The 144179-nt window shown below is 37.3% G+C and overlaps 3 protein-coding genes across 4 annotated transcripts in view; all 3 read left to right on the plus strand.

Moving 5' to 3' along the window:
- Positions 1 to 17723: 17723 nt before the first annotated feature.
- kank3 (KN motif and ankyrin repeat domains 3) lies at positions 17724 to 85599 on the plus strand. The gene is made up of 12 exons (XM_030131384.1): positions 17724 to 17794; positions 60190 to 60262; positions 64245 to 64330; positions 66254 to 68047; positions 70961 to 71060; positions 71168 to 71395; positions 73206 to 73296; positions 74015 to 74234; positions 75815 to 75957; positions 78604 to 78804; positions 82422 to 82523; positions 85010 to 85599. The coding sequence occupies exons 3-12, from the start codon at positions 64294 to 64296 to the stop codon at positions 85070 to 85072; spliced, it is 2979 nt and encodes a 992-aa protein (XP_029987244.1). The 5' UTR covers positions 17724 to 17794; positions 60190 to 60262; positions 64245 to 64293; the 3' UTR covers positions 85073 to 85599.
- A 36591-nt stretch (positions 85600 to 122190) lies between these two features.
- LOC115417461 (phosphatidylinositol 3-kinase regulatory subunit gamma-like) lies at positions 122191 to 138399 on the plus strand. Of its 2 annotated transcripts, none has more exons than XM_030131394.1 (12): positions 122191 to 122832; positions 124627 to 125347; positions 128676 to 128807; positions 129274 to 129379; positions 129481 to 129579; positions 130618 to 130798; positions 131441 to 131560; positions 131773 to 131915; positions 132013 to 132189; positions 133305 to 133376; positions 134307 to 134468; positions 136552 to 138399. In XM_030131394.1, the coding sequence occupies exons 2-12, from the start codon at positions 125086 to 125088 to the stop codon at positions 136739 to 136741; spliced, it is 1644 nt and encodes a 547-aa protein (XP_029987254.1). In that variant the 5' UTR covers positions 122191 to 122832; positions 124627 to 125085; the 3' UTR covers positions 136742 to 138399. The 2 variants fall into 2 exon arrangements, with proteins under 2 accessions (XP_029987254.1, XP_029987253.1); XM_030131393.1 differs by having other exon boundaries at positions 122191 to 122828.
- Positions 138400 to 143611: 5212 nt separating this feature from the next.
- ifi30b (IFI30 lysosomal thiol reductase b) overlaps positions 143612 to 144179 on the plus strand; it is a 7024-nt gene continuing 6456 nt past the window's right edge. The window contains exon 1 of the mRNA XM_030131407.1: positions 143612 to 143912. Coding sequence (XP_029987267.1) covers positions 143775 to 143912 — 138 coding nt within the window. The 5' untranslated portion in view covers positions 143612 to 143774. The remainder of the gene's footprint in view (positions 143913 to 144179) is intronic.

Here is a 144179-nt window from a genome sequence, read left to right on the forward strand (position 1 = left end):
GCGTGGCTGACAATTCGTGCTTACGGCCCCTTCGACATACGCAGTCATACAGTGTGAGTAGCAGCACTGGAGGCAAGGAGGGTGGCCCAAGGACACAACAGCACATGACTAGGACAGAGCGGGATTCCAACTGCCAACCCTTCAGTTATTGGACAATCCACTCTACCAACTGAGCCATGGCCGACCAGTTCTACCAAAACCACCAACGAATCAACCCTATGTATCCACAGACTGTATCAGTCACTGAATAAAGTATAAAGCTCATTGTTTACACACATCTGTATTATGGTATCATCAAGTTTTCTTCAAACTAAAACTCATAAGCTGGGTTTCCATCACAGTTTTCTGCAAGATAAAGGCGATATTTCTACAATTTTGACAAAGTACGTTTGCTCCTTGTAGGTGTTTCCATAGAGGAATGTTTGGCTTCTAATGTGTGATTCTAGTGAAGTCCCATCTCATGACATGTTGTAATTCTCCTAAAATACTGTATAGTTCTCGCAGGATGCTCATTTAAGGAAGATGGACGCACCGAGTTTGATGCCAAACCTCCACAGTGTTGGTGCTGTAGTGTCGGTTCATCTGCTGTTATGGCACTGACCAGACTGATCTCATGAAATTGCGTTGTATTTGCATGCCAGTTCTTATGGCATTTGGCGTGTGTTACGTACCCATTGCCATCCTTTTGCGTGTTATTCAACGCCATTTGATCATGTGGTAATGTACACCAAAATCTCCGGTTTACATATCCGTAACCCCTAACCCTAACTCCTATCCACTAATCTCGTGGTATTTGACGCGGCGTGAACATACACACGGAAAGCTTATAATGCATGCAGATAACACGGCAATTAAAAGTGGCGTGTTATCTGTACGCAGTTCATAATATCACGTTGCAGTGACTGTCTTCAACAAAAGAAGAAGGGAACGTATGATCATCCCAGAATTTTCAAATGACCTGGGCAACATTTAATGAACTGTGTGATGTTATTGAACTCTCGAAGCACCAGACTTGTCCTGCCCTGGGGAAGCACTTCCTCCACTAAAGCCAGTGTCTGTTGTCTGATACAAACTAGAACCACCTGTTCTGAGTCCAGGGGAATACATGAGACGTTTGGCCTGAGCAAAACCACCGTGCACAGATGTGTGAAAGCGCACGAAATCTGTTTCCATTACACTTTTACACAATACTGCTATATCGAAACATCTCAAAAACCACCTCATGAGAGCGTAAAACCTTTTTTGTAATCTTTGACAGTTTTTGCGATATTTTGGTGTTTCCATTACCAGTTTTCTATTGCACAATTTACGTCTTGTGCATTTCTGAGGGTAATGAAAACCCAGCTTTAGATGCCTATTTTAACAGTCGCTCAAAACAACAGTTTTACAATCTTCAAATGCTGTATCAGCTGATAGTTAGCTTTGTTAGCTTAGCTCTGTTTTTAGACAGAAAACAGCCACAGTAAAACCTCTAATCACCTCTGTTTTCTGTTCGGTTTGTGTTGTCAGTAGCTGAACTAAAGATCTGTCTGAATCCAACAAACAAGGTCAGAACTGTCACAGTTTAGTCTGAACCGTGGATCAACAAACAACAATTTAACAAAGATAATAACACGTACAGCTGTGTTCAGTGGTGAAAACAACAACAGCGGTTTCTGCTTTTATCACCGACTCACTGTCACCCATTACAGAAGTTGTTTCTTAATGGTTCTCATTCCATCTGGTCACTTTCTGATGCTTTGATCAAAAGACTTGTGGTGTTAGTTTTCCTCATGGAGACCAACAGAGTGACTCACTACTCCCTCTAGTGGTCACATACATCCCCCAGTCTGTCACTGGAAATAAATTCACTTCATATCTCCATGAAGTTTAATTCAACATACAGGCAACTGGCAGAACGTCACAGCTCTTTATCCAAACACAAATTTTAGGACATTTTTTGATATTTCAAAATTTATGTTTGACATTATTTTTGTAATTTCTAACATAATTTATGATCAATTATTACTGTGAAAAATGTATTTTAATGCACTTTTTTGTCGTCAACTTGATCATCATCATTTAAACTTGTGTTAATTTTTCATTCTGTAAATATTATAAACTATTTTAAACTGTGTCAACAGCAAATAAAATACATTATATGCAATTTGCATTACTACCTTTACAAATACCATTCGTGTAGAGTATAAACCATGTTGGGCCCAGTGTTGAACCTTGGGGAACCCCATTAATGCCTTTAAAGAACTTGGATTTGACATTATCCATTACTAAACTGTATTTCTCTCTCTCTCTCTCTCTCTCTCTCTCTCTCTCTCTCTCTCTGTCTCTCTCCAGTTATCCTCATTAGTTCTTCGTTCATTCTTCAGTGCAAAATCAGCTCTTGAGATAAATAAACATGTTTGATTAATTGCAATTAAAATAGAATAATATAACGATGTCAAAGGATTCATTCTACATCGTGAGAACATTTATTTTTGACACATTAATGTACATTTTACTTTGATATTTCAGGAAGTAACCTTTTTAAATTCACTCCTTTTACCTTTCTGCTGTAATATGACGTAAACTATCTAAATATTTGTTTTATTTAATTTTTATATTACTATTTGTCCCCCCAAAGTTGTCTTTCTGTGCAGACAAATGACAAAAATTAGGCTTGATTAGAAAAGTGTTAAAAAAAAAAGTCCTGACTGAAGTTTGTTTCCGGATAAATCTTTTTTTAATGGATGGAGCAAGAAAACATATGATTTATTCTAATATTAAAACAGTGATAAACATACCAGACCCATACATGACCCAGAATGCCTGATCTTAGCAGTCGTTACAGTGCCCCCTGGTGGCCACAAGCCCATCTAGCCTTCATGACCTGATCTGATCCACTTCCACATGTGGTCCAGAATCAGATCTGATCTTTTACCTCGTGGCCTCAGTGTGAACTTTTATCAGAATTCATGCGACTTTTACGCCGCTGTAGATTTAGATTAGTGATAAATGTGCACCAGAGGAAGTCACTCAGACACTATAAAGTCCATAAAATGAGCCCCACCTCAGATGTGTCCAGCATTACATGAATCCAGAAACATCAGACCTGCTTTGTTTTATTCATCTGGATCAGTTCAGAGCCGTGACCAGTTCACAGAAAAACCTCAAAAACATCAGAACATCAGAGCAGTGAATCTGAGTCGACCACTAAGGATGGAGCTTCTGATCCTCCTGATGTGATGATGTGGAACAGGAACGCCCCTGATTTACAACCAGTTCAGCATATTTAGCTCATGTCGCTGTATTTATCCTCTTTTAGATGATGTGACAACCAAAACAGACATTGACAGAACATGAACTTTGATCATCAAAGTGACACGAGTCCCATCCAACCGCCCCATGAACCCAGTGATAAACCACAGCAGACTAATACAATACAACACAACACAATACAATAGGCTTTATTGTCATTGTGTGTGCAATGAAATTAGGAGTGCTCAAGTCAGTGCAACAATATGAATAAAAAACCCAAAACATCTTAAATTTAAGAATAGAGCAAATATAAAATTACAAAAAGTAAAAGGCAAAATAAAATAAAATACAAAATTTTACAAGTAAAATAAGAATAGAAATTAAGTAGAATAAAATAAAATAGATATAAAATACGAATACACACAATATTAATAGTATTAACAATAATAACAGTATGTATGTCTGAGTCTATATAAATAATGCATTTATCTTCGATAAATATTGAATAAATATTGCATTGTTTTTTTCAAGAACAGGATTATTGCACAATTTGTTGCACAAGTAAATCTGTAGATTCTGTTCAAAACCAGGAAACATCATTTTTTATTGTAATCTTTCCTGCAATTTACATTAAATAAGCATTACATCTGTATCATCCTGAAACCCAGCAATGCATTTTTGTCTCCTGTAGGGACAATAGTTTGACAGTTTTACAATGCTGTTCATCACAAAGGACTTTCCTTTAAAAAATAAATAAAAATAATTTTAAAATTGTATCTGAAAAAACTGTTGCATTATGCAGTTTCCAATCAAGAGAAACATTTAATGTAAAAAAGCTAAAACGTTCACTTTCCTGGGTCTCAGGAGGACATTCAGCTGAGTCTGTTCTCCTTCACAGTAGAAAGACTTCGGTGATACGAGGAACGTGAATGGTTCTGTTTTTAGACAGAAAACAGCCACAGTAAAACCATAAATCCCCTCTGGTTTCTGTTGGGTTTGTGTTGTCAGTAGCTGAACTAAAAATCTGTTTGAATCCAACAAACAAGGTCAGAACTGTCACAGTTTAGTCTGAACCGTGGACCAACAAACAACTTAACAAAGATAATAACATGTACAACTGTCCAGAGGTGAAAACAACAACAGTGGTTCCACCTTTTATCATCGACTCATTTTCACCCAATATGAAAGTTGTTTCTTAATGGTTCTCATCCCATCTGGTTACTTTCTGATGCTTTGGTCCAAGTCTCTGTGGTGTTAGTTTTCCTTACCAGAGAACAGAGTGACTCACTACTCCCTCTAGTGGTCACATAAATCCACCGGTCTGTCACTGGAAATACAGGGTGTCCCATAAGTCTCCATACATAGGAAAAATAAACGTTTCTTGACATAAACCATTTTTATTTATATAATATGCTCTATATGACTGCCATTTTGACGGGAACAAATTGATCCAAAACACTTCCTGTTTTTTTGAACTTGACAATAAGTTTTGCCACAGTGTCGTGTGTGATACTCATCCCATGTTTTCTGTTAAATGCGTTTGCAACCATACGACTGCTTGCTGAACCGGCCATCAGGATGATTTCAATTCGTCGCTCTTTATTCAAATGCATTCTTTGGGTTATCTGAAATATAAAGAAATACATGTTAGAACCATATATGTATGGAATGTATTATGTCTCCTATGTATGGAGACTTATGGGACACCCTGTAAATTCACTTCATTTCTCCATGAAGTTTAATCCAAAATATTTGCAGCTTTGGCAGAACTTCACAGCTCTTAATCCAAACACTCTAATTTTAGGACATTTTTAATATTTCAAAATTTATATTTGACATTATTTCTGTAATTTCTAACATAATTCATGATCAGTTATTACTGTCAAAAATGTATTTTCATTCACTTTTTTTTGTTCACTTGATCATCATCATCATTTTTAACTTGTGTTAATTTTTCAGTCCGTATCATTATCAGTATTAGTGGAAAGATTTCGGTGATATGAGGAACTTGAACAGTTAAAAGTCTTTTATTATGAGAAGTGCTCTATCACATAAGGGTAAATCTGCAGCTGACACATTTAGAAGTTCTGTTGAAATCCTGTGACCTGGGAAAATCTGCCATTAAACGTTTCTAAAGCAGAGCAGAACAGCATAAAGGAACATTTCCTGGCTTTGTCAGAGTTTCGTGTTGGATAAAAATGTCTCACTCATGGAAGTAATGAGTCACGAAAAGCAGCGCCAGGTCTGAGGCGTCGCAGCCGCCCTTTAAAATGACCCCATTTGAGCGGCCAACACAGACTCCAGCGAAACAACAGCAGAATTCTTCAGTCTCAGGGTGTGAGTCTTATTGAATGACAGCCAACGAACCAGGAAGAAAACAAAAAACACATCGTCTCATCAGGCATCTTCGAGAACTATGAAGAACTTTAACAACCTTTCGTACATAAATGAGAATATTTCATTAAAAAAAGCGTCCATACAATGCAACGGCTGAATACTGGATCATACATGGATGAACAATTTACTGAGCAGTCACAGTTTTTAGGGATGCACTGATTGTAAAATCATTGGCTTATTCCGTTTATTTTAAATGACATCTCAACCAGTCGTAATGTTTCTCTGTTTATTAAGGCAAGGCAAGTTTATTTGTATACTTAAGCAACAAGGCAGTTCAAGGTGCTTCACACAGGACACTGAAATACGACAGGGAAAAAGAAACACATTTAAAACATTATAAAAGAAACATGTAAAAGGTGATTAAAAACAGTAAGTAAGAAAACAGCACAGAAAACCCAAAATATAAAAACACACACGTATTAAAGTCAGAGTTGCAGTGCAGAGTTTCAAAAGAGAATGTAAAATTTAAAAAGTCCAAATCCTTTTAGTTAAAGGCAGCAGTGAACAGGTGAGTCTGGAACCAGAACCAGAACCCAGTGAACGGGTGAGTCTGGAACCAGAACCCTTACCCTGTGAACAGGTGAGTCTGGAACCAGAACCAGAACCCAGTGAACAGGTGAGTCTGGAACCTGGACTGAACAGAACTCAGACTCAGATCTCAGACCTGAGATTTTCTGGTCGTTTGTTCCAGATCTACGGAGCATAGGAACTGAACGCTGATTCTCCAGGTTTAGTTCTGACTTTTGGAACCCAGAGCAGACCTGCACCAGACCACCTGAGTGGTCTGGAGGGTTCAGACTGGACTAGAAGGTCTCTGATGGATTTTGGGCCTAAACCATTCAGTGCTTTATATGAAGCAAGAGAATCTGAAAATCTGTTCTGAGAGACAGGGACCAGTGTAGACCTGAGAACTGGACTGATGTGGTCCAGTGTAGAGACCTGAGAACTGGACTGATGTGGTCCAGTGTAGAGACCTGAGAACTGGACTGATGTGGTCCAGTGTAGAGACCTGAGAACTGGACTGATGTGGTCCAGTGTAGAGACCTGAGAACTGGACTGATGTGGTCCAGTGTAGAGACCTGAGAACTGGACTGATGTGGTCCAGTGTAGAGACCTGAGAACTGGACTGATGTGGTCCAATGTAGAGACCTGAGAACTGGACTGATGTGGTCCAGTGTAGAGACCTCAGAACTGGACTGATGTGGTCCAGTGTAGAGACCTGAGAACTGGACTGATGTGGTCCAGTGTAGAGACCTCAGAACTGGACTGATGTGGTCCAATGTAGAGACCTGAGAACTGGACTGATGTGGTCCAATGTAGAGACCTGAGAACTGGACTGATGTGGTCCAGTGTAGAGACCTGAGAACTGGACTGATGTGGTCCAGTGTAGAGACCTCAGAACTGGACTGATGTGGTCCACTCTCTTGGTCCTAGTGAAGACTGGAGCAGCAGCATTCTGGATCAGCTGCAGTCGTCTGATGGACTTTTTAGGCAGACCAGAGAAGATCCTGTTCCAATAGTCAACTCATTTGTTTCATTCATTTCTTTTGTTTGTTTATTTCGAGCATTCACGGAATACATGCAGATTCAAAATTCCTAAATAAATAAATAAATAGATAAATAAATAAATGAATAAATAATTCATTTATACTCGAAAAGGAGTGGGAAGAAGAAAAACTAATTTAATCCCTCCCCCATTCTCATCTTCAAATAACTGAACATAATAACTTTTAAATACTCACTCCTGTCCTTTGACTTCGAGCCAGAACAATGAACAAAAAAAGGCCTATACCAAATTAGAATAAACTCATTTGACAGTATTTACATTGCATAATCAAAATGTGTGTAAAAAATAGAAACAAAGTACATTCCTGGTGGTGTTAGCACAGGTAACAGTTAACCATCAACTTACATGATAATAATTACATACCAACAATGGTAAAAACAAAAAACTACAATACCACAAGTGGTAAAGAACAGCGATAGTTACAGACCAACAATGGTAAGAAAAAAACCCCAAAAAAACTACAATAGCACTAATGCTAAAGGGCAGCACATCCCAGCGATGGTCAGAACAATAGCAGATGGTAATGGAGAACACAGACCGACTAGATGAGGAACAACAAGCACACATGAACATTTAAGACAGAGTATTTATGGAACATCAGTTTTAAGACCCTCCATCTTTGTACTGGGACCAGACCATATTTTTGTACAGCAGTTTAAATGGGTGCATATTTTGGCGTTGCTTGTGTTGGATGTCCGGACTGTTCCAAAGTTTCACACCACATACAGACACAAAAGCGTTTACGACTCGACTAAAGATAAATGCATGGACTAGTTTTTCCAGGTCCTGCTGCGACATCAGTCCTTTAATCCCAGAAATGTTCTTGAGGCGATAGTAAGCTGACTTTGTAATTGTTTGTATGTGGTTTTTAAAATTCAGGTCTGAATCCATGACGACACCCAGATTCCTGACCTGGTCTGAGGTTTTGAACTGAAGTGACTGGAGCTGCGTGCTGATTTTAAGACGGTCCTCCTTGGGTCCAAAAACGACTACCTCCAGCTTTTTGTTGATATGTATCTCCAAGAAATTTGAACATCCAAATGGATCATATCTGATTACAATGAAAACATGACAAACTGAATTTTACACCACTTATTTACACGGATTAATAGAATGAGTGGATCAACAGGTTTTAAACATTTACAACAGTTGACGGTTTTATTGAACGGTGGATGTTTGGGTCTTTATGGGTTAAAGTAAAAAATCTAGTTAATTTGTCTGAAACCTGGATCATTGTACATTCATAAACTTAAATGTGGTTTAAAGGAGGAAAAGAAAAGTTATGATCCTGTCCTGGACATATTCAGTTCCACAAATATGTATTTTTTTTCTCCAGATGTTGGAAACAATCACCAGTCCAGGTTCATGTTCATTATTTTCTGCAGCTGTTTATCTCAGGGGATTACTATAATAACAATTTATTTTTTTAATAATAAAATTGTAGCAGCTTAACTCGGCATCAGACAGTAGTTTTATACCTGTTTGACCTTAAAATGAAGTTATTCCGTACACAATCTACCTGTTTCCCAATTTTCTTCCATTAGTAAATCAAAAGGCAGCACAAAAGTCTGGTGTTGCATCCTCCCTCATGAAAATCTGCTCTTCCTCAAATGTAAAGTCTGCATTTTATCATATTTATGGACTGAGATCATGGTAATATTCAGTCATTATTTTTATGTGTCACTGTGGATGTTTTTTGGATGTCATTTGGGTAAATTCCTCGTCTTCATCTGGCGTCATTTAGTCTGTGTTAGTGCATAGAGTGTAAATTAAAAATTTTCTAATAGCTCAGCAGAACACTGTGAAACAAATACTCCCCTCTAGAGTCGTTCAGGACAAAAATGTCTACCTCCAAAAACCTTTGCAGATTAATTATTATCTGGTTTTTTTTCTGTATTCATCTCTTAAACAACTTCAGCCCTGGTCAAAACTGCCAAACATTCAGTAATTTTCAGGATTTTAACCCTTTAAAAGCCAGTTTGATTATGTGATTCCACTTGTTTTATTAAAAACAACACAAAGTATGAAATACGTTCCGTATAACACACAATGGAGGGATGTGTCATTGTTTCATATCAGTCTTTAACATGTTAAAGATGATCAGTAACAAAGATTTCATTGCATTTAGACTAGATTTGATTTGATTCGATTCCATAGAATTTTATTGATCCTTTGGGCAGAGCCGTCAGGAAATTAAGTTTCCAGTAACAGCACAACAATGAATGTACACATATAAGAAATGTAGCAAGAAAATAGTGATAACAATAACTTTAATGAAAACAGTAGTGAAAAAATAAGGAATTCCACATTACAAACGCCAAATAACAAAGTAGTAATAATCATAAAAAGAGAAAAAAAAAAAGTATCTAATAATTGTATTTTATTAGCTTTTGTCATTTTATTATTTATGAACATATATAGTTTAATAACATATAACAGTATATATAATAGTATATATAATAGTAATAGTAGTCCTAGCAACGATATATAAGTAATAAGTAATATAAGTATGTAAGTAATAATAATAATAATAGAAATAACAGTAATAGTAACAATTAGCACTACAATGACAAACATTGCACAACTTAATTGAAAGGGTTAAAATCCTTAAAATAATTGAATGTTCAGTAGTTTTGGGCAGAGCTGAAGTTGTTTAACAGATTTATGTGGAAAAAGCAGAAAAAATATGAATCTGTAAAGTTTTTATATGCATTTTTTGGAAGGGTAGTAAATTAAAGCGACACCTGGGGATTAAACGAGCAGAACGTTTCCTGGTTCGTGTCGGAGGGTCGGTTCAGACTCAGGGGATGATGTTGTCACGGAGACTGCTGTTATGACTGTGTGTGTGTGTGTGTGTGTGTGCCTGTGTGTGTGTGTGTGTGTGTGTTTTGTTGTGCAGAGGATCAGGGTGTTTTCTGCAGCCAGAGGTCGAGTTGACCTGGAGGAAACAGAAGCAGAAAACTGGGACTGTGGGTCGATGTAAGGGCTGCTTCCTCCATCTGTACGTTCCATCAGAAAACCGTCCTCCTGCCAAACACCCATGTTCACCAGCGCCACCATTCCACTGGAAACACACGGAGAATTTAAGGCCCAGGTGAGTCAAAACAGACCAAGGAACCAAGACCAAGAACTGACCCAAATGAGCACAAGCAGGACTCAGACACACAGAACATCTGTTCAGTCACTGAACGACACCATCAGCCAGAACTTCATGATACACAGGGAGTCCTCAGCTGTATGAGTACATGGTTGAAATCTGGAATACTCAGGTGTCCAACACTATGACCATCCTTAATCTTTACAGGGTTGGGTCAAATTCCCCAGATATACACTCAAGGAAAAAAGAAACGCACCACTTTCATTTTCTCGATTTTTTTCAGAAATATGACAGTTTTTGTGAAATTTCAAACTACAATGAGTTCAGTCCTATTCTGAGTCCAAATGAAATGACTGTTTTCCTGGTTTCAGTTGATTGATTTGGATTAGCAATAAGAACTGTATTTGTGTATTCCTCACCCATGTCTGCTCATGAGTCAAACTCACAGATGAATTGGACCTCTCCTCAGTTCTGCACAACCATTCCCTATAAAAAGACACCAAAATGGAGCAAAAACACATTTGTTCACAATGACACCACTACTGCAACCGGACAGAGATGTGGCCATTGGCATGTTTCAGCTGGACGGAGCAGACGGGCCGTAGACAGGGTGTTTGGACTCCACCACTCTACTGTTGTACTTCTTGCTGAGCGTTACCACACCACCGGCTCCTCCAACCACCGTCCCAGATCTGGTCGACCGCCTGTTACAACCGCTGCACAGGACCAGGACAATCAGCTGTCACATCTACATGACAGGTTTCAGCCGGCAATGGCCCCATCTCTGTCCGGTTGCAGTAGTGGTGTCATTGTGGACAAATGTGTTTTTGCTCCATTTTGGTGTCTTTTATAGGGAATGGTTGTGCTCAACTGAGGAGAGGTCCAATTCATCTGTGAGTTTGACTCATGAGCAGACATGGGTGAGGAATACACAAATACAGTTCTTATTGCTAATTAAAATCAATCAACCGGAACCAGGAAAACAGTCATTTCATTTGGACTCAGAACAGTACTGAACTCAGTGGAGTTTGAAATTTTGCAATAACTGTCATAGTTCTGAAAAAATCGAGAAAATGAAAATGGTGCGTTTCTTTTTTCCTTGAGTGTATGTTTACTCGAACCATCCCAGTGTTCATTAACTCTGTCACTTGTTCTGCTCAGTTTCCAGACCATCTTCTCATCTGCAGCTGTTTCTGTCACTTGAATTTTCCACATGTTCAGTGTGGGAGAGTGAGATTCCTTCCAACACCTCCAAATCATTCTGGCACAGGTCATCATGCCAGTGTTAATCATTCTACATAAAAATTTATCGAAATGTGACACTTCTGTTCTGTCCCCCAATAAACTAAGGCCCAATCCAAATTCAACCCTAGGCCCCTCCCCCTTACCCAATCCCTACCCCACTGGCCCTCCCCCTTACCCTTACCCCTCCCCCTTGGCCCTTGCACTTGGCACTACTCCTTGAAACAGAGTTGTAAGGGCTAGGGGTTGAAACATTCTCCTATGAAATGGTCCCACCCTTCCAGACCTGTTTCACCATCAGCAGTCATCGATGCCGCTGTAAACAGATACGATAACTTTGTTTATGAAATAATTCCCCATGCCGTCAGTAACTGGAACCGTCTCTGTTCCATGGGCTTTGGTCATCTTTTGTGGCTATTAACCACAAATGGCAGAAATGCGATCTATAACACTTTGAAACGCCATTAAACGGTTGATCAAATGATGAAGTTATTTGTGAAGAAAACACTTATATTTGTGTGTTTGGTTTCTTACATCACACCACTGCAGTTTTTTGCTGTGTTTTCCTCCATGTTGCCGATGATTTGAACAGAATTATGGGAGAGTTTTCAAACCCCTCTGTTTGTAGTGTGGTCCTGAAAAATCCCCATTTCGAGGCCCAAACAGCCCCCCCCCCCCCCCCCCCCCCCCCCCCCCCCCAACTCATTGAGAATTGGGACACTCCTGCCCCTTCATGTGAATGCACAAAATAGAGGGGAAGGGGTAAGGAGTGAAGTGGGATTGGGTCTTAGTCTACTGGGGGACAGAACAGAAGGGCCACATTTAGACACATTTTGTATTTAGAATTATTAAAACTGGCATGATGACCTGTGCCAGAATGATTTGGAGGTGTTGGAAGGAATCTCACACTTGAAGATTCAAATGACAGAAACAGCTGCAGATGAGAAGATGCTCTGGACACTGAGCAGAACAAGTGACAGAGTTAACCAACACTGGGATAGTTTCAGTAAATATATATCTGAGGAATTTCTCATGTAAAGGTCTATTAATACTGTATCTGCCAAATAACCTGTCCTTATATTTTGTTTAGTTTTGTCTTGTTCTGTTTTGTCGATCAGTTGGATGGACATTCCTGTATTATTAAAAATGTATAAAATGCAGTACAAATTTTTCATTACAAAAAACCCCCATCATGATACAGATCAGTAAAACCCATGGAGTTTGATCAGTGACAGTGGATGGAGACACTTGTTTTTATGTTCAGTTAATGATAGATTTGTCCAGAAAAGTCCGTTTTTTCTCTATTTTCTCTGTTTTTCATTTTTATTTATTTTTTATTTATTTTACCTTTATTTAACCAGGAAAACCTCATTGAGATTAAGAATCTCTTTTTCAAGAGTGTCCTGGCCAAGACGGGCAGCAGTACATTAAATCGTTACAGACAGACTTCCATACATAAAACGAATACACAAAAAGCACATAGACAAGTCAAACCTTCCAAAGTCAAATTAAAAAGTGCTCATGAAATGTAGACAAAAGTGCGTCAGGTAAAACATCTGCAGCCAGATATCTCCCTCTCTAAATCATACAGTGTCCTCTTAAAAGTGTCCAACGAAACCAGATCCTTCAGTTTCAGGTCTTTTTGTAGTTCATTCCAGGTGAAGGCCTTTTTCCCCTGTTCAGTTCTAACTTTAGGAACAGACAACAAGAAAAGATCCTGAGAACGCAGATTATAAGCGTCTGTGGTTCTCTGACTGATGTACAGGGGTTGGACAAAATAATGGAAACACCTTCACCTCAAGATGATAATGCCCCAATCCATACAGCTAGAACTGTTAAAGAATGACATGAGGAACATTCTAATGAAGTTGAGCATCTGGTATGGCCGGCACAGTCCCCAGACCTCAACATTATTGAGCATTTATGGTCAGTTTTAGAGATTCAAGTAAGACGTTGATTTCCACCGCCATCGTCTCTAAAAGAGTGTGAGGGTATTCTAACTGAAGAATGGCTGAAAATTCCTTTGGAAACAATTCACAAGTTGTATGAATCAATACCTCGGAGAATTGAGGCTGTAATTGCCGCAAAAGGCGGACCTACACCATATTAAATTATATTTTGTTGATTTTTTTAAGGTGTTTCCATTATTTTGTCCAACCCCTGTAGGTCTGAAGGTAGGATGGAGCAGACCTGTTTTTCATATAATAACCCTCAACGTTAATTTGAGCATTTATGAACATCAATCATGATCAGTAAATTAAATGTAGGAAAAGACTTGATTTTCAATTAAGAATGCAAAAATACTGATGATAATATTAGAATAAATGGTGATAAATCACTTAAGAAAAGTTAAAAATAGAGAAAAAAATCATTTGGGGCCTGCCACAGAAGTAGCACTGGGTCTTTATGGGTTAAACATGTTTAGTAGGAAAATGGATCAAAAACATCAGATATTTCATTAAAACACTGACTGTAACTGTTTTGTGATAAATATTGGAGTGTTTCCATAAATTGTGGTGTTAAACATGCGTCTGAGATGTGAGTATTGATCAGTATTTGTTCTAAAAGTGGGTCAGTTTGACCTGAGCTTTACTTCCATTCCTGAATTGGTGTGTTTTAACGGCATCATGGTGAGGATTTATTTATTTATTTATTGTACGTCCTGTTGTTTGTGCCAGGTCACAGTGACCGGCCGCTCCATTGTTTCCTCTGGTCAGCGGAGAGTCGGGCCTTCCTGCTTCACATAAAACTCTTCTTTTTATTCAACCAACAGCGTTAAAATACGAGCTGATATGAAGAACAGACCTCACAGCTGCTCGCTCCTAATATTCAGACCCAAACTGATCACATTTTTTCTTTATGATGAAACCTCAGATTTAGGTGAAAACAGATGTGAAAGAGCTGTTTTTAGTCAGTGGAGCTTCAACGTTGACCTGAAAATTGGATTTTTATGCTTGAAATCTATGGAAAGAGCAGATTAAAGTATAGATTTACTCAAAAATATACTCTGATGTTTAGTAGTTTTATTATTATTTTTATTTCAGTTTGATTAAATTTCAGTTGTATGAGTGCACTAACGTTTATGTCGAGGAATTTTTTTTTCAATCAATCAATCAATCAGTCAGTCAGTCAATCTATCAGAAAATTATTACAAACAGTTAAAATCGACAATTCATTTACAAGATCCATTTTGTGATAGAACACCCCAGAGGCAGTCCTCAGTTTATAAATGGGGGCCATTGAATATAGAAGAGACACAATTTGCAGTGTAATCTTTAATGAAATAAAATATTCTAAATAACTACAAACATATTTTAAATTATTTACCTATCTACCCAACAATGATTCAATTCAATGAGGATTGATTGATTGATTTTTAAGGTTGTTTTTATTGAGTTTCTATGTTAGTTTTCATGTATTCTAAGCAGAAATCTTCATTTATAGAGGCTGAAAAAAGTCACGTAATAGAACACGTGACATCAAATATCATTTAGTATTTAACCCTAATGGACCTCAGAACATTTTTTCCACATTTTGTCATTTTTGTTTTTTGATTTTGAGATAATTATGTCTGCAGTACTCTGCAAAAATCTAAAATCTTACCAAGTGTATTTTTCTCATTTCTAGTCCAAATATGCCATGACACTTAAAACAAGACACAATTGCCTAAAGAGTAACTTTTCAGTGAGACAGAAGAACTTATTTTTAGACAATAGATCTGGAAAATCTTATTTCAAGAAATCTTACCAAGATAATTTTCACTTGTTCCATTGGCAGATTTTTTTGCTTGAAATAAGCCACTTAAATAGCTGTAAGTATTTAAAGGCTCTGTCAGCATGTGATTGTGTAAATTAATATTCGTTTGTAGTTATTTAATGACTTATTTATTTCTCATCAGGACTGAAAACAGCACAGAACTGAAGACAAGATTTCAGATGAATGACAGTGTCTTCTGGGAAAACTGTACTGTCCAAACATTTTTTAATCATTAATATAAGATAGGAGCATAACTCTATCTATCTATCTATCTATCTATCTATCTATCTATCTATCTATCTATCTATCTATCTATCTATCTATCTATCTATCTATCTATCTATCTATCTATCTATCTATCTATCTATCTATCTATCTATCTATCTATCTATCTATCTATCTATCTATCATACTTGATGATTGTCTGAACTCTGCGTCTTTTTTCTATTCTGTTCTGTTCTATGATGTTGATATGTGCTATTATCTTAGTAAATTATAAATCTAATTCATTTTTTGTATAAAATCTCTCCATAGATTTAATAAAAGTTCCGTTTCTTCTTTATTTCAGGTCTTCTGGTGTTCCAGTCTTCAGTCTAGTACCACATCCCCCTCTGCTGTTCCTTAAGGTGTAGTTAACATCTTCTGTTTGGCGCCACGGGAACCAAACTGACACATAAACCACGCCCCTGTTGTGACACCGCCCACACTGTCTTGATCTCTGTCCTCATTGGAGACTTTAGCTGTCAGTCACTGAGCAGAGGCGACAGAACGAATAAAGCTGGAAACGTGCAGGAAAAAGATGGTGTGGATATTAAAAACAAAAGCACAGAGGACACAGGAGATGTGAGTTGATGAAATGAAGGTTGTACAGAGATAAAACCGCAAAACTGATGATAAACAAACAAATAAATACACAAATAAATAAATAAAAGCTGGTTTCTTAAAACTGACTGTGCTGAGCAGGTTAAAGGGGAAGACTGAAGACTGTCCAAAACAACTATAATTAAAATAAATGATACGATAAAAACCGTTACAGCACGACACTAAAAGTTAAATAAATAAATAAATAAGAATAATAATTCATGCTTAAGCTGTAAAAATCAGAAGACCTTTACAGATTTCCTGGATGTTTTTTTTTTTTTTTCCCCATTGGTGTTATCTGGTGCTTTATTTACTTTTCAGATCAGTTTTTATTTCTTTACCGTCCAGTGAAAACCATGTCTTTCTAAATGTGTGGATTTTTAATTGTTATAATAAACTGAATTACATTTTTTTTTGTAAAATAATCAGTGAAAAATGTCATCCTTAGCTCATGAAGAGTAGACTTTTTAGAGACATGTAGTTATGATGATTTTATAGAGTATGAATCAATGTAGGTTAAATTACCAATAGTTTATAAAGACATTCACTCATTTTGATACTATTTACACATTCTGATGATAATTCCATACCTTTACTGATGTGAGGTTTACATCTTGTGACGTATCAGTACTTTTACTTCCAAGTAAATGAGCTGAATACTTCTATGTAAATGTATTTTGTTATAAATCCACTCCTATAGTCTGGGTCAGAAAAAAATATTTCTCAAAACTTTCATCAAGAAGCAAATTTATGTATTTGTTTGTTTTTCTGATAACTGTAAAACAGTGAATGTACTGTATATGGCTTGTGTAAAATCAGATTTATTTATGCAAGGAAGTAAATTTTAAACATTTATTTTACATTAATTTCAGTAATGTAGTTTATGTTAATTAACATTTATCATGCTTTCTACTTTTAGATGGTAACATAAATATTTGTTTGATTTAAAAAAACAGCATTAGTGAAATTCACAAAATGGAAAGATTAATATTTATGCTGAGGCTGCAAGCTGAACTCTACATGAGAAGGTGGAACAGATGGATTAATTTGTTTAAAGACAATTAATGTGTGGTTTGTGTCATAGTCCTGGGAGTGTTGTGTGAACTGCTGCTCTAAAAATTTGATTGTGTAACTTGATTGCTGTTTCATGAATGTAGCCAATATTATCTTTGTTAGTGGATTATAACTACTGTCTATCGTCAACTGTTGTTTAAGTTTTGTATAGCAATATGATAAATTACTAATAAAAATTAAGTGTCATAAAAAACAGCATTAGAAACAACAAATTGCAGATGATTAATAAAAGGTTATTTTAGCTTAGTTTAGCTTAACATTTATTGATTAATTTAATTGCTGGGAGGATTAGTCTTAAATTACATCCAATAAAAAACATTAATGTGATACTAACTGTGTTAATGAGACAAACTGTTTGTGCTTTTGTCGTTCCAGTCTATTCAACCCGGACTCATATTGTGAAGCACCGGACCGGAAGTGGTGGGTTGGTACTTCCGGACTTGACTCAGACGGAGCCGCGGGTTGGACCTTTTTTTTTTTTTTTTTTCCCCTCCTCCCAAACTTTTCTTACCTTCTGTGAAAGTCATGAGCAGTCCCAGTGTGACTGGACGGAGACGGGCCACAAGGTAAGACCCGCCGGGCATCGATCAGCTGATTCCGAACCGATAATCGATCGAAGGCTTTTGTCTGTGTGTGTTTGTAGTGAAACCAGAATCAGAAAAGTTTCAGTGATTTATTATTGATCGCAGGTGACGTGATTGTCTTTACATCTGATGGATCTGCGGACTTTCAGTAGTTTCAGCTCATGTTTTTTATGTTTTTATTCCTGTAATTTTTAACTTTTATATTTTTATTTATGGTTTGTTTAAGTTCCGTTATAAATATAGGAAAAAGTCCGCCAAAATTTAGTTTTTTTCTCTTTTGGCTTTTTTCAATCCTTAAAATCTCACTTTTATTCAGTTTTTTCTGCTGCTTTTGTCTGAGTTGTTGATATTTAGTATTAGATGTTGATATTCTCACTTGTTACAGACGTAATATTGTGTATTTTTGATCAGATTTGTGCTCCTCTTCTGAATCACTGCACCTTAAAGTCACGTTTATTCAACTTTCTTGCTTTTTTATCCTCAATATTTAATTCATCTGCTCTATTTTTATTTATTTATTTATTGCATTTCCTTCTTGTGTCGCGGTCTGAGGAGTAACATTTCTGCTTATATTAAACATCCTCTGTACATTCAGACATAATATTGTGCATTTCTCATTAGAATATTACTTTCCTTCCATTCAGTGCATCTTAAACTCATGTTTTCTTTTACTTCCTCTTGATTTTTACCTTTGAGTCGGTGTTAAATCTCTTCTTTAAATCCTTCTCATCTAGCCTAACTGTTGCCCTTCTTTGCATGGTGATCTGAGGAGACACATTTAGATGATATTTACTGTCAGATTTGGACTTTATCAGCTGTTCCAGATGTTATATTGTTCATTTTTGATCAGATTATCGGTCCTTTTCCACATTGTTGCACCTTTCTTTGACTTTCTTGCTTTTTTTATCCTGTAATATTTGATGAATCGGTTCTATTGTTGCATTTCCTTCCCATGTCGTAGTCTGAGGAGACATTTTTTTTTATTATATTATTATTCTCAAGATGATATTGTGTGTGTTTGATCAGACTTCTGTTGCTCCTCTGTGTTTTTTTTCCAAATAAGCCTGTTTTCTGAGACTTCCTCTGTATTTCCTGCTGTTAAAGTCTGTTAAATCTGCTTCTGTCTGCTCTACATCCACTAGAACTGAGGTAAAAGTTCCCAGAAGTCATGTTGTGTTTTTTGTCTCTTGTAAAACCTTGTAAAACTGTGTGGGTGAGGCTGTTTCATGGGATGGAAATCCCCCCCTATTGTCAGAAGTGTTGGACCCCCCCACCCCCCACTCCCCCTCCTCTGTCTGTTTGCTCCTCTGTTATTACATCCTCAGTTTTCCTTTCTGGATGTTCTTCTTGCTAGTTCCTCTTGGTTCAACTGAACTGGTTTAGCTCTTTTGAAAATGTTTCATCTCTCAGCCCACAGACTTCTTCAGTTCTAATAACTGTCCTAACAAACCTGCAGGGGGAGTGGTCTGTGGAGGTGTTAACAGAAGGGAGTGGTCTGTGGAGGTGTTAACAGAAGGGAGTGGTCTGTGGAGGTGTTACAGAAGGGAGTGGTCTGTGGAGGTGTTAACAGAAGGGAGTGGTCTGTGGAGGTGTTACAGAAGGGAGTGGTCTGTGGAGGTGTTAACAGAAGGGAGTGGTCTGTGGAGGTGTTAATCCAATGGTTACCAACTAGGGCTGCGCGATATTGAAAAAAAACTGACATTGTGATTTTTTTAACCCTGCGATATGAAAAAATACTCATGCTTATGTAATAGCGGTGTTGTGCCGACGTAAATGGTCAAACAAATTAGTTGTTTCTTGTTGTTGTGGCGACAGGTGTAAGGCATCATCGACACGGAACACGTATTTCAATATCATCCTTCTTGTAGCCAAAATAATTCCAGATAACTGACGTTGCTTTTTGTTTTTCGCACCAAGTCTTCGTTTACGGTGATTTTCTCTTGTTCGTTGCCCATTTTTAGCTTACCGACTGACAGGCTGTAAACTATTGTCGTCATGCGGCGTCCATCGTCGTCGTCTGTCATCCATTATAAAACTTTCAATCATCTTCTTCTCTGAAACTACAATTCTGATTGACTTCAAACTTGGTATACAGCTTCTTTATGATGATGTCAACACAAGGGATTGAAATTATTTGGATCCGGATCTGATTCTGGATTTGGTGTGACTTTGACAAATTTTCCCATTATAACAGATAGGAAGTGGATTGATCCAATAAATCAGTATCAATGATATCAAGTTGGAATTTGAATTTTTTACAGATCTGATTGGAATATGACCAAAACATGGGCTATTTCTGTAATAGAATAAATACACAGAACTGGGTGATAATAAATGGCATCTGGATACATTTTCCAAAGCTTTTAATTTGGCCGGTAAGCTACAGGACCATTGGTCCTATTTTTGTTTTTTTTTTAATCAATTACTAGAAATTTCTGGCGACCCCATTTGAATTGACCCCAAGTTTGAAAAACACTGTAATAATCCATTCCATCCATTAAGTTCATTGGCATATGGAGAAACACCTACACAGACCCCTCCCCCTGCAGGTTCATGAGTCCAGTTTCCCCCAAAAGTTACTAGAACTGCAGAAGTCTTTTGGATGAGAGATGAAACATTTTCAAAAGTGTCCAGTTGAACCCAGAACTACCAAGAAGAACGTTGACCTGGGTAAAGGAGAACCTACACAGACAACTCTCTGGAGGTTCAGATGATGTCGTGTCACGTTCAGGTACCTCCAGTAGCTCCGGGGAGGATAATTCGCAGCTTAGACGTCTGGTTTCAGCTTCTCTGAGGCGAGGGGTCAGAGGCTGATGTAGACGGTAGCAGGAAATAGACCAGAATGCAATGCAGACACTGGATCGGTGAGGATTTCAGGGCATAACGTTTCCAGACTAGAACCCAGGGCTCTGCAGCAGGAGGATGGTATGTGTCATGTGGTGACAGAGAAACATTTAATATCATGGTCTGTCCTTTCTATTCCACTCCTTATGTCAGTTCAGGTGCTTTTTTATCTCACCGGTCGATCGGTCATGAGCTGTTGTCAAGGCGTTGTCTTTATCATCGTTGTTTTCGTTAGCAGTTTCTTCAAACATCTTCTCTGACGAAACTATTAGTTGGATTCATTTCAGGTTGTATATGTATCTTCCTTGGGACGTCTACAAAGTTTGTTCATTGTTCAAATTTGCCTTTACTTATAATGGGCTATATTTGTTCAAGAATGTTTATTAACATTTATTTTATTTTATGTATTTATTTTGAACATGTAAAGAAACAAAATAAAACAAAAAACAAAAACAAAATGACATTTAAATGGACAGAATCTGTCTTCAAGTACGAGCAAGTCTGAATTTGCATGGTCAAAAACAGGGATGCAAATTATCGATTAATTCATTAATCGTTAGTTGGTTGCCCTTATCGATTGATTAATGATTAATTGATAAGCGCCGATTTTCCTGAGAACCTGAATTTCTTTTTCAATACAATACTATGAGAATAAAATAAGATACTATAAGAATAAAAGCTAAATATTGTTTTTACACTCCATGATAAAACCACGTCATATTCCCTAATGATTGATTTATTGAACCACTGGATACAGTCAGTGTTTCCTGTGGAATTCATCTGTTGATGTGGCGGTGTGTAGTGTGTGTGTGTGTGTGTGTGTGTGTGTGTATAATGTGTGTGTGTGTGTATAATGTGTGTGTGTGTGGGGGGGGGTGGGGGGTGCACGCGTGTGCGTTTCGTCAGGGGGGGGACTCACACGTGCAGTACGACCGGAGGATGTGTGCGTGCGTGCATGCGTCACTTTCCGTCCTCCTTCTAATACTATAGGGGTATGGTGCAGTCCGTGCCCACTCCGTGCCCCCCCCCACAGAAGTGAGAGTGAAACTTTTCACTGACTGTAGACTACACCAACCTCCAGGAAAACGCTCCGATACCGACCCCGCCTGTATTTATTCGGGGGTGCACCGCTCCCACAAACAGACCGGCTGGTCTGTGTTTGGTCCTCCATGTCCATACAGACATTCTAACTGGTCAACGCCATGATCCAGTTCAATGACCACCTATCACAGCTGCGGCATCGCAGCACGGACAAACCGACAGCCTTCAGACAGGTGTGCAATTAACTCACAATTAATAATTTAATTGAGAACAATTAATCATTAGTCGATTAATTGTTTACATCCCTAGTCAAAAAGTCATTATGTAATGAAATTTTACTTACAGGTAGTTTTTGCCTCGATAAAAAATATAAAAACACTCAAGGATATTTACATCAAGACCATATTCTTGAGTGTTTTTATATATTGACAGTTTGATGGTTTATAACATGGAAATTGTTACAGATATCAATATACAGTCGTGGTATATTTATGCAATCCAGTCCTAACTCCTGTGTGTGTCATGTGACTAAAACAGACAGAAAAGAAAACATGGAATGAATAAAAGCACTGTTTTTGTCAGTGCAATGACATAAATATTGATGGAAAAACTGAAGTGATTTTGTTTATTATCAAAAAAACATGTTAAATGCATAGATATCAGCTCTGAAATTAAACTACTATGAGCTGTTTGTGTTGTTCTCATTATATTTGTCCAAACAAATGGACCTTTAGTTGGACCAGGCATTAAAATGAACTAGAAACTGAAGAAAACAAGGGGCGGTCTAATAATTTTTTCCGTGACTAGTTCCTGTTGATCACTGATAGAAGTTATATATGAGCTTTGATTTAATTAGTTGATGGATCTGGAGCCGCTTTATGAAAAATGAAACAGGAATTAAAGGCGTCGTGTGCATGTGTCTGATGCGGACCAGGGGCTGATGGGTAATGGTCCGACCCAGGTCCAGACTGGAATGCGTCTTTAATTTAGTGTTAAGCCTCCAACAGCTCCTCATGCTTCCTGCAACAGGACCCTGGGGTTTGACTTACCTCCGCCGCCTCAAAAATAGACGCTCAGACTGGTTAGTGAAGTCGTGAGGTCAGCGTCGATGTGTCTACATTCGGCTCCGCCCCCAACACAGCAGGAGGACGAGGTTTCACCACATGAACCTGAGGGAAGTTCATCTCAGCCCCTGTCTGATAACACACCACCACCCACCGCCGGTTTCCACTTTTAGTTCTATTACCAGGGTTTAATTTTAGCTCGTCTAGATTGTGAGTTACTCAGGATCAGGTCAAAGGTCATACGATCACAGCCGCCTTTAAGAAACACATGGACAGTTTTAGTCATTTTCTTTCTTTTGTTGAGTTTTTGCTCATTTTAATGCTTATTTTCTTCATTTTCCTTAATTTTGCTAATTATTTTGGTCATTTTTCTTCATTTTACTTTTTATTTAGTTCTACTTTATTCACTAAATACTAATTTTATACATTTTTGGTCATTTTTCAGCTTATTTTGTTCATTTTGTTGACTTGTTAATTTTTTGTTCATTTCAATGGTTATTTTGTTAATGTTTCTTCATTTTCTTTATTATTTTGCTCACTTTTGTTCACTCTGCTAATTTTATTCATTTTTGTTCATTTTCTTGATTTTGTTGCTCATTTTAATGCTTATTTTCTTCATTTCCCATAATTTTGCTAATTATTTTGGTCCTTTTTCTTCATTTTACTCTTCATTTTGTTCTATTTTATTCACTAAATACTAATTCTGTACATTTATGTTCATTTTTTGGCTAATTTTGTTCAATTTGTTGACTCTTTTGCTAATTTTTTGTTCATTTCAATGGCTATTTTGTTAATATTTCTTCATTTTCTTTATTATTTTGCTCATTTTTGTCCACTAAATGCTAATTTTATTCATTTTTGTTCATTTTCTTTATTTTGTTGCTCATTTTAATGCTTATTTTCTTCATTTTCCTTAATTTTGCTAATTAGTTTGGTCATTTTTCTTCATTTTACTCTTTAGTTTGTTCTATTTTATTCACTCAATGCTAATTCTATCAATTTTTTGGCTAATTTTGTTGACTCTTATTAAGTTTTTGTTAATTTCAGTGGTTATTTTGTTAATGTTTCTTCATTTTCTTTATAATTTTTGCTCATTTTTGTTGACTAAATGCTAATTTTATTCATTTTTGTTCATTTTCTTGATCATGTTGGTCATTTTTGTTCCCTAACAAAAGGCCTTTACATGAAAACTGTAGATAATCCAGGACATAGAGTGATCCAGATCGAAGTGGACTGGACTCAACCAGCATGAGATGAAACCTAAACCAATACAAATGAAAATAAACCCTGGTTGTGTTGTAGTTGGAGCTCAGACGGAGGCGGTGCTTGTGAATCTTGGGTCATAACGGATCCGTTCTCATGTATAAATAGTCGGAGTCTCTGGACAGTTTAACTTTGCGTCTGTTGTCTTTTATCTGCTTTTATTTCTGGACTCGATGCCGTTACCGTAAACACTCGATTTGCATTCGGTGATTGTGATCGTCCCCGTCTGAATGTGGTTCTAAATCTGACCTGGAAGCTTCAGCTCAGTTCCTCCAGACCTTCACTGACGTCACCTTGATGGATTGCTGAGGATTTATATTTACAGCAGGTTCCTCTTACAAACATTTAAAGACGCAGCGGTGCAGGTTTCAGAGTTCAGCGTTAAAGCAGAGCAGCCGCCGACCATCAGTTATTATTTTAATGAGTTAATGTCACAATATGGCTTATGATCAGAATCACAAAAAACAATAAAATCTTAAAATTATGTGGTTATACAGTAGAATTAAACAGTTGTCCTTAAAAAACAAAAAACAAAAAAGTGAATAAATAATGGTAAAAATAAGGTTCATGTGACTGCGACTGTTGTTTGGACTTTTCACTGATTTGTTAAATAAAAGGAGCAGAGGCTGAAACCTGCAAATATACGACATTTAGCTCCAAAAGGAAACGATTTACTATCATGGAAACGTTTGTGTTTTTTTCCAGTCGGTGACATGTTGCAGCTCCAACCATTTGTCGTTTTGGCAGAAGTAGAAAGTTTATTATAATAACAGCTGTAATGTTTCCATTTTCAGAGGGTTTCAAACATATTTATTCTATTCTAGGGCAGAGTGATCTCAGGAGTTTGTCATATTATCGACTTTTTAGAGGAATTGTACAGATCGTATCATTAAAAACAGAATAAATAACAGTGTTGAAACTTTCCAGCTCAACATTCGTTGTCTATGGTCCATTTATTAGTGTAATTATGGTATTTTACACATAGTGTTAATCAGTCAGTGGGTTTGTATTGAATTTATATCAATACTTTAGCATCTGTTCACAATAGAAATGAAGCAATTGATTCATTTGGTTAATTAATCTGATCAACCAACTGTCTGTATTGGCTGAAACTGAGGCTGATGGTTATTATTATTATTAATAATAATAATAATAATAATAATAATAATAATAATAATATTTGTTCATTTTCTGTTAATGTTAGTTTACATTGTTCATTTTCTTAATTTTTAAAATTAATGTTTTAATTTGTAATGTTTTATTTTTCATATACTGCTAATTTTGTTCATCTTCCATCTTATTAAAAAAAAAAATTTTTTTTTTTTTTCCCTCCCATTTTTGTTCCTTTTAGCTCATCGTCTTATATAATTAAATAATATTAATATGTAATTTAATTTTCAGTAGAATTGCAGTCATAGCAACTGTTGGTTTTGGCTGAAACTGTGGTCGATATTGGCTGATGGTTAATAATTATAAATACAGAACTTTCTGAACTACTCAAATCCTTTTTTCATGGACAAATACGTCTTCTATTTACAACCTTAGTTGAAAATACTGGCCTAAAAATCTAGAAATCACTCCACTTATGTTTATTTCCTCCGCCAAGGAGGTTCTGTTTTTGCCGGCGTTGGTTTGTCTGTGTGTGTGTGTGTGTGTGTGTGTGCAAGATAACTCAAAAAGTTATGGATGGATTTGGATGAAAATTTCAGGAAATGTTGATACTGGCACAAGGAACAAATGATTAAATTTTGGTGGTGATTGGGTGGGCCGGGGGGCGGCACTGATCTGCATTGGCGGAGGTCTGTGTTCTACAAGTACTTTTCTAGTTGTTTTTTTTTTTTTTTTTTTTTTTTTAAGTTTTGTATTGTTTCCCACATTTATTGATTATTTGCTGTGAGTTTGACGTTCATTGATCCAGTTTCATTGAAGTATTTACTGCTTTGACTTAGTGTTAAATTCAAGAACCTCCTTGTTTTTATAAAGTTATGTCAGTTTCAGACATGAACAGTGCATTTTCAGATTTTTTTTTTTTTTGGGGGGGGGGGGGGGGGGGGTGTAGAGGATGTTATCACCTGATTAATCAGAAAAACCTGCACCACAGTTTTTCGTTTTATTCACTTTAACCTGGAGTTTGTGCATTTTTTTTCCTGCTGCTGAAGAAATAATGACATGAAATGACGACTTTAGACGGTGAAAAACTGTCAGAGTTACAGCTTTAGAGTTTAGTTATTTTCACATGTACAGAAAAGATACGGTTAAAATATTGTAATAGTGTTGGAGTTTCTAGTCGGATCCAACAAAAAAAAAAGCTGCCACACACTGACTAAACCGACAGAAACCAGGACAAGTGGAGTAAAAGTTGACATTTGGTTGTAAATCCGTCCAAACGGGGCCTGGATTGTGACTCTGCAGATCTTCAGAGGATCTTCCAGCTGTAGTTTGTTGACATATTTACAGCAGACTTGGATTTTCTGGGTTTAATGTGTCGGTCTGAGTGAACGGGGCTGTTCTCGTAATTAACAGGCGTCCAGGCTTTGAAAATGGAAATTACCACTTTGTGCTTCGTGGCAGATCGTGCGATTGGAGTGGTTTCTAAATTACCCCCGATGAGACGAGAAGCTCTTCAGAAGTTCAGCTCAGTTTCTGGAAGACGCAGCAGACGTTTTTCCACATGTGGCTTCAGTTTTTACAACAAAAACAGCATTTGGAGTCGTAGGTTTGTTTTGTAGCAGAGAATATGTACAGATGATCGAAATAAAACCAGGTGGAAATAAACAGTAATAGGTAAATCCACTATATGGACAAAAGTATGTGGACACGTTGAATTCAGGTGTTTCTTTTCTAACAGGGAATCAAAACAATAATGACAAATATCATCATATAGTTTTATATTTTCATTAATCTCTTTTTTTGTGTTTTATTTATTTATCTACAGGGACAATGAACAATAAACATAAACCTTAAACAGGAGAGACGTAATGTGCCAGGTTGTAGTACTAGTGCTAATTTCCACCTGTAGTCCCTGGGCAGGCTGATGTTATCATTAAAAAAGCAGACATTAATTCAAACTACAACATATAAAGAGCAGTATCATATGCATTTCTATAACTCCATCTATATAAAAAAAATAAAAAATTCACATCCAACCATTCACATTTGCATTGGTTAGTTTTGTTTGTTTTTAAATAATAATTTTCCACCAAAAGTAACCATTTACTTTCTTCACATCTCACTGAGGAAGAAAAATCTCTCATTAAACTTTAAGGAAATGTTACAAATTGATGCTTATATCTGTCAAATCAGCCTGAACATCAATATTTCCTTAAAGTTTAATGGGAGATTTTTCTTCCTCTGTAAGATGTGACGAAAGTAGGTGGTTAGTTGTGGTAAAAAATGATTATTTACAGTCAGAGCATGAAAAATATTTTAGAAACTTAGAGGAAGAACATTTAAAATCATAGTAATGGATAAAAAAATCACTGTTGAGTAAAGTAAGTAAAAACCATCTCTGAGGCATTTTGGAAACAAATATAACAGTTTAAACCAAACTAACCAATGCAATGATTATTATCTCAATATAAAACTATATTATAACATTTGTCATTATTGTTTTGTATCCCAGACCCCTGTTAGAAAAGAAACACCTGAGTTCAACGTGTCCACATACTTTTGTCCATATAGTGTATTACCAGTGACTTTGGGTAAAAACAACAGAAGTTGGTGAATTTGGTCTAAAAACTGGCTCTAAATTCTTATAATTAAATTTTCTTCAGCATCATAACTTGTTTATGTCAAGAAGCAAATTAGGTTTAATGTGAAATCGGCTAATGTGATTCCAGTGGTGCTGCGTGGAAGTATCAGACATGTTTCAAATCCACTCATGTCGACAGATTAATCATGTTTGTTGATCTGATTGAATACGTTGTTTGTAACTCAGTAAAACCTACAGTCAGACGTAGACTGTGGCTTCAGGCAGCGACGGGGTCGAAGCTTCATCATAGAAGTGTCTGAAAATGGGACTTTAACGACCTTTAACACCAGAGTCAAACAAACATCCTGATGTAGAGCTGTTGAAGCAGATCTGACTGTTTACACTGAAGTAAATCAGCTGGAACGGCACACGAGCATCTACAGTATGAGGATACGTTCAGGGTTCAGTCTGGTTTCCTACGGTTCGCTGCTGCTGTTTCTGTAGATTTTTAGATCAACAGGATGAGATGATATGACTGAAAATGTATTTATCTTTTAATATCATGATAAATGTCAAAATATCAATCTTGAATCACTTTAAAGACAGATATTTGTGGCTTTAAATTATTTGGTAAAGAAGCAACAATATGAAAACGACCTAAAAATGTAATGAAAGTGTGAGACAAAAGTGTAACCAGGTGAAAACAACGGAAAATATACAAGACAATAATGACATAACAGAGGAAAGACCAAGAAAATGCATTAAAGACAAGATGACAACTACAAAAAAGATGGAATAAGACATAAAAGTTGCAACAGGACACAACAGGATTAAAATAGCACAAACAAAAACGCAACAAGAGGCAACTAAAGTAAAAGACGCAACAAGATGTTAACTTAGAAAATGCAACGAGATACTAATAACATAAAAAGACGCACCATGTAAAAGATGTAATTAAATTCCAACAACATAAAAGATGGAACAAAATGCTAACCATGTAAAAAATGCAACAGAATGTGAACAACAAAAAAGATGTAGCAAGACGCTAACAATGTAAAAGATGCATCCAAACGCTAACAACATGAAACACAACAAGAAGCTAACAATGTAAAAGACACAACAAAGCACTGCCAAGGTAAAAATGCAACAAGATACTAACGATGTAAGAGATGCAACAAAATGTTAACAACGTAAAAGATGTAACAAAACGTATTTCTTGTATGTGAAGAAAAGACAGAAATAAACAAATATGATCATTTGAACCCTGGAAAAACAACAAAGATAAAGTTGGAATAAGACTTTTCTACAGGACGGTTGATGTGGTTCCAAAAACCCAGGACAGAACCAGAACTGGACTCTTCTTTTATAGTATCTGGGATCATTTTGGGTGTTTTTGTACTTGAAGCTGCTATAATTTGGGATAATTTAGCCGTTTGATGATCTTTCATTGGTTTGTTAATGGTCATGTGATGCCTGAGATGCGACCGCAGGAGTTGATTTAATAGAGTTGAGTTCTGTAGATGTTGTTGGATGATCAGTGGAAGTTCATCTGTGCGTCTGAGGGCGAACACATGCTCTGATGTACAGCTCAGGTCTCTTATCATGTTCTGGTGCTTTCTGTTAAACGTGACCCTGCATTCGCCTGCACATCACTGACTCGCTCCTCCCTCGGTTGATCATGAGAAACAGTGAAAACCCAGGGCTATAAATACACATGAAGGGAAAGCAGCAGAAACACCAGGGTGGGAAAACGCCAAAACCAAACCAAACACAAACGCTCCGGCTCCATCTGCTGAACGTGTCCTCAGGAGGCCGCTGGTGATCATTCACTTTTCGTCTGGCCAATCGGAGATGACCAGGTCAGATTCCGCTTCCCTCGGAAACCAACCAAACCACCACTGCTTTTAGAAACACTTTCTGCGTGTCACTGCGACGCCACAAATGACTCAACCCTTTCTGTTGGTCACACAATGAAAGTTTTATAGAAGAAGTCGTATTTCTACTTCAGATCATTGTTTTCGGTGGAATAATGGAAAAAGACAAAGAGAGGAAATGAAGTTTGACAGGTTTTTACTAAATAAGACACTCAGAACGTACTTCAGTAAGAGATTTAGGATGTTTAACGTGAACTGGAACCAGACGGATCTCAAGAAATGGCGTTGCATGTCATGACAGTTCTTATGGCATTTGGTGTGCTATACCTACTCGATCATTTGAGCATCGTCATCGCAATGTACGTGCGCGCAATAGTTTCGTTGCAGGTTCTGTGATGTAGGAGGCAAATGAACTCAACTCATCGAATTTCAACCCCGGGTACCTGACACACACTGTGCACAACGATCCACCAATCACAATAGTTCTTAATCAGTTTGCCAAAGCAGACCACGCCCCTGCACATGGAGTGAGTCACAGGTAGCAACATTGAAAATTGAGCAACGAACAAGAGAAAATCACTGAAAATGAAGACATGGTGCCGAAAAGAAAAGCAATGTCAGTTATCTGGAATTATTTCAGCTAAAGAAGGATGAAACTGAAACCTGTGTTCTGGGTCGACAGTGCCTTACACCTGTTGCCACAACGTGAGGAAACACAACTCCTCCAATGCAACAAAATGCTCCACCAATCCTCCTGAGTATTTTTTCATATCGCAGGGTTAAAAAAAATTGCAAAGCTATTTTTTTCCTATATCATGTAGCCCTAATAACTACGCATTTTCGACCTTTCGCATATTATTCAATGCCATTTGATCGCGTGTCAATTCACGCAGAGATCTCCAGTTCACATAACCCAACCTTCAGTGCGTGGTATTTGACACTAATAATGCTTATAATGTGCACAGATAACACACCACTATATATTTATGTGTCATGTTGACTGGAACACACTGAACAAAAAGTATTTGAATTTGGGCCCAGTAGTTTTTGTTTTGGGCTCTTTTTTTCTAAATCAGTCCAGCTCCTTTTTGACACCTGGTTGAACTCCAGAAAGCAGTTACACGGTTAAAACTTGGTAAAAATGCAGGAAAAAAAAAAAAAAAGGAAAATCACGGTAACACTACAAGCAACAGTAAAAACAAGGAAAATGGTGTTTAAAAAAAAAAAAAAAAAAAGCCCAAACTGTCTATTTTTATAGTGAGTCGGTCTCATTCACTGCTTTGTGTTTTGCCCCCCATTCCCCAGGTGGTGGGGGCTGTACTGAGCATGCTCAGATGTCTATGGAAAGAACAAGGTCTATTCTGTCGGCACTTTTTGACATTTTTCCTATTGAGCAAACGGTTGAATTTGTATGAATATTTAAACTAAATCATACATTCAGAACGTTCACCACAGACACGTCAGGGGCTAAAGGGGTAAACGGGAGCAGAACCTTTTCTAAACCCGTCACAGAACGTGCATCAGTAACATCAGCGAACAGTGATGGCTCTGTTCGCTGGTGTATAATGGAAGAAATGAGGAGCCTGTGGAAAAGCACTGGGCCTTATGAAGTCATGATGAAGGCGCTGATGTTCAGTTCACACTGCAGCGACGCAGCCTCAAAATAGACTTTAACAGTCGACTCTTTTATCCACAGTAAGTGAGTACGTGAAGGAGGGTCTAGAATAAGAATTGGTTCCCTTTTTTATTCCTTTGCTTCAAAAACTGTGAAATTAGACACAACTTTCTCACAAGGAAACCATTTATGAACGTGGGACATACATGCATCACATGTAAATGTTAATCATTTACATGTGATTAAAGTCAGTTCAGGTTGTGAAAAGGCTCCACAAACGTCGACTCATTTAACATAAAACCACATAAAATTCTTAAAAACCTGTCGGGTTTTCTCATTTCTAATAGTCGGTAAAAGCCAGAGTTAATAAATAGTGAGTTTACATAAGGGACGCTGTTGTGTTCCTGTTCATATCAGTGTGTTTTCAGTCTGCAGGTGTAGTAGTTATGTAACATGTCATTTTATAACACAAAGGTCAGAGGTCAAGTACATCTTAACCTCTGACCTCTGTCAGGTAAAGATCAAAAGTCAGATTTTATATAATGAGTAAAGTTGGATCCAAAACCCTGGGTCAGAACCAGAACCACAGTTTGCAGTAATTCTCTCAGTAATAACATGGATCCTTTTGGGTTTTGTCATATGTGAAGCTGCTGCACTTTGAGATGATTTTGTGTCTGAAATCAAAAGTCGAAGCTGTTTTATGATCGTTCCCTGGTCTGTTAACGGTCATGTGATGCCTGTGATGTGGAGAAAAGCAGTCTGAGTTTCCATCGGCTTTTTGTATTTAAGAAACTGCACATGGAGGCTGGAGGCAACGACCAGGCTGATGAACAGCTGACTGGGAAAACCCCCCCGTTCCACTTCTGATACTTAAATGTCAGGTATTTCTCACAGATAAATGAAACAAGCCCCAAAATGTCCATCTATGTCTGACTGTATTAGTGTTTAAAGTAAAGAAGATGGATTATCATGAATACATCTGAGCTGGGTCTGGGTTTCCAAGGACACATGTGATCACTTTCCATCGCATCTTGTACATTTAAACATAGTCAGGAATAGGTTTAATATTTTATTGGACGTTTTTGTTTTGTTTGTTCTCTTGATTAATAAACCACAAATTTGAGTCTAAACAACTATATTCTTGCCTGAAAAAACATCTTGACTCATAAAGACCCAGTGCTACTTTTGTGGCAGATCCCAAATGATTTTTTTTTCTGTATTTTTACTTTTTTCTTAAGTGATTTATCCCCATTTATTCTGATAATATGGTCAGTATTTTGCATTCTTAAGTGAAAATCAGGTGTTTTTCTATATTTAATTTACTGATCATGATAAATGTTCATAAAAGGTCAAATTAAAGTTGAGCGTAATTATATCAAAAACAGAGAAATTGGAGGAAAAAGTGACTTTTTCAGTAAAATATATCATTAACTGAACATAAAAACAAGTGTGTCCATCCACTGTCATTGATCCAACTCCATGGGTTTTACTGATGAATCGATGTTGTAGAAGATGACAGCGTTTCCACGGTAACTACAAAGCCTCTGAACGTCCAAATGGGTCATATCTGATGACCATGAAAAGATGACAAACAGCATTTTACACCAATTATTTACATGTATGGATAGAATTAATGGATCAACAGTTATCTAACTTTATCACTAAATTATTTTGGTCACCAGTGGGTGTTTATGGGTTAAAGCTACATTTTTATTTAGAGAAGTATCATTTTCCTTCCTCCTCCGGTGTTGTACCAATCGTAAGCACTGTGATGTTTTTTATTTACATCACAATATGTTAAGTTTGCATTGCTATGGTGAACAGCATTTAAATTATTATTATTATTATTATAATATCTGCAGGGACTGGTTTTAAAATCAAGTCGATACCATTAATGGAGTTGGTTTGACATATCTGAGTGGACTACGAACTTTACCTAACACATCTACAGGGTGGGGAAGCAAAATGTACAATATTTTGAGGCAGGGATTGAAAGACAGTGTATGACCAATTAGTTTATTGAAAGTCATGAGAATTTATTTGCCACAAGAAAATGTCCATAATAGAAAATGTTTTTATTCTATGTGTCCTCCTTCTTTCTCAATAACTGCCTTCACACGCTTCCTGAAACTTGCACAAGTGTTCCTCAAATATTCAGGTGACAACTTCTCCCATTCTTCTTTAATAGTATCTTCCAGACTTTCTGGTAATAGTTTTGCTCATAGTCATTCTCTTCTTTCCATTATAAACAGTCTTTATGGACACTCCAACTATTTTTGAAATCTCCTTTGGTGTGACGCGTGCACTCAGCAAATCACACACTCTTTGACGTTTGCTTTCCTGATTACTCATATGGGCAAAAGTTTCTGAAAAGGTATGGATAATAGTGTTAGGTATGATTATGACATCAATGTATGTTTGGTTTCAAAACAACTGACGTAGTGTCTGCTGAGAAAAAACAACTAAATGTTCATTGTAAATTTTGCTTCCCCACCCTGTATGTTTTTGCCGTTGTCAGTTACATGATTAATATTTTATTGCAAGTTTTCCTTCATTAGTGATACACTATATGGACAAAAGTATTGGGACATGTTGAATTCAGGTGTTTCTTTCTACTAGGGGTCTGGGATACAAAACAATAATGACAAATGTCAGAATAACATTTCTAACTTTGAGGAAATATTAATGTTTATAAACTATATGGACAAAAATATTGGGACACATCATGTCTACAGCTGTAAGATGTCCTGTTCATGATGATTTGAGATACAAACATCAGTATTTCCTTGAAGTTTAATGGGAGATTTTTGTTCCTCAGTGAGATGTGAAGAAAGTAGATGGTTAGTTGTGGTGGAAAATTATTATTTACAGAGCGTGAAAAATATTTTAGAAATTTAGAGGTAGGACATTTAAAATCATAGTCATGGATAAAAAAAAACAAGGAACAAAATCAACCAAACTTACCAATGCAATGATATTTATCCCAATATTGAACTATATTCTGACATTTGTCATTACTGTTTTGTATCCCAGACCCCTGTGAGAAAAGAAACACCTGAAATCAACATGTCCCAATACGTTTGTCTATACAGTGAAAAACCCCAAAAAATTGGAACCTCAGATACTGCAGTTTATTGTCTGAATGTTAGTCATTAAGTAATGAATGTGCCTTTTTAAAAGTGAGGATTCCTATAATAAAGTCTATAGATACTTTCAGTAAAGAAAAGGATGTTGGAACGACGAATCATGTGAAACTGGAAAAATCTGGGACATAAGACCTGAACATAATAACATAAACTTTAACAGAATGAATTAGATTAATTGTTCAAGGACAAGATAGCAGAAATTGTCAGATGATTCCAGGAGTCTCCTTTATCATCGTTCATTCTGACATCAACTGAATCAGTGCATTGTGGAAAACTGGATTCGAGTCCACAGACGTGTATTTTCCAGCAGCTTCACGTTAATGAAGGTGTGTTTTGTGGAAGTTCAGGAGCTTCTGGAGACGCTTCAAAGACGTGGCTGCATCCGTCGTCCTGTCATTACCTCCAGCCTCTGCATCAAAGACCTGCTCAACTGGGATAATTTCTACCAAGCCAAGGAAATAACACTATAACAGGCACATATTTCAGTTGTTTCTGGGCAGAAAACAGCGCGGGCCAACATCTGGTCCTGTTGTGGAGTTATGAGACTGGAACATCTGGAGACTCCAGTCGCTACTGTTGTGAAGTCGGTCTCCTCTTAAACACGAATCTGTAGACCAGATATCTGGGTCAGCCTTGCTGGGCTTTACACTCGCCTTGAGTTGCTTTATTTGCGTTGCTAGAAATCAGAGAAAAAACTGATTAGATGAACGAGGGGAAGCAGTGGAGTTAACCCTTTATGTGCCTCAAAAATATTCAATTTTGATTTCAAGATTTCAAAAAACTGTATCATGGACGTGGTTGGAGATAAAGTCGTACTGTAAATCAGAAAAAACATTAGGTATGACCCAAAATTATGATGGGAGTAAATGTACTCATCTAATTTGCATATTATGATGTCACAGGATGGCAGCCATATTGGATTGCATAACTTTTAGTAAAATTGAATTTTGAACATATTTACATGGAAGTTTCTTTTGTGTTTTTTTTTTTTTTTATCATCTTATCCTTAAAATAAATTAACTTAGGGCGAAGACACACCAACCTGACTGCTGATTGACGCCAGAAAAGGTAGCCCAACTGATCAGTCAGCTCCCGTCTTCCCGAAACAGTCAAAAAAGTGTTAAGAACACACCAAATCGAGTACCGACTGCAGTGTACGTTCTGCGCTAGCGCAAGATGTAAAAGCGGTAAATGACGGAACATCTCGCTAAACGCAGAGCTCGCTGTCATCAGTCATTGTTGTCAGCAGAGAGTGTTGAATAGTCCAGAAGGGTTGTCCTTGTTGTACTCGTTGAACGGATGGCTTGTAATAAGAAGATACCAGTGTTGTCAGCTCTCGGGCTTCTTCTTGTGGAAGAAGAAAGATGTCGCAGGCGAAAACTGAGGAGAAATCGCACTATGCTAACCATGCTAACAGTGTTCACTTCATGGAATGAATGAAGTCCATAGTCAACGTTGACTGGCACTCCTTCAGATACGATATGAGCAGTGAATGGACTATTATAGGAGAATTCTAGTGTGCAGTACCTCGGCAGAGCTGGATTCACATGCAAACTTCTCCTTCACTGAGTCACTAGTCAAGGGCTGTCCCTCCACCAATCAGATTGGTCTGACTGAACAACTGGTAGTGGCCTATTACTCATGTTGAATCAGCTGAAAAGACTGGTGACGGCATTAACAATGGCCGATTGCACGGAACACACCAAACAGACTCATATCACTGACATTGCCAGACTGCCAAACGATGGCTGACCGCCGAAAATCAGTTTGGTGTCTTCACCTTTAAACATTCAGACTGAGCTCATGAAATCCTGTTGTATGTCACACCAGTTCTTAAGGCATTTGGCGTGCTGCTGTATGTACGCATTTTCATCCTTTTCATGTTATTCAGCACCATTTGATCGCGTGTCAATTTATGCTGGGATCTCTGGTTCTCATAACCCAAACCCCTAACCCTCAGTGCGTGGTATCTGACGTGGCGTGAACATACACGCAGAAAACGTATAGTGCGTACAGATAACACACCAATTTAAAGTGGTGTGTGTATTTACACGAGTCATGATATCACATTGAAACATAGAAGAATGGTAGTAGAAGTAGTAGAAAATAAAATGCACTAAGTTTTAGTAGGTTTTTATCCAAGCAGCAGAATAGCCAAATGTGTCCTTATCTATTAAAAACTAAACAAACTTCACTTAAATAATCAGCTCAGGACCACGCTTTAAAACTGGATTTTCTTCTACACCCTGAATAGAAACGGGTCAAAACACTGTATTTGAAATCTCTCTGACGGGACATTTTAGAGACAATTTGACAGATTAGTGTTGCTAAATGACCCACATTTTTACTTTTAAATTAATTTTTACTTTAGTTGGACCATGAGAGATTATCCAAAACAAGGAACTACTTTATATTGAAATAAATGTTGGAATGGTAATCAATTAAAGTTCGCTCTCTGACGGGACATTACTGTGTTTTGACCCAAACATACTCTGAAATGGTGTTAGGACTGAGGGGGCACATCTTCTCCATCTATTGGTGGGAGGTGGTAACAAGGTTTGGAACTCTACCTGCAGCTGTGGTCTGTTTCAGTCAGTTATGTTGCTTGTTGCAGTACAGTGACTTTGGAGCTTAAAGGGTTAATATGGGAAATAGAGGTTTTCATGTGTTGGAGAAACAGGCCTGAACAGTGTGTGAGTTAACACAGAGGGAAAACAAGGTGTGTTTGGTCCAAAAGGCAACGTGACATCGGAGCTGGAAACTGGCTAATTGGGGAAAATTGGATTTGTGAGCGCTGCTTTGTTTCAGGGAGGGGTAGGACGCCGCTGGGCTGGACACCGCCACCGCTTCATGAGCTGGAAATGAAAATCCAACAGCATTGTGTTCAGATACATGAAGTGTTTGTACTTCCAGAATGAATCCATGTCCAGTCTGAAGAATCGCTGGACTGTAAATCAGTTAAAGTCAGATTGTGACTAGGGGTGTTTATTGGCAAGAATCTGGTGATACGACACAAATCACAATACAAGGATCATGATATATCACGATATATCACGATACTGTTAAGAAGGCGATATTTTTTTGTTTGTTTTGCTTCTTTTTTTAAAATGATTATTTCCTGAAAACTCACATCTGCCTCTTTCAGACAGTAAAAAGTGCTTCTAGGATGGTTGAAATAACAATATTACAATAATACTTTTGTCGTATACAAACAGCAGATCAAAATATCCCCATGAATATAGAAAGACGAGTAAAATACTGATGTGAATATAAGAGTAAAATATCCATGTGAATATAGAAATAAAAAAGTAAAATACCCGGGTGACTAGGGCTGCTCGATTATAGAAAAAAAAAATAATCACGATTATTTTAGCAATAATTGAAATCACGATTATTAAAAACGATTATTTGTTAACCTTAAAGTTTTTTATTTTTTTCTTGCAAAACAATGTAAAATATACTCTTTAAACATAAATGAAGCTTTTAACCACTAAAACAAAGTATTTTCACTTTTGTACGAAACAAAAAAATCTTTGAAATCAAATAAGTGTACTGTAAATTCAAGTATGTTTCCTTTTGTAAACAAAAAGTGCACTGGAATTAAACTGCTATAGACTTGCCATAGAACTGTAGCAATAAAAAAAAAAAAAAACTCACATAAAGTGCAAATTATAAATTCAAGTATGTTCAATGTAGTATGAAACATAGTACATTCAGTGGCGTGCCGTGGGGTTTCAGTTCAGGCCTTCTGTATACATCAGCCATCTACAGGGTGTCCCATAAGTCTCCATACACAGGAGACATAACACATATGGTTCTAACATGTATTTCTTTATGTTTCTTCTTTATAGTTCTTCAGCAGTGGAGGACACGCATTGAAATGTGTTCCCGACAAAATGGCAGTCATATAGAGCATATTATAGAAATAAGAATGGTTTATGTCAAGAAACGTTTATTTTTCCTATGTATGCAGACTTATGGGACACCCTGTAGAAAATGCACGTTAGGGTTATACGGGTTAGGTCAGGTTAATACGGGAGTTGCAGCGTAAAGAGATTCGGAGACTGAAGATTGCATTGCGGACGAAGTTTTTATGCGTTTTAGTTTTTCATAAGATAAAGATTATGATAAAGGTGGCGGTGGTTAAACTTCAGATGGTCACAAAGGTTTGTTGTGTTAGCGGTCGGTGCGGACACAACTACCAAACACTTTTTGCACGTGATGTGTTTTTGCTCTTCGTCTTCTTCATCAAACCCAAAGTGATTCCATACAATTGAATTTGACTTGCCTTTTTTGTTTACCAAGCACTTCTGCTGTGATTCTCCTGCCGTTTTTCCAGACCGCTAGGTCCAACTGTCCTCTTGGGGTGGACCTGTCGGTTAGCTGGCAGCAGTAGCTTAGAGGGGGGCGGGGCAGAGCAGCTCATGGGAGCTTGCGTGCGCGTGAATTAAAACGACTCAAAATTAATAATCGTTTTTTCTCGATTACATAATTTTTGTAATCGTTGCGTGTAATAATCGAAATCGTAATTGAATTTCGATTAATTGCACAGCCCTACGGGTGACTATAAATAAAAGAGCTTGTGGCTCTCCCAAAAAACATAAACAAAAAACAAAAACAAACCTCCGCCATGTCTGCATTTGAATAGATACCTAAAATATCAATACAGCACTTTTTAATATTGATACAGTATTGTCAAATGAAATATTGCGATATATCGTGGAACCAATATTTTCTTACACCCCTAATCGTGACCTGACGGCCGTCTACAACAGCAGCGTGGTTCAATGTTTGATATTTAACGTATGGAACCACAGAAAACTCAGAGGTGGTAGGAAGTTGTCAGCGGGTAGTGTTTATGTTGTGTTTTGGGAGAACTAATGTGGTTTCAGTCTGGACTGAAGCCTCAGACGGAGACACAGGTGCATTTATTTTAGGACTGAACGGAAATGATTAATGATAAAATGAAGCACAGACTCTGGTTTGTCCACGTCTAATAACTTTCATCACCTGTTAATCAGAGGGAACGGAACCATTTCCTCTGAAAATAACAGATCAGTTCTGTTTATAAGAGACTTCACACATTATGGTAAACTTTACGTATATGTTTGATTCAGTTGGTTTTACTCCACTTTCCACTTAAGGTATTGATTCAACTCGATGGACATTTTTGGGTTTCACCACCAGGTAACTGTAGATATTGTCTCTGGTATCACCTTTGTCAAACGCATGAATAATGGTTTAGTCCAAAAGGTTCGCATATTGACTTCTCTAAGAGTCGACTAATTTTTATTTGAGATTATTGTGGACTATACAGTGATATGAGTCAGTTTACCTGGTTTTTATGGAAAATGTACAGGGTTAGGGTGTATTTTTTTATTTATAAAAAGACAGAAATGCTTTAATTTTGTATGTACAGTCGCGGAAAAAATTATTAGACCACCCCTTGTTTTCTTCAATTTCTTGTTCATTTTAATGCCTGGTACAACTAAAGGTACATTGTTTGGACAAATATAATGATAACAACAAAAACAGCTCATAGTAGTTTAATTTCAGAGCTGATACCTATCCATTTAACATGTTTTCTTGATAATAACCAAAATCACTTCAGTTCTTCCATCAATATCTATGTCATTGTACTGACAAAAACAGTGCTTTTATTCATTCCATGTTTCTTTTCTGTCTGTTTTAGTCACATGATACACACAGGAGGTAGGACTGGATTACATAACCTTTGTTTTGATGACTTTTGATGGTCTAATAATTTTTTCTGCGACTGTATTATTATGTTTTTTTCTAACCAGAACCAGACCTTTAATCTACAGCTTTAGTGATTGTAAATTGCACAGGCTGACGTTCCAATGGGATGAATAGTTTGGTGCATGAACATCCAGACCAATGGACATAAGCCTGCAAGCACTTAATATAACTTATGTTATTGGACTAATGATCAAAACCTGTAGAGTGTATATGAGATTTTCACTTGGATGTGACCAAGTGATGGTTTGACTTAATATCTTAAGGATGTACTTTTTCGTTTAATTGTCTACTACTTTCTTTGTAAAAAATGAGTCATTGGCCTTTTTTTTATCGGGTCGCTGCTGTAAAATACATAAGATCGTGATTTCATATACGATATACGATTCCTTCCTGACGTCACAGGGCTGATCTACAGCTGAAAGCATGATTAAATATTATTTTGACAGCAGAAGAGTCAGGATAAATAGCTAATTTTATGGTGTTTCATCATTTAAGTGTCATTTTTAGCTCACCTGCTGATAGGTCATGAGCAATTGGAAAGATGCTGTGTCCGTTGTCGTCATCGTCTTTTGATGTTGGCATCTTTGTTAACAATTTCTTCAAACATGTTCTGCGACGAGACTACTGGTCGGATTCATTTCTCAATTTTTATGCAACCTCCTTGGGATAATGTCTGCAAAGTCTGTTCACAGTTTTCCTAAATTTAGATTTTGGAATTTTTTCACAAATTTTTGAAATATTAAAAAATTTGCCTTTTCTTATAATGGTCCATATTTTGATGATTTACAACATGTAAAGGGTTACAGATATCAATATAGTTACTATTGAGCACTGATAAGAAGTCATATATAGACTCTGATTTAATTATCCTCCAGTGAAAGTACCACCCACTTCTATCACTGCAAAAATCAAAATCTGTTGGGTCTCTGTAAACTTAATTTGATTCTGATTTGAATTGATAAAGCACTTTGTGACTCTGTCTGTGAAAAGTGCTCTATAAATTTACTACTACTACCAAGTGTATTTTTCTCATTTCTAGTCCAAATATCTCATCACACTTAAAATAAGACATAATCATCTAAGGAGTAACTTTTCATATAAGAACTGATTTTTAGACAATAGATCTGGAAAATCTTATTTCAAGAAATCTTACAAAGATAATTTTCACTTGTTCCATTTGCAGATTTTTTTTTTTTTTTTTTTTTTGCTCAATTGAAGATTTTTTTTTTTGCTTAATTCAAGATTTTTTGCCTAATCCAAGATTTTATTTTTTTTTTTTGCCTAATTCAAGCAAAAATAATTAAAAAAAAAAAAAAATCTGCCAATGGAACAAGTGAAAATGATCTTGGTAAGATTTCTTGAAATAAGATTTTCCAGATCTATTGTCTAAAAATAAGTTCTTATATCTCACTGAAAAGTTACTCCTTAGGTGATTATGTCTTATTTTAAGTGTGATGAGATATGAGAAAAATACACTTGGTAAGATTTAGATTTTTTCCAGTGTATTGGGAGATTGATCTCCTGCATCCAGACCACAGGACCCTAACATAAAGACAGAACCTGACAACCTCACAAATTCAACTTATTGATTCTTGATAGAACAGGATGCTGAGGTACAGAGACATTGGTTCTATTTTTACTAAAGGTTTGACCAGATAAATCAATACTGATGACCTACATTTGTCCTTTAAAATCCAAAGCTACACCCAGTTTTCTTTGCTCTTCATATAAACACGAAATCAGGGGAAATAAGAGGCCTGGTTCTGTCAGTTCCATGTTTGTTCCATGATTCTTGATAGAACATGACGCTGACATACAGGGACACTGGTCCTATTTTTGGGTCTGAAGGGAAAACCTCTAGAACCCCTGATCTAGTCTATTTATGGGTGAATCTTTGCAGCTGTAGATCAGAGCTGGATTCTTCAGTCCTGGTTGTATCTCTGCATCCGTCTCCATCCACACTGGCCTCTTTATGTTCTTCTTCATGTCAGACTGTGAGCTGGAGCAGCTGCTTCCATTTCCATCCACTGTGGGAGCTTCTTCACCACTCGTGGACTTCCCCTGCCACTTTACTCAATTCACTTTGCGACATCTTGAACCTGGACTTGGTGTTCAGGAGAGGGGGCGAGGGCTGGCATTGGGGGGGAGGGGTTGGGGACTCGTGTGGAGAAAACAACGAGGCCTCACAAAAGTTTTTCGAAAACGGCGTCGCCACTTAAGAGGCATAAAGCTTCATTGTGGGGCTGAATGTGGCTGATTGTGCTTGAGAGTCTGGAAGGAAGAGGGAGGGGAATGCAGACGCATGTGACGTTTGAAGTCAACCTGACTACGAGCCATTTGTTAATATTGTGAAGTCGACGTTCAGACGTTAGGATGCGATGTCGGAGTTTGATGAATGCCCAGGAGGTGGACGTCGGGAACCAGGACGGCAGCGTTAACGTGTGTTTGACACTTACTGCAAACAAACCCTGGAATCTTTGCCAAAAGTGATAACATGTCCTCCGACCGCGGTGTGATGCATCATGTGATGTTCTGCATGTGTTTGTTCAGCACTCAGTTTTCGCCTTGTTTTCCTGCTGTCGTCAGGAAGCAGCTTTCAGGACGGCTCCATGGGTTTCCTGGCAGGGCCCCCCCCCCCCCCCCCCCCCCCCGGTTCCTACTCCTCTTCCTCCTCCCCCCTAAAGTTCCTACTGGGAGACAATGGGAGGTCTCCAACGGGGGCATGTATGTGTGTGTGCGACGGGGGGGATTTATAGGGGGACGTGGTGGGCTTCCCTTCAGGAAACTGCAGATTTATTCCAGCAGCAGAGAGGCCTCCTCGATGTGTGTGAACTTGTGCTTTTGTGTCTTTAACATCTAAATGGCCTCAGGAGGATAAAGACAGGGAAGGGACCTCAGTATGTGGACACGAAGGATTACAGAGGATTAGTTGAGTTAAACATCAGTGGAGATGGAAATTAAAACATATGAAACGTCTAATCTCAGTGACCAGGGTTTCTTCATATTCCCATTTCAGTATCACATACTTACTCAGATTGAAGTTTAGGGACTTGTCTGTAGATTTTTCCTGATGTCTAAATGGCTGGTCGTCCACAGTAGTTTTGGTTGATCTGCGTTCCTACATAAAAGTGAATTTGAGGATAGAGGGTTAGAACAGGGTCTCTGGGTTCTCCTTTAGCCATAGGTGAGGGAGTTCTCTCATCCAAGTGGAGATCAGAATAGTGGTGATTAGGGCTGTAAGAAAATATCGGTTCTGCAAAATATCACGATATTTCATTTCACAATACTGTATCGATATTAAAAAGTACTGTATTGATATTTTTAGGTATTTATTCAAATGCAGAGATTGTGGAGGTTCATTTTTGGTTTTTTGTTTTTCTTTTGTTTATATTTTATTCATTATTATTTAACACTCTTTATTAAATAATGTTAGTTCCTTTGTTGGGATTGCACAAAAAATGATGTTCTGGTGTTAGTTCTGAACTAATAGAATATGAACATTTGAACAGGATCTGAAACTGTAATGTCTGTAAAACAGAATTTCAGTTTGAACACAGGAACATTTTATGATGTAGCATCAGATCCTGTTGTGATCAAATAAAAATGTGCATATTTCTGGTGTAATTCCATTCTTCCAGGAAATAATCATTTTAAAAAGAAACAAAACCAATAAAAAACTGCCCTTTTAACAGTATTGTGATAAATCATGATATATCGTATCGTGATCTGAGTATTGTGACTTGTCTATCGCCGGATTCTTGCCAATACACCCCCCTAGTGGTGATGCTCCTCCACATCAAGAGGAACAAGTTGAGGTGGTTCATCTGGTTTTGGTGGTGAGAGGAGACCACGTAATAAAAAAATAATGTTAAGAAACACTAGTTGCTCTTTATTAATTAAATTCATTTTGCTTGAAAACACCAAGTGTTCAGAGATGGTTTTAACTTAATTTCTCTCAGCATTAATATTTTTTTTTATCCATGACTATAATTGTAAATGTTCTACCTTTAAATTTCTCAAATATTTTTCATGCTCTGACTGTAAATTATTAATTTCTACCACAACTAACCATCTACTTTCTTCACATCTCACTGAGGAAGAAAAATCTCCCATTAAACTTTAAGGAAATATTGATGTTTATAAATTATATGGACAAAAATATTGGGACACATCATGTCTACAGCTGTAAGATGTCCTGTTCATGATGATTTGAGATAGACTTACATTTAAGAGATTCTGAATGTTATATATTTGAGACCAGACTGAGTGCACCAGTCCAGAGACATTTCTATATTCTGTTTTCTTTTTTCTTCTGTATACTTCGTAGAGTTGCTGTTATCATCCTGCTAAACGACAGGTGTTTTCTCTGGTTTATTTCTGGTCTTAATGGACTTCAAGTAAAGCTGTACTTTGTTGCTTGAGTTCAGATACTTCAGTGTCTGCTGCTGAGGAAGATCATGTGATGTAATCATAAGCTCCAGTAGATACAGCTGCCTAATGGATGTAGGATGTAGTTTGATTTCATTATTGTGTCATGCACATAATGTTACACCCAGCTCCAAACAGGCCCGTCAGACAGGAAAAAGGACAAAGAAACCAGAGCCAGAGTCACAGTGTTAATGATAATTAAACCTACAAACTGTCCTTATGCGTTTTTCCAAGCATTAAACCAACCCAAGTGTCATCCTCAGATGATTTGCAGTCATTTAGATTCTGAACACATGATAATCAGGTTTTCTGTAACATCATGTTTATGTTTATTGGAATATGTTTGGAATTCAGCTTTTATTAAGGTGTTTTTTAACTATATTTTAAATAATGAACAACCTTCTTCAAATTGCTAACTTATTACTGGACAGATTAACACTGGAATTGGACTTCTTTATAAGGACAATTGTGTGATTTTACTTTTTACTCTTATTCTTAGATCAGACTCATTACAAAAATAATTCCACAGTCTCATTATTTAACCCATAAAGACCCAGTGCTACTTTTGTGTCAGTTCCCAAATGAATTTTTACTCTATTTAGCCTTTCTTAAGTGATTTATTATGTTTCATATAGATCCCATTGGACTCAAACCGAAACGGGCAGGACTTGGTTTCTTTATGTCTGAATTTATTGTAAAAACCGCCTCCATCTTCAAAACACACATTTCTTGGGACAATGCTGTACATATGGAAAGAAACAGATCTTTTGTTTTTCTCCACAGTCGAGGAACAAAATCTGTAAAACTCACCTTTTAAGAACTGGAAACTTATCTTAAACAGATGCTCAATCCAGTTAATTGATTATCAAAATACTTATAGATTAACTTTACAGATCACAACAAATCAATTAATTACTATAACTTCAATAACTTGTCTTATATGAGTCCGTGGTTTTTCTATAGATCTAAACCAGAACTTTGTGCATTTGCTTTAGACTTTAGGTTGCATTTTTAAATTTTTGCTGTGCAAGAAACGTTCTTGTTTTTTTACTCATTAGTAGGGTATTTTTATTTTTTACAATCATTAGAAAGTAAACAATTGAATTTATTGAATATATTACCCTGGGATTAATGGATTTTCTCAGATTTTGGTGTTTAATTTTGTAGAAATGAGGCTATAACTGAAGTAGGTCAAAGTAGAGAAGTTCCTTAGAGGTCTGTTGTGTATGTGAGATGCATATAAGGCTGTGTGTGTGTGTGTGTGTTGTGTATGTCAGCCTGTTTGTGTAGATTTCTGAATGGGTTTTTTCTCATGTAAAGCAGAAAGTCACTCACAGAGGATGTTGGCTTTCACTCCCCCTCCGTCAGTCTTTTCTCTGCGTGCTCTGGCTTCCCTCCTGGGGAACAGGGCGGTGATGTGGATGAGGTCACTGTGTGAAAACACGGCCCCGGGCCCTGGACCAGCGCAGCGTTTCCTCAGGCCGTGGGTCGTCCTGAACCCGGCGTCACATGTTCCAACTCAGCAACGCCGACGTATCGGATGACAAATAAAACACGCCAAGGCCGGTCTCGATGTGGAAGAAGCACCTCATTTAGTCTGTCATAAACCATGTGTCTAAAGACGTGCTCCAGGTGGAATTAGCTCACATTATTCTGATATTACTCGTGATTATTTAATAATCAACCATATTTGTTGCTGAGATGGAAATACTTTGACGATCAGACAGAGGTAGTCAGATGATGAAACATTTTTAGACGAGCTTTATATAAACTTGAGTTTATTAAAAGGACGAGGAGAAGGAAACAGCAGATGATGGTAACGCTGAGACTGCAACTCTGAAAAACACAGAGGTTTATCTTAAAAACAGAGTAAAATAAACCAAATCCAGAACTCAGTATAAAAACTACTACAACTTTGCAGGCACTAATTTTGAGTTTTAACCCATAAAGACCCAGTCCTACTTTTGTGGCAATTACAAAAACGAATTTTTCTCTCTATTTAACCTTTCTTAAATGATTTCTCACCATTTATTAAAATAATCCTCTGCATTTTGCATTTTTTTCAGTGTAAATCATGTCTTTTCCAATATTTAGTTTACAGATCAAGTAGATGTTCATATAAGCTGAGAGTAAATTTAAAGGTTATTATATCAAAAATGGAGAAAACTGAAGAAAATGTGACTTTTCCAGCAAAATATATCATTAACTGAAGATTGAACAAGTGTGTCCATCCACTGTCATTTATCCAACTCCATGGGTTTTACTGGTGAATCAGTGAACCCGTTTACATCCACCAATACTCCGATCATTATCTGATTTCTGCAGTTATCAGATTATACAAGTGATCATGTAAACAGGATAATCTGATAGATAGGCTTTATCCAATAACAGCAGTAATCTGATTAATAAATCAGATTAACACACCTAGATTTGTCCCCAATAGTCCAGTGTCTTCACACATGTATACAGGTTAATCTGATTTATTTCATTCTTGCACGTCTGCGCATGTGTAAACCAAGGTTCTAATAGTTTTAGATTTTTCATTATAGTTTAGTTTTATTTAGTTTTGACTTTTTTTCTCTAATTCTGGTAGTTTTAATTTGTTTTTAGAGCAAGTTTGCTTGTACTTATTAGTTTTCGTTATTTTCTAAATGCTTAGTTTTAGTTTAGTTTTACTTTTTTTAATATCTTTTATCTTCCTTGCCGTTGTATTCAAATAAACCCCATACAGGACTCTTCTGCTTTCTAAGAGTTTTAGTCTCCATGTTTCCAGGTAGAGTTAGGATGAGAAGCCGACTCTAAACGACAAGTGACGAGAAGTGACGAACTGTGAAGTGACGGACGGTGCTGCCAGCTAAAATGTCTCGAGCGAAATAAATCGATTTCAGATCAATCTGACATTGACAAAGATGAAAAATGAAGAGAATTTTACCCATAATTTTTATACGTTGTAGTTACTTTTGTAAGCGCACAATACAGTTTCAGTTAGTTATCGTTTTTTCTTTTAATTATAGTTTTTATTTATTTCAGTTAACGATAAATTTTTTCAATTCTAGTTTTCGTCATTTTGTTAGTTTTTGTTAACGATAATGACCTTGGTGTAAACACAATTAAAAACAGACGTTATGTAGGAAGACAAAAGGAAGTTTACCATCACTATGTACGTACATCCAATAATGGACTGGAGCGGCTAAAAAATAGGGGTTTTCGATTATCGCATTTCTTAAGTGCATGTAAATGTGTTAGATCTGATTATTACAAATATCCGATTACTCCCAGATATCGGACTTTTATGGTCACGTAAACAGGCTCAATGTTGTAGAAGATGATGGTGTTTCCATGGTTACTACGGAGCCTCTGAACGTCCAAATGGGTCATATCTGATGACCATGAAAAGATGAGGAACTGTATTTTACACCAATTATTTCCATGTATTGATCGGATTAGTGGATCAGAAGTTGTTAAATATTTTAGATCAGTTGATGCTTTTGGTCGTTGGCGGCTGTTTGGGTTTTTATGGGTTAAGAAGATCCAGAGTAAACGTCTATTGTTTGTAATTAACAGAACGAAGCAATGTCGCATTTAAAAAGAAACTAAGAATACCATGAGGCCTGTTGTGTAAGAATGGAGGTCCAGACGTCTGAGGCGCCCAGAGTGAAAAACAATGCGGTGGATGTGTTCACAATAGAACCCTGTGAGGCCTTTACTAAATTAAGGTGGCATGCCCACAGTGGGTTTAGAAAACTGTGAACCGTCTTTGTCTGCCTGTGTGGGATCATATGACCGCATCAGGAACAGGAAGATTTGTGGATGTTTTGTAAATGCGCTCATATGACTGTTTATTCACGCTGGATCTTTACCTCTGAGGACGCTCTTTAATCGACGGCGTCTGTCTGCAGGATTACACACAAACTAGTCCGGCTGTCAGGATGTAGTTTGATGGAATAATCCTGACATTAAGGGAAGATCTCAGTCATTCTCCTCCGTCCTGCTTTTGGTGTTTTTACTCTTTTTAAAGTGTGTCTTTGTTATGTAAAAGAACAAAACAACAATCTATGAAGAGCGACGCCACATTGAAAAAGGTCAATTTTGACAAACGCATCTTTTTATGTTATCTTTTGCGAGAATTTTGTTGTTTTAATACCACATGCAACTGCTTCACCTAAAAACGTCCATGTATGCGTTTTGCAAAGACACTATCGGTCCATCTTGTGCTTGAGAACTAAGCCAAGCTACAGGTGATCTCCCTTTTCTACCATGATCATGTGTGGTATTACAACTATCTCCAGTGCCGGTACAGAGCTAATCAAGTATAGAGGAGGGTTTGGAAAACTACTGCACTGGTTGTCATTAAACTTGGTGGAATGGTAGGGCATCAGTCAAGGACAAACCCTGTAGATTTTCTTAACACTGATTGCATTTTTTTTTTGTAACTTATATTTTATTAGTTTTAAAAGAACAACAAAAAGAAAAAACAACATAAATAAGTCTGGGTAGCAGTCTTATCAATTATTTTGCTTATATAATGTCCATTTTTTCCACTCTTTGTTCATTTGTGGTTCTTGTCGTCTCAATCTATGTGTTTGTTTTTCCATTAGAAATATGTCCTCGATCGTAGTTATCCATTGATCCTTTGATGGTACGTTCATCTTCCCCCAATTCCTTGTTATACATTTTTTTGCAGCTATCAACATCACCTTTACCAAATATTTATCGTATTCACGTACAGTGCCATCACCAAAGTTGCATAAATAAAGAATTTCAGGTTTCTTTGGAATTGTGTATCCTAATACTTGACATAGGACATTGCAGATCATTTCCCAATATTCCGAAAGTTTTGAACATTTCCAAAAAACATGAGAATGGTCAACATCCATCTCCCTGCATTCTCTCCAACATTCCTGACGCCTCTGGAACTGTTTACTTTTAAACTTGGGTGGAATAAAAAATCTTATAAGGTTTTTCCAGGCAAATTCCCTCCATGTCCGAGAGCTGGTAGTTGTATGATGTAATTTCCACATATTTAGCCAATCTATATCATTAATTTCTATGTCAAATCCTCTTTCCAACACTGATTGCATTTACCTGCACAAAATATTCCACTTTTTTTTTTACCATGTTTTTGTCGTTCACATGCATTTAAAGGTAGGGTAAGAGATCCTGGAAACACGGTTCAAGCAAGCTACTATTTGAAAATACACAATTCAAAGTCCAAACCCCTTTCTTCAGACTTTCCACCTGAAGCCACGCCTCCAGAGTACCAGAATGCGCAATGTTTGTTCCCGAGCGCTGATGATAGATTAGAAGTTGGACTTTTCACTTATTTTGATACATGTTCTAAGTATCCTCAGGCTAGTGAAAACAGCTGATTGCAGTCGGACTGATGTCAGGCTAGCAGCCCGCTAAAGTTTGCTTTGAACGCTGTAATCTGTGCATTTCACTATTTTGTTTGTCGGCAGAACAGCCCCAGTTCAGACCTATCTGCTAACGTTTCATTTCCTAGTGATTTATGTTAGTGACAAAACAGCTGTCCGGTGAATTTTCCATCCTAATATAGCTAAGATAGCCAAGCTCTGGCTCTGTTTCCTGTACAAGCCTCTGAGAATGCACGATTCATGGGGTACGCACAGAGGGGGGAAGGGGGAGGGACAAATGGCAGTTGAGTTTGATAGACATATCACCATTTAATCATTTCGATGGGCCGGTTAAAATGATTGGATGGTGTTTTTTCAGTCCTGTCTGTTCCACAGGTGACTACATTTTGTATTTTTGTGTTAGAGCATTTAATTAATTGGTTGTAATCGGGATGTGAAGGGGATTTTAAGCAATATAGTTAAAAATGCTCCAGGAAAACATCTCCTACCCCACCTTTAACTGTCCAGTGTTGATTAACTAATGGCACTAAAATGGAACGGCAGGAGTTGCTTTTACCATTTTGCTTCTTTATCTCAAAAAAAAGTCTTTCCTTGCCCTTTTCTTGTCAGTCATCATTGTCATTGATTTCCAAGTTCCTTCTTAAAGTTGGTGTGTTGCCCCTTGAGACCAGAATTGAAGGGTTTTCTTTTGGTGCTGCATCTCTGTCCCGGTCTAAGGACTGTTTGGGTGGCTGGTTTGGTAAACAGGAAAGAGACTGCGTGTTGCAAACTGTAGTTAAAACCCCAAATGACATGCATACTCACAGTGATTCTTCCTGAAACTTGAATAATTTCAGTATATTGCACATATCTGTATCAGAAAATGTTGCCTTCACAGGGTTTTCACTTGCATTATAAACCTTAAATCCAAAACTCAAGTCATTTGGGCGCTGTCTAAACCAGATTCATGTAAAATGAATGTGAAAATCATCAAAACAAACTAAATGACATGTTCCCAGATTGACTATTTGATGTCGTACAAGTCTTGTTTTTAAACTTTTTGGATGCTTTTCCAGTTTTTCTACATATATATGACGATAAGAATGGAGAAAATGCAACAACAACCCAAGCATCTAAGTACGAGGGAAAAGCCTGCGTTCAGTGAACCCGAATGGAATGTGTTGGGTTTAATTCAGAATAACTGTAAATGTAAATGCCTTGGCTGAGCTCCACCACAGAGCAGCTCTGGTTGTAATTTTCCTTCTTCATTGGTTATTTAATCCCTGAGTAGCGACTGTCATCTTATCTGTGTGCGTGTTTGTGGCGTTGTGTTGGCTTGTGCGTCGGTTCGATGGCGTGGCTCTCAGCTGGTCGCGGGGCGAAAGAATGCGGCTTCTCGCTCAAGTCTGTAATTAACTGTGTGTCATCAAAACTGAGAAACACCAACAGTTAGAGGAGCTGAGGGAGATGTGTGAGGAGGAGGAGGAGGAGGAGGAGGAGGAGGAGGAAATGAACACGTTCTGTAGAAGTGAAGTGAAACAGGATGAGGATGATGATGCTGCGAAGGAAATGTGAAGATGAAGGGTGAGAAATGTTGAAAGGTTTAGAGCAGAGGTGTCAAACATGCGGTCCGTGGGCCAAAAGTAGTAGTAGTAGTAGTAGTAGTAGTAGTAGTCGTAGTAGTAGTCGTAATAGTAGTAGTCATAGTAGTAGTAGAGGTAGTAGTAGTCGTAGTAGTAGTAATCATAGTAGTAGTAGTTGTAGTAGTAGTCGTAATAGTAGTAGTCATAGTAGTAGTCGTAGTAGTAGCAGTTGTAGTAGTAGTAGTAGTAGTCGTAGTAGTAATAGTAGTCGTAATAGTAGTCATAGTAGCTGTAGTAGTAGTCGTAGTAGTAGTCGTAGTAGTAGTAGTAGCTGTAGTAGTAGTAGTAGTAATAGTAGTAGTTGTAGTAGTAGTAGTATCTGTAGTAGTAGTAGTAGTTGTAGTAGTAGTTGTAGTAGTAGTAGTAGTAGTAGTAATAGTAGTAGCTGTAGTAGTAGTAGCTGTAGTAGTAGTAGTCGTAGTAGTAGTAGTAGCTGTAGTTGTAGTAGTAATAGTAGTAGTTGTTGTAGTAGTAGTAGTAGCTGTAGTAGTAGTAGTCGTAGTAGTAGTAGTAGTTGTAGTAGTAGTAGTAGTAGTCGTAGTAGTAGTAGTAGTCGTAGTAGTAGTAGTAGTTGTAGTAGTAGTAGTCGTAGTAGTAGTAGTTGTAGTAGTAGTAGTAGTTGTAGTAGTAGTAGTTGTAGTTGTAGTAGTTGTAGTAGTAGTAGTGTATTCGGTTGTTAATTACTTTAAACAACATACAAAAACAACATATCCATTGTTCCATATACAATGCGACCGAAAGGTTTAGGCTGAAGTACAGACTTCTTTTGCTTAACCCTATTTACAATTAACACAATGTTTCCATATGAAAACAAACAAACAAAAACATGTTCAATGTTATCTTGCTAGATATGCAACAGAAGAGAGTACATGTTTAATTTTAATTTAAGTAAATCATGTCCTTATCTCAACTACCAATAGGCTATTGATTGAAAGTTCTATTCACTAATAGTTTTTCTATGTAAGTTTTCATATGTCCCGCGCTCTTAAACGCACCATTGCTATTGAATACCAATATGTGACATGCTGCTGGAAAAAGGTTAATTTTATCCTGATACAGTGGTCGGTTTTGATCCATTACTTTACCCCCCTGGTTTACTTCTGTGTGTAAATACCACAAGGTGAGATTAATGACATCATACTGTCTAAGTTGAATGCATTGTTGAACTTTAGATGGTGTATTGTTTAGCTATGCATAGGCTAATGCTATCTTATGCTGATGTGTTGCCAAAGCTAATAAGCTAAGTCATGCCGTCTGTATAAAAGGGTCCAGTCCGGTCCATGGAATACAAAAATTACACTAAAGATATTAACAATCAATGGTGTCAAAATCATCATAGTTCAGGTGGTTCTACGTACAAACCAATGGGACCTTCAGTGGATCAGAACAGTTACATACTGTCATCATAATTGATAAATAAGAATCACTTTGACAATTTTTTCTTTTAGTGCAAGAAAGTAAAATTACATGAAAATCTTTACGTCTACAAACTAACCTTTAATGTGACTAAAATGGACAACCTGAAATGTACTGTGTGCAGCTTCACCAATATTCTGCCTGTTACTCAATGTTTTGTGTATTTGTAGAACCACTGTGATCTGTAAGATGTAAAGCACATGTATGAATGATAAACTGAAGCAGAATATTGTTTAAATTACACTTATTCAATAAATGAATGAATGAATGATTTATTTTTGGTTTGCACAGTCATCACTGCACACAGCACAACAACCACAAAAAACACAAAAACCAAAAAAAGGAATAGGCCAGAAGCAAAAGCTTATTTTTTGCGTATCCTTTTCATCTGACACACCGGTTACATTAAATTAATATTCCTTAATGATGTTATATGTAAGACATTTTTTATAAGATGACAACAAAGAATTTTCAGATTGTTCATGTTTTTCATATTTTGTAAAGGATAGTTTGTAGATGTAAACATTTTCATAATGTACTTTTTTCACTGTTATTTTCCTGGTCGGATCCACTGCAGATCATATTGGTCTGTTTGTGGAGCCTGAACTAAAAGGAGTTTTAGAGGAAAAAGAGCAGAGAGAAGACTAAGAGGATTAATGTTACTGATTTAACAATTACATTATTCAGTCATGAACAATTCTCAACCTTCTGCATCTGAGAAGTTTTTGGAAAAGTAAGTTTTTGGAAGTAAAAGTTGCACATGATTCCTGTTGATTCCTATTATTCCTGCTTGTCTTGTGTATGTGGACGTGGATGACAAACACAAATTAAAGTGAATAAGTCTAAGAAAGTTTGATACAATTACATTAATTTAATTTCTTTATCAGACTGAGGACCTCTGAATCGCTGCTGTCATTAGTTTCTTTGTAAAGAAGTGGCTTCTTTGTTCATAAACGTGTTTCTGCCGAATGCATCATAATATTTTACTGAATTCTGTGAAAGACAAAGCAAATGTAATTAACGTACATTTCCATCTGTTAGTGTTCTGTGAATACTGAGTTGGTTCATTGTCATCTTTATAATGGTAGTAATGTTTGATGCAGTAACGTCCTGCCAACGCTGAGACTCGGATAAAAACCTCAAACTGGAGTAACTCTGTCTCCAAACCAATGATCTGGATCCTATAATGGTATAATCATGGTGCTGTTTAGTTGCCATGTCCATCTAAAATAGCATTTATTTGTTTCTTGGGACATTTCCTCCTCCTCATTGGTCCAAACCATAGACCGTATATAGATAATGAATGGACAAACTGTCACCATGTTGGCTTTTTGGAGCCAGAAGTGACCAATTTTGGTCAAAGCGGAAACATGGAGGTCTGCAAAAGGTCGTGGTTATGCTAATGCTAATGCTCTTTTGTAGAAATCCGTAAAATGGTAAAGTTGGTCAAACATCTGTGTATTAAAATCACTTCATTGTCTTTTTTATTGTTACTTCCTCACCAGAACAGAAGATCACTTATTAGAGGGTCCAGATAAACTGAATAAGACCACAAAGAATTGTGGGAAGCAATACTGACTTAGTGTTTTTGGAGAGAAGTCCAGTGTGAGTCAACAGGAGGCAGAGCTTTTTACAGCATCATCTAGTGGCCATCAGTGGTATTACAATCTTAAGATACTTCCTTTGCTAATTTATTTCCATGGCACTTTACTTTTATAATCAATACGACCACTTTTTCTATCTTTCCAAATGTGAAAACCCCTTCTTTTTAATTTTTTTAACCAAGTTTTCAATGAAAATGCTGATTTTTTTTTTTTTTTAAGCTGGATGGGAATGAACCTTTATGATGGATTTTTTGAAACAAACTCTTATCGTTCCTCAAACCCAAGTGCTTATGGAGCATGTCTCAAACTTTTCCCAAACTTAATCACCTCAAAACCAAAAAGATGATTTCAGTGTCTCAATGGGATGCAAACTTACAAATGCATTAAATATGACCATATTTCCATTATTTTACCAAGTCTAACATGTCAAACACATGGAATGGGATGAAACGCCAATGATAGCCAGAAAATAACACACACTGGTTGATGAGCGTCACATGTAAACACTGAAAAAGTCTGAAAACATCTGATCCATATGTGTCAGGCAAACAGAAATATTTGCACAGGAAGGTTTTCAAAGTGAAAATATCAAATCCAGAGGTTGAGGTTAAAATTCTGTAGTGAAATACTAACATTTATTCAGGTTCTGTGTACATATTCTACTCCACGCCAATTGCAGACCCAGTATAAACAGGGCTGTAACCCATTTTAGGTCCCAACCCTTAGTTTGAGAAAGGCAGCTTTAATAACATTCTATTTAGTGTCACTCAGAAAATATGAATGAGCTCATGACACCATGTTGGTTGATACAGACCAGTGTGGATCTGAGCGCCAGTAACAGTGACGTCACACCCAACTGCCCCTGAAACACATACACTTGTTGTTATAAAGACCTTGACGATGATGTAAAGTTGTGAACCACATCTTTTGTGGACCTGGATCCGCTTTGACAAAGAATATCTGAACCAGATTACACAGTTTAATCTGGACCATGACAATAAGACATTAAAAAAACACAAAAAAAAAAACTGGAAAAGATGTGAGGTAAAGTTGAACAAACTGACGCCAGACTTGTTTAACCATCAGATGCATAAATGTGTCAGAAAAGACCCAGTTAGGTTGTTTTCTTCCAATATCTTTGAAACAAAGTTATTATTTCATATTCCAGGTATTCCTCAAAAACATGTTACTGACATCATACCGTTTAAATTTCTAACTTACGTTTTATCAATTTTGTAAAATTGTAGTTTTTGTATTTCTACCCAAACTTCCATAGGTGGGTCAACATGACCCACATCAGCCCCTTTTACACAGCACTTCTGTACCAACGACGTCTGTGTAAATGAAATGGTGGATCATTTGGTCCCACCTCTGTAACTCCGCTGGAGGTAGAAACAGAGCCACGATAAAGGTGGAACCAGGATTCTGGAACACTATGTAAAGGAAACACCTCTTGTTCCTCAACCGAGGTGTGATGTTTGGACGACGTATTGTGTGTGCAACTCCCGCACCGTGGGATTTATAAATGAGTGTGGGCCGTGGGAAGTAAACAAACTTATCAACGAGACCAGAAAGATGTGGAAGTGGGGAGACGCTCAGATGCACCAGCTGTTGTCACTTTGGGCGGAGGACTCTGTCCATGCTAACATCTGAGGAACAGTGAAAGACGGGCCGAGTCTGGAGAGGTTAGCAACACCGCTAGGTTTGGGGTATTTCCGACGTGCAAGTTTTACGTCACACTCTACGCTTTGCTGAGTCACCACCCCTTTGATTCCAGAACACAGGTCCGCTGTGTAAAAGTCCAGCCCGTCTCCCCTCTGTTCCTCCTTTGTCTCAGCTGTGGAAATCAGTCAGTGGTGGAAAGAAGGTGGGATCACCATCTCACCGTTTTTTCAGGATCTCTGTGTAAAAGTGGCTATTGATTTTCAGTGGAATTTCATCTGAACCTTTGATTCATTCTATTCATTCACTCTACAGCAAAACCAAAGGACTCACTCACAAAATGGGTGTTGACGTTCTATTGCTGTTATATACAATATATTATATACTATACATACCTTGCTTTTCAAATTTTCAAAAATGTTAAAATTGTTAAAAATAAATATTTCAAACATGAAATCATTCTTTTGTGGACTACAATATAATATAATTGATTATTTTTAACATGACAAAATGACAAAAGTGGCGTAAAGACACAAAAGTTTAAAAACTGGTCATTTTTATGGAAAAGGACTAGGGCCATTGGGGAAAAAAAGGTCCAATATATATTTTTTATTATTCTGAGAAAAAAGGCAGAATTCTCACTGTTTAACTGTTTTTTTTTTTTATTATTGGTCTGAGATTGAAGTCAGAATTCTGAGAAAAAAAGCCTGGATTCTCACTTTAATCTCAGAATTCTGACATTAATCTCAGAATTCTAACTTTTTATCTCAGAATAATAATAAAAATACATATATTGGACCTTAATTTACTCCTTTTTTTTTTTTTTCCAGTGGCCCTAATCATCTTCTGTACGTTTCTGTCCCATTCATGGAAGAGTCCAAACAATTGTGCATTTAAGGGTTAAACTCCAAAAATCTTTGTCAAATCCAACTGTACAGGATTACACACTTCTAAAAACACCATAAACAAACCATCCATGTTGTCTGCTTGTTTCTTGTTTTCCAGAAAAAAAGCCAAATAAACAAAAATTCCAAGTGCCCTAATTGGCTCCTCTGTGGTTTGGACCAAAGTAAACCCTGGAGGTGAAGCTTTTTTAGTTGTTTTTATTGGTCCAGAGGACTGAGCAGCGTCATGTTTACTGTGGTGGAACCTGAGAGCAGAGTCTGACAGAAACCAGAGCAGGGAGAAGACGACGCTGTGCAGAAACGCTCTTATCAGCTCCACCACAATCTGCCTTTTCTCTTTCTACTGCGGACTTTAATGGGCTGGTTGTCCGTAATGACCCCTAATAACATTTGTGATAATTAGCCTCGTGTGTGTTTGAAAAGCTGTGAAGTTTGTGGTCGTCCCTGTGACAATAAAGCGAGTGTGTGGTTGAGTCGGAGCTGACGGATGATGTGTGTCTTCATAGGTTATCAGTAGTCACTCAGCGCACAGGACGGTCGGCGTGTTGCAACAGCATGTGTGAGGAATGTGCCCGAGGCTGCTGGGAAAAGAAATCGGTGTGTGCGTTTTTACAAGAAACTGGAGCGTGTGTGTGATTCATCCAGAACTCGACTGTAGCTGAGGCTGGATCGGTTTTCATTTAAGTGTATCTCTGTCGCACGCATCCTTCTATCTGCGTTGAAAAGAAAAAAACTCAAACTATGCAGGTAGTCGAACATAACACTTGTAGACGGCACCCCCTGTAATTTTCACTGTAAACACACACACCTGCAGTGGCGAAGGTTTGTGACAACGCAGGTGGACACGTAAACATCCTCTTAGTTTTTAGGTTAATTTCCTGTTTTTTCGATGTCAAGACGAACATTCTTTTTCTGAGGTTTTTGCTGATGTTAGTGGAGAAAACATCCAGTCATTAACCCATAAAGACCCGGTGCTACTTCTGTGTCAGTTCCAAAATGATGTTTCCTCTAGAATTTACCTTTTATCTATTATATTAACCTCTGTATTTTGTGGTTGTTTTTTTTTCTCAGTGCAAATCAGGTATTTTCCAGTATTTAATTCACTGATCATTAGGGGTGTAACAGTATGTTTTTGGTTCAGAATAGAACAGAATCAGTAGTAGACTGTCACACATGTAAACAACTCACACCAAAATTTGCCCTCTGCCTTTAACCCATCACTAGCTCATGCATCACACACACTGCATGCTAGGAGCAGTGTCAGGTGCCCGGGGAGCAAATGGGGAGGGTTAAGTGCCTTGCTCAAGGGCACATCAGCCAACAACTCTCTGCCAGTCCAAGGAATCAAACCGGCAACCTTTCGGTCACAAGCCAACTCGGCTGCCCCAGGGGTCTTCGGTTCCATACATTTTCAATACGTTTTCAGTACAGTGAAGGAGACCAATTTCATGAACTTAACCGATAACCGATCTTCACCAAACCATGCCGGCACACCGCTCTGGTTTCGTCAACCCGCCTCTCTCCACTGACATGACCGACAGGGAATCTGAAATGCTCCCAAATCGTAGACCTCAGAGAAGACAGGGTCTTCCAACTCTGGCTGTGTCCCTGTGACGCTGCTCTGAGCTGCCGTACTGGTTCACCTTCAGCATGTGCATGGTGCGTGGTCCGCTTAGACATCCGTCTAGGACAAAGGTCAGCAACCCTGGTCCTCGAGGGCCAGTATCCTGCATGTTTTAGATGTTTCCCTCTTCCAGCACACCTGGAAACCATTACATCAGTATCAGGGTTCTGCATAGCTTGATGATGAGCTGATCATTAATTCAACCAGGTGTGTTGGAAGAGGGAAAGATCTAAAACATGCAGGACACCGGCCCTCGAGGATCAGGTTTGGACTTCCCTGATCTAGGATATCAGATATTACACATGGGTTCTGTTTGCAGCCACCCTGCTCACATTGTGTGTGTTTCGCTTCAACGTTCATGGGGAAACTTACGGCGAGTGTTTGCCTTCTTCACATACAATCGCGGAAAAAATTATTAGACCATCAAAAGTCTTCAAAAACAATGGTTACGCAATCAAGTTCTACCTCCTGTGTGGATCATGTGACTAAAACAGACAAAAGAAAACATGGAATGTCTAAAAGCACTGTTTTTGTCAGTACAATGTCATAGATATTAATGTAAGAACTGAAGTGATTTTGGTTTTTATCAAGAAAACATGTTAAATGGATAGATATCAGCTCTGAAATTAAACTACTATGAGCTATTTTTGTTGTTATTATTACATTTGTCCAAACAAATGTACTTTTAGTTGTATCAGGCATTAAAATGAACAAGAAATTGAAGAAAATAAGGGCGGTCTAACAATATTTTCCGCTACTGTATGTGCAAATGTTGCGAAATAACTAGTTATAGATTTAACAAATTAAGCAGGAATTAAAACAGGTTGTGGAAATCTGCTTGATTTTTAGTTGAACCAGGCATTAAAATAAACAAGAAAATAAAGAAAACAAAGGGTGGTCTAATAATTTTTTCCATGACTGTAAATACACGTATTCATTTGGTACACTTCCATATTTTATTGAATGTTCGGTACAAACGAGTGCACTGTTACACCCCTACTGATCATATAGATGTTCATGAAAGCGCAGAGTAAATTAAAAGGTTATTATATCAAGAAAACTGAAGAAAAAGTGACCTCTTTTTCAGCAAATACATCGACTGAACATAAACCCATCGTCTCCTGTCATTGATCCAACTCCATGGGTTTTACTGGTGAATCAATGTTGTAGAAGATAATGGTGTTTCCACGGTAACTACGGAGCCTCTGAACGTCCAAATGGGTCATATCTGATGACCATGAAAAGATTATTTCCATGTATTGACAGGATTAATGGATCAGTGGATGGTTTTGTTTGCTGGTGGATGTTTGGGTCTTTATGGGTTCACATCTGGAGATTATGAGGGTTTGAGCATGTACTTGTCTAACCAACTGAGTGGTGTTTTTAATGCTTTTTGTGTCATTTTCTGATGTGTCTATCTTTCTTTTTTTTTTTTTTTTCCAGGGCGGTGAGGAGCAGGGAGGAGGGAACCAGCCTGATCTCCACCTGCTTGAATCGTTCACTGAGCGGCTGAGAGGTAAACGTTTCCAGATAAAACCAAGGGCCTGTTATCACGAAGCCAGTTCAGCCTCTGTCCGTCACCTGGTTGAACAAAAACAAACATTCACAGTCACGTTAAATGGTGTCACAACGGCGGTTATCAGCTCACTTTGTCGACCCGGGGTTTCTGGAGAGTGTTCGTTGACCCCAGACGACCAGTCACAGACGGAGAAATACACATTTGAATGGGAATCTAAAAATAGAATACAGGCAAAAACCAAGGCTGCTAGGAAAACTGACACAAACTGCCCATCTGTTTAATTCAGTTCACATGTTGAGTTTTCTTATGGTGTTTTTTTGACAATTTAAGCCTTTTTCTTTAAATCTTTCAGGATGATTGTGTCTCCAGTACCACATTTTTGCGAACTCCTGAACTGTTTGTGCAATATACACAATCCAAATGTCATGTGAAAGCTGAGATTTGGAACTTTTGAATGCTATTTAACATATTATGGTGGAGCTCTGCATTGGCTGAGGGGGAGGGGTGGAAGTGGGTGGAGCAGAGAGCAGCAGAGTGCAGTCGGTGAGAGAGAGATGGAAGATTTTTATTACTTGTAGCAGCATTTTAACGAGGTTCTAGCAGTGTTTTGCAGTGAATATTTGTAAGTAGTTGTACATAGTGACAGTGCTATTTTGGAGTGTTCTACTAGTGTGTTTTTGTTGAGTTTCGCTGTTTTTTTCCGCCTTTTTTTCCACTGTTATCTGTATTTTTCTGGTGTGTACAGTTCATTGATAGACTAGAAGTGCTACAGAGACACAGGGTAAAAATTACTAGAAATAAGAGCTGTGACATGGACACAGAATGCTCTAGACAAACAAAAATATTTGAGCACATATAAACTAATTGAACGTTTATTTGTATAATCTCATAAAGTTTTGTTCTACAAATTAACAGAAGTTTTCATGATATAAAAAAAATCAAGTCTTTTTTTTTGCTATAAAACACTGTTTTAAGCTTTTATTACATATAATAATGATTATTAATGGCCAGATATTAAAAGTTAAGTTCTTCCTGAAAAGTGTAAAAAAAATGGCAAAAAATACATTTTCTGACGCAAAAACAACAAAGAAATCTAGGCGGCCTGTTATAATGGTAATCCATAAAAGGTTAAAGTGTAACCATAACCTTAAATAAAAACTAAGAAAACAGATTTCAAAGACTAAAGGCTCAGAGGATTCACACTGAAAAGACAACGATCATATACCTTATGTATGTATGTGTGTATATTATAATTAGACACCTCTGTGTAGATATTTATGGCATATGTTTACATTATATACATGGATACTCAAAGTTGATGTGTGTGGGATAAAAGCCACAAGATCGATATGAACACCCCTTCTGGTTACAGGTGGGTGGGTGATTTACCAATGCTCTAATGTTAGTATTTGATGTGTGATGATGTGATATATTTGGAAAAAGGAAATTAAAAATGCAAGTCATTAAAAAAAAAAAAAAGTAAGACAGCATAGTTGGACCACAGTCAGAGGCTTCAGTGCTTCAGTAATTCTGTTCAAAGATGATACAAAGAAAACCAAAGGAGTTTTTATAATAAATCTGATTCAGAGAAATGTGCCTTTCCTTCTAATGGACCGTATTTTGATGGTTTATAACATGTAAATGGTTACAGATATCAATACAGTTTCTATTGATCACTGATAGAAGTCATATATGGACTTTGATTGAATTAGTTGAGTTCTCCTCCAGCGAAAGTACCACCCACTTCTGTTGTTAGATTGATCTCCTGCATCCAGACCACAGGACTCTAACATAGAAACAGAACCTGACAACCTCACACATTCAACTTATTGATTCTTGATAGAACAGGATGCTGAGAGACAGAGACATTGGTTCTATTTTTACTAAAAGTTTGACCAGATAAATCAATACCGATGACCTACATTTGTCCTTTAAAATCCAAAGCTACACCCAGTTTTCTTTGCTCTTCATATAAACACGAAATCAGGGGAAATGAGAGGCCTGGTTCTGTCAGTTCCATGTTTGATTTGAGGCAGCGCTGTAACAACAACAGTAATCCAGAACGTCAGGAACATGCGTGAACTAGTCGTCCTTTCCTGCTGCTCAGGAAGCCTTTTATATTTCCTGTCTGTTTTGTCCAAACACAAGCAGCGTCTGGCTGTCAACACAAACAGCAACAACTACTGTTTAACATCAGTTCATTCTGACACATTTGAACAGCGTGAATTACAGTGAAAACCATTCATGTTTCCTTTATGGTTCTATTTTCCAGTGAAAGTTTTACATGATTAGGAGTATAATCACTAAAGGAAATGAGTGATTTCCCGGTGAAGCAGTATGGATGGATGTTGTGGCGTTCTTGTGGTGAAAATGAGTCTTTTGGTTTTTCTGTGGAGCTGATGCTGCTGTTAATGGAGCTGTGGTTTCTGGAGCTGTCACTTAATATGGGATGTTTCCCTTGAATGTGTGCATTATTTGCCAGCAGCTTCTGATACATGTACAAACATATCTTTAACCCTTAAAGACCCAAACATCCACTGACGACCAAAAGCATCTGCTGATTTAACATGTTCATTAACATCTGATCCACTAAACCTATCAATATATGGAAATAACTGGTAGATTGTTGTCTTTTCACGGTCATCAGATATGACCCATTTGGATGTTCTACAACAACATCTTCTACAACATTGATTCACCAGTAAAACCCATGGAGTTGGATCAATGACAGTGGATGGACACACTGGATTTATGTTTATTTAATGATATATTTGCAGAAAAACTCACTTTTTCTTGAGTTTTCTGTTTCTGATGTAATAACCCTCAACTTTAATCTGAGCTTTAATGAACATCTACATGATCAGTGAATTAAATAAATGAAAATACCTGATTTATACTGAAAAAATGCAAAATACAGAGGATAATTATTTTTCGTATCACTTATTACTATTACTTATATACTTTATTACTTATATATCATTGTTACAACTACGATTACTATTATCACTTTATTGTAATTATCCTGTGACTATTGATAAATATAAATATATTTATAGTGCATCTTATGATATTATAACATTACTACTTTATTATTTGTTATTTCTAGTACTTTCTAATGTGCAATTGTCTTTTTTTTCCACTACTGTTTTTCATTATTGTTGTAACTATATTCTTGTTATATTTTTTTATGTGTGTACATTCACTGTTGAGTTGATATTGGTGCCTCAGCTTCCTAAGGGCTCTGCCTAAAGGAACAATAAAGATCTAGCCTAATGTAATTTTATCATAAATGGTGATCAGTCACTTAAAAAAAGTCAAATATGGAGAAAAAAAACATTTTTGCAACTGCCCCAGAAGTAGCTGTGGGTCTTTATGGGTTAAACTGTGTGGAATATGTGATTTGTATATGCTCTATACACTCAAACCTTCATAATAAGGTCAAGTGCTTGACAACAGAAACAACACACGCCTGCTCTGTGGTATGTATGATGTCAGGCCGAATGTCCTTCAACACGTCTGAAAAGTAAACAACATCCATTCCACCTAAACCTCTCCATCTCCGGGAACAGGCTTTGAATTCAGTCACAGTCCGTCACGTGTGTTAATGAGCCGTAAGACAACATGGAAAGCTCTTCAGGCCTCTGTGCACTTTGTAGTGGGTTTACAGCTCCAATAAAAAACATCTAGATCCGCCATTAAAGTGGAGCCACTCCGGTTAGGCTTGAGTTATTCACGTTTTGTTGAAGCAGTTAATGAGACGGTCCACGTCTGCAGCAGTGATGTGAAATGAGAGATCATGTGAGACGACAAATACTGTGACACTTTGTTAAATCCTGTGTTTAACTTCAAATGTTTTGTTTGACACCAGGAAAAAAAAATGAACAACCGTCTGTGCAGTGTTTTGGAAATCAGTATCGGTTAGTGTTTAAAGAATATCATGATAAATGAATTAATGCCACTGTGTGTTTTCTTTATCCAGGTTTTCATCTGAAGCTGTGTGTGAATAATAAAGACTCCAGTCCTGAAACATGACTCAGTCGGTGCAGGTTAACCCGAAGCTGCCGGGTAAGAAACCACACAATGAAAACACACACACTGGGCTGATTTGTACTGAAACCTGCAGTGAAAATGTGTGTGTATTTCGGGCTTCTTTTTTAGATAAGTAACAGGGATTTAGATAACATTTACACTGTATGGACAAAAGTATGTGGACATGTTAAATTCAGGTGTTTGTTTTCTAACAGGGGTCTGGGATACAAAACAATAATGACTAATGTAATAATATAGTTTTATATTGGGATAAATATCATTGCATTGGTTAGTTTGGTTTAAATTATTATCTTTGCTTCCAAAATGCCTCAGAGATGGTTTTTACTTAATTTCTCTCAACATTGTTTCTGTTTGTTGCTTTTTCTTTTATTCATCACTATGATGTTATATGTTATATTTTTCCTCCTCTGACTGTAAATAATAATTTCCTACCACAACTAACCATCTACTTCCTTCACATCTCACTTAGGAAAACAGATTCCCCATTAACCCTTTCATGCATGAATTATGAAAAAAAAAAGAATTTGCATTTTTTAAGATTGATTTTATTACTCAAAATTAGGCTAAAGTTGAAATGCATTTTGAATGTTTTTTTTGTTTTTTTAAAATATGGTTTTATTAAGAAGATATTTAACCTCCTGAGACCCAGGAAAGGACACGTTTCGGCTTTTTAAAAATTAAATAATTGCCTATATTGGAAACATCATGATGCAACAGTTTTTTCAGATGCATTTTTTTATTTTTATGGAATATCCTTTGCAGTGGACTGTTTTTTTTTTTTTTTTTTGTATAAAGCTGTGAGACTCTTGTTGTTTGTGAACAGAAAACCCATAGCTGGGTCTTAGGAGGTTAACTTTATGAGATCACAGAACAGTCCAAATTCTATAACTAAGGTGATTCTTTTTTTCATTGTATTGCTTAGGGTCTATAGAGACTGTCCCCATGTGGTTTGGATAATATTGTCTTTATAACCCTTTGGAAAGTGATCTTAAACTATGAGGAGGTCATGCACGAAAGGGTTAAACTTAATGGAAATGATGTTTTTATCTTAAATCATCATCAACAGGACATCTTACAGCTGTAGACATGATGTGTCCCAATATTTTTGTCCATGTAGTTTATCATAGAACAGGTTTTAATCTGTTAGGGTTTGTGGAGTTTTACCGCATCAGATTGTTTGATCATATCAAAGAAGTGGTTTTAACCTCAGCAAAGAAAAGACATGTGTAACTGATTAAAGATTAAACAAACTTTACTGTCATAAAGAAACACAAAGTCCTCTTTATCAGACTTTCTGTTTCTCGTATTTTAAACAGTACTCATCCAAACTGGCTGTTAAACTAAACAATAGGAAGGTTTTATAGTATTTAACTATTGCATAATTATCTCTGCCTCATTAACACAGTAAAACCAGATGCATTACATGTTTAGGACCAGGTGTAACATTTGCATATTTATCCCTTTAGAGTCAGACATGGAGTGAATTAGTTTTAAATATTGTTGAATTTTCAAGATAAAAGAGCAATAAAATGCATTTGGATTCATTAAAATACATAATAGAAAGTGTATTTTGTGTCTTTTTTCAATGGTCTTCACCTGCAAAGAAGATTTTATGTTTGCGTTTAAGGTTTTCATCACGAAACACAACATTTACAGAGGTTTTATCGACTACTATTATCTGGTTATTAGCTTATCAGGATCAGCAGTAGCTACATATTTGAACTGGATGAGACTGAAATAATAACTTCATATATGACATGATATAAAATAAAAACATTGTGACCTATTTGAAACAAACTGTATGACAATTGTGTATGAAATTCTATGAAAAACATTTAGACACCTCTCTGGGCGGGACATCAGAGGGTTAATGTACTAAATGTATTCAGTAGTACTGTAGGACCAGTCCTGTATAGTCACATGTCGTTCTTCCAACAGACCTGGGCTCTCCGTTCCTCTACCCCAGTCAGGAGGAGGCTGATCAGCCCGCTTCTTACTCCGTCCAGACTCCGTACGGTTTTCAACTCGACTTGGACTTTCTCAAATATGTGGAAGAGATAGAAAGTGGGCACAACGTCCGCCGGGCAGCTGTCGGCCCCCGACGTTCCGGACGGGGAACCAAACTCTCCCAGAGGAGTCCTGGTGTGGGGGGGCGCACCAGCGGCTGGACGTCCACCGAGTCTCTTGCATCTCCGGGGAGCGAGGATGGCAGAGTTCCGCCTCCGCCTCCACCACGCAACCGACTCGGCTCGGCGCCCTGTGAGGGACTGTCTCTGTCTCCTGTGACCCTCATCACTGTCCCTCCACTGTCTGCGGGGACTAAAGTGCCCCCCCCTCCACCTCAACGCAACCCCCGCGTGGAGCGAACCCTCCTGGAGACCAGTCGGCGGCTGCAGCAGGAGCAGAGCCATCAGCAGCAGAACGGAGGGCGCTTCCAGCTGGGAGACCCTCCCAAACACATCCTACCATCTCCGTCCACTCAGCCGGTGCCCAGCAGTTGGATTAAACCCAGTCCTCAGACCTCTGGGCGCAGTACGCCCGCCACCACCGTGACTCCAGTCCCACCCAGTCAGCTACAGACGGTTAGGGAGCAGATGGCCACGGCTTTGAAACAGCTGAAGGAGATGGAAGAACGGGTAAAGGGCGTTCCTGCACTCGAGAAAGAGGTGGCCAAGCTCCGTGCAGAGAAAGACATGCTCCTGTTGGAACTGCAGGAGAAGAAAGTGGTGATGGAGGCAACAAAGCAGCAGCAGCAGCCGCCGAAGTCTGCAGAGTCATCCACCCAAACTACAGAGATCACTGTAAACAACGGTGAAGAAAGCAACCAGAGTCGAGTAACTTCCCCAACCTCACCTGGTCCGAAAATTGGAAAATCTGCAGAGCTGAAAAGGCTGACTGAGAAGTTTGAGAGTAAGGATGTGAAAGCAACAGAACCGTCCGCTAAAGTTCTCGTCAAAGCTGCAGAGAAAGTTCCACCTGTTGAAAAGAAGTCGGTGGGCGTTGGCGACGACAAACCAATGGACTCAGTTGTTTTCTACCACAGTCAGGGGGTGAAAGATGCCTCGGTTTGCACCCAGGTGAACGTTTGTGAGAGGGGCACTGGAACAGAAGCCCGTCCCATATGTGAGGAGGGGGTCCAGGCTGGAGTGGAGACCAGCGAGGTTGGGATTTGGGTGATGGAGTCGCTGCTCGGGCTGACCAGCGAGGCACAGCGGGAAATAGACACCTTACAAGACACCGTTAAATTCCAGCAGGAGTCCATCGTGGCCCTGGAGGACCGGCTGAACGTGGCCAACAGTGACCTGGGGAGCCTCCGAGCCCAGATGGAGGAGAAAACAACCAAAGTCACGTTTGACAAAGAGGTCCTCGCAAAACCAGAAACCGTGAATGTCCAGATTGAGACGTGGAGTCCCGTGTTAAAGGATGCTGGCGTTTTGTGCTGTCCAGAGGTGAACGATGCATGTGTAGGTGAGGGTTTGATCCAGACTGAACAGGGAACCCAGACCGATGCTGTAGAGGAGCCGGAAAAACCAGCTCCTGTAGCTGTGGTCAGCACTGGGTGTCAATGGGAGAATGTGTGTGAGGAAAAGACTGAGGAGCAGAAGGTTACAGCGCCCAAAAAAAGACAGCTGACCATCGCTGAATACAAGGTTTCACCAGAAGAAGAGGTGGTCGGTGCAGCTGAGAAGAAAGATGAAGAACAGGAAGAGACGAGTGCTCCAAGTAAGACCGGTGAGTTCAGATTATTTCACTGGAAACATCAAATATGGCAGAATTTATTCCAGTGTTTCTGCAGGTTTCACTGAGCAAAATGTACAACCTTTAAAGACCTGCACTAGATGGACAAAAGTATGTGGACACATTGGATTCAGGTATTTCTTTTGTAACAGGGGTCTGGGATACAAAACAATAACAAGAAAAGGACTTGGAGAGCGCAGACACCCCCCCCCCCCCCCATTCACCACCAAAATTTAATCATTTCTTTCTTCTGCCAGTATCAACATTTCTTGAAAATTTCCTGAAAATTCGTCCATAACTTTTTGAGTTATCCTGCAAACAAACACGCAAACAAACACACAAAGCAAAGCCATCACAAAACCTCCTGGCGTAATAACAAATATCAGAATATAGTTTTATATTGGGATAAATATCATTGCATTGGTTAGATGACAGTGTTTCCACGGTAACTACGGAGCCTCTGAACATCCAAATGGGTCATATCTAATGACCATGAAACGATGACAAACTGTATTTTACACCAATTACTGACATGTATTGATAGGATTAGTGGATCAACAGGTATTACACAGTTTTTATCACAGACTGGGACAAATATCATTGCATTGGTTAGTTTGGTTTAAATTGTTATCTTTGCTTCCAAAATGCCTCAGAGATGATTTTTACTGAATTTTTCTCAACACTGACTTTGCTTTGTTTGTTTTTTTAATCCATGACTATCACTTTAAATGTTCTACTGCTAATTTTCTGAAATATTTTTTGTGCTCTGACTGTAAATAATAATTTTCAACCATAACTAACCATCTATTTTCTTCACATCTCCCTGAGGAAGAAAAATCTCCCATTAAATTTTAAGGAAATATTAGTATTTTTATCTCAAATCCTCATGAATAGGACGTCTTACAGCTGTTGACATGATGTGTCCCAATATTTTTAGCCATATAGTTTATAAGAATCAATATTTCCTCAAGGTTTAATGGAAAATTGTTTACAATCAGAGCATGAAAAATATTTTAGACATTTGGAGGTAGAACATTTAAAATTATAGTCATGGATTAAAAAAAAAAATCCAAATTGGGAGAAATTAAGTAAAAACCCTCTCTTTTTGAAGCAAAGACAACAATTTAAACTTAATAGATAAGAAACACCTGAATCCAATGTGTCCACATACTTTTGTCCATATAGTGGATCTCATGCTCATACTGGCAAAAATTCAGAAGGACATGAAAGAAACGTGGAGTTCCACAATTAGAGGTTTGTGAGAAGAGTTTTGGGATTAACATAGTTAGTGCAGAGTAGGTCACATCGGTCAAAGCTCCAGGCGTCGGCCGTCGACTCTCTGACTCCTAATTTGACCATTGTCTTTCACATGGTGCAGCAGGCTTCAAATTAGAGGGTGAATTTTCACTCCTGTCCCATCCCACTCCAACAAAAACAGTCCAATCCCATGACACAATGTTTTAACAGTTCCTGTCCTGTTACATTCTTGTTTTATTTTTTAAGAGATGTAATGTGATGTTTTTTCTGGCTTTTATGACTACCTCCATTTAGCAAAAGAAGTTATTTTCAACTATATTTCACTTTATTCATAGAACTGCATATTTATAATAATTCAAAATGAATTATTATTATTACATTTCCCGCTCCTGTTGACTCACATGATGAATACTGAAGTGGACTCCCATCCCAGGAATCCCAGAGGAATCCTGTGAGCTATTAAAAATCGTCTGCACTTTTAAGTCAAATATTGTGGAACTTGTAGTTTACTTATATTAGATAAAACTATTAATAAAGAAAATAATATTAACTTATTACTTGCAGAAATAACTGTGTTGTTTTTAGCTCACCAGTCGACAGGCCATGAACTACTGTGAAGGTGCTGTGTCCAGCATCGTTGCTCAGTTTTGAGAAATTGGTTTCAGATTTTTTACATTTTTGATGAATTTTTGAAATATTAAAAAATTGCCTTTTACTTATAATGGTCCACATTTTGATGGTTTATAACATGGAAACAGTTAGCGATATCAATATACTTACTGTTGAGCACTGATAGGAAGTCATATATGGACTTTCATTTGGGTCCATGACCTTTGACCTTGAGTGACCCTGAAGGGTCAAACTCAAGGTCATCAATGTCTAGATTTCATCAGTCTTCTCCTAAACTACTGGTCGGATCCATTTCACATTTTTTATGTATCTTCTTTGGGACAATGTCTCCAAAGTTTCTTCAGTTTTCAGAAATTTTGATTTTTGAATTTTTCACGAATTTTTGAAATACTAAAGAAATTGCCTTTACCTATAATGGTCCATATTTTAATGGTTTACAAAATATAAATGGTCAGAGATATCAATATAGTTACTATTGATCACTGATAGAAGTCATATATTAACTTTAATTAGGTGAGTTCTCCTCCAGTGAAAGAACAACCCACTTCTATTGGGAACCTGACAACCTCACAAATTCAACTTGGTATTGATTCTTGATAGATCATGACGCTGCGATACAGGGACATTGATCCTATTTTTGGATGAGGAGACTTCCTGTTAACCCAAACATCACAACACACAGCTGGGATAAATTCTGACCATTAATGTTTACTAGTTTTATATTGCTTGTCTTGTTGCAGTATGATACAAAACATTTAAAAGTGAGACTGATGTTAATAAAGCTTTGTTTAAATCTGCTTTTAAGTCCTGTCAACATCATGATAAGCCTTGAAATTCAGACGACTAGATAAACTTAGTTATCATGTTCACATAGTGGACACGTCAGTTATAATGGGATAAACAAACTGACAGATGATAAAGTGTTTTGGAGGACGTGATGTGTGTGAGCGGTATTGTTTTATGTTTTCCAGTTTGTCGTCTTTGAACTATTGTGTCCATCTGCTTCCTTCATGGGAACAGGTATGCTGAAATCAATTATGAAGAGGAAGGATGGGAGTAACTCAGAGAATCGCTCTGCTGGCAAGAAAAGTCTGCAGTTTGTTGGGATTCTGAACGGAGGGTCAGTAACAGAAACACAAAATGACTGACAGATGTTCGATAGTAAATATTCAGCATCCAAGTGGATAGAAATGTAAGTGACGCAAGAAATCTGTCTTCTTCTTCCAGATACGAATCAACATCCAGTGAAGAAGAAGAAGAGGAGGAGGAGGAGGAAGATGGGAGTTCTTCTGAGGAGAGTGGAGAAGGAGAATGTTTGGACAGCACTGAGGAGGATGAAGCAGCTCTGGAAGAAGAAACATCTGATGAGGAGAGAAACATCAACCTGGATGAGAGCGACACTGACGAGGAGGCGCTGAGAACCACAAGTTATTCATCTGATGACGTCAAAGAGAAGTATGTGGTTAATGTCTGCATGCATATTGTTTTACTGTTTATATAAACCCTGGTCCAGATGTTTCCAGTTGGAATCATTTCAATGCAACACCAAACAATGGATTAGCCCATAACAGAAGTTTCATTCATGTAAAAGCAAGTTATGATCAGAAAATGGTAAAGATGAGACATTTGTAATCATCGCATCATAATGTGACCTCTTCTTCAGCTTGTCCAATGAGTTTTATTGATAAAGCAACGCGATATCGTGACTCGTGTTAATATACACGCCACTTTTAATTGGCGTGTAAGCATTATAAGCTTTCCATGTATATGTTCACGCCGCGTCAAATACCACACACTGAGGGTTACAGTTAGTGTTAGAAAAATTAGTACTCTTCCCCCACCTGTCCCATGGCCTGATCTCCTCAAGGGTAGCAGCCCGCTCTGGACCCAAACTGGATGGACAACAAGTACGCTTTGGTCCCAAACTAGAACAAAACAAGCAGATAGCAAAGAAATGGTAGACATATCCTGAGTTGATATGTCCAGGCATTCTTGCAAAATGTCATCATAACCCATCCATGACTCGTGCTCTGGACACCTGGTATTTACAGGATATAGTCTAATAGCCTTATTTTTCTAACAGTTAGGATTATGTGAACCAGAGATCTTGGCATAAATTGGCACACGATCACATGGCGTTGAATAACACACGAAAAAACAAAAATGTGTATGTATAGCATGCCAAAAGAACTGGCGTGATAAACAACGCAATTTCATGAGATCAGTCTCCAGTAGAGAAATAATCCTTGTACTATTGGATCTGCTGAGTGTTAGCTTAGCAAGTTTCTTAGAAAGTTTCTCATTGTTCTGTTTTATGAAAATATTCATGATATACTCTGGTGTCAGACTGTTAGCTTGGTTTAAATATTTGCCATCTTAAGTGCATATCATTTGAGTTGTGTTCTGTTTTGACTATTGGTTTCATTGAGCAGTTAACCCTTTAAGTGCCAAAGTTACAATAACAACCAACATAACTGAATGAAACGGACCATAGCTCCAGATAGTTGCCAAATCTTGTTGCCACCTCTCACCAATAGATGGTGGACATGTGCCCCTTCAGTCCTAACACCATTTCAGGGCATGTTTCTATACAAAGTGAAGAAGAAAATCAAGTTTAAAGATGTGGTCCTGAGCTGGTTTAGTCAGTATGTAAGTAAAGTTGATTTAGTTTTAGTTTGGATAGATAAGAACAGATTTACTGACTCTGCTGCTTGGCTAAAAAGCTACTAAAACATACTGCATTTTACTTTCTACTAATGTTTAAGTTCATTTATTTTAAGGATAAGATGACAAAAAACACAAAGAAACCATGTAAATACGTTCAAAGTTCAGTTTTACTAAAAGTTATGCAATCCAATATGGCTACCGTCCTGTGATGTCACGATATGCAAATTAGTTGAGTAAATTTACTCCCATCATACAGTTTGGGTCATACCCAATATTTGTCTCATTTACAGTATGACTTTATCTCTAACCACTTCCAAGATACAGCTTTTTGAAATCTTGATATCAAAATTTAATATTTTTCAGAAAAAAAAACAATGAAAACTTTGGCCCCTAAAGGATTAACTGACATTCTTCTGGTTACGTGGGCGTATAGAATGTGTATATTGCTATAAGTATTACCACAGCAACATAGATGGAACTGTGGTTGCCCTCGGTAACAGGGGGCAACTGGGCCTAAGAGGCTACCAAAGTGCTATATTATTTATCAATGTAAACTGAAAAAAGAAGAATTTCCTAAAAGTTTTTCCTTCTGTCTTAGATTTGAGTTGAGCTCAAAAATGCGTGAAGCCTGCCTCATTCTGAAGAACCACCTGAACGATGACGTCAAAACACTGAAGAGTAAGGAAGTGGTGCGTCCCTGCATGCTTCTTTAAGTCTTTTCATTATTAAAACACACCTCAGCTGAGTTATGGGTCAGGTCAAGCAGTGACACGGTTACATGGTTCCATTTCAGTGGGCTCTGACTTTGTACATATATAACCTTTATCAATGTGTCTTCCATATTTCAGTAGGTATTTGTAAGTACTTAAACATAGGAAGGATGATGATTGCATAAAATAACATTTTTGACCTAAAATCTTTTAAAATGTGCTCGGTAACACGGTTTCATCAAAATGTCACTGATTGTGACAAGGTTTATGCCAAAGTGCTTAACATGCGGATCCCACAGGAAATTCACTTAAATTTGCCTCTGATGTGTTAAATAACATATAAAGCTACACTGATGTCAAAATTCAGGAAAATATATTTGAACTTTTGCACTTATTGACACAGATTTAAAGTAACACAGTTTCAATTCTTGATCCTATTATTATTTAAAAATCAATGTGTCCAAAAAAAACAAGTCAAATACTTTTAACACAAGCATTTATTCTACATCACATTAGTAAGCTAAAAAATGAGGGCATACAGAACAGGATAAGAGAAACTTTGATTTTTCTCATAGATGTGTGTTCCCTTGACCTGACCCTTATGTAAAATACACTGATTACAAACATCAGTGTGTGAGAATAATATAGACAAACTGTAGTTAAATATGTGTTCATAATTACTTCCCTTCACATTCAGCTGTCCAGCACTCACACTGTGCAGCTGGAGTGGTTCCGCATCTCCAGTGCCAAGATGGCTCAGCCGTCCCGAGTGTCCGACTACCTGATGGCGTTCTCTGAAGTGTCCGCGATGCTTCTCCAACACGTAGTCAACATGACCGATGGAAATGGAAACACAGCCCTCCACTACAGCGTCTCACACTCCAACTTCGGCGTAGTGGGGCTGCTGCTGGACACAGGTAAATCCCCACCAGTCTTCAAGGCTGAATAATCAACTCCTAAAAAAACTAGATGATTAGTTTTTCTGCTTCGTGTATATTGTTTATAATCAGGGACACGACGGTAGGCAGGAGTCAAAGAGTTTTAACCAAATTTGAGTCGTAAAAGTGGAGAAAAAAAAGATCAAAACTGGACCAAAATTCAAAATAACAGGAAGTACTGAGGATCCTGGTGTTTGATGGGGAACATGTTTAAGTGTCTGCTAACCTCTTCAGTAATTACAGTCGTTAAATTAAGTAGAACCTTGCAGATTCTGTGTTAAAGGGGTCATATTTTGTTAAACTCACTTTTATTATTCTTTGGTTCACTGATTTGTGTAATTTGGACCCTAATAGTTCATAAAGTTTGAATTTGAACCCTCCAGGTGCTGCAAAGCTATCTTTATATTAATTCTGGCAAAAATCGAGTGGATTTCTAAGAACTTTTTCAATTCCTACTTAATTTATGTCATGTCTGTAACTAGTTGTCATGACATTTGCACATACAGACACGGAAAAAATGATTAGACCACCATTGTTTTCTTCAGTTTCTTGTTCATTTTAATGCCTGGTACAACTACAGGTCCATTTGTGTGGACAAATATGACGATAACAACAAAAACAGCTCATAGTAGTTTAATTTCAGAGCTCATATCTATCCATTTAACATGTTTTCTTGATAATAACCAAAATCACTTCAGTTCTTTCAGGGTCAAAACACAGTAATTTCCCACCAGAGAGTGAACTTTAATTGATTGCCATCCCAACATTTATTTCAATATAAAGTAGCTCCTTGTTTTGGATAATCCTTTATGGTCCAACTAAAGCAAAAATGAATTTAAATATGTGGGTCATTTGGCAACACTAATCTGTCAAATTGTCTCTAAAATGTCCCGTCAGAGACTTCGAATACCGCGTTTTGACCCTCCATCAATATCAATGGCATTGTACCGACAAAACCAGTGCTTTTAGGCATCCATGTTTTCTTTTCTGTCTGTTTTAGTCACATGATACACACAGGAGTTAGTACTTGATTGCATAACCATTGTTTTCGTTGACTTTTGATGGTCTAATGATTTTTTTCTGCGACTGTATAAGGTCAAGACTTCCAACGAACATTTTTCCGAGTACGACATAATTGTTTATCAGCAGCAGCGGTTGTAGTAAAAATTTAAAATATGTCCAAACTTTGAGCCTATTACCTAAAATGTTCAGTTGTTGGTTGAACGGGACAGAGCAGAACAGCCAACAACCTAGAGGGGGCGGGGCCTGAAGTGGCTCATTTGCATTTAAAGGGCCAGCGCTCAAAACCATCTTTCTGGTGTCATTACTCAGAAATAGGGTTGAAGATGGACCTGTGGAGTTGAATTAATGAAGAATTCAGACCCAAGTATAGCATTTACAGTTCATGTAGACCACAGGGAAATGTTGGAAAATGAAGAATTCCATTTAAAAAAAAAAAAAAAAAAAAAAAAGCTAAATATCACTCCTTCAAGTGTAGATGTAAATGACTTAAGTGGTGAGATGAATACTGTGCCGTTCTAAACATTCGTTCCCTCCAGGTGTGTGCTGTGTGGATAAACAGAACAAGGCGGGCTACACGGCCATCATGTTGGCCGCCCTCTCCACTGTGAAGGAAGAGGACGACATGGCTGTGGTGAAGAAACTCTTCAGTCACGGGAACGTCAACGCCAAGGCCAGCCAGGCAAGTCACCACCATCTTCATAATTATCATCTTCATCACCACTTGCGTTGCTTTAGCTGCCCTGTACTGGGTCGGTCTGGGTTGACAATTCATATTTGGATTAGTTTGAAGCATTCTGAGAATTTAAATGAAATAAAACACAATCAGACCCTGTGCAATCTTAATAAAGTGTAATGTTTCATAAAGTATCTCTGAACGTAGATCTCCATCAGGCAGCAGTATTCCAATAAAAGTGTCTTATCTGGCTGTGGTAAATTAATTTAGTGGAGTTGGATCATTTAATGTTTTAAAAAATGTTATGAACCAACCCTACATCGTATCCTCAGCTTATAAAAAAAATGCTTGATTTAAATAAAAAAAGTGACTAATTTCATTTTACAAGCATTGCAGTGAATAAAGTGGGGGATTTCAGCATTCCTTTACTTAATCTAATGTTGGCTTCACAGTTTTATAACCTTTTCTTGACTAAATGTGACAAACAGTACTTTTATGAGTTTCACAAAGATATCAAGTTTATTCTTACAACTGGTGAAAAAGTCAAACTAAATTCATGCCACTCCTTGTTCATTTTGTTCAGTGTTACGAGCATTTCCTGTGTTGTAATAGTGTATTCCCGTCAAAGCCGGAGACTGTGAATAATTGGTTCAAGTTGTGATTTGATTAAAGGAACATGCTCAGTAACGTGACACCCAAGTCATCTGTGCCAATGTGTTGACTTTCCAGTGGTTTTTATCACTTTGGTTGATCTAATCAGCTTATATACGCATTTGCGCCTGACAGGTTGTCCTAGTGCCAAGTCACTGGACCTTTAATTTATAGAATCACTGGCTATGAATTCAATTACCTGTGCTTGTTTTGTTATTGGAACTCAAGGCATGCAATGCAATTTCTCAGTCAAGACTTTAGATCATACTCTTTTCTGTTCTTTTAAGTTTAGAGGTAAACATTATCAAACATCTGACTTGTATAATTGTGTTGTGTATGACATAACTCATTTATTTTAATGTACACTCTGTAACTGTGGAAGTAAAAGGACTTAATAGCTTCTGAGAATTAAGTTTTTATGACTTCAAAGTTTTGTTTTTTTTTTAGTAATGTTCCTGGTTTTATATTAGTAATACACTCTGCCTTTTCCATGTTGTCTCGTAAATGGGGCTTAGCAGAAGGAAAGCTGCAGCCTCCAGGGCGTCTACGTCACTAATTTCAGCCCCTGAACTGCCTGAAACTGAATGATAATCTGGGTTGAGTGAGGAAAGGTCTGCTTATAATAACTAATAGGCTCTTTAAAGCTGTGCATGACTTTTGTGATCAGATTTTCATCAAATTTGTAAAACCAGAGTCATAGCTTAAGTATCACGAATTCATAAGTCTTTCTGTGATTATGCAACTGAATCTCTTTTCTCGGTGAACAATTTCAAAGTCTACTCCACCATAAACAATCCATTTGTTTACAAGCAGAGCTGGTAGGTCACCCAGGCATTTTCGGAAAATTGTTGCGACGTGCATTGTGGGAAGCGGAGTTACACGCAGCTGCAGTAGGCGGTAGGCAATGAAGCCGTTTCCATGTTTGTTGCCGCTGCGGCCATACTGCGGCTACGTGTAGTTCCGCTTCCCACAATGCACGTTGTGACAATTTTCCGAAAATGCCTGAGTGACCTACCAGCTCTGTTTGTAAACAAATGGAGTAGACTTTGAAATTGTTAAACGTGAGGAATTCAGGTGAGTGCTCACATAAAGACTTACGGATTCGTCATACTTAAGCTACAACTCTGGTTTTACAGATTTGATGAAAAATTATTCACGAAAGTCATACGCGACTTTAACCTTCATCCTACCAAGCGGGGTCATTTATGACCCCAGATGTTGTTTCGTGTGTCATTGTGTGTTAAACTGAAACATTTATTCATGGTTTCAGGAGTTTGTTCCTTGGTGTCATCCAGTGTTTGTATTGTAAAAAGTTTTGGATCATCACATCAACTGAACTTGTTATGATGGCCTGAGTGTCCGGGGTCATGGATGACCCCAACATTTTTTTCCCAAATTGGCAGTATGTGTCTGATGACACATATGTTTTCTAACATACTTACCTGTAATAATCTATCTGTAACATGATATTCTTTTCCTTTACAGTGAAATATGGCTTTGAGAGGTAGACCTGCTCGATATACTGCTGCACAAGCATTTGTCAGATTAGTTGTTTGTTGATTGTTCCATTGACCATTTCACAATAAACATCACTACAAAATGTATTTTTATACTTTGGTTACATTGCTGCATACTAACTATTTGACTAAGTGACATATCATGACAATTTTTTTCAATTCATACTGAATTGCATCCAAAATAAGACTGGGGTCATAAAAGACCCCACTTGGTAAGTTTTGTATGTAAACTGTCATGGTAGGATGAAGGTTAATATGTTACTTACCCTGTAGGTTTTCAGCAGTAACAGACAGGTTAGACCGTACAGCTTTAAAATGATGCTGAAAAAGACTAAGGTTTACGATTTAAACTGTTTAATCTGCTCCTCAGTAAATAAAAACTCCATGTTCACATTATTCCTGTTTAAATGGAATGTGTTTGCTGCATCTTAATGATAAAAGCATTAAAAATACACTCAAAGTTAATTTATTTTTACCTTTTCAGGCGGGCCAGACGGCATTGATGCTCGCTGTCAGTCACGGTCGGCAGGAGATGGTGCGGGCGCTGCTTGAGTGCGGCGCCGACGTCAATGTGCAGGATGACGAGGGATCCACGGCTCTGATGTGCGCCAGCGAACACGGACGAGCTGAGATCGTCAAGCTGCTCCTGGAACAGCCTGGCTGCGACATATCCATCATGGATAATGTAAGATATTATCTAAGACACTTACACTATCAATCAAATTTTATTTATATCGCACCAAATTATAACAAAAGTTATCTCATGACCCTTTACATATCAAGCCGGTCAAAACCAGACTCTCAAGCCAATTTACCGAAACCCAACAGAATCCTCCAGGAGCAAACATTTGTGACTGGTGACAATGGCGAGGAAAAACTGGACAAAAGTATTGGGACATGTTGAATTCAGGTGTTTCTTTTCTAACAGGGGTCTGGGATGCAAAACAATAATAACTAATGTCAGAATATACGAGGGCTGTTCAATAAGTTCATGGCCTCACCCAGAACAGAACAACACAGACTGATAATTTATATTTTATTTTTCAACATAATCTCCATTTACAGCAATGCACTTGGTCCATCGATGTTCAAGCATCACTATCCCATCATGAAAGAATGTAACATCCTGTATTATAACAACCAGTATTTCTGGGTGAGGCCATGAACTTATTGAACAGCCCTCGTAGTTTTATATTGGGATAAATATCATTGCATTGGTTAGTTTGGTTTAAATTGTTTTCTTCGCTTCCAAAGTGTCTCAGATGGTTTTTACTTAATTTTTCTCAACACTGATTGTATTTTTTTTTTTATCCATGACTATGATTTATATGGTTTATAAACTATATGGACAAAAATATTGGGACACATCATGTCAACAGCTGTAAGATGTCCCCTTCATGCTGATTTGAGATAAAAACATCAATATTTCCTTAAAGTTTAATCAGAGATTTTTCTTCCTCAGTGAGATATGAAGAAAGTAGATGGTTAGTTGTGATAGAAAATGATTATTTACAGGCAGAGCATGCAAAATATTTTAGAAATTTAGCAGTAGAACATTTAAAATCATGCTCATGGACAAAAAACAAAACAAAATCAATGTTGAGAGAAATTAAGTCAAAACCATCTCTGGGACATTTTGGAAACAAACATAACAATTTAAACCAAAGTAACCAATGCAATGATGTTTATCCCAATATAAAACTATATTTGTCATTATTGTTTTGTATCCCAGGCCTGTTAGAAAAGAAACACCTGAATTCAATGTGTCCACATACTTTTGTCCGTATAGTGTAGCTGCTCTTAAAACAGCCTGGCTGTGACAGATCCATCGTGGATAATCTAAGATATTATCTAAGCCACTTTGCTGCTCCGTGCATTGAAGGAAATTTTCTGCCCCTTACTTCACTCACGCCAACTGTCGGATCTTTTCGCTGCTAAAAACATCGGAGCACTTTCTCATCTGGGATTCAGCTTAATCTGTGTTCAGGAAACTCCTCCTCATGGGAACCTGGTCTATGCGCTTTCCTCTGCTTTCCTTCTTCATTTTTTAAAGAGAGGCTAAGAGCTAAAGAGTCATGATTAGATTAGTTTCGTCTGTCCTCCACTCACACCGGTGCTGTTTACAGAAAACACAATCTGCTGGGTTTCTCACAAGGCCCCGGGGATGAATTAAAGAGGAGCAAACTGCAGATTTCAGACTCATTTCCCTGCAGAGTCTTGCACCAGTCAGCTGTATTCCACCACATGACCCACATAACGCTACAACCAACTATTAGTTTTCTAAAAGATCCACAAAATTTAACATTTAATCACCAAACAACTTGTATGACCTACTTTTAAAATGTGTCACGAATCGGTTTAATTTTCAGCTCATCTTTTCCAGAAACAGGAATTAGACTTTTCTTTCTTATTAATTAGTTTCACAGTGGTTTCACAGTCAACCGGTCTGAGTCCTTGAAGGAAAGGCCCGGCAGACGGATATGTGAGCGCTCACATCTGGGCCAGAAAGAACTGGATATTCAGTAGAGGCAGCTCCTGGATTGTGTTTCACTGAAGCACAGCTGGACAAGAAAGGGGGGTGGGAAAACATTTGGACACACACATCCCCTCTGCCCTTGAAAAATACAAAACAGCGTGACAAAACGTGAACATGAGGCACCAGAAGAGGTAGCCAGACACATTAGGTGGCTGAGTTAATGAACAAGATTACTGTCTGGATCCACATGGAACAAAAAAGAAAAAACCACAATATACCCTGGGTTTATCTTTGACGTGTTTGAAAGTCAAATTTAAAAACAGGCAGGACAATAGGCCTTCCCTCAGATTATAAACGGACACAGTCAGAGCTAAAAAAAAAACTAATATTAGAAAACTCCACATCTCATCACCTCAATGCTTCAAGAGATGGTTTAATGAAATGGTTTCTGCTTCTAAGATGGAACAGATTCACTTTGGTTTGAAGAAATCACTGAGTTACTCTTAACAAAAATATGGGGACTTTTCTCTGCGTCACTGGATGATGTCCAAACCTATGTTTGAGTCATGCTACAGTATTATGTCATTTGTTCTTTAGATGCGATCACTGTGAAATTGTGTGTTTTAACTGTTCTTCCCCTGAGAGTTTTTTTTTCTTCCCTTTTTTAAATGTATTTATTATTTTTTTAGTTCATAAAAGAAAACATACCTGACAATTTTTTGCGGGCTGAAATGATTGAACTTATTAGCTTTTTTTTTTTAAGCTCTGCAAACATTCACGGTAATGTCAGGTGTGACATTTACACCGCCATTTACTACAGTTAGGGCTGGGCAATAAAACAATAGTGATATAACTTTTCCTTAATAGAAATATGAGACATGCTTGATACAATGTCAATAGCATTCATTCATTCATGTTTTGACAGACATAAGAACAATCAATAATTAAGTAATAATTAAGTAGATGCGATCCGCGCCCCTCTCTTTCTCTCTGTCTCTATGTCTTCACAACTTTTATGGATAACGGAAAATATAACAAAATAGACAAAAATAGTGATTTGATTTAAATCGTGATACGTATCAATGTCGTCTGATATGAAAAAAATCATTGTGATACATATTTTTTCCCGTATCACCCAGCCCTGACTACAGTGTATTAGGCAGCAAGCCGTACACATGTGATTTGCTTGGTTAATTTTTGAAAAGCACAGCCAAGAATATGGCTAATTATCAATATATTGTTCTCTTACCTTGTCATGGGTATTATTATGTTGAAATGCCAGTGTTTGGACTATTTACATGTTTCTCAACAACCCCGTGTCGTGTAAGCGCAAATTAATTTTCGGCTGAGAATACAGTATGAGCAGGAGGCTCATGATGCCGTTGCGTGTCGCTTTTACACTCACCGGAATATTACACACCCTGCTTTTTTTTTTTTTTTTACACACCCTCTTCCGCCATTTCTGCCTAATACACTGTTGTATTATATGTCTGTGTGAAAAAGTTCAAATTAAATATTAAAAAACATCGTGTTGAGGATGCAGGGTAATCCAATTGTGCTGGTTATTTACTGGCCGATCACTGATGTCAATTGAATGATGAGAATTATTTCCACCATCTGTCATGACAGTGATGTAACATCCAGACAGAGCAACAGTGTTAAGACGACTGGAGAACCAACAGCCTTGTGTATTGTCAGTCACATGGGCCATCTCAAAGTCTAAAGCTCGCTGTTTTATGTTCGTGTCGCAGGCTTCATCTCGTGTTTTCACGGTCAATAATCCCTTTTTTTATTTTTTTCCCCAACTCTGTCTTCTCTCTCTGCAGGACGGCAGCAACGCTCTGTCCATCGCACTGGAAGCCTCTCACAACGACACAGCTGTGCTCCTTTATGCCCACATGAACTACGCCAAGACGCAGCCCACTGTGGTACGTCCACGCCAACACTCGCCTCCCACTCCACTCACAGTGTTATGATACAAGCTTTATTTAGACTTAAGAGGGGAAATACGAGGGGGCTTCAAAAAATTTGTGGAAGAAGTACATATTATGGCATGATTTAAATCACATGGGCTTCAGTTTTACACACATCCACTTAAAGGCTGAAGTGTATTCACCTAAATGGAGCATATGTTCAAAAATAAACATCATAACTTACTGTTTTTTCCAACTGTTCGTCATCCATTAACTTTTTGAAGCCCCGTCATAGTCTGAGGAAGCCGATTCACAAACTGAATGTATCTAAAATGACAAATGTACAATAAGACATACTGATAAACACTACAGAAATCTGGAATTATGTGCAAAACGAGCGGTTATCTGTCCGTACACCTTCGTCTTTTAACTGCTTGGAGATAGTGAATAATCTACCGACATGTGAAGTTGACATTGCACATCCTGGATAACAAGTTTTATGATCTCAAGTTGTGAAGTTGGAAACTGCTGTGCTGTAAAAGTGACTTGTAAACACTGAAGTCAGCGTAGGTCACACTCACAACATAACTGTACAGTGAGCAACGTCTGTAATATTTAAAGTGGTAGATCCGTTTCACAGCAGGGCTTTAGTTTGGGTGTGGGCTGCACTCAATAGAGGTGCACTGCTGCCCCCTATGGGCCACACAACCTCCTGTGTACCTCAGCCTGTCAAAAATATAAAGATGGGTGTTTTACTACAGAAATAAAATACCCATAATCAGAAATAATAACCTGTGGCATGATCAGCATGTGCACAGCTGGAAATAATAATAACAGTAATAATAATAATACGTTTTATTTATAGGCACCTTTCTTGGCACTCAAGGGCACTGTACAGTAGAGTATAAAACAGAGTTTAAAAAAAAAAAGGCAGGTAGTGTATATACAACTTTTTTGATTTGTCTTTATTTTTGATTTTACACTTCTTTTGCTCGTGTGCCTTTCTGCAGTAAATTTGGAATTTCTCCGTGTGGGACTAATTAAGGCTTATAACTGATTATGAATGTGTAATGTTTTAGTCATTCATCATTAGAAGTTTCTGATGAAATAAAACACAATCAGACCCTGTGAAATCTTAATAATGTTTTGAGTATCTCTGAATGTAGATCTTGTATCAGGCAGCAGTATTCCAATAAAAGTGTCTTATCTGGCTGTGTTACATGAATTTAGTGAAGTTAGATCATTTAAAAAATGTTCTGAACCAACCTGACATGGTACCGTCAGCTTATAAAAAATACTTCATTTAAATTTAAAAAAGCCACTAATTTGATTTTACAAGCATAACAGTGGATAAAGTGGGGGATTTCAGCATTCCGTTACCTAATCTAATGTTGGCTTCACAGTTTTTTAACCTTTTCTTGACTAAATGTGGCAAACAGTAGTTTTATGCAACCATCATTGAAAAGTTTCTCAAAGATTTAATCAGGGACAATGCAGTAAAACCTAGACGAAATATTGATCATCTAATGTTCGGAACAAAGAAAATGCAACATTTATCTCATTCAGAACTCATTTCTGGTTCTAACATGATACAGTTAAGTCAGAGGTGTCAAACATGTGGCCTGTGGGATGAATTTGTGAAATACAAAAATTATTAACTTATTTTAGTTCAAGAGCCAGATACAAATCTACGTGATCTCAAGTAAAACAATAACATAATATTCTATAAATAATGACAAGTACAAATTTTCTTCTTGGTCTAATGTGAAAAAAATTACACTGAAACTATTTACATTTACAAACTATCCATTAACAGTGAAATGTAAATGACTTGAAATGTCTAAAGAAAATTATGTGCATTTTTTTTTTTTTACAATTTCTGCGTGTTACTAAATGTGTGATCTGCAAGTTTTGTTAATAATCAGCGGAGACATATTGTAGAAATGTACTCTAAAAGTTAGTCAATTTTAACAATATTCTGCCTTTTACCAAATGTTTGCGTACATTGTTTGTAATATACATGTAATTCAACTTCAAATCAGTTCAATTCAACTTTATTTGTATTGCCCAATATCACAACAAGGTTATCTCAAAGGGCTTTACAGAAATGATAAGTTGAAGCATACATAATATTGTTAAAATTGCACTTATTTTTTCTTAGAAAATTTCATTTTTTTTTTCAGGTTATTCACACCTTTTTTGTGAAATAACAGTTTGTAAATGTTAAATTTTTTTTATTGCACTATAACACTGAGAAAAAGTTGTCATTTACAGGGTATTATCTTTGTAAAGATGTCTTTTTCTTTCATGTCAGACAGATATTATAAGTTCTTTATAAGTTTTAGTTGACAGTATGAACCTAATCAGACTATTAGGGTATCAGGCTGTTATTTTCCTGGTCCGGCCCACTTGACGTCAGATTGGGCTGAATGTAGCCCCTGAACTAAAATGACTTTGACGCCCCTGAGTGAAGTGATGTTTTTCTGTCTTGTGTGTTCCAGGGGAGTCCGAAGGCTCAGCCACGGAGTCCTCCTACTACCCAAAAGCCCTGGCCTTCAGACTGACCGGATCAGAACCGCCGGGAGGAGGAGCAAACATAACTGAACAACTGGATCTGAGCTGGGAAAAGCTCCACTGGAATCAATTTAAATATATGTATTTATATATTGCTATATGGTGTGTCTTGCATTTATATGTCTTGTTGATATGAGAATATTATTTTTCCATAAAAGTCATGAATAATTATCATATACTTGACTAATATGAGTTCTAAGCATTTCTCTTTAAGGTCTCCAGTTTTTCCTCTGTGACAGAAGATGAGGCCGTACTTTTATTATTATTTGCACTCCACTAATATATTTAAGGGCAGTGGTGTATGATACAGATACAAACCGGCACCCCGGGGTTGGCCGGTGGTCCAGACAAGCAGCAGTATTATTAGCTGCCCTCCACTCTTTCCTTTGTGTCCTGCCCTGGTTAACCTCTGTGAATCTCTGTGCCTTGATAGGCTGCACTAACAGTCTGTGCCTTGTATGTTCCTATAAATATATATAATATGTATATATATTATAATAAACATATTTACATAAAATAAAAGCTGGTGAATTTGTTTTTTATTTTTTTTACATTTAAAAGAAAAAATTGTGAGTAGTAGTAGTAGTGACCTTTATGTTAATGGTCACCAGCGCCCTCCAGTGGCCAAGTAGTAAGGCTAAGGTATGTGCTCCAAAAATGGTCATTTTTTACAGGTCTTCAAATTCACTTAAAAACTGTTGTAAATTGCTCAAATAGTCATTCCAAGTTATTTCAGGATGTTTCAAACCTTTTCGTTAATGGTCACAAGCGCCCTCCAGTGGCCAAGTAGTAAGGCTATATAGTATGTGCTCCAAAAATGGTCATTTTTTACATGTCTTCAAATTCACTTAAAAACTGTTGTAAGTTGCTCAAAAAGTCATTCAAAGTTATTTCAGGATGTTTCAAACCTTTATGTTAATGGTCAGAAGTGCCCTCCAGTGGCCAAGTAGTAAGGCTACAGTATGTGCTCCAAAAATGGTCATTTTTTACATGTCTTATAATTCACATAAAAACTGTTGTAAGTTGCTCAGAAAGTCATTCCAAGTTATTTCAGGATGTTTCAAACCTTTTCGGTAATGGTCACCAGCGCCCTCCAGTGGCCAAGTAGTAAGGCTACAGTATGTGCTCCAAAAATGGTCATTTTTGACATGTCTTCAAATTCACTTAAAAACTGTTGTAAGTTGCTCAGAAAGTCATTCCAAGTTATTTCAGTATGTTTCAAACCTTTTCGTTAATGGTCAGCAGTGCCCTCCAGTGGCCAAGTAGTAAGGCTATAGTATGTGCTCCAAAAATGGTCATTTTTTACATGTCTTCAAATTCACTTAAAAACTGTTGTAAATTACTCAAATAGTCATTCCAAGTTATTTCAGGAAGTTTCAAACCTTTTCGTTAATGGTCACCAGCGCCCTCCCGTGGCCAAGTAGTAAAGCTATAGTATGTGCTCCAAAAATGGTCATTTTTTTCATGTCTTCAAATTCACTTAAAAACTGTTGTAAGTTGCTCAAAAAGTCATTCAAAGTTATTTCAGGATGTTTCAAACCTTTATGTTAATGGTCAGCAGTGCCCTCCAGTGGCCAAGTAGTAAGGCTATAGTATGTGCTCCAAAAATGGTCATTTTTTTACATGTCTTCAAATTCACTTAAAAACTGTTGTAAATTACTCAAATAGTCATTCCAAGTTATTTCAGGATGTTTCAAACCTTTATGCTAATGGTCACCAGCGCCCTCCAGTGGCGAAGTAGTAAGGCTATAGTATGTGCTCCAAAAATGGTCAGTTTTACATGTCTTCAAATTCACATAAAAACTGTTGTAAATTACTCAAAGAGTCATTCCAAGTTATTTCAGGATGTTTCAAACCTTTACGTTAATGGTCACCAGCGCCCTCCAGTGGCCAAGTAGTAAGGCTATAGTATGTGCTCCAAAAATGGTCATTTTTTACATGTCTTATAATTCAAATAAAAACTGTTGTAAGTTGCTCAGAAAGTCATTCCAAGTTATTTCAGGATGTTTCAAACCTTTTCGTTAATCGTCACCAGCGCCCTCCAGTGGCCAAGTAGTAAGGCTATAGTATGTGCTCCAAAAATGGTCATTTTTTACATGTCTTCAAATTCACTTAAAAACTGTTGGAAATTGCTCAAATAGTCATTCCAAGTTATTTCAGGATGTTTCAGACCTTAATGTCATTGGTCACCAGCGCCCTCCAGTGGCCAAGTAATAAGGCTATAGTATGTGCTCCAAAAATGGTCTTTTTTTTTTTTTACATGTCTTAAAATTCACTTAAAAACTGTTGTAAATTGCTCAAAAAGTCATTCCAACTTATTTCAGAATGTTTCAAACCTTTTCGTTAATGGTCACCAGTGCCCTCCAGTGGCCAAGTAGTAAGCCTATAGTATGTGCTCCAAAAATGGTCATTTTTTACATGTCTTCAAATTCCCTTAAAAACTGTTGTAAATTACTCAAAGAGTCATTCCAAGTTATTTCAGGATGTTTCAAACCTTTACGTTAATGGTCACCAGCGCTCTCCCGTGGCCAAGTAGTAAGGCTATAGTATGTGCTCCAAAAATGGTCATTTTTTACATGTCTTCAAATTCACTTAAAAACTGTTGGAAATTGCTCAAATAGTCATTCCAAGTTATTTCAGGATGTTTCAAACCTTTTCGTTAATGGTCACCAGCGCCCTCCAGTGGCCAAGTAGTGAGGCTATAGTATGTGCTCCAAAAATGGTCATTTTTTACATGTCTTCAAATTCACTTAAAAACTGTTGTAAGTTGCTCAAATAGTCATTCCAAGTTATTTCAGGATGTTTCAAACCTTTATGTTAATGGTCACCAGCGCCCTCCAGTGGCCAAGTAGTGAGGCTATAGTATGTGCTCCAAAAATGGTCATTTTTTACATGTCTTCAAATTCACTTAAAAACTGTTGTAAGTTGCTCAAATAGTCATTCCAACTTATTTCAGGATGTTTCAAACCTTTATGTTAATGGTCACCAGCGCCCTCCAGTGGCCAAGTGGTAAGGCTATAGATTGTGCTCCAAAAATGGTCATTTTTTACATGTCTTCAAATTCACTTAAAAACTGTTGTAAGTTGCTCAGAAAGTCATTCCAAGTTATTTCAGGATGTTTCAAACCTTTTCGTTAATGGTCAGCAGTGCCCTCCAGTGGCCAAGTAGTAAGGCTACAGTATGTGCTCCAAAAATGGTCATTTTTTACATGTCTTCAAATTCACTTAAAAACTGTTATAAATTACTCAAATAGTCAGTCCAAGTTATTTCAGGATGTTTCAAACCTTTTCGTTAATGGTAACAAGTGCCCTCCAGTGGCCAAGTAGTAAGGCTAAGGTATGTGCTCCAAAAATGGTCATTTTTTACATGTCTTCAAATTCACTTAAAAACTGTTGTAAATTGCTCAAATAGTCATTCCAAGTTATTTCAGGATGTTTCAAACCTTTATGTTAATGGTCACCAGCACCCTCCAGTGGCCAAGTAGTAAGGCTATAGTATGTGCTCCAAAAATGGTCATTTTTGACATGTCTTCAAATTCACTTAAAAACTGTTGTAAATTGCTCAAATAGTCATTCCAAGTTATTTCAGGGTGTTTCAAACCTTTTCGTTAATGGTCACCAGCGCCCTCCCGTGGCCAAGTAGTAAGGCTATAGTATGTGCTCCAAAAATGGTCATTTTTTACATGTCTTCAAATTCACTTAAAAACTGTTGTAAATTGCTCAAATAGTCATTCCAAGTTATTTCAGGATGTTTCAAACCTTTTCGTTAATGGTCACAAGCGCCCTCCAGTGGCCAAGTAGTAAAGCTATAGTATGTGCTCCAAAAATGGTCATTTTTTACATGTCTTATAATTCACATAAAAACTGTTGTAAGTTGCTCAGAAAGTAATTCCAAGTTATTTCAGGATGTTTCAAACCTTTTCGGTAATGGTCAGCAGTGCCCTCCAGTGGCCAAGTAGTAAGGCTACAGTATGTGCTCCAAAAATGGTCATTTTTTACATGTCTTCAAATTCACTTAAAAACTGTTGTAAGTTGCTCAGAAAGTCATTCCAAGTTATTTCAGTATGTTTCAAACCTTTTCGTTAATGGTCAGCAGTGCCCTCCAGTGGCCAAGTAGTAAGGCTATAGTATGTGCTCCAAAAATGGTCATTTTTTACATGTCTTCAAATTCCCTTAAAAACTGTTGTAAATTACTCAAATAGTCATTCCAAGTTATTTCAGGAAGTTTCAAACCTTTTCGTTAATGGTCACCAGCGCCCTCCCGTGGCCAAGTAGTAAGGCTATAGTATGTGCTCCAAAAATGGTCATTTTTTACATGTCTTCAAATTCACTTAAAAACTGTTGTAAATTGCTCAAATAGTCATTCCAAGTTATTTCAGGATGTTTCAAACCTTTTCGTTAATGGTCACAAGCGCCCTCCAGTGGCCAAGTAGTAAAGCTATAGTATGTGCTCCAAAAATGGTCATTTTTTTCATGTCTTCAAATTCACTTAAAAACTGTTGTAAGTTGCTCAAAAAGTCATTCAAAGTTATTTCAGGATGTTTCAAACCTTTATGTTAATGGTCAGCAGTGCCCTCCAGTGGCCAAGTAGTAAGGCTATAGTATGTGCTCCAAAAATGGTCATTTTTTTACATGTCTTCAAATTCACTTAAAAACTGTTGTAAATTACTCAAATAGTCATTCCAAGTTATTTCAGGATGTTTCAAACCTTTTCGTTAATGGTCACAAGCGCCCTCCAGTGGCCAAGTAGTAAGCCTATAGTATGTGCTCCAAAAATGGTCAGTTTTACATGTCTTCAAATTCACATAAAAACTGTTGTAAATTACTCAAAGAGTCATTCCAAGTTATTTCAGGATGTTTCAAACCTTTTCGTTAATGGTCAGCAGTGCCCTCCAGTGGCCAAGTAGTAAGGCTACAGTATGTGCTCCAAAAATGGTCATTTTTTACATGTCTTCAAATTCACTTAAAAACTGTTATAAATTACTCAAATAGTCAGTCCAAGTTATTTCAGGATGTTTCAAACCTTTTCGTTAATGGTAACAAGTGCCCTCCAGTGGCCAAGTAGTAAGGCTAAGGTATGTGCTCCAAAAATGGTCATTTTTTACATGTCTTCAAATTCACTTAAAAACTGTTGTAAATTGCTCAAATAGTCATTCCAAGTTATTTCAGGATGTTTCAAACCTTTATGTTAATGGTCACCAGCACCCTCCAGTGGCCAAGTAGTAAGGCTATAGTATGTGCTCCAAAAATGGTCTTTTTTGACATGTCTTCAAATTCACTTAAAAACTGTTGTAAGTTGCTCAAAAAGTCATTCAAAGTTACTTCAGGATGTTTCAAACCTTTATGTTAATGGTCAGCAGTGCCCTCCAGTGGCCAAGTAGTAAGGCTATAGTATGTGCTCCAAAAATGGTCATTTTTTACATGTCTTCAAATTCACATAAAAACAGTTGTAAATTGCTCAAATAGTCATTCCAAGTTATTTCAGGATGTTTCAAACCTTTTCGTTAATGGTCACCAGCGCCCTCCAGTGGCCAAGTAGTAAGGCTATAGTATGTGCTCCAAAAATGGTCATTTTTTACATGTCTTATAATTCACATAAAAACTGTTGTAAGTTGCTCAGAAAGTCATTCCAAGTTATTTCAGGATGTTTCAAACCTTTTCGGTAATGGTCAGCAGTGCCCTCCAGTGGCCAAGTAGCAAGGCTACAGTATGTGCTCCAAAAATGGTCATTTTTTACATGTCTTCAAATTCACTTAAAAACTGTTGTAAGTTGCTCAGAAAGTCATTCCAAGTTATTTCAGGATGTTTCAAACCTTTTCGTTAATCGTCACCAGCGCCCTCCAGTGGCCAAGTAGTAAGGCTATAGTATGTGCTCCAAAAATGGTCATTTTTTACATTTCTTCAAATTCACTTAAAAACTGTTGGAAATTGCTCAAATAGTCATTCCAAGTTATTTCAGGATGTTTCAGACCTTAATGTCATTGGTCACCAGCGCCCTCCAGTGGCCAAGTAATAAGGCTATAGTATGTGCTCCAAAAATGGTCATTTTGTACATGTCTTAAAATTTACTTAAAAACTGTTGTAAGTTGCTCAAAAAGTCATTCCAAGTTATTTCAGGATGTTTCAAACCTTTATGTTAATGGTCACCAGCGCCCTCCAGTGGCCAAGTAGTAAGGCTATAGTATGTGCTCCAAAAATGGTCATTTTTTACATGTCTTCAAATTCCCTTAAAAACTGTTGTAAATTGCTCAAATAGTCATTCCAAGTTATTTCAGGATGTTTCAAACCTTTATGTTAATGGTCACAAGTGCCCTCCAGTGGCCAAGTAGTAAGGCTATAGTATGTGCTCCAAAAATGGTCTTTTTTTTTTTTACATGTCTTAAAATTCACTTAAAAACTGTTGTAAATTGCTCAAAAAGTCATTCCAACTTATTTCAGAATGTTTCAAACCTTTTCGTTAATGGTCACCAGTGCCCTCCAGTGGCCAAGTAGTAAGCCTATAGTATGTGCTCCAAAAATGGTCATTTTTTACATGTCTTCAAATTCCCTTAAAAACTGTTGTAAATTACTCAAAGAGTCATTCCAAGTTATTTCAGGATGTTTCAAACCTTTACGTTAATGGTCACCAGCGCCCTCCCGTGGCCAAGTAGTAAGGCTATAGTATGTGCTCCAAAAATGGTCATTTTTTACATGTCTTCAAATTCACTTAAAAACTGTTGGAAATTGCTCAAATAGTCATTCCAAGTTATTTCAGGATGTTTCAAACCTTTTCGTTAATGGTCACCAGCGCCCTCCAGTGGCCAAGTAGTGAGGCTATAGTATGTGCTCCAAAAATGGTCATTTTTTACATGTCTTCAAATTCACTTAAAAACTGTTGTAAGTTGCTCAAATAGTCATTCCAACTTATTTCAGGATGTTTCAAACCTTTATGTTAATGGTCACCAGCGCCCTCCAGTGGCCAAGTAGTAAGGCTATAGTATGTGCTCCAAAAATGGTCATTTTTTACATGTCTTCAAATTCACTTAAAAACTGTTGTAAGTTGCTCAGAAAGTCATTCCAAGTTATTTCAGGATGTTTCAAACCTTTTCGTTAATGGTCAGCAGTGCCCTCCAGTGGCCAAGTAGTAAGGCTACAGTATGTGCTCCAAAAATGGTCATTTTTTACATGTCTTCAAATTCACTTAAAAACTGTTATAAATTACTCAAATAGTCAGTCCAAGTTATTTCAGGATGTTTCAAACCTTTTCGTTAATGGTCACAAGTGCCCTCCAGTGGCCAAGTAGTAAGGCTAAGGTATGTGCTCCAAAAATGGTCATTTTTTACATGTCTTCAAATTCACTTAAAAACTGTTGTAAATTGCTCAAATAGTCATTCCAAGTTATTTCAGGATGTTTCAAACCTTTTCGTTAATGGTCACAAGCGCCCTCCAGTGGCCAAGTAGTAAGGCTATAGTATGTGCTCCAAAAATGGTCATTTTTTACATGTCTTCAAATTCACTTAAAAACTGTTGTAAATTGCTCAAATAGTCATTCCAAGTTATTTCAGGATGTTTCAAACCTTTTCGTTAATGGTCACCAGCGCCCTCCAGTGGCCAAGTAGTGATGCTATAGTATGTGCTCCAAAAATAGTCATTTTTTACATGTCTTCAAATTCACTTAAAAACTGTTGTAAATTGCTCAAATAGTCATTCCAAGTTATTTCAGGATGTTTCAAACCTTTATGTTAATGGTCACCAGCACCCTCCAGTGGCCAAGTAGTAAGGCTATAGTATGTGCTCCAAAAATGGTCATTTTTTACATGTCTTCAAATTCACTTAAAAACTGTTGTAAATTACTCAAATAGTCAGTCCAAGTTATTTCAGGATGTTTCAAACCTTTTCGTTAATGGTCAAAAGTGCCCTCCAGTGGCCAAGTAGTAAGGCTAAGGTATGTGCTCCAAAAATGGTCATTTTTTACATGTCTTCAAATTCACTTAAAAACTGTTGTAAATTGCTCAAATACTCATTCCAAGTTATTTCAGGATGTTTCAAACCTTTTCGTTAATGGTCACAAGCGCCCTCCAGTGGCCAAGTAGTAAGGCTATAGTATGTGCTCCAAAAATGGTCATTTTTTACATGTCTTCAAATTCACTTAAAAACTGTTGTAAATTGCTCAAATAGTCATTCCAAGTTATTTCAGGATGTTTCAAACCTTTATGTTAATGGTCACCAGCGCCCTCCAGTGGCCAAGTAGTAAGGCTATAGTATATGCTCCAAAAATGGTCATTTTTTACATGTCTTCAAATTCACTTAAAAACTGTTCTAAGTTGCTCAGAAAGTCATTCCAAGTTATTTCAGGATGTTTCAAACCTTTTCGTTAATGGTCACCAGCGCCCTCCAGTGGCCAAGTAGTAAGGGTATAGTATGTACTCCAAAAATGGTCATTTTTTACATGTCTTCAAATTCACTTAAAAACTGTTGGAAATTGCTCAAATAGTCATTCCAAGTTATTTCAGGATGTTTCAGACCTTTTCGTTAATGGTCACCAGCGCCCTCCAGTGGCCAAGTAGTGAGGCTATAGTATGTGCTCCAAAAATAGTCATTTTTTACATGTCTTCAAATTCACTTAAAAACTGTTGTAAATTGCTCAAATAGTCATTCCAAGTTATTTCAGGATGTTTCAAACCTTTATGTTAATGGTCACCAGCACCCTCCAGTGGCCAAGTAGTAAGGCTATAGTATGTGCTCCAAAAATGGTCATTTTTTACATGTCTTCAAATTCACTTAAAAACTGTTGTAAATTGCTCAAATAGTCATTCCAAGTTATTTCAGGATGTTTCAAACCTTTATGTTAATGGTCACCAGCACCCTCCAGTGGCCAAGTAGTAAGGCTATAGTATGTGCTCCAAAAATGGTCATTTTTTACATGTCTTCAAATTCACTTAAAAACTGTTGTAAATTGCTCAAATAGTCATTCCAAGTTATTTCAGGATGTTTCAAACCTTTTCATTAATGGTCACCAGCGCCCTCCAGTGGCCAAGTAGTGAGGCTATAGTATGTGCTCCAAAAATAGTCATTTTTTACATGTCTTCAAATTCACTTAAAAACTGTTGTAAATTGCTCAAATAGTCATTCCAAGTTATTTCAGGATGTTTCAAACCTTTATGTTAATGGTCACCAGCGCCCTCCAGTGGCCAAGTAGTAAGGCTATAGTATGTGCTCCAAAAATGGTCATTTTTTACATGTCTTCAAATTCACTTAAAAACTGTTGTAAATTACTCAAATACTCAGTCCAAGTTATTTCAGGATGTTTCAAACCTTTTCGTTAATGGTAACAAGCGCCCTCCAGTGGCCAAGTAGTAAGGCTATAGTATGTGCTCCAAAAATGGTCATTTTTTACATGTCTTCAAATTCACTTAAAAACTGTTGTAAATTGCTCAAGTAGTCATTCCAAGTTATTTCAGGATGTTTCAAACCTTTATGTTAATGGTCACAAGCGCCCTCCAGTGGCCAAGTAGTAAGGCTATAGTATGTGCTCCAAAAATGGTCATTTTTTACATGCCTTCAAATTCACTTAAAAACTGTTGTAAGTTGCTCAAAAAGTCATTCAAAGTTATTTCAGGATGTTTCAAACCTTTATGTTAATGGTCACCAGCGCCCTCCAGTGGCCAAGTAGTAAGGCTACAGTATGTGCTCCAAAAATGGTCATTTTTACATGTCTTCAAATTCCCTTAAAAACTGTTGTAAATTACTCAAATAGTCAGTCCAAGTTATTTCAGGATGTTTCAAACCTTTTCGTTAATGGTCACAAGTGCCCTCCAGTGGCCAAGTAGTAAGGCTAAGGTATGTGCTCCAAAAATGGTCATTTTTTACATGTCTTCAAATTCACTTAAAAACTGTTGTAAATTGCTCAAATAGTCATTCCAAGTTATTTCAGGATGTTTCAAACCTTTTCGTTAATGGTCACAAGCGCCCTCCAGTGGCCAAGTAGTAAGGCTATAGTATGTGCTCCAAAAATGGTCATTTTTTACATGTCTTCAATTCACTTAAAAACTGTTGTAAATTGCTCAAATAGTCATTCCAAGTTATTTCAGGATGTTTCAAACCTTTTCGTTAATGGTCACCAGCGCCCTCCAGTGGCCAAGTAGTGAGGCTATAGTATGTGCTCCAAAAATAGTCATTTTTTACATGTCTTCAAATTCACTTAAAAACTGTTGTAAATTGCTCAAATAGTCATTCCAAGTTATTTCAGGATGTTTCAAACCTTTATGTTAATGGTCACCAGCACCCTCCAGTGGCCAAGTAGTAAGGCTATAGTATGTGCTCCAAAAATGGTCATTTTTGACATGTCTTCAAATTCACTTAAAAACTGTTGTAAATTGCTCAAATAGTCATTCCAAGTTATTTCAGGGTGTTTCAAACCTTTTCGTTAATGGTCACCAGCGCCCTCCCGTGGCCAAGTAGTAAGGCTATAGTATGTGCTCCAAAAATGGTCATTTTTTACATGTCTTCAAATTCACTTAAAAACTGTTGTAAATTGCTCAAATAGTCATTCCAAGTTATTTCAGGATGTTTCAAACCTTTTCGTTAATGGTCACAAGCGCCCTCCAGTGGCCAAGTAGTAAAGCTATAGTATGTGCTCCAAAAATGGTCATTTTTTTCATGTCTTCAAATTCACTTAAAAACTGTTGTAAGTTGCTCAAAAAGTCATTCAAAGTTATTTCAGGATGTTTCAAACCTTTATGTTAATGGTCAGCAGTGCCCTCCAGTGGCCAAGTAGTAAGGCTATAGTATGTGCTCCAAAAATGGTCATTTTTTTACATGTCTTCAAATTCACTTAAAAACTGTTGTAAATTACTCAAATAGTCATTCCAAGTTATTTCAGGATGTTTCAAACCTTTTCGTTAATGGTCACAAGCGCCCTCCAGTGGCCAAGTAGTAAGCCTATAGTATGTGCTCCAAAAATGGTCAGTTTTACATGTCTTCAAATTCACATAAAAACTGTTGTAAATTACTCAAAGAGTCATTCCAAGTTATTTCAGGATGTTTCAAACCTTTACGTTAATGGTCACCAGCGCCCTCCAGTGGCCAAGTAGTAAGGCTACAGTATGTGCTCCAAAAATGGTCATTTTTTACATGTCTTCAAATTCACTTAAAAACTGTTGTAAGTTGCTCAAATAGTCATTCCAACTTATTTCAGGATGTTTCAAACCTTTATGTTAATGGTCACCAGCGCCCTCCAGTGGCCAAGTAGTAAGGCTATAGTATGTGCTCCAAAAATGGTCATTTTTTACATGTCTTCAAATTCACTTAAAAACTGTTGTAAGTTGCTCAGAAAGTCATTCCAAGTTATTTCAGGATGTTTCAAACCTTTTCGTTAATGGTCAGCAGTGCCCTCCAGTGGCCAAGTAGTAAGGCTACAGTATGTGCTCCAAAAATGGTCATTTTTTACATGTCTTCAAATTCACTTAAAAACTGTTATAAATTACTCAAATAGTCAGTCCAAGTTATTTCAGGATGTTTCAAACCTTTTCGTTAATGGTCACAAGTGCCCTCCAGTGGCCAAGTAGTAAGGCTAAGGTATGTGCTCCAAAAATGGTCATTTTTTACATGTCTTCAAATTCACTTAAAAACTGTTGTAAATTGCTCAAATAGTCATTCCAAGTTATTTCAGGATGTTTCAAACCTTTTCGTTAATGGTCACAAGCGCCCTCCAGTGGCCAAGTAGTAAGGCTATAGTATGTGCTCCAAAAATGGTCATTTTTTACATGTCTTCAAATTCACTTAAAAACTGTTGTAAATTGCTCAAATAGTCATTCCAAGTTATTTCAGGATGTTTCAAACCTTTTCGTTAATGGTCACCAGCGCCCTCCAGTGGCCAAGTAGTGAGGCTATAGTATGTGCTCCAAAAATAGTCATTTTTTACATGTCTTCAAATTCACTTAAAAACTGTTGTAAATTGCTCAAATAGTCATTCCAAGTTATTTCAGGATGTTTCAAACCTTTATGTTAATGGTCACCAGCACCCTCCAGTGGCCAAGTAGTAAGGCTACAGTATGTGCTCCAAAAATGGTCATTTTTTACATGTCTTCAAATTCCCTTAAAAACTGTTGTAAATTACTCAAATAGTCAGTCCAAGTTATTTCAGGATGTTTCAAACCTTTTCGTTAATGGTCACAAGTGCCCTCCAGTGGCCAAGTAGTAAGGCTAAGGTATGTGCTCCAAAAATGGTCATTTTTTACATGTCTTCAAATTCACTTAAAAACTGTTGTAAATTGCTCAAATAGTCATTCCAAGTTATTTCAGGATGTTTCAAACCTTTTCGTTAATGGTCACAAGCGCCCTCCAGTGGCCAAGTAGTAAGGCTACAGTATGTGCTCCAAAAATGGTCATTTTTTACATGTCTTCAAATTCACTTAAAAACTGTTGTAAATTGCTCAAATAGTCATTCCAAGTTATTTCAGGATGTTTCAAACCTTTTCGTTAATGGTCACCAGCGCCCTCCAGTGGCCAAGTAGTGAGGCTATAGTATGTGCTCCAAAAATAGTCATTTTTTACATGTCTTCAAATTCACTTAAAAACTGTTGTAAATTGCTCAAATAGTCATTCCAAGTTATTTCAGGATGTTTCAAACCTTTATGTTAATGGTCACCAGCACCCTCCAGTGGCCAAGTAGTAAGGCTATAGTATGTGCTCCAAAAATGGTCTTTTTTTTTTTTTTACATGTCTTAAAATTCACTTAAAAACTGATGTAAATTGCTCAAAAAGTCATTCCAACTTATTTCAGAATGTTTCAAACCTTTTCGTTAATGGTCACCAGTGCCCTCCAGTGGCCAAGTAGTAAGCCTATAGTATGTGCTCCAAAAATGGTCATTTTTTACATGTCTTCAAATTCCCTTAAAAACTGTTGTAAATTACTCAAAGAGTCATTCCAAATTATTTCAGGATGTTTCAAACCTTTACGTTAATGGTCACCAGCGCCCTCCCGTGGCCAAGTAGTAAGGCTATAGTATGTGCTCCAAAAATGGTCATTTTTTACATGTCTTCAAATTCACTTAAAAACTGTTGGAAATTGCTCAAATAGTCATTCCAAGTTATTTCAGGATGTTTCAGACCTTAATGTCATTGGTCAACAGCGCCCTCCAGTGGCCAAGTAATAAGGCTATAGTATGTGCTCCAAAAATGGTCATTTTTTTACATGTCTTAAAATTTACTTAAAAACTGTTGTAAGTTGCTCAAATAGTCATTCCAAGTTATTTCAGGATGTTTCAGACCTTAATGTCATTGGTCACCAGCGCCCTCCAGTGGCCAAGTAATAAGGCTATAGTATGTGCTCCAAAAATGGTCACTTTTTACATGTCTTCAAATTCACTTAAAAACTGTTGTAAATTGCTCAAATAGTCATTCCAAGTTATTTCAGGATGTTTCAAACCTTTTCGTTAATGGTCACCAGCGCCCTCCAGTGGCCAAGTAGTAAGGCTATAGTATGTGCTCCAAAAATGGTCGTTTTTTTACATGTCTTCAAATTCACTTAAAAACTGTTGTAAATTGCTCAAATAGTCATTCCAAGTTATTTCAGGATGTTTCAAACCTTTTCGTTAATGGTCACCAGCGCCCTCCAGTGGCCAAGTAGTAAGGCTATAGTATGTGCTCCAAAAATGGTCATTTTTTACATGTCTTCAAATTCACTTAAAAACTGTTGTAAATTGCTCAAGTAGTCATTCCAAGTTATTTCAGGATGTTTCAAACCTTTTCGTTAATGGTCACCAGCGCCCTCCAGTGGCCAAGTAGTGAGGCTATAGTATGTGCTCCAAAAATAGTCATTTTTTACATGTCTTCAAATTCACTTAAAAACTGTTGTAAATTGCTCAAATAGTCATTCCAAGTTATTTCAGGATGTTTCAAACCTTTATGTTAATGGTCACCAGCGCCCTCCAGTGGCCAAGTAGTAAGGCTATAGTATGTGCTCCAAAAATGGTCATTTTTTACATGTCTTCAAATTCACTTAAAAACTGTTGTAAATTGCTCAAATAGTCATTCCAAGTTATTTCAGGATGTTTCAAACCTTTTCGTTAATGGTCACCAGCGCCCTCCAGTGGCCAAGTAGTGAGGCTATAGTATGTGCTCCAAAAATGGGTCATTTTTACATGTCTTCAAATTCACTTAAAAACTGTTGTAAGTTGCTCAAATAGTCATTCCAACTTATTTCAGGATGTTTCAAACCTTTATGTTAATGGTCACCAGCGCCCTCCAGTGGCCAAGTAGTAAGGCTATAGTATGTGCTCCAAAAATGGTCATTTTTTACATGTCTTCAAATTCACTTAAAAACTGTTGTAAGTTGCTCAGAAAGTCATTCCAAGTTATTTCAGGATGTTTCAAACCTTTTCGTTAATGGTCAGCAGTGCCCTCCAGTGGCCAAGTAGTAAGGCTACAGTATGTGCTCCAAAAATGGTCATTTTTTACATGTCTTCAAATTCACTTAAAAACTGTTATAAATTACTCAAATAGTCAGTCCAAGTTATTTCAGGATGTTTCAAACCTTTTCGTTAATGGTCACAAGTGCCCTCCAGTGGCCAAGTAGTAAGGCTACAGTATGTGCTCCAAAAATGGTCATTTTTTACATGTCTTCAAATTCACTTAAAAACTGTTGTAAGTTGCTCAGAAAGTCATTCCAAGTTATTTCAGGATGTTTCAAACCTTTTCGTTAATCGTCACCAGCGCCCTCCAGTGGCCAAGTAGTAAGGCTATAGTATGTGCTCCAAAAATGGTCATTTTTTACATGTCTTCAAATTCACTTAAAAACTGTTGGAAATTGCTCAAATAGTCATTCCAAGTTATTTCAGGATGTTTCAGACCTTAATGTCATTGGTCACCAGCGCCCTCCAGTGGCCAAGTAATAAGGCTATAGTATGTGCTCCAAAAATGGTCTTTTTTTTTTTTACATGTCTTAAAATTCACTTAAAAACTGTTGTAAATTGCTCAAAAAGTCATTCCAACTTATTTCAGAATGTTTCAAACCTTTTCGTTAATGGTCACCAGTGCCCTCCAGTGGCCAAGTAGTAAGCCTATAGTATGTGCTCCAAAAATGGTCATTTTTTACATGTCTTCAAATTCCCTTAAAAACTGTTGTAAATTACTCAAAGAGTCATTCCAAGTTATTTCAGGATGTTTCAAACCTTTACGTTAATGGTCACCAGCGCTCTCCCGTGGCCAAGTAGTAAGGCTATAGTATGTGCTCCAAAAATGGTCATTTTTTACATGTCTTCAAATTCACTTAAAAACTGTTGGAAATTGCTCAAATAGTCATTCCAAGTTATTTCAGGATGTTTCAAACCTTTTCGTTAATGGTCACCAGCGCCCTCCAGTGGCCAAGTAGTGAGGCTATAGTATGTGCTCCAAAAATGGTCATTTTTTACATGTCTTCAAATTCACTTAAAAACTGTTGTAAGTTGCTCAAATAGTCATTCCAACTTATTTCAGGATGTTTCAAACCTTTATGTTAATGGTCACCAGCGCCCTCCAGTGGCCAAGTGGTAAGGCTATAGATTGTGCTCCAAAAATGGTCATTTTTTACATGTCTTCAAATTCACTTAAAAACTGTTGTAAGTTGCTCAGAAAGTCATTCCAAGTTATTTCAGGATGTTTCAAACCTTTTCGTTAATGGTCAGCAGTGCCCTCCAGTGGCCAAGTAGTAAGGCTACAGTATGTGCTCCAAAAATGGTCATTTTTTACATGTCTTCAAATTCACTTAAAAACTGTTATAAATTACTCAAATAGTCAGTCCAAGTTATTTCAGGATGTTTCAAACCTTTTCGTTAATGGTAACAAGTGCCCTCCAGTGGCCAAGTAGTAAGGCTAAGGTATGTGCTCCAAAAATGGTCATTTTTTACATGTCTTCAAATTCACTTAAAAACTGTTGTAAATTGCTCAAATAGTCATTCCAAGTTATTTCAGGATGTTTCAAACCTTTATGTTAATGGTCACCAGCACCCTCCAGTGGCCAAGTAGTAAGGCTATAGTATGTGCTCCAAAAATGGTCATTTTTGACATGTCTTCAAATTCACTTAAAAACTGTTGTAAATTGCTCAAATAGTCATTCCAAGTTATTTCAGGGTGTTTCAAACCTTTTCGTTAATGGTCACCAGCGCCCTCCCGTGGCCAAGTAGTAAGGCTATAGTATGTGCTCCAAAAATGGTCATTTTTTACATGTCTTCAAATTCACTTAAAAACTGTTGTAAATTGCTCAAATAGTCATTCCAAGTTATTTCAGGATGTTTCAAACCTTTTCGTTAATGGTCACAAGCGCCCTCCAGTGGCCAAGTAGTAAAGCTATAGTATGTGCTCCAAAAATGGTCATTTTTTACATGTCTTATAATTCACATAAAAACTGTTGTAAGTTGCTCAGAAAGTAATTCCAAGTTATTTCAGGATGTTTCAAACCTTTTCGGTAATGGTCAGCAGTGCCCTCCAGTGGCCAAGTAGTAAGGCTACAGTATGTGCTCCAAAAATGGTCATTTTTTACATGTCTTCAAATTCACTTAAAAACTGTTGTAAGTTGCTCAGAAAGTCATTCCAAGTTATTTCAGTATGTTTCAAACCTTTTCGTTAATGGTCAGCAGTGCCCTCCAGTGGCCAAGTAGTAAGGCTATAGTATGTGCTCCAAAAATGGTCATTTTTTACATGTCTTCAAATTCCCTTAAAAACTGTTGTAAATTACTCAAATAGTCATTCCAAGTTATTTCAGGAAGTTTCAAACCTTTTCGTTAATGGTCACCAGCGCCCTCCCGTGGCCAAGTAGTAAGGCTATAGTATGTGCTCCAAAAATGGTCATTTTTTACATGTCTTCAAATTCACTTAAAAACTGTTGTAAATTGCTCAAATAGTCATTCCAAGTTATTTCAGGATGTTTCAAACCTTTTTGTTAATGGTCACAAGCGCCCTCCAGTGGCCAAGTAGTAAAGCTATAGTATGTGCTCCAAAAATGGTCATTTTTTTCATGTCTTCAAATTCACTTAAAAACTGTTGTAAGTTGCTCAAAAAGTCATTCAAAGTTATTTCAGGATGTTTCAAACCTTTATGTTAATGGTCAGCAGTGCCCTCCAGTGGCCAAGTAGTAAGGCTATAGTATGTGCTCCAAAAATGGTCATTTTTTTACATGTCTTCAAATTCACTTAAAAACTGTTGTAAATTACTCAAATAGTCATTCCAAGTTATTTCAGGATGTTTCAAACCTTTTCGTTAATGGTCACAAGCGCCCTCCAGTGGCCAAGTAGTAAGCCTATAGTATGTGCTCCAAAAATGGTCAGTTTTACATGTCTTCAAATTCACATAAAAACTGTTGTAAATTACTCAAAGAGTCATTCCAAGTTATTTCAGGATGTTTCAAACCTTTACGTTAATGGTCACCAGCGCCCTCCAGTGGCCAAGTAGTAAGGCTATAGTATGTGCTCCAAAAATGGTCTTTTTTGACATGTCTTCAAATTCACTTAAAAACTGTTGTAAGTTGCTCAAAAAGTCATTCAAAGTTACTTCAGGATGTTTCAAACCTTTATGTTAATGGTCAGCAGTGCCCTCCAGTGGCCAAGTAGTAAGGCTATAGTATGTGCTCCAAAAATGGTCATTTTTTACATGTCTTCAAATTCACATAAAAACAGTTGTAAATTGCTCAAATAGTCATTCCAAGTTATTTCAGGATGTTTCAAACCTTTTCGTTAATGGTCACCAGCGCCCTCCAGTGGCCAAGTAGTAAGGCTATAGTATGTGCTCCAAAAATGGTCATTTTTTACATGTCTTATAATTCACATAAAAACTGTTGTAAGTTGCTCAGAAAGTCATTCCAAGTTATTTCAGGATGTTTCAAACCTTTTCGGTAATGGTCAGCAGTGCCCTCCAGTGGCCAAGTAGCAAGGCTACAGTATGTGCTCCAAAAATGGTCATTTTTACATGTCTTCAAATTCACTTAAAAACTGTTGTAAGTTGCTCAGAAAGTCATTCCAAGTTATTTCAGGATGTTTCAAACCTTTTCGTTAATCGTCACCAGCGCCCTCCAGTGGCCAAGTAGTAAGGCTATAGTATGTGCTCCAAAAATGGTCATTTTTTACATTTCTTCAAATTCACTTAAAAACTGTTGGAAATTGCTCAAATAGTCATTCCAAGTTATTTCAGGATGTTTCAGACCTTAATGTCATTGGTCACCAGCGCCCTCCAGTGGCCAAGTAATAAGGCTATAGTATGTGCTCCAAAAATGGTCATTTTGTACATGTCTTAAAATTTACTTAAAAACTGTTGTAAGTTGCTCAAAAAGTCATTCCAAGTTATTTCAGGATGTTTCAAACCTTTTCGTTAATGGTCACCAGCGCCCTCCAGTGGCCAAGTAGTGAGGCTATAGTATGTGCTCCAAAAATGGTCATTTTTTACATGTCTTCAAATTCACTTAAAAACTGTTGTAAATTGCTCAAATAGTCATTCCAAGTTATTTCAGGATGTTTCAAACCTTTTCGTTAATGGTCACCAGCGCCCTCCAGTGGCCAAGTAGTGAGGCTATAGTATGTGCTCCAAAAATAGTCATTTTTTACATGTCTTCAAATTCACTTAAAAACTGTTGTAAATTGCTCAAATAGTCATTCCAAGTTATTTCAGGATGTTTCAAACCTTTATGTTAATGGTCACCAGCACCCTCCAGTGGCCAAGTAGTAAGGCTACAGTATGTGCTCCAAAAATGGTCATTTTTTACATGTCTTCAAATTCCCTTAAAAACTGTTGTAAATTACTCAAATAGTCAGTCCAAGTTATTTCAGGATGTTTCAAACCTTTTCGTTAATGGTCACAAGTGCCCTCCAGTGGCCAAGTAGTAAGGCTAAGGTATGTGCTCCAAAAATGGTCATTTTTTACATGTCTTCAAATTCACTTAAAAACTGTTGTAAATTGCTCAAATAGTCATTCCAAGTTATTTCAGGATGTTTCAAACCTTTTCGTTAATGGTCACAAGCGCCCTCCAGTGGCCAAGTAGTAAGGCTATAGTATGTGCTCCAAAAATGGTCATTTTTACATGTCTTCAAATTCACTTAAAAACTGTTGTAAATTGCTCAAATAGTCATTCCAAGTTATTTCAGGATGTTTCAAACCTTTTCGTTAATGGTCACCAGCGCCCTCCAGTGGCCAAGTAGTGAGGCTATAGTATGTGCTCCAAAAATGGTCATTTTTTACATGTCTTCAAATTCACTTAAAAACTGTTGTAAATTGCTCAAATAGTCATTCCAAGTTATTTCAGGATGTTTCAAACCTTTATGTTAATGGTCACCAGCACCCTCCAGTGGCCAAGTAGTAAGGCTATAGTATGTGCTCCAAAAATGGTCATTTTTTACATGTCTTCAAATTCACTTAAAAACTGTTGTAAATTGCTCAAATAGTCATTCCAAGTTATTTCAGGATGTTTCAAACCTTTTCATTAATGGTCACCAGCGCCCTCCAGTGGCCAAGTAGTGAGGCTATAGTATGTGCTCCAAAAATAGTCATTTTTTACATGTCTTCAAATTCACTTAAAAACTGTTGTAAATTGCTCAAATAGTCATTCCAAGTTATTTCAGGATGTTTCAAACCTTTATGTTAATGGTCACCAGCGCCCTCCAGTGGCCAAGTAGTAAGGCTATAGTATGTGCTCCAAAAATGGTCATTTTTACATGCCTTCAAATTCACTTAAAAACTGTTGTAAATTGCTCAAATAGTCATTCCAAGTTATTTCAGGATGTTTCAAACCTTTTCGTTAATGGTCACCAGCGCCCTCCAGTGGCCAAGTAGTGAGGCTATAGTATGTGCTCCAAAAATAGTCATTTTTTACATGTCTTCAAATTCACTTAAAAACTGTTGTAAATTGCTCAAATAGTCATTCCAAGTTATTTCAGGATGTTTCAAACCTTTATGTTAATGGTCACCAGCACCCTCCAGTGGCCAAGTAGTAAGGCTATAGTATGTGCTCCAAAAATGGTCATTTTTTACATGTCTTCAAATTCACTTAAAAACTGTTGTAAATTGCTCAAATAGTCATTCCAAGTTATTTCAGGATGTTTCAAACCTTTTCATTAATGGTCACCAGCGCCCTCCAGTGGCCAAGTAGTGAGGCTATAGTATGTGCTCCAAAAATAGTCATTTTTTACATGTCTTCAAATTCACTTAAAAACTGTTGTAAATTGCTCAAATAGTCATTCCAAGTTATTTCAGGATGTTTCAAACCTTTATGTTAATGGTCACCAGCGCCCTCCAGTGGCCAAGTAGTAAGGCTATAGTATGTGCTCCAAAAATGGTCATTTTTTACATGCCTTCAAATTCACTTAAAAACTGTTGTAAGTTGCTCAAAAAGTCATTCAAAGTTATTTCAGGATGTTTCAAACCTTTATGTTAATGGTCACCAGCGCCCTCCAGTGGCCAAGTAGTAAGGCTACAGTATGTGCTCCAAAAATGGTCATTTTTACATGTCTTCAAATTCCCTTAAAAACTGTTGTAAATTACTCAAATAGTCAGTCCAAGTTATTTCAGGATGTTTCAAACCTTTTCGTTAATGGTCACCAGTGCCCTCCAGTGGCCAAGTAGTAAGGCTAAGGTATGTGCTCCAAAAATGGTCATTTTTTACATGTCTTCAAATTCACTTAAAAACTGTTGTAAATTGCTCAAATAGTCATTCCAAGTTATTTCAGGATGTTTCAAACCTTTATGTTAATGGTCACCAGCACCCTCCAGTGGCCAAGTAGTAAGGCTATAGTATGTGCTCCAAAAATGGTCATTTTTACATGTCTTCAAATTCACTTAAAAACTGTTGTAAATTGCTCAAATAGTCATTCCAAGTTATTTCAGGATGTTTCAAACCTTTTCATTAATGGTCACCAGCGCCCTCCAGTGGCCAAGTAGTGAGGCTATAGTATGTGCTCCAAAAATAGTCATTTTTTACATGTCTTCAAATTCACTTAAAAACTGTTGTAAATTGCTCAAATAGTCATTCCAAGTTATTTCAGGATGTTTCAAACCTTTATGTTAATGGTCACCAGCGCCCTCCAGTGGCCAAGTAGTAAGGCTATAGTATGTGCTCCAAAAATGGTCATTTTTTACATGCCTTCAAATTCACTTAAAAACTGTTGTAAGTTGCTCAAAAAGTCATTCAAAGTTATTTCAGGATGTTTCAAACCTTTATGTTAATGGTCACCAGCGCCCTCCAATGGCCAAGTAGTAAGGCTACAGTATGTGCTCCAAAAATGGTCATTTTTTACATGTCTTCAAATTCCCTTAAAAACTGTTGTAAATTACTCAAATAGTCAGTCCAAGTTATTTCAGGATGTTTCAAACCTTTTCGTTAATGGTCACAAGTGCCCTCCAGTGGCCAAGTAGTAAGGCTAAGGTATGTGCTCCAAAAATGGTCATTTTTTACATGTCTTCAAATTCACTTAAAAACTGTTGTAAATTGCTCAAATAGTCATTCCAAGTTATTTCAGGATGTTTCAAACCTTTATGTTAATGGTCACCAGCGCCCTCCAGTGGCCAAGTGGTAAGGCTATAGATTGTGCTCCAAAAATGGTCATTTTTTACATGTCTTCAAATTCACTTAAAAACTGTTGTAAGTTGCTCAGAAAGTCATTCCAAGTTATTTCAGGATGTTTCAAACCTTTTCGTTAATGGTCAGCAGTGCCCTCCAGTGGCCAAGTAGTAAGGCTACAGTATGTGCTCCAAAAATGGTCATTTTTTACATGTCTTCAAATTCACTTAAAAACTGTTATAAATTACTCAAATAGTCAGTCCAAGTTATTTCAGGATGTTTCAAACCTTTTCGTTAATGGTAACAAGTGCCCTCCAGTGGCCAAGTAGTAAGGCTAAGGTATGTGCTCCAAAAATGGTCATTTTTTACATGTCTTCAAATTCACTTAAAAACTGTTGTAAATTGCTCAAATAGTCATTCCAAGTTATTTCAGGATGTTTCAAACCTTTATGTTAATGGTCACCAGCACCCTCCAGTGGCCAAGTAGTAAGGCTATAGTATGTGCTCCAAAAATGGTCATTTTTGACATGTCTTCAAATTCACTTAAAAACTGTTGTAAATTGCTCAAATAGTCATTCCAAGTTATTTCAGGGTGTTTCAAACCTTTTCGTTAATGGTCACAAGCGCCCTCCCGTGGCCAAGTAGTAAGGCTATAGTATGTGCTCCAAAAATGGTCATTTTTTACATGTCTTCAAATTCACTTAAAAACTGTTGTAAATTGCTCAAATAGTCATTCCAAGTTATTTCAGGATGTTTCAAACCTTTTCGTTAATGGTCACAAGCGCCCTCCAGTGGCCAAGTAGTAAAGCTATAGTATGTGCTCCAAAAATGGTCATTTTTTACATGTCTTATAATTCACATAAAAACTGTTGTAAGTTGCTCAGAAAGTAATTCCAAGTTATTTCAGGATGTTTCAAACCTTTTCGGTAATGGTCAGCAGTGCCCTCCAGTGGCCAAGTAGTAAGGCTACAGTATGTGCTCCAAAAATGGTCATTTTTTACATGTCTTCAAATTCACTTAAAAACTGTTGTAAGTTGCTCAGAAAGTCATTCCAAGTTATTTCAGTATGTTTCAAACCTTTTCGTTAATGGTCAGCAGTGCCCTCCAGTGGCCAAGTAGTAAGGCTATAGTATGTGCTCCAAAAATGGTCATTTTTTACATGTCTTCAAATTCCCTTAAAAACTGTTGTAAATTACTCAAATAGTCATTCCAAGTTATTTCAGGAAGTTTCAAACCTTTTCGTTAATGGTCACCAGCGCCCTCCCGTGGCCAAGTAGTAAGGCTATAGTATGTGCTCCAAAAATGGTCATTTTTTACATGTCTTCAAATTCACTTAAAAACTGTTGTAAATTGCTCAAATAGTCATTCCAAGTTATTTCAGGATGTTTCAAACCTTTTCGTTAATGGTCACAAGCGCCCTCCAGTGGCCAAGTAGTAAAGCTATAGTATGTGCTCCAAAAATGGTCATTTTTTTCATGTCTTCAAATTCACTTAAAAACTGTTGTAAGTTGCTCAAAAAGTCATTCAAAGTTATTTCAGGATGTTTCAAACCTTTATGTTAATGGTCAGCAGTGCCCTCCAGTGGCCAAGTAGTAAGGCTATAGTATGTGCTCCAAAAATGGTCATTTTTTTACATGTCTTCAAATTCACTTAAAAAACTGTTGTAAATTACTCAAATAGTCATTCCAAGTTATTTCAGGATGTTTCAAACCTTTTCGTTAATGGTCACAAGCGCCCTCCAGTGGCCAAGTAGTAAGCCTATAGTATGTGCTCCAAAAATGGTCAGTTTTACATGTCTTCAAATTCACATAAAAACTGTTGTAAATTACTCAAATAGTCATTCCAAGTTATTTCAGGATGTTTCAAACCTTTACGTTAATGGTCACCAGCGCCCTCCAGTGGCCAAGTAGTAAGGCTATAGTATGTGCTCCAAAAATGGTCTTTTTTGACATGTCTTCAAATTCACTTAAAAACTGTTGTAAGTTGCTCAAAAAGTCATTCAAAGTTACTTCAGGATGTTTCAAACCTTTATGTTAATGGTCAGCAGTGCCCTCCAGTGGCCAAGTAGTAAGGCTATAGTATGTGCTCCAAAAATGGTCATTTTTTACATGTCTTCAAATTCACATAAAAACAGTTGTAAATTGCTCAAATAGTCATTCCAAGTTATTTCAGGATGTTTCAAACCTTTTCGTTAATGGTCACCAGCGCCCTCCAGTGGCCAAGTAGTAAGGCTATAGTATGTGCTCCAAAAATGGTCATTTTTTACATGTCTTATAATTCACATAAAAACTGTTGTAAGTTGCTCAGAAAGTCATTCCAAGTTATTTCAGGATGTTTCAAACCTTTTCGGTAATGGTCAGCAGTGCCCTCCAGTGGCCAAGTAGCAAGGCTACAGTATGTGCTCCAAAAATGGTCATTTTTTACATGTCTTCAAATTCACTTAAAAACTGTTGTAAGTTGCTCAGAAAGTCATTCCAAGTTATTTCAGGATGTTTCAAACCTTTTCGTTAATCGTCACCAGCGCCCTCCAGTGGCCAAGTAGTAAGGCTATAGTATGTGCTCCAAAAATGGTCATTTTTTACATTTCTTCAAATTCACTTAAAAACTGTTGGAAATTGCTCAAATAGTCATTCCAAGTTATTTCAGGATGTTTCAGACCTTAATGTCATTGGTCACCAGCGCCCTCCAGTGGCCAAGTAATAAGGCTATAGTATGTGCTCCAAAAATGGTCATTTTGTACATGTCTTAAAATTTACTTAAAAACTGTTGTAAGTTGCTCAAAAAGTCATTCCAAGTTATTTCAGGATGTTTCAAACCTTTTCGTTAATGGTCACCAGCGCCCTCCAGTGGCCAAGTAGTGAGGCTATAGTATGTGCTCCAAAAATGGTCATTTTTTACATGTCTTCAAATTCACTTAAAAACTGTTGTAAATTGCTCAAATAGTCATTCCAAGTTATTTCAGGATGTTTCAAACCTTTTCGTTAATGGTCACCAGCGCCCTCCAGTGGCCAAGTAGTGAGGCTATAGTATGTGCTCCAAAAATAGTCATTTTTTACATGTCTTCAAATTCACTTAAAAACTGTTGTAAATTGCTCAAATAGTCATTCCAAGTTATTTCAGGATGTTTCAAACCTTTATGTTAATGGTCACCAGCACCCTCCAGTGGCCAAGTAGTAAGGCTACAGTATGTGCTCCAAAAATGGTCATTTTTTACATGTCTTCAAATTCCCTTAAAAACTGTTGTAAATTACTTAAATAGTCAGTCCAAGTTATTTCAGGATGTTTCAAACCTTTTCGTTAATGGTCACAAGTGCCCTCCAGTGGCCAAGTAGTAAGGCTAAGGTATGTGCTCCAAAAATGGTCATTTTTTACATGTCTTCAAATTCACTTAAAAACTGTTGTAAATTGCTCAAATAGTCATTCCAAGTTATTTCAGGATGTTTCAAACCTTTTCGTTAATGGTCACAAGCGCCCTCCAGTGGCCAAGTAGTAAGGCTATAGTATGTGCTCCAAAAATGGTCATTTTTTACATGTCTTCAAATTCACTTAAAAACTGTTGTAAATTGCTCAAATAGTCATTCCAAGTTATTTCAGGATGTTTCAAACCTTTTCGTTAATGGTCACCAGCGCCCTCCAGTGGCCAAGTAGTGAGGCTATAGTATGTGCTCCAAAAATAGTCATTTTTACATGTCTTCAAATTCACTTAAAAACTGTTGTAAATTGCTCAAATAGTCATTCCAAGTTATTTCAGGATGTTTCAAACCTTTATGTTAATGGTCACCAGCACCCTCCAGTGGCCAAGTAGTAAGGCTATAGTATGTGCTCCAAAAATGGTCATTTTTTACATGTCTTCAAATTCACTTAAAAACTGTTGTAAATTGCTCAAATAGTCATTCCAAGTTATTTCAGGATGTTTCAAACCTTTTCATTAATGGTCACCAGCGCCCTCCAGTGGCCAAGTAGTGAGGCTATAGTATGTGCTCCAAAAATAGTCATTTTTTACATGTCTTCAAATTCACTTAAAAACTGTTGTAAATTGCTCAAATAGTCATTCCAAGTTATTTCAGGATGTTTCAAACCTTTATGTTAATGGTCACCAGCGCCCTCCAGTGGCCAAGTAGTAAGGCTATAGTATGTGCTCCAAAAATGGTCATTTTTTACATGCCTTCAAATTCACTTAAAAACTGTTGTAAATTGCTCAAATAGTCATTCCAAGTTATTTCAGGATGTTTCAAACCTTTTCGTTAATGGTCACCAGCGCCCTCCAGTGGCCAAGTAGTGAGGCTATAGTATGTGCTCCAAAAATAGTCATTTTTTACATGTCTTCAAATTCACTTAAAAACTGTTGTAAATTGCTCAAATAGTCATTCCAAGTTATTTCAGGATGTTTCAAACCTTTATGTTAATGGTCACCAGCACCCTCCAGTGGCCAAGTAGTAAGGCTATAGTATGTGCTCCAAAAATAGTCATTTTTTACATGTCTTCAAATTCACTTAAAAACTGTTGTAAATTGCTCAAATAGTCATTCCAAGTTATTTCAGGATGTTTCAAACCTTTATGTTAATGGTCACCAGCGCCCTCCAGTGGCCAAGTAGTAAGGCTATAGTATGTGCTCCAAAAATGGTCATTTTTTACATGCCTTCAAATTCACTTAAAAACTGTTGTAAGTTGCTCAAAAAGTCATTCAAAGTTATTTCAGGATGTTTCAAACCTTTATGTTAATGGTCACCAGCGCCCTCCAGTGGCCAAGTAGTAAGGCTACAGTATGTGCTCCAAAAATGGTCATTTTTTACATGTCTTCAAATTCCCTTAAAAACTGTTGTAAATTACTCAAATAGTCAGTCCAAGTTATTTCAGGATGTTTCAAACCTTTTCGTTAATGGTCACAAGTGCCCTCCAGTGGCCAAGTAGTAAGGCTAAGGTATGTGCTCCAAAAATGGTCATTTTTTACATGTCTTCAAATTCACTTAAAAACTGTTGTAAATTGCTCAAATAGTCATTCCAAGTTATTTCAGGATGTTTCAAACCTTTATGTTAATGGTCACCAGCACCCTCCAGTGGCCAAGTAGTAAGGCTATAGTATGTGCTCCAAAAATGGTCATTTTTTACATGTCTTCAAATTCACTTAAAAACTGTTGTAAATTGCTCAAATAGTCATTCCAAGTTATTTCAGGATGTTTCAAAACCTTTTCATTAATGGTCACCAGCGCCCTCCAGTGGCCAAGTAGTGAGGCTATAGTATGTGCTCCAAAAATAGTCATTTTTTACATGTCTTCAAATTCACTTAAAAACTGTTGTAAATTGCTCAAATAGTCATTCCAAGTTATTTCAGGATGTTTCAAACCTTTATGTTAATGGTCACCAGCGCCCTCCAGTGGCCAAGTAGTAAGGCTATAGTATGTGCTCCAAAAATGGTCATTTTTTACATGCCTTCAAATTCACTTAAAAACTGTTGTAAGTTGCTCAAAAAGTCATTCAAAGTTATTTCAGGATGTTTCAAACCTTTATGTTAATGGTCACCAGCGCCCTCCAATGGCCAAGTAGTAAGGCTACAGTATGTGCTCCAAAAATGGTCATTTTTTACATGTCTTCAAATTCCCTTAAAAACTGTTGTAAATTACTCAAATAGTCAGTCCAAGTTATTTCAGGATGTTTCAAACCTTTTCGTTAATGGTCACAAGTGCCCTCCAGTGGCCAAGTAGTAAGGCTAAGGTATGTGCTCCAAAAATGGTCATTTTTTACATGTCTTCAAATTCACTTAAAAACTGTTGTAAATTGCTCAAATAGTCATTCCAAGTTATTTCAGGATGTTTCAAACCTTTATGTTAATGGTCACCAGCACCCTCCAGTGGCCAAGTAGTAAGGCTATAGTATGTGCTCCAAAAATGGTCATTTTTGACATGTCTTCAAATTCACTTAAAAACTGTTGTAAATTGCTCAAGTAGTCATTCCAAGTTATTTCAGGATGTTTCAAACCTTTATGTTAATGGTCACCAGCGCCCTCCAGTGGCCAAGTAGTGAGGCTATAGTATGTGCTCCAAAAATGGTCATTTTTTACATGTCTTCAAATTCACTTAAAAACTGTTGTAAATTGCTCAAATAGTCATTCCAAGTTATTTCAGGATGTTTCAAACCTTTTCGTTAATGGTCACAAGTGCCCTCCAGTGGCCAAGTAGTAAGGCTAAGGTATGTGCTCCAAAAATGGTCATTTTTTACATGTCTTCAAATTCACTTAAAAACTGTTGTAAATTGCTCAAATAGTCATTCCAAGTTATTTCAGGATGTTTCAAACCTTTATGTTAATGGTCACCAGCACCCTCCAGTGGCCAAGTAGTAAGGCTATAGTATGTGCTCCAAAAATGGTCATTTTTGACATGTCTTCAAATTCACTTAAAAACTGTTGTAAATTGCTCAAGTAGTCATTCCAAGTTATTTCAGGATGTTTCAAACCTTTATGTTAATGGTCACCAGCGCCCTCCAGTGGCCAAGTAGTGAGGCTATAGTATGTGCTCCAAAAATGGTCATTTTTTACATGTCTTCAAATTCACTTAAAAACTGTTGTAAATTGCTCAAGTAGTCATTCCAAGTTATTTCAGGATGTTTCAAACCTTTTCGTTAATGGTCACCAGCGCCCTCCAGTGGCCAAGTAGTGAGGCTATAGTATGTGCTCCAAAAATAGTCATTTTTTACATGTCTTCAAATTCACTTAAAAACTGTTGTAAATTGCTCAAATAGTCATTCCAAGTTATTTCAGGATGTTTCAAACCTTTATGTTAATGGTCACCAGCGCCCTCCAGTGGCCAAGTAGTAAGGCTATAGTATGTGCTCCAAAAATGGTCATTTTTTACATGTCTTCAAATTCACTTAAAAACTGTTGTAAATTGCTCAAATAGTCATTCCAAGTTATTTCAGGATGTTTCAAACCTTTTCGTTAATGGTCACCAGCGCCCTCCAGTGGCCAAGTAGTGAGGCTATAGTATGTGCTCCAAAAATGGTCATTTTTTACATGTCTTCAAATTCACTTAAAAACTGTTGTAAGTTGCTCAAATAGTCATTCCAACTTATTTCAGGATGTTTCAAACCTTTATGTTAATGGTCACCAGCGCCCTCCAGTGGCCAAGTAGTAAGGCTATAGTATGTGCTCCAAAAATGGTCATTTTTTACATGTCTTCAAATTCACTTAAAAACTGTTGTAAGTTGCTCAGAAAGTCATTCCAAGTTATTTCAGGATGTTTCAAACCTTTTCGTTAATGGTCAGCAGTGCCCTCCAGTGGCCAAGTAGTAAGGCTACAGTATGTGCTCCAAAAATGGTCATTTTTTACATGTCTTCAAATTCACTTAAAAACTGTTATAAATTACTCAAATAGTCAGTCCAAGTTATTTCAGGATGTTTCAAACCTTTTCGTTAATGGTCACAAGTGCCCTCCAGTGGCCAAGTAGTAAGGCTAAGGTATGTGCTCCAAAAATGGTCATTTTTTACATGTCTTCAAATTCACTTAAAAACTGTTGTAAATTGCTCAAATAGTCATTCCAAGTTATTTCAGGATGTTTCAAACCTTTGCGTTAATGGTCACAAGCGCCCTCCAGTGGCCAAGTAGTAAGGCTATAGTATGTGCTCCAAAAATGGTCATTTTTTACATGTCTTCAAATTCACTTAAAAACTGTTGTAAATTGCTCAAATAGTCATTCCAAGTTATTTCAGGATGTTTCAAACCTTTTCGTTAATGGTCACCAGCGCCCTCCAGTGGCCAAGTAGTGAGGCTATAGTATGTGCTCCAAAAATAGTCATTTTTTACATGTCTTCAAATTCACTTAAAAACTGTTGTAAATTGCTCAAATAGTCATTCCAAGTTATTTCAGGATGTTTCAAACCTTTATGTTAATGGTCACCAGCACCCTCCAGTGGCCAAGTAGTAAGGCTACAGTATGTGCTCCAAAAATGGTCATTTTTTACATGTCTTCAAATTCCCTTAAAAACTGTTGTAAATTACTCAAATAGTCAGTCCAAGTTATTTCAGGATGTTTCAAACCTTTTCGTTAATGGTCACAAGTGCCCTCCAGTGGCCAAGTAGTAAGGCTAAGGTATGTGCTCCAAAAATGGTCATTTTTTACATGTCTTCAAATTCACTTAAAAACTGTTGTAAATTGCTCAAATAGTCATTCCAAGTTATTTCAGGATGTTTCAAACCTTTTCGTTAATGGTCACAAGCGCCCTCCAGTGGCCAAGTAGTAAGGCTATAGTATGTGCTCCAAAAATGGTCATTTTTGACATGTCTTCAAATTCACTTAAAAACTGTTGTAAATTGCTCAAATAGTCATTCCAAGTTATTTCAGGATGTTTCAAACCTTTTCGTTAATGGTCACCAGCGCCCTCCAGTGGCCAAGTAGTGAGGCTATAGTATGTGCTCCAAAAATAGTCATTTTTTACATGTCTTCAAATTCACTTAAAAACTGTTGTAAATTGCTCAAATAGTCATTCCAAGTTATTTCAGGATGTTTCAAACCTTTATGTTAATGGTCACCAGCACCCTCCAGTGGCCAAGTAGTAAGGCTATAGTATGTGCTCCAAAAATGGTCATTTTTTACATGTCTTCAAATTCACTTAAAAACTGTTGTAAATTGCTCAAATAGTCATTCCAAGTTATTTCAGGATGTTTCAAACCTTTATGTTATGGTCACCAGCACCCTCCAGTGGCCAAGTAGTAAGGCTATAGTATGTGCTCCAAAAATGGTCATTTTTACATGTCTTCAAATTCACTTAAAAACTGTTGTAAATTGCTCAAATAGTCATTCCAAGTTATTTCAGGATGTTTCAAACCTTTTCATTAATGGTCACCAGCGCCCTCCAGTGGCCAAGTAGTAAGGCTATAGTATGTGCTCCAAAAATAGTCATTTTTTACATGTCTTCAAATTCACTTAAAAACTGTTGTAAATTGCTCAAATAGTCATTCCAAGTTATTTCAGGATGTTTCAAACCTTTATGTTAATGGTCACCAGCGCCCTCCAGTGGCCAAGTAGTAAGGCTATAGTATGTGCTCCAAAAATGGTCATTTTTTACATGTCTTCAAATTCACTTAAAAACTGTTGTAAATTACTCAAATACTCAGTCCAAGTTATTTCAGGATGTTTCAAACCTTTTCGTTAATGGTAACAAGCGCCCTCCAGTGGCCAAGTAGTAAGGCTATAGTATGTGCTCCAAAAATGGTCATTTTTTACATGTCTTCAAATTCACTTAAAAACTGTTGTAAATTGCTCAAGTAGTCATTCCAAGTTATTTCAGGATGTTTCAAACCTTTATGTTAATGGTCACCAGCGCCCTCCAGTGGCCAAGTAGTAAGGCTATAGTATGTGCTCCAAAAATGGTCATTTTTTACATGCCTTCAAATTCACTTAAAAACTGTTGTAAGTTGCTCAAAAAGTCATTCAAAGTTATTTCAGGATGTTTCAAACCTTTATGTTAATGGTCACCAGCGCCCTCCAGTGGCCAAGTAGTAAGGCTACAGTATGTGCTCCAAAAATGGTCATTTTTTACATGTCTTCAAATTCCCTTAAAAACTGTTGTAAATTACTCAAATAGTCAGTCCAAGTTATTTCAGGATGTTTCAAACCTTTTCGTTAATGGTCACAAGTGCCCTCCAGTGGCCAAGTAGTAAGGCTAAGGTATGTGCTCCAAAAATGGTCATTTTTTACATGTCTTCAAATTCACTTAAAAACTGTTGTAAATTGCTCAAATAGTCATTCCAAGTTATTTCAGGATGTTTCAAACCTTTATGTTAATGGTCACCAGCACCCTCCAGTGGCCAAGTAGTAAGGCTATAGTATGTGCTCCAAAAATGGTCATTTTTGACATGTCTTCAAATTCACTTAAAAACTGTTGTAAATTGCTCAAGTAGTCATTCCAAGTTATTTCAGGATGTTTCAAACCTTTATGTTAATGGTCACCAGCGCCCTCCAGTGGCCAAGTAGTGAGGCTATAGTATGTGCTCCAAAAATGGTCATTTTTTACATGCCTTCAAATTCACTTAAAAACTGTTGTAAGTTGCTCAAAAAGTCATTCAAAGTTATTTCAGGATGTTTCAAACCTTTATGTTAATGGTCACCAGCGCCCTCCAGTGGCCAAGTAGTAAGGCTAAGGTATGTGCTCCAAAAATGGTCATTTTTTTTTTTTACATGTCTTCAAATTCACTTAAAAACTGTTTTAAGTTGCTCAAAAAGTCATTCAAAGTTATTTCAGGATGTTTCAAACCTTTATGTTAATGGTCACCAGCGCCCTCCAGTGGCCAAGTAGTAAGGCTATAGTATATGCTCCAAAAATGGTCATTTTTTACATGTCTTCAAATTCACTTAAAAACTGTTCTAAGTTGCTCAGAAAGTCATTCCAAGTTATTTCAGGATGTTTCAAACCTTTTCGTTAATGGTCACCAGCGCCCTCCAGTGGCCAAGTAGTAAGGGTATAGTATGTACTCCAAAAATGGTCATTTTTTACATGTCTTCAAATTCACTTAAAAACTGTTGGAAATTGCTCAAATAGTCATTCCAAGTTATTTCAGGATGTTTCAGACCTTTTCGTTAATGGTCACCAGCGCCCTCCAGTGGCCAAGTAGTGAGGCTATAGTATGTGCTCCAAAAATGGTCATTTTTTACATGTCTTCAAATTCACTTAAAAACTGTTGGAAATTGCTCAAGTAGTCATTCCAAGTTATTTCAGGATGTTTCAAACGTTTTCGTTAATGGTCACAAGCGCCCTCCCGTGGCCAAGTAGTAAGGCTATAGTATGTGCTCCAAAAATGGTCATTTTTTACATGTCTTCAAATTCACTTAAAAACTGTTGTAAATTGCTCAAATAGTCATTCCAAGTTATTTCAGGATGTTTCAAACCTTTATGTTAATGGTCACCAGCGCCCTCCAGTGGCCAAGTAGTAAGGCTCCAAAAATGGCTTTTTTATTTAGTCACTGATGGTCGATTGTCTTTGCAATGCTATACTATTCCACTAGTAGAAAGCTGCATAAATCAGGTTTTTATGTATGTTTCTAAAAACCTCTCATTAATTTCTTAAGCATTAATAAAGCCTCCTTGAGGCGTATCAGGTTGCTTTCTAAGATTATTCAAGGTGGACTATGTACGCTGAAAACTGTCATTTTGGTCAGGTTTTTGTACCATTATATGTTTCTGAGGGATTTTAACATGTAAAAGCAGATTAAGACTTCCTGAGGTGTTTCTAAGCCCTTTTGAGACAGACTCCGTAATTTGTGAATATATCAAAACCAAATGTGATGCACAGGATTACAAGACAGAGCTACGGAATTGTACCACAACTAGACAAGGTCGCCATCCACCAAAACAGAGTAAAAGCCAACATTTTTGTATCCATGACTGTGATTTTTAATGTTCTACCTCAAAATTTTGATGTTCATAATCTACATGGACAAAAATATTGGGACATATCATGGCTACAGTGCGTAAGATGTGCTGTTCATGCAGATTTGAGATATAAAGATCGATATTTCCTTAAAGTTTAATGGGAGAGTCTTCTTCAGAGAACAGAAAATACTTTAGAAATTTAGAGGCGGAACATTTAAAATCATAGCCATGGATAAAATTAAACTAAATCAATATTGAGAGAAATTAAGTAAAAGCCATTTTTGAGGTATTTTGGAAGCAAAGATAATTTAACCTATAAAGACCCAGTGCTACTTATCTGGCAGTTCTCTATATTTAACTTTTCTTAAGTGGTTTTTCACCATTAACTATAATATTATCCCCTGTATTTTGTGTTTTTACAGAAAAAATGCAGTATTTTTCAATATTCAATTCACTGATTATGTAGATGTTCATAAAAGCTCAAATTGAAGTTAAAGGTTATTATATCAGAAACAGGGAAAACTGAAAAAAGTGTCTTTTTCAGCAAAATATATCACTAACTTAACATATAGCAAGTGTCTCCATCCACTGTCACTGATCCAACACCATGGATTTTACTGGTGAATCAATGCTGAATGAATGTTGTGGGAAATGACAGTGTTTCCACAGTAACTACGGAGCCTCTGAATGTCCAATCTTTTCTGATGACCATGAAAAGATGACAAACTGCATTTTACAACAATTATTTACATGCACTGATAGGATTAGTGGATCAACAGATATTAAACATTTTAGATGGTTTTGATCGGAAATTGGCTGTTTGGGTCATTATGGGTTAAACAAAACTAACCAATACAATGATATTTATTTCAACGTAAAATATGTATTAACTATATTGTGACATTTGTTATTATTGTTTTGTATCCCAAACCCGTTAGAAAAGAAAGTATTTGTACAGTACTTGTACTTAAAAATGTTAAAAAATTATCCTAATGGTATTTAAAAATTGTCAGTGAACTGTTTTGCAGAAATATGAAAAGAATTTATTCACAGCTACGGTCTGACTTGTCACTGTGTATGAATGTGACCACTAGAGGGAGTAGTGAGTCACTGTAATGACGAAAACTAACACCACGTCTGAGCACGCAGCACATGAAGATTATAAGACACCATGTTATTTTGAGTGACTATCAAAATAAGAATCCATGAGTTTTAGTTTGAAGAAAGCCATGATGATGATACCACAATACAGATGACACAATGAAAACAATTAGCTTTATACCTCATTCAATGACTGATTCAGTCTGTGGATACATACAGTCGCAGAAAAAATTACTAGACCACCCTTGTTTTCTTCCATTTCTTGTTCATTTTATGCCTGATACAACTAAAGGTACATTTGTTTGAACATAGTACTTTCAGAGCTGATATCTATCCATTTTCCATGTTTTCTTGATAATAACCAAAATCACTTCAGTTCTTATATCAATATCTATGGCACTGTACTGACCAAAACCGTGCTTTTTAGGCATTCCATGTTTTCTTTTCTGTCTGTTTTAGACACATGACACACACAGGAGTTAGTACTGGATTGAATAACCATTGTTTTTGATGACTTTTGATGGTCTAATAATTTTTTCCACGACTGTAGAGTTGGTTTGTTGGTGGTTTTAGCCCTAACTTTTTTCTTGTACCAGACTGACCCCTGCTGGTTAGAGTTTAAAGTTTAATTTCTTAAGATTATAATGTTATCAAATTCAGATTGTTTAATCTACACACTTCAATATTTGTTGATTTATCATAAATCATACCATCATCAAGCCTGTCAGTAAATACACATTTTTTGTCTCATTTCATCTGTATGAAAACAGAAGCTGACAACTAATATACTAACATTATTTTCATGTTTAGCATCGTTTGACAGGTGCTTTTTGATGACATCATCTTGTTGCATCTCGTTCTTCTTCTTCTAAAAGCTCAATGTAGAACTAGAGCGGCTGTGGTTTATTTAGATTCTACTGAATATTTGAGACAACACACAAACAAATAACGTGTGTTCAAAACTCCTATGTCAACAAATGGCTCTTCCCCAGAACATACATGACTAAACCATTGATTACCTGATAATGCATGAACACATCATAATAACATTATCTGCAATTATTAGTCTCTTACTCTTCATCTCAAATTTCATTATGTCAGTCCTAATCATCATCACAACACTGAACAATGGAGTTGCACTTGGCAGATTTCCCTCACACTGTGCAGGTTTACTGGACACTGTTAAAATTTGTTGTAAGGTCATTTATACATGCACTATTTCTTTTTCAGACACATGTACATGGTGATGAGAAGTGTGCATAAGACAAACGGCAACACCGTTACGAGCGTTGTGTTGGGAACATTTCACGACAACCCAGCGACAAGGAGGGAGTTTCTTGATCTGATAAAGAAGTGAAGAGTTTCAATATCAGGAGGTTCTACTGTGATGTCATCATGAGCCTCTCGTCTCATTTTATTTTAAGTTTTGTTTGTGTTTGGTGATGGATATGCCTCATCACAAATACACAGGAATATGTTCAAAGCATTAACATCTGCCACTTTAAGTGTAATTTACACTGAAAATAAAGTTTCTCTACCTTGCCATCTGCCTGTTAAAATGCCCATTTCTTTATGCTGATGCTTAACCTGTGAATGTATTTCAAATGTCTCAAAGTATTAGTTATATACAGAACAACAAATCATCTCTAAGCCTGACAGTAAAAGATAATCATTTACACTTAGGTCAAATATTTGTCCAAATGTTCTTGTTCTGTCCTCAGAGACTCCACATCAGACCATGTACACGTACATTTATGTTGACAATATATGTCACCATATATATGTCACTATATAACGCTGGAGAAACCTGACCCAGAAAGTCTCAGAAAAGAAAGAGCCTTAAACCCACTAAGATGTTCTTCATTAAGGGATTATGGAGCTCTTTTAATCATCAAGATGCTGATGTGAGATATAAATATCAATATTTCCTTAAAGTTCAATAGGAGATTTTTCTTCCTAGGTGAGATGTGAAGAAAGTAGATGGTTAGTTGTGATAGTCAGAGCATATATTTTGCTGCTCTGAAGGATTTAATTTGCCATTTTAGTGAATATCTACACTATATTGTCACCTTTAATTGTAGCCTCTTGAATTTGTCTCCTAAACTTAGCTTTCATAGTTCTCAGCTCAGATACACTATATGGACAAAAGTATTGGGACACATCATGGTTACAGTTAAGATGTCCTGTTCACGCTGATTAAAAATATAAACATCAATATTTCCTTAAAGTTCAATGGGAGATTTTTGTTCCTCAGTGAGATGTGAAGAAAGTAGATGGTTAATTGGGATAGAAAATTATTATTTACAGTCAGAGCATGAAAAATATTTTAGAAATTTAGAGGTAGAACATTTAAAATCAGTCATGGATTAAAAAAACAAAATCAATGTTGAGAGAAATGAAGTAAAAACCATCTCTGAGGTGTTTTGGAAGCAAATAATTTAAAGAAAACTAACCAGTGCAATGATATTTATCCCAATATAAAACTATATTATGACATTTGTCATTATTGTTTTATATCCCAGACCCGTTAGAAAAGAAACACCTGAATTCAACATGTCCCAGTAGTTTTGTACATATAACGTATATCTGGACCGAATTCAGAATGTGAGATTTTGGTTACATAACACTGCTCTAAAAAGAAATGTGATCAAATACACCCATGCATACATAAACATTCACCGGCTTCAAGAGCGTGTTGAAATTGTTGTTTTCTGTTTCACTGTTCTTGGTTTTACTGAGGCAGTATCTGCACAGAATCGGTTTCCTCCTCCCTCGCGTTATCGTAACTGCCCTGGCCGGGGTATTATGGAGGGAGGCAGGCTGGAGGGTTGTGTCTGCCGTTTTGTCTGCTCTGCCGTAACATTTTTAAGCAGTTACTTCCACACCACTTCTTTCATTATGCTGATCTGTGAAGTGGAACGTAACGCTGGCGGAGTTGAGAGGTCAGGGGCTCCCGCTGCCTAGATACATACAGTCTAATATTAGAACATTTCCTTGATTTGTTAGCAGCATCTCTGCTGATTCCACAGCACATGGCAACAGGCCGACCAATAGGATTTCAGGAGAGCACTAAGCCCCTTGCTCTGTATAGCAACAGTGGCATCCCTCTCTTATTTATTTATATAGGAGGTTTTTTCCCACCGACTCATTTCCATGCTTCGGTCCCCCCACTGAGCATCCACACACACTGCTCTCAAACTGTGAAAAAGAGTTGCGGTGTGAAGAGTAGTGTCTCTTCTCTTTTATCTGTGTTTTATCTTTCCTTCCTCCCTCTATCCTGCATAAGATTCCAAACCTACTTCTTTTTTCTTTTTCAAGATCTTTTCCCATTTATATTTTATGTGTTTTTATGGAGCATTCCAAAGATGAGAGGAGGTTTTTCTGTACTGAGACAGGGCATGCAAAAGTAAAATAAAAAAAAAAACAAAAAAAAAACAAAACTGTGCAATGTCTTGGAAGAGGTACGATTTTCATGAAGAGACGAGATGTATCGGTGAAGAGGAGAGGGAATACCCTGAGGAATGGCATCGTGGGAAAAGGTGGCACTGGAAAGGATTGGACAACAACCAAGTGGAGAGGATTTTTAAAGATGGAGAACACGGGACAAGAAGCCGTACAGGATAGGAGGAGTGTGGGGGTGGAGGGACATGCGATGGCGTGAGGACCGAGGCCGGTGGTTGGTTTGATCTGAGCCACGTGTGCGTCCGGCGACGTCTCTTCGCAGCTTCATGGAGGTCAATGAAATATTGGCTTCCCCTGCCACCCGGTTTTCTTCTGTCCTGGACCAGGTAGGTGTGTACTGTCCCATCCTGCTCAGCTGCTTGATGATGTTTCATTTTTTCAGGCTGTGTCGACATTATTTACACCAGAAGTTGCCATTTTGAAAGTTCGTTGCGTGCAAAGCCTCGGTTTCTTTTCGTCATTCACAGCTTAAATCCTAGACGATGGAAAGCTTGAAGGTGTTGGGGAAATATGGCGTACATAAGTCGCCCCGTTTTTGGGATGCAACATTGAATCAATAGGCAAGACTATACCTGAAAGACTAAAATACATTTTTAGTGGACGATCACAGTCAGTAGAAATAATAGCGTCGTCATCATAGGTTCGATGTTGGATTGAAGACTCCAGTCCAACACTGAAAATCCGACATTTTCAGTTGAACGCTGCCATAAAACTTAACATCGGAGACTCCAATTTTGCATTTCCACAATTGCTTTTCCTTATAGGTTCCATAAGCCAATGAAGGCAAAGTCATTTTACATCTTCTTGACTAGTTTATCAATTCAACAACGAAGTTTGGGAGATTTTTATGAAAAAAAAGAAACATGATGCCTTGTGCTGAATGTATGAAGTAAAACAGCTGCATCATGACAGATTGGATACGTCATGAGAAAATGATGGACAAAATGATCAAAATATTACTTTACTTTCCAGCATAGATGAAACTCAAACGGGACACTATGTTCTATGAACAGCACATCAAGGCACAAGGACTTAATGGCTGCGTCCCATTGGAAAAATTCTTGATGTTGACGCCATTTCCTATCGTTTGGGTGTTGATCGGTAATGTTGTATTATCCGATATCATCCGTTTTAAAATTAAGAAATTTTTTTCACTCATTTGTTTTGAGGATAAAAAATGTTAATGGAAATTTCTCTAACAATAATAAATATAAAGCAAAATAAAGTCACCATGTCAGCAGTGCAACATTTTACATTTGATTTCTTACAATTAAAAGACATTAAAAACCATTGCTAGAGATATATAAAGACTTTTAAATAGATTTCAGCCTTTTCAACAGATTTTTAACTGTAAGCACTTGCACAGCACTTTCGATATTTGACAAACTATTTTTTAAACTGTATGTCTGTGAGTTAATGCCACTAAATTTCCTTCTAGTGCGCTGTTTCTTTTACATGTCGTTAAATGACAATATATAATCCATTGTAAAAGTCTTAAAGTCAAGGCTGAAAAACAGTTTTTGTACAATATGCATTAGAGCAGCTATGATCCTGACTGATTTTATTAAACCCACTTCATTTGGATTAATTATACTTAATTAAGATTTATAAGTATTTTTCTTCCCAAAAGCTGGACTACTGATATATTTATTCTCAATTTATTAATTTCATGTATTTGTTGAGCAACAAACATTGGATTGGTTACATATGATGAGTAGCAGCTATTCAATACAGTAATGAGACATATTTCCTAGTATTTATTTATAAATCACTCCAGTTTAATGTGAAAACTGACATTTCTAAAATACTATTAAAATGAACTTTCATTAATTGCTTAAAAGGCATTTTAGCAAAGTTTTGTTTTGGGGTTACTCTTGACCCAAAGATTATTTTTGTCTGCAAATGTGGATCCACATATCTGTTATCACGCTCCTTGATTATTAGGGATCAATACTGACCCTGACAAAACATGGATCCTAATTATTTCGCTTCAATGGAGCAGGCAACAAGCCATTAGAATAATACAGCTGACATCCAATGCCGTCTGATTAAATGAAATAAAGATGTGCAGTTTTATCTCAGCGTTCTTTAACGCAGCCTCTGTTTGTGCCTTTTTTGTTTTAGGTGTTCTGAAATGAAGACATGCACAAGTCCTTAAGGAAGATATCGAACAGTCATGCTTCAGTCTGTCACTCTCCAGTGGGTTTGCAGTACAATAATTAGTCTCAAGGTACCTATGAGGCAGACGTTGAACTCCCCAGCTGTTCGGTTACCCGCTGTGGTTGCGTTCAGCGGCTGTTAGGTGAACCCCCGAGACTGCGGATTCCAGCTGATCATTGCTGGCACACAGAAATGTCATTGCATTGCTTGGTAACTGTGGCAGCACATGTGTTAAGGCAGAGAAACATGCTCTCCCTCCACAACACCGGGCAGCCATGAGCCCGGCTCAGCCCCCCTCCACCCTCAGCCATGTGTGTAACATTAAGCTGATAGTATGTGACTAACAACACCTTGGCATCAAGCATCCTGCTGCTTCATCACCTCAATAAAACCTTGCCGGACAATTCAGTCTTATTTGTGAAAATGGCCGAGGAGGGTTTCCAGTTCGGAGCGTTGGACAATGATGACTGTGCAGAGGACAACATGCACCAGCCATCTGAAATCCCAACGTCACAGCTTGCATCCCTCCATCTCAGGAATGAGGATGTGGTCATCAATGGGCACAACGACCAGATTGGAGATAATCCAGTATGTTCTGTGATGACGTCTTCACTGCTAAAGCAATCACAACAGCAGATGGGCCAATCCGAGGCTACGAGGCCTGAGCCTTCACCAGCAGACCAAGGTAACAAACTACAACACAAACGCCCCGCAATATCAATGTAATAACACTTAAATATGTGAGAGATTATGTCATTTATAACTTCGATTTTTCTACTAATGAAGTCCATTTCCATTAGATCACTGGTTTAGTTCTGTCAACTCTTTACCGACAGGTAACAAACTAGTTAGCACTTTTATGAACTAATAAATCACTGGAAAATTAATTCTGATAATGTAGTAATTATCAGAAGTGTGACTCTTCCCCGGTCTCACAATTTGATTACGTTTCATCTGCATCTAAACGTAGCACATTCTCAATCTAATCTGGAACATGTTAATGGCATATGGGCTCTTGTTCAGCAATTAACGCAAGCAAGTTCTCGCGAAAGACTAGATCAGATTATGCAACATCATCTCTTCAGTGTAGGTATCTGCGACCCACCTCAGTATGTGAAAATTACAAAAATTTAAAAATTACGTATCTCATTCTAAATATTTCATCAAGCAAAAATGTAATCATTGGTTTCACAGACACAGGGTTTGTTTGTTGATTTTATGTAAGCTATCTTTTTAGTTGTCAACCATTTCTACTGATTTTAAATGAAATGTTAAAGTGACGCCCTCAAAACATTTGTAAAACATTTTAACACTGAATTGAGTTTTTTTCTGTCATTTTAGTGTTTTAACTGTCTCCCAATCAGTCAGTATTTTCACTGTGATATGAAATGCATCACAGTACAGTTCTGAAAACAACATGAATGGGGGAAATAACTTTATTTACGTGCCGTGTGTTTGCATTCAACATATAAAAAGTTGACCTGATGAAGTATTGAATGCATGTGCAATGAATTCACAACATTTAACCAGTTGGATGAAGGTTCAGCTTGACGTCAGTTACCTTCAGCTGAATTCATGTTAATCTAGTGGCAAATACGACAGCAGTTTGATAATTTATCACAACATTTTTTCTTCATTCTTGTGTTTTTTATAGGTATCAAATGTTTGGTGTTTTTTTTGTACGATTAGGCATAGTTTTTTAAGCAATTTGTGGCTTCTTATGAGGAGTAAATATATTACAGAGCATTTTGATAATTGGGAAAGGCAGCACTTACAGTTAAAAGTCTGAAGCAGGATTTGCAGCCTATTTCACATCATTTTGTCACGACCATATCTGTGTACAAAATGTTGAAAAGCAGCGGATAAACATCCAAAAAACTTGCAAAAGATGTCCACAGGGGACCGGGTACAACTATAAATATAAAATGCACACACTTGAAAACCCTCGGCCTTCAGTCCATGCCAAAGTTTTTGCACATACGGACGGATGACAAATTGGCATCAAAAAAGGTTGAGAAACCCTGGTGTGGACTGAAGGCCAAGGGTTTTCAAGTGTGGGCACATTATGTTTCTCAAGCTTTTCTGAACCAAGTCCCACTAACGGCATCATCAGCCTACTGGGGCCATGCCCGAAAAAATTTGTGGGACGGGGATGTACTTGTACAAGTAACACAACGGACGTGTATGTGGAGGACGTGGTGGGTTATATAGCTCTGTAGATAAAGCTGTGAGAAGGTGAAAGTGGGCTCCCCTCACCTTATCATTGAGTACCGGCTGCCCTCCGAAAACAAATTTTTGAGGGGTGGGGGGTGGACGATTTCCAGACACCCCCGCACAAGGACCTCAATCCAGACCTCAATACATAATTCTACAACAAAAAAAACAAAACAAACTACAAACAAAAAGTTAAGGATATTTTTAATTTTTGGGCTATTTTTTTCAGTTGGGATTCTTACACCGTGCTTTTTACTTTTTTGTGTGTGAACTAAATTGAAACACAGTTTTTTAATGACCAGACATAGTTTTATTTACAAATGGCAAAAATGACAACAAAAATAACAACAAAAAAAAAAGAAATATCCTTAATGTTTTGTTTGTAGTGTATAAGTAATGTGACAGACCTGTATGTGGAGGACATGTTGATGAAGCTGTGAGAATGTAAAAGTGAGCTCATTGTTGACTACATACTGCCCCCCCACCCCCACCCCAGTTGAAAACCACTGGTGCACGCCAAAGTTTTTGCACATATGGACAATGAACTGATGACAATACCCTGCAGCAAGGGCTGAGGGTAAAAAGTAAAGTACTATTTCCTCTCAATACACTTGCATCCATAGGACCTTTACCTGCAAAGAATTTTATGTGATTTGTTGCTTTTTGAAGCTACGTCTGCTTTCTTAATTACGCTACAGTATGGCAATATATGTAAAATTCATACAACATGAGGAATCTAAACTGAATATCACTCAACAATGTAACCACAGAACCTCTGTCCGTTACCAACATTGTATTCCGTATCTAAAACACATGTAAAACTGCACTGATATTTAACACTACACCTCTACCTCTGTTTTCCTCTACGGTCTGTGTGTGTTATGTAGGTCAGTTGCACACATTTTAAAAAGTTACACTGTTGTAAAACCCGTAAACAGATCCCTGAACAAATGCTTCGCAAACTCCCAGTTATGGGGGAGCAGCTGAAGCCACATAGTTTCAAGGGCTTAATGGTTTTATGATTTATCTAGATTCAGAATTTATTAGACACAGGGCTTTTATTGAGATTTTGAGCTGGGCAAGTTTTGACAGAGCTTTAGAGTGGCACTAAGTTAATGAGTTCGTGCCCTTTCTAATTTTACAGCAGCATACATATGATTCCTGAAACATACAGCTCTGTCCACAGCAGCAATTTAATGCATCTCCAAACATGCCATCACAAGTGCTGAAGGGATGATTTACATCAACTGCTAACAGATCTCCTCCCTCCGCACACACTTTTCAATGCATGTGTGCATAACCACAAACTGATTAACATGAAACAGTTGACACAGAATGTATTTGATCCCTTAAGGACATACCTGACAGGTTCTCACCTTTTGCCAGCTTCTCTAATGCCACATTATCACACAGGGCAACAATAAACACAAACAGGACCCTCAGCTACAGTCCTTTAGGCTGACATGGCATCTTGCTGCAGACAGCTGTTGTTTGTTAGGCGAGGCGAGGTGAGGCGAGGCGAGGTCGAGCACTAAGCAGTAGTGAGTCTGGCTGAGTGGGCCTGAGTGTTGAGGAGTGCCAGTTCTGGTATTTTAGGCAGTCAGACAGTGTCACCTGTCAGCAGGCTAGTCTGGACAGAATCTCACACGTGGTGCAAGACTAAGCAACACAATGATATATCCCTCTGGAGTCGATACTGGGCCGCCAGTGTGTGCATAACAGGAGGGAAGTGCATAGACAGACTGGACTGCATTGACGCTGTGAGTAAAACTGTTGTGCTCATCGTTTGATGTTCGCAGAGTTCTTGGAGGCAGAAATGGGCCAAAATGACCATGAGGCTCAGGGCGACACCCTGTCCACGTTTCTGCAGGATTTATCCACCACGGTTGATCAGAATGGTGCGTTTCCTGCCCTGAGAGCTAAGGACGGAGGTAAACAAAAAGTCTTGGTCATCTCTGTTTAGGATCAACATGCACTGACTGTATAAACTAGGGCAACAACTGCTGCTTATTGTCAATTAATCTGTAAGTTATTTTCTTGATTAACAGTTTTGTTGTTATGAGAAATAACAAACCACATGATGACCTCCTCAGGTGTGGAATTTAGTCCACAGTGGAGAAAAGAACCAGACAATTTATAAAATTGGAGAATTTTGATTGTTTCCTCTAAAAGAATTACACAAACTGATCAAAAACATTGACAATGACTGTGATAGCTGATAACTAATTGATTAATCAGTAACTGCTGTAGTAGTAACTAAACACAACTACTTTCTTGGGTTACTTTTGAGTCTATTTAATAACTGGACTTTCTTTGGAATAGTCAGATCTGCAGACTTGACCCTCCAAACTACTGCCATTTGCCGTTACTTTGTTTTTTCATTACCTCTATGATCAGAACTTCAACCCAAGAACAGCATAACCAAAGCAATGGCAGCATGTAACTCTACCACCGAGGACAACCAGCTGTCTGATGCAGAGTGGTACTGGGGCAACATCTCCAGGTATTTACCATGTTTATGTGATTATGTAGAGCATCAGCTTTTGGGAAGATCTTTCTTGCATGGTTCTATTAGTAACATCAGACTATACTTTGCTCATCCAGAGAGGAGGTAAACGAGATGATGAGAAATACTCCTGATGGAACATTCCTGGTCCGAGACGCTTCCAGTCGGGTCAAAGGGGAATACACTCTCACCCTAAGGTAAGTCTTTTTGAAGGTTTTTGGACTCAGCTGATGGACAACACGAAAACACTGACAATAAAGCTACTATAAACCTTTACTTCAAAAGTTAAGTCAATTGTTTAACCTACGAACTGCCAACATTAACTCTGCATTTTGTGAGAAGCCAATATGGTTATAGCTAAGTCAGAGATCAGTTATTCTTTCACGGTCCAACTATGTCTAGTCTGGTCTATCTTTAGCTTTCTTCTTTGAAAGTATAAATTTTGTTTTATTGGTCTCCAAGTCTAACTTTATACAATTCCTAGTTTGAGTCTAATTTTAGAAGATTCATGGCAGGCAGACTAGTTTACAGATAAAGCTTTGTTGATAAGAGTTTGGCGCAGACCCCGGCTGTCTGCAACATAACACCTAGTCTACACAGCCATGCATCTCACGTCCGTCTGAAGGAGTGATACGCTCTACAGTGTTTACCCACCAAATGTGAGATCAGCTGTTTTTCAATTTTAGGTTGAGTTTTTCTGACTTCAGGGTGTTTCTACACATCTTTTTGTATGTAGTGTCAAATGCATAACACTTAAATGACTCAACAGATTTAGGCCTGGCCACACTCATATGGAATATTTGGCAAAAACTCTGATTCATCTGTATCTATGATGATGTCACACCTCAGTTTTGCAAAACCAAATGTCTTGAATTTGGTCAACATTATCACATTGCTCACTGGGTTTTTTGAGTGAACAAACGCTTTCCTTACTTCATTAGAATCGCCTTTCCTTATATGGGACATAGAAGTCTACATATTTGGTATAACACGACTCACAACCAGTGTTTTCTTGGGCTTTCATCGCCTTTTATTTTAATATGACACGATGGAAAAACTCGTCCTTGTCATGTCTACACGAATTAATCACAAGTACTATGCTGACTGCTTGTTCCTTAAGTAATTGTATATCCTTCATGAAATGCCATCCTGGACCCAAGCCACATGATTTGACCACACATTTCACACCACAACCACAAACCACAAAAAGAAAAGTTACACTTTGATATTTGCAGAAAGGACGGTTCCAACAGACTGATAAAGATCTTCCACCATGGGGGCAAGTATGGCTTCTCGGAGCCACTGGCGTTCCCTTCAGTGGTGGACCTGATCCAGTACTACCAGAATAAATCACTGGCCCAGTACAACTCTAAACTGGACACGAGACTTCTCTACCCCATATCCAGATACCAGCAGGTTGGTTTATAAAGCTTGTGGCTGTTTCTATCCATACAGGATTATACATTGCAAATAGCGACTACATAAACAATTTTCTTTAAATTGTACTGAGCTAATGATCTTCACTCAGTTGCAAATGTGTGTCAAAGGGATGCAAACATTTTTTTCTGGGTTTTCCCTCCCACATTATTAAAAATTCCAAGACAAACTCATGTAAATCAACATCAGGAGCATAAAACCTTTAGTAAAACTTGTACATCTAATAGCTGGAGTTTGTCCCCAGTGAACTTCAAGTTTTGATGTGAAGTTGTTTTTAAGATGTTTGTGATGCTTTTCCCAATCTTTGTAGACATATATGTTAATAGAAATGGTCCACAAAGATGTTAAACTGTATATTTTTTATTCAAAGAATGTCAAGTTTTCTTATGGAAGGACCTGCAGACTTCATAACAACCAACCTCGGTTCTGTTTGGGTTCTATTATTCTCCCCTAGTTTAACGAAGACTTAAGATCTCTCAAAAGTAATAGGAGACCCTGGACTTCCTGTACCCTGGAAATGTCATGATACACATCCTAGTCCAACACTTGTTGTACTTAACTTAGATCAAGTTCAATGCTGCCTGCCAACTAATTGCTTCTGCATTTCTGCCCATTCGCTAGGTTTCAATTGAAGTCGACATAAATGCAATCGGAGAACAGCTGAGGATATTTCAGGATCAATACCAGGAGAAGAGCAAAGAGTACGATCGCTTGTTTAAGGAATTCAACCAAACATCCCAGGTATAGTGATGCTAGCTTTTGGAAAACTTTCCTTGTTCCTGAGTATGTCAAAACAGCCTTACTTCTCTGGTTCTCCATGTGATAATTTACAATTTGCAAGTAAAACTCATACTGGAATTAGGTCTTGGGTACAATGGCTCAAAACAACTGTTTCAAGGGGTTGGTGTTATTTCTTCAATGTCAAAATAAAGATTTGTTTCTTTTCTGCAAAGGAGCTGCAGAGCAAGAGGACGGCCATTGAGGCTTTCAGTGAAATAATCAGGATCTTTGAGGAAGAGTGTGAAACCCAAGAACGCTACAGCAAAGAATACATCGACATGTTCCTCACACTGAACAGCAGCACAGACACTGAAAAGTAAGTTACAAACATACACTAATACATGTTTTAACACCATGAGTGAAAAGGAAAGGAAATTCAGAATAATATTCTTCATCCACCTCTATGTTCGTAGGATTCAAAGCAACTCTGATGAGCTGCAGGCAAAGGTAGAAGAGATCCACAACAGCAAGAAGAAACTGGAGGATGAGCTGAGGACAAAGGCACTGGTTCATACAGAGGTTGACAGAAAAATGAACAGTTTAAGGCCTGACCTTGTGCAGCTCAGGAAGATCAGAGACCAGTACCTGTTGTAAGTCCAAAAACACACACGGAACTTATTTTGTATCACCAATACTGCGACTAATTTCTCTCTATCTACTATCATGTTCAACACAATGAATAATTAATGATGCCAAAATCACAGTTCCAACCACTTTTGTTACCATTACGCCTGTGTTTTACAGCCTTGGGGTCGGGAACCCACATGGGGTTGCCTGGAATTCAAATGGGGTTGCCTGAAATTTCTAGCAATTGATAAAAATAACAATAAAAAATCTTACTAATAAAAAATATATGGTGAGTTTTGAGAGAGACAATTACAATACATAAAAGACATGACAAACTGAAGCTGAAACTGAAGCACTGTGGTACTGTTTATCATTCCAAATGTTCACTGTGGTCGGTTTCAGATGCTGCAGCTTTTACATAATTCATAGTTTGAGTTCTTGTTTGTTCAGTATTAATTGGCAGCCTTGTAAATACAAGCTGGGCTGACTGTACATGTCCTGACCAAGGAAAATAAAATTCTCACTTTGTGCAGTAATCTACACCTGGCTTTTCTGCCTCCATTCAGAATAATATACATTATAAAGACTAAATGTCGTCTAAAATTAACGGTTATTTGCAACATAGAACAGCAAACTATTACATGCTCATAAACAAATTAATTTTAACAAAAAAATGTCTCTGTTTTGAATGTCTGGGGTCGCCAGAAATTTATGATGTTAAAATGGGGTCATGAGCCAAAAAAGGTTGGGAACCACTGTGTTACTCTGTTGGATGAGCACATAAGATGCCATGAGATGAAATCTATCTGAGATATGGCTTATAAATGTTAATGTCGTAAACAGCTGTCAAATACTGACCACACAGCTGAGTTGTAAACTTAGAAAAATCAACCAGCTGCTCTACTGTTGTGGTTCTGCAGAATGTTCACTTGTCACTGATGGGAAATCTCCCTCTTCAGCTCAATCCTCTCGTTTTCGTTCCTAACTGAGTTGTATATTCTATGCTGACATGGCCAATTCATACCTCATTCCTTTTTCTTCCATCTGGATTGGCATGAAAATATTACAATAAAAAGATGTGTAAAACTCTAAAATCCCCATATAGCAGCTGTCTAAGTGGAGTTTGTCCATGTTTCAGATGGCTCACCCAACAAGGCACTAGGCGGAGCCAGATTAATGACTGGCTCGGTATCCGGACTGAAGAGGAAGAGTAAGTATCCGATTTATCCACATCAACTGGGATCACAGATTTTATGTTTATAACTGCTTTTGTGTCAACTTCCAAATGAAGTTTTCTCTGAATTTAATCTTTATTAAGAGATTTATCACCATTTATTATATTATCCTATGCATTTTGCATTTTCAGTGTAAATCAGTCATTTTCTTATATTTAATTCACTGATCATGTACATGTGGTGATGTCCAAATGAATTTTCTCTACATTTAAACATCCTAAGGTGATTTATAACATTTTATGATTTTAACCCATAACGACCCAGTGCTGCTTTTGCTTTTTTTTTCCAAGAATGATTTTTGTCTCTATTTAACATTTCGTAAGTGATTTATCACCCTTAATTATAAAATTATCCTCTGTATGTTGTTTTTGTGTTTTTTCCAGTGAAAATCTGGTAAAATCAAGGTTATTATATCAAAACAGAAAAAAAATGAGAAAAAGTGATTTTTTTCCCCCAGCAAATTACATCATTAACTGAACATAAACCCAATGTGCCCATCCACCATCACTGATCCAACTCCATGGGTTTTACTGGTGAATCAATGTTGTAGAAGATGAGGGTGTTTCATTGTTCACTATGGAGCCTCTGAACATCCAAACGGGTCATATCTGATGACCGTGAAAAGATGACAAACTGCATTTTACATCAATTATTTACATGGATTGATAGGATTAGTGAATCAACAGGTATTAAACAGCTTAGATCAGTAGATGCTTTTGCCCACTGGTGGTTGTTTGGGTCTTTAAGAGTTAAAAGAGGAAAACATTTAATGATTACAGTAGATTCTGCAGCGTATTTCATTATACCTTCTTAATCAAATCACTGCTAGTTGCACATATATTTGGTGCATATAGTCCTGTTAAAACAAACTAATCAAAAAGTACCACTCTGCTTTTGTGTACCAGCCCATACACCCTGGCGGACACCACCCACCAGGAGGAGAGGAGCTGGTATGTGGGTGACATGAGACGGAAGGAGGCAGAGGAGCTGCTGAAGGGGAGGAGGGATGGGACGTTTCTGATCAGGGAGAGTCAGACCCAGAGAGGCTCCTTTGCCTGCTCTGTTGTGTGAGTAAATCCACATTTACAAACTGTCTCCTTGATTTACAGTTTAACCTGAACTCTAACTAGATTTACATTAAAGCTGTTTCATTAAAGTTTTAACCAATAAGAACTGTTTGATAATACAGTATATATATGGATGTGTCATAAAGTGTAATACCACTAACAGCCACTGGAGGCTGACTTGGGGAAAAAAAAAATCTGCATTATATTTACTTTACATTGCATTTTCCCACAAAGAATTCAAGTTTCATTTACTTTATGTAAATCATTTGCACTGTAATAAGAGTTTAGGTTTAATAGAGTGCTGTGATGTGGTTTTGATTGACAGGTGTGGTACACAGACTGGAGTTTATTCAAGGAAATATATTTTATTGCTTCTTTTCCTTCTGTAGACATGACTGTGAAACAGTCTTATATAACCAGGTCTATCTCCATAAACTCCACACTGTTACCACTGTGTTAGTGCTGTAGATAGGTCTGGCACCCTCCACGATCATCCAGGAATACAAGGGCTCAAACTTAGCTGAGTGGTTAGTTATAGGGCAGTTGCAAAATAGTGTCAAGAGAGAACTTTTCTGGGTAGAAAACATGCACATGTGGAAACACCTTGTGGTATTAAAATGACTGAACCCCTACAAAACAAAATGCCACATAAAAAGACACGTGTTTGTCTGAACTTTGTCATGTAGTGAGGGTTGTTTTTTATGTGGCTACACAGAGGCAGCAGAAGGAAGTAGACTGAGCACCCTTATTCACCCTTCACCCTTATTCCAGAGGGTATCTCCAGCCACTCAGACCACCTAAGAGTTACAGGAAGTTTACATTTAACAATGACATGCCCATCATCCCTCACTCTTTTCTAGAACCACACTTCCATCCCTTTACAGTCACTTCTGGCTTCACCCACTCAGCCTGGTGTCTCTCTTGTCTAGAAAAGCACTCGTAGACTGCAGACCTCCGCCAAGGCAGATCAGTGCCCCCCCCACCCCCGATCACCACCAAAATTTAATCATTTCTTCCTTGTGCCAGCATCAACATTTCCTGAAATTTTCATCCAAATCTGTCCATAACTTTTTGAGTTATCTTGCACACAGAGAGACAGACAGACAAACAAACAGACAAACCAACGCCAATAAAAACATAACCTCCTTGGCAGAGGTAAAAGAGTTGCAGATTAAATTGTGTTCATTGATTTCAGCTCTACTTGAGATGATTCATAAGTACAAAACGGTGCACTTGTTTGTACTGTACTATTTCAGTTCAGACCCTTTGATACAATATGGAGATGTACCGAACGAATACATGTAGTCTATGTGAAGAAAATAAACACTCAGGAAGCAGGGTGGCCGCAAACAGAACCCAAGTGCAGGGTTTCCCCTATATACATTCAGCAGCAGCGCTGCTGCAAAAAATAAACAAGAAAAGCAGTCGGAGAGCGCAGACCTCCGCCAAGACAGATCTGCCCCCCCCCCCCGATCACCACCAAAATGTAATCATTTCTTCCTTGTGCCAGTATCAACATTTCCTGAAAATTTCATGAAAATCCATCCATAACTTCGAATTATCTTGCTAACAAACAAACACACACACACACACACACCAACACACAAAGCAAAGTGATCACAATACCTCATGGCGGAGGTAATAAATAAATAAAGACTTTATTCAGAGGCTGAGGCACCTATACGGGGGGTAAACATGACAACAGAGAGTATAACAGAGGCACAGAAGCCAGGTTGGATGTTCAAAGCATGATAAGTTTCACTTTTGGTTTTCTGTAGTTACAGAGTGCACACCCTCTATACCCCTTCACTGGTCTCCTTCACTGTACTGAAAACGTACCGAACCAAAATTTTTCTGTACCATTACATCCCTATTCATAAGCCAACTTCATCTTCACTGTATGGTGCATAAAGCATATTCACCAGATATAAAAGAAAATGCATATTTGACTCGGACAGTAAAATCATGTAAAAAATTACCGTTTCTACTAAAATCCTGACTCGTATATTTGCCTAAATAATAACTCAAACATTTTCTCAGCTGCATGTTGAGTTCTAAGAGTGTCTGTTTTCCTGTGTTCCAGTGTGGACGGGGATGTGAAGCACTGTGTGATCTACAGGACGGCCACAGGTTACGGCTTTGCTGAGCCCTACAACCTGTACTCGTCGCTCAGAGAGCTGGTCCTCCACTACCGACACACATCCCTGATCCAACACAACCAGCAGCTGAATGTAACCCTGGCCTGGCCCGCTCTCAGCCAGCAGTCAAGCTGAGAAACACCAGCACGCCACGACAATGGCGCTTTCCTAAAGCTTCACTTTAAACGCCCTGAAGATGCACCCATACGGACCGTGTTAAGTTCAGACAGAATACTGGTTAGTGTTGTCATCATTTAAGACACTTCACTACAGTCCCAGTGTTCCATCTTAGACGTCTGTGATCCTGCACTACTCTGATATCACTGACAACAACAAAGTGTAAATGAACAGTGGACAAAATGCTCCTAAATCTGCCTAAGAAAATAATTGGAGTGACTGGGATAAAATATGTAACATGTGGATTCAATAGTAAGACATACAACTACAGAAAACCTACTTTCTTCAAAATAAAACCTCAGAGTACTAAGATTTATCTAGAAACATTTATAGCGACAACTTCAACCAGACATGACTTGTTGCTTTTACACCTAAACAGCATATTCGATTTTTTTTCTGAAGAAGCACAAAAGAAATCATCAATACTTTAGCACAATGAAGTTTTTCACTCATACCTCATATTAGTGACTTCATCTTTCAGTGTCTAAGGATCCAAACTGATGCTCTGTATTCACTTTTTCAGCTCTGAAAAAGGTCACTTTGTAGCATCATTCCAAAGCACACAGACAGCTTCACTCCACACTGTAAAAAAATCACTGCAGCGGTGTTTAGGGTGCTTCGGGGTAACTGAGCTCAGGATGGGAATCTGCACTACCTAGCAAATCTCAAATCTGCATGTCGGCTGATGCAGACACTGAGAAAAACACACAAGCACTTTATCCAAAACCAGACGAACAGAGACCGGAGCTGCAGACGGGCGACCATGAAGCCAAGTACACATTTACTAAACCGACGCTGCTAGGGATGACGTTTTCATAGGGACGCATTCATTCTGCACTTTTTGTTTAAGAGCACAAAAATACTAAAATACCAAACTCTAAATTGAAGGATTCAGTTCTGCGTCCAGACGTGGAAAATTAGTTTTATGTTATGTCACACGTTTAAGAGAATTCAGATGGAATATTTTAGAAAATGAGACAAACAGTGAAAACTTCCTTTAAATATTCCTCGGTGCACGTGCAGGTATTTACTGTGAAGCCGTAAATGTGAGGTTTAAAGCACATATAAATCTTTCTGAATATGAATTTCTAATAGTTTTTGTTTAGAATCAGTGATCCAGCAGCTTTAATAAATCTCCTGGAGTCTAATGCGAGGTGTTCGGGTTGAAAAGTGCCTTTAAGTGCTTCTGTTCCAGTCATAACATTTCCCTTTGTTTTCAACTCATGGCTGGTTTTTTGCTGGGTCTTTCCAACGCTGCTCTAAATATACAGCAGTGGTTGGACACAAGGCTACAGAAATAAAAGTATTATCGAAGGTAGATATTTTCTCATAGCTTATTTTGACAAATCATAGATATTTTTCTGATTAAATAGACTATATTTGACCACAAGATACCTCCTTGAACTTACATCACACTGACATGACACCATTGTCCGTATGTTCGACTGTTACATACAAGGTTTTCCAAAATCTAACATCAAAATAATGTTTTGTAGCTTTTTGTTTATCATGGTTATTGTCAGATATTCAACCATAACCTTTAGTGTAGCTAAACTAAATAAAAACAGTATGAAAATAGAACCATAACTGCATTAAGCTATTACTGCCTCGAATTGTTAGACTCAAAAAGTAAAATAAAAACAACGGCCACTTGACTTTTGGAGGCAAGAGAATCCAGCGAGAGTGGACCAAATAATTTAACATCATGCACATTTAAATTAAGAACTGTTCAGACAGGTTTAGTGGCTAATCTGGGACAGGATTAAAGCTTTCAGAAAATCTAAAATAAATCATATCCACTGTTGAAGTAAAATGTGTTTACATCTGAGGCTCTGGTCGGTAGCGGGGCCTCTGTCTGATTATGCACTTTGTGACTGGAAATGAAGCGGTGCTTGCGGGTTACACTCAATCACTGATCATTCAACTATTTTCATAAGAAACATGCAGCATTCTGTAAGAGCAGTACTCTACCAACATGTGAGGGAATGATGCATGCCATCACTGTGTAAAAGGATAAATAGATACATAGATTTACTGATATTATAGCTGGGTATAGTTTTGATAGACACCAGTTTTGGTAGAAATGCACCACCAGCTGTAAGACCTACTGTTACTGTTACTTTGATAGGTTAGTCGTATTCTGTCAGCTGTCAAAATGTATTGCTTCGTCTCTATACTTGGTGCTAAACGCTTGTTGCTGTGTTTTTCTTCAATGCACTTCTAAAAATCACACTAGTCAGCCAGTGTTAAGTGGGACTGTGACTGTTCTGGCACATGAAATAGAAAAGTGTTCATGTTGGATGCGGTTTGGTCTGGTCTGAGGTACTCTACTGGTGACCACATGCGACTGTGACGTAGAGAAGCAGACATAGAGTATTAAACAGTGCAAGAACATGCAGAAGTGCGCTGCTACTACAGTGCACGCAGGATATTTATTCAGTTATTTATTCTGTTTCGCTGCCCAGAGCTAATAGAATCTGTCCTTCCTGGGCCAGATCAAGCGGTGACATATTTCCTGTTCAATAGTCTCTGTGTTTACTAACTAAATAACTTATCTCCATGTTTAATAAATGTATGAATAGGTCTCAGTAAGTACTTTCACATGACACATGTTGCAATTTACAGAAATAAAATTTTGGGGTAAAAATACTTAAATTACTGCTACTTGACACCGGAACTCAAAATTAACATCTTTTTTTTTTTTTTCACTTTACGCAAATGTACAAAACATGCTGTTCTCATAAGAAATTGATCCTGAATGAAACATAGAGCTTTATCTCTGATGTTAAACTACAATTGGGATCAATATTGGATAAAAATGTTTAAATAATAAGTTTTTATGAACACAAATATGTTGTGACAAAGGAACAGCAGTTTGTTCCTTTGTTCAGTATCACAATAAAAGACTTTGCTGGAACTAAAACACTACAAATATGCTAATAAACTTTTGTTTAATATACATATTATAACTTAAGTGATATATACAGATAATAGCAGAGCATATTTAATAAATAATTGGACTGTACATAACCTTTCTATATTCTTGTACTGTTGAATAATTAGTTCCTACAGATTCCCAGACTTAAAATATCACTTATATAAGCCATAAAAAATATTATTATTAAAGTTAATAGTGCATTTACATATATTTGGCGGTGACTGCTGGACAAATGCAGTACTGCATGCATGAATACACAACAAATATCTATGCTTTGGGACCGGGATGCTGCCCCTGGATTTTAAAAACACCCCCCTTTACACATCCCACCCTCGGTATTGACAGTGATGAAGTCCAGGAGGTGGAAGACATAATCAGCTACATCTTATTTCTACAAGTGATACTGAAATTTTGTAAACAGTTCCATAAAATAGAGTTCTTAAGCTAAAATATGAGCCTATTTGAGAAATGATAGGTGAAACTTTAATTTTTGACACTGATATTCACTGTTGCTTGATCTGGCCCTTCTGACAATATCACCCATATACTGTCAGATTTCAGGACGTATGATTTAACACCTGCTCTCCTTAGACTGTTGAGCTTTGTAAGCCAAGTTTATTGCCTTATAGGAAGTTTATTAAACAAGACTCTCAGAGGCATTCAACAGGAATCATGAACAATCAACCCTGAACGATTAATGCTCATGTAGTTTAACGAGTGCATGTTCATTCTGATGTTTGTCTCTTCATATGAATTTCAGACTATATATATTTTTTTTTTTGCACTAAAATTTAGAATCTACTTAATGTTATGATGTTAAAAAGTGACTTAAATATTCCAATTCTTTTTTTTTTTAGCAGACATTAATAACAGTATACAGAGCATAAGTGCACACTGCGGAGACTACACTAGAGCTCCTTTAGATTTAAAGCATAGCATTTGCACAAAGTATCTCATTTTATGTGGAGATACAACTGTCTGCATGTACCTCCACCCTGCTGGTGGAAATGTCATGGTGCTAAATATGCACATGTTGCTAATGAGATTGATATCCTATAGCACCTAAAGCACTGATTTGTGATTTGCATAAATATTTTATCTTTAATGAGCTGATCCCTTAATGATACTTATTCCTATTAGACCAGGCACGTTGCACAATTTAGTCTTTTTTTTTGTTGTCAGTGCAAATTTAACATCCAAGGTGTGTCATGGTGTACTCAGTTGTAGCTTTAGAATGTTGGTGAAAAAAATTTGGTTTAGTATTAGGTTTAATTCTTATCTTGAAGAAGCGATGTTTATTATCAGTCCGCCAAACGGATTGCTAATTTACTTTTACATCATTTGTTTAAAATAATTACCATCGGTTGTTTGGTCACGAGTGTAAAATGACATGTTTCAGACTCCAAGTTTTTTTTGTTAAAATTAACAACTGCAAATTTTCCCCAACCTTAACCTTACAAAGATTCTTTAAGCATCGTGTTGAATGACTTTACAGACTGTTACAGAACTCTTGAGTTTTGTGTTTTATATGAAGGTTGTTTTGCAGGAATAGAGACAAGTTTAAGTGGACAGGCGTTAAGATAAAGGACATGTGTTGAGCACGTTGCTATAAAGGTAAAAGGAAAGTTTGGTGTGGTCACGTGGTCTGGTTTTAGGTTACAGTTGGTTTAGCGTAAGTATAGGAAGGATCTGATGTGGTCACGGGTAAAGTTAAAGGGAAGGAGCTACACTTGCATGTATTTGCACCCAAAAAATTCATCAAAAAAATCATAATCAAGGTCAATTTTAGAGTAAACAGCTGATTAGAATAAGGATGTTATAAAAGTCAAAGCATGCAAAACTTGTGTTTCACTTGTGCTTATGATCAAATACCTCTACTTGTCTCTACATTGCAGTCAACCTATTATTTGTTCAATTGCTGTTTATGTAACATTGACTTTTATTTTTCCTTGTTGTGGCTGTATGGACGTGTCTTTCTGCTCTGATCTAATAGTAGATTTCTTAGCTGCTGTTAGTTAATAGTTTGTCACTGTGAGTAAATACTGTAAGTGTAAATGTTATTTACTGTATTGGTTATGCAATGACATTCAGCTATTAGTCTTTAATTGGGTATTAAAATTGCCTGTGTTTCGTTTATGAATCAAATCATTCAGAACTTTTTGTTAATGTGGAACCTTTCTTTACCTAATTCAGAACATCACTGTTCATGTAAGCATTTTCAGATTCCCAAATAAATAAAAACTGAAATGGTGGTTTAATGATTGTTGTGAGTTTTCTTTGGAAACCTGAGGATTTTAACACCTTTTAAGATGTAAACTGGAAGCTTGTGTCCAGTATTACCCTCATGTCTGCTACATCCTATTACTTCTAACAGGTGATGGCGCTCTAACATTATCTACAATACATTTTATAGAGTAAATAATACAATCTGAGTCTTACCTTCAAGGTCATTTGCTAATGAACTCATCAGGTCAGGATTAGCCTGGTTTAGTCTGGGAGTCAGTGAAAAACCACATCCATATCCTTCAGTGGATAAATGATCACCTCCATCACTTTACCTGTAATTATAATTAAAGACAGTTAGTTATAATTAACAGACAGCCAGTCTTTTGTCTTAAGGCCTTCTCTTCAAAAACCCACCTGCCTTCATGTCCACTGTTTTCACAGTTGATGCTAGTAGCGTTAGCAAGAACCTCAGAGGTAATTTAGCTCTTTGTTAGGAACATTAGCAAACCTACAGTACAGTAGTAGGCTACATCCACAAGAAGGGAAAGGCAAAATAACAAAATTATTGAATGATCATGACATTTCTAGTAAACGTAGCCCTGTATTTACTTGGTATCGGATCAATACCGAAATTGCCACTATCGCCCACCGTCAGTAATTTCCGGTAAAAATCTAACATGGCTGCTTCTTCTTCTTTGTGTTTTACGGCGGATCCAAGATGGCGCTCATGTTCTTCTTACAAATGTCAAAGCAGACAGATCACCGTCTCATCTCCAAATATGTTCGAATTATCGGGTTTTAGGGAACTTTTAATGAAGGTCACACATCTAGGGATTTAGGACAGTTCTTTTCGCCCACGGGGTTGCAAATGTTGGGCATTTATGAGCAACAATTTAACAAACTGATCATTCTTATGAAATAACTACATTTCCCATAAAGCATTGCTGTTTGTGCTTGACGAAATTGCGGTTTCTTTCTTTCTTTCTTTCTTTCTTTCTTTCTCAATTTCTTATTTATTTATTTATTCATTGAAGGACATTGCTTTATTTCATTTAATTTTTTCGCATTTCACCTTATGTTTTAACTCTTCTTTCTTTCTTTCTTTCTTTCTTTCTTTCTTTCTTTCTTTCTTTCTTTCTTTCTTTCTTTCATTGATTAAGATCCCCATTAGCAACTGAAACATCAGTTGCCATTCTTCCTGGGGTCTCCTCTACCTTACATTCCAATTTTAATTATTACATTAATTTTACACCATTCTCTCTCTCTCTCTCTCTCTCCCTCACACACACACACACACACACACACACACACACACACACACACACACACACACACACACACACACACACAAACAAACAGAACATATACAACACCCCAATGCAAAGCCCAGTTTATTCATTTAACTCTTACTTTTGAAACTTGTCTGAAAGCTGTGGGGTATGGAAAGTGCTTTTCCCTCACAGGAATATTAGGGTCACTTTTATAATTATAATAATAAGCAAAATTAAAGTCTGTTCTACTTTGTCTTGCCGCCACCAGAGGGAGACTGCACACGATGATAACAATCAAATACTTTCTAGTGGATGCTTTATCATTTGTCATATATTCCTACATTTATATTCATCTATTATGAGTGTTATAATGTGGTTGTTTTTATCAGCTCACTGTCCATTGAGGAGAAACAGGAATGTTCCAGGGTCCCTGAAGGCAGCACCAGTGGGTCACACCTGGTCTTAAGCAGCTGTTGGGGCTGTTTCACAGGCTCTGAGGAGGAGCAGTGTCATAGTCTGCCCTCACTGTGGAGCAGACTGTCTCCTGGTGTCCACCATGAAGCTTCCAGGACTTCCAGCTGTGGTTTTATTCCTCTGCATCGTCCAGGAAATCTGTGGGTCTCATCCCAAACCGTCCTGTCATTATCCTCCATCTCAGTGGTGCAGGTCTTTGGAAATAGCCATACAATGTAAGGTGAGTGGACTTCAGTTCAGACCCATGGAGACATTCACAGGTGTGCAACCGTCGGCTCTAATATTTGGCTTCATCAGCTGCAAAGTGGCACGTTAACAGTAAAATAAATGTTATGGTGTTAGATGATGATATGCAAAAATAAGAAACAGTAAAGCTGAGACACACAGGTGTTCAGGTTCTGCCATTACTGAAGATTTCCATGATGTAAAAGGTGTTTGAGGCTGCTGGATTCACCAAAAAAATATTAAAAATAAAACAGAAAATGTA

This window comes from Sphaeramia orbicularis, chromosome 4, assembly GCF_902148855.1.
Source record: "Sphaeramia orbicularis chromosome 4, fSphaOr1.1, whole genome shotgun sequence".
NCBI lineage: Eukaryota > Metazoa > Chordata > Actinopteri > Kurtiformes > Apogonidae > Sphaeramia > Sphaeramia orbicularis.

What these genes read in the sequence shown, in the direction of transcription:
- kank3 (XM_030131384.1), top strand. Translation starts at nt 64,294, where the DNA reads ATGACTCAGTCGGTGCAGGTTAACCCGAAGCTGCCGG. An exon ending in GGTTAACCCGAAGCTGCCGG is followed by an intron (nt 64,331 to 66,253) that starts GTAAGAAACCAC and finishes TTCTTCCAACAG; the next exon opens with ACCTGGGCTCTCCGTTCCTC. An exon ending in GAGTGCTCCAAGTAAGACCG is followed by an intron (nt 68,048 to 70,960) that starts GTGAGTTCAGAT and finishes TCATGGGAACAG; the next exon opens with GTATGCTGAAATCAATTATG.
- LOC115417461 (XM_030131394.1), top strand. Translation starts at nt 125,086, where the DNA reads ATGGCCGAGGAGGGTTTCCAGTTCGGAGCGTTGGACAATGATGACTGT. An exon ending in GCCTTCACCAGCAGACCAAG is followed by an intron (nt 125,348 to 128,675) that starts GTAACAAACTAC and finishes TGATGTTCGCAG; the next exon opens with AGTTCTTGGAGGCAGAAATG. An exon ending in AGCAGCACAGACACTGAAAA is followed by an intron (nt 131,916 to 132,012) that starts GTAAGTTACAAA and finishes CTATGTTCGTAG; the next exon opens with GATTCAAAGCAACTCTGATG.